General features: G+C 41.9%; 8 protein-coding genes across 8 annotated transcripts; all 8 read left to right on the forward strand.

Annotated features, from left to right (window-relative positions):
- The first annotated feature begins 24,226 nt into the window (after positions 1 to 24,226).
- LOC130294926 (olfactory receptor 49-like) lies at positions 24,227 to 25,159 on the forward strand. Its single transcript, XM_056545078.1, has one exon. The coding sequence runs from the start codon at positions 24,227 to 24,229 to the stop codon at positions 25,157 to 25,159; it is 933 nt and encodes a 310-aa protein (XP_056401053.1).
- A 12,729-nt stretch (positions 25,160 to 37,888) lies between these two features.
- Positions 37,889 to 38,827, forward strand: LOC130294927 (olfactory receptor 5V1-like). The gene has a single exon (XM_056545079.1). The coding sequence runs from the start codon at positions 37,889 to 37,891 to the stop codon at positions 38,825 to 38,827; it is 939 nt and encodes a 312-aa protein (XP_056401054.1).
- Positions 38,828 to 41,563: 2,736 nt separating this feature from the next.
- Positions 41,564 to 63,909, forward strand: LOC130294928 (olfactory receptor 10A4-like). The gene is made up of 4 exons (XM_056545081.1): positions 41,564 to 41,644; positions 56,308 to 56,425; positions 57,300 to 57,350; positions 62,972 to 63,909. The coding sequence occupies exons 1-4, from the start codon at positions 41,564 to 41,566 to the stop codon at positions 63,907 to 63,909; spliced, it is 1,188 nt and encodes a 395-aa protein (XP_056401056.1).
- A 10,080-nt stretch (positions 63,910 to 73,989) lies between these two features.
- LOC130294929 (olfactory receptor 1G1-like) lies at positions 73,990 to 74,952 on the forward strand. The gene has a single exon (XM_056545082.1). The coding sequence runs from the start codon at positions 73,990 to 73,992 to the stop codon at positions 74,950 to 74,952; it is 963 nt and encodes a 320-aa protein (XP_056401057.1).
- Positions 74,953 to 89,745: 14,793 nt separating this feature from the next.
- LOC130294930 (olfactory receptor 6N1-like) lies at positions 89,746 to 90,660 on the forward strand. The gene has a single exon (XM_056545083.1). It carries the CDS (start codon positions 89,746 to 89,748, stop codon positions 90,658 to 90,660), a length of 915 nt encoding a protein of 304 aa, XP_056401058.1.
- A 5,077-nt stretch (positions 90,661 to 95,737) lies between these two features.
- LOC130294931 (olfactory receptor 6N1-like) lies at positions 95,738 to 96,679 on the forward strand. The gene has a single exon (XM_056545084.1). It carries the CDS (start codon positions 95,738 to 95,740, stop codon positions 96,677 to 96,679), a length of 942 nt encoding a protein of 313 aa, XP_056401059.1.
- Positions 96,680 to 106,752: 10,073 nt separating this feature from the next.
- LOC130294932 (olfactory receptor 6N1-like) lies at positions 106,753 to 107,688 on the forward strand. Its single transcript, XM_056545085.1, has one exon. The coding sequence runs from the start codon at positions 106,753 to 106,755 to the stop codon at positions 107,686 to 107,688; it is 936 nt and encodes a 311-aa protein (XP_056401060.1).
- Positions 107,689 to 122,920: 15,232 nt separating this feature from the next.
- On the forward strand, positions 122,921 to 123,856 carry LOC130294933 (olfactory receptor 6N1-like). Its single transcript, XM_056545086.1, has one exon. The coding sequence runs from the start codon at positions 122,921 to 122,923 to the stop codon at positions 123,854 to 123,856; it is 936 nt and encodes a 311-aa protein (XP_056401061.1).
- The last annotated feature ends 20,323 nt before the right edge of the window (positions 123,857 to 144,179 follow it).

A 144,179-nucleotide genomic window follows, 5' to 3' on the forward strand; every position in this document is an offset into this window, starting at 1 on the left:
AATAACGTTTGTAAATGTCGTTCAGAATACTTTGAAGGTATGTTTTTTTTTACATGGGGGGATTTATTGGATTTTGAACTTACCTTGAAAATTTGAAAGAATGCTCACAATATAATGAGCCTTCTAATGCCCTAAAAAGTTAAAATAATGTTTAACAAATGCTGTCAACACAAAGTAGAAAAATTGTAAATGTGTATGTAAATAACTTTATTTATTTGTCATGAAAAAAATAAAGAAATGCTAATTGTTTCAAATACTCAATACTTATATCTTTTTCACAAAAAACGCTGCATGTATTAACAAAAATTTACCTCTCATATAAGGTACAAAAGTGAAAGCTAATGAAAGCAATCAAAGTTATTACCACATAAAGAGACACATGTTAGATAAAAAAAAAAAGGGCTGGGTCATAAAGACCATAACAGAGTCATAAAGAGGTTAAAGGGGTACTCCAGTGGAAAACTATTTGTTTTTATTAAATTAACTGCTAAGCAGATTTGTAAATTACTTCTATTTAAAAAATGTCAATCCTTCCAGTACTTATCAGCTGTTGTATGCTCCACAGATAGTTGATATGTTCTTTTATGTCTGCCCAGAGTTGTCAGGATTCGGCAGGCTGGAGGTGGATCCTCTGTGCCAGAGAGGGATTGGCGTGGACCGCGTCGGTGGACCGGTTCTAAGTTGCTACTGGTTTTCACCAGAGCCCGCCGCAAAGCGGGATGGTCTTGCAGCGGCGGTAGCAACCAGGTCGTATCCACCGGCAACGGCTCAACCTCTCTGACTGCTGAGATAGGCGTGGTACAAGGGATTAGACAAGAGCAGAGTCGTACGTAGCAGAAGGTCAGGGCAGGCAGCAAGGATCGTAGTCAGGGGCAACGGCAAGAGGTCTGGAACACTGGCTAGGGATACACAAGGAACGCTTTCACTGGCACAATGGCAACAAGATCCGGCAAGGAAGTGCAGGGGAAGTGAGGTAATATAGGGAAGTGCACAGGTGAACATACTAATTAAAACCCATGCGCCAATCAGTGGCGCACCGGCCCTTTAAATCGCAAAGAACCAGCGCGCGCACGCCCTAAGGAGCGGGGCCGCGCGCACCGGGACAGCACAGAGGGGGAGCGGGTCTGGTAAGCGTGTCGAGATGCGCATCGCGAGCGGGCACGTCCCGCATTGCGAATCGCATCCCGGCTAGGGACATTATCGCAGCGCACCCGGTCAGCATGTCTGACCGGGGCGCTGCGAGTAGGGGAACGCTGTGAGCGCTCAGGGGAGGAGCGGGGACCCGGAGCGCTCGGCGTAACAGTACCCCCCCCCCTGGGTCTCCCCCTCTTTTTAGAACCCGAAAATTTGTAGATAAGGTCCTTGTCAAGGATGTTGTCCTCAGGTTCCCATGACCTCTCCTCCGGACCGCAATTCTCCCAATCTACAAGAAAAAATCTTTTACCTCTGATCGTCTTGGATGCCAGAATTTCTTTAACCGAGAAGATGTCAGAGGACCCGGAGACAGGAGTAGGAGTAACAACCTTAGGAGAGAAGCGGTTAAGGATAAGTGGTTTAAGGAGAGAGACATGAAAAGCATTGGGAATGCAGAGAGAAGGAGGAAGAAGGAGTTTGTAGGAGACAGGGTTGATTTGGCATTTGATTTTAAAAGGTCCAAGATAACGTGGTCCCAGTTTATAACTGGGGACACGGAAGCGGATATACTTGGCGGAGAGCCACACTTTGTCTCCAGGAGAAAAGACAGGAGGGGTTCTTCTTTTTTTATCGGCATGTTTTTTTATCCGGGATGAGGCCTGTATGAGAGATTTTTGAGTCTCTTTCCAGATGTTGGAGAAGTCCCGAGTCACCTCATCAACAGCAGGCAAACCAGAAGGCGTGGGAGTGGGGAGGGGGGGAAGAGGGTGACGGCCGTACACCACAAAGAATGGGGATTTAGCGGAGGACTCAGAGACTTTGAAATTGTACGAGAATTCGGCCCATTGTAGGAGATCGGCCCAGTCATCCTGGCGGGAGGAAACAAAATGTCGCAAATAGTCACCAAGAACCTGATTAACTCTCTCCACTTGCCCATTGGAGTGGGGATGATAGGAAGACGAGAAGTTTAATTTGATTTTAAGCTGATTAAAGAGGGCCCTCCAGAATTTCCACACAAATTGAACGCCTCTATCCGAGACGATATGCATAGGAAGCCTGTGAAGGCGAAAAATGTGCACAAAAAATTTGTTTCGTCAACTGTGGCGCAGAAGGAAGACCTGGAAGAGGGATAAAATGTGCCATCTTTGAGAAACGATCAACGACCACCCAAATAACTGTGTTGCCATGGGATAAAGGTAAGTCAGTAATAAAGTCCATAGCAATTTGAGTCCATGGTAGAGGATGAAGAAGACCGGCAGGCTTCTGTCGAGGAGTCTTATCCCGGGCACAGACTGTACAAGCCCGAACAAAATCAGCAACATCTGCTTCCAGGGTAGGCCACCAATAAAAACGAGAGATGAGCTGGACGGATTTTTTGATGCCAGCATGGCCGGCGAGATGTGAGGAGTGTCCCCACCTGAGAATCCTGAGGCGCTGGCGTGGAGGGACGAAGGTCTTTCCGGGAGGAGTTTGTCTGATGGAAGCTGGGGAAGCAGAGATCAGACATTCAGGAGGAATAATGTGTTGCAGGGAGGTTTCCATTTCAGAGGCATCCGAGGAGCGAGATAGGGCATCAGCCCTAATGTTCTTGTCAGCGGGGCGAAAATGAAACTCAAAGTTAAAACGGGCAAAGAACAACGACCACCTAGCCTGGCGAGGTTTCAGCCGTTGTGCAGACTGAAGATAAGAGAGATCCTTGTGATCAGTGTATATAATAACTGGGTATTTGGACCCCTCCAGCAGGTGCCTCCATTCCTCGAGGGCCAGTTTTATGGCCAGTAGTTCTCGATCACCAATGGAGTAGTTTTTCTCCGCTGGAGAGAAGGTCCTAGAAAAGAAACCACAAGTAACACCATGTCCGGAAGAATTTTTCTGTAGGAGTACAGCTCCAGCTCCCACCGAGGAGGCGTCTACCTCCAGTAGAAGGGTTTAGATGGATCAGGTCTGGAGAGTACGGGAGCAGACGAAAAGGCAGTTTTGAGGCGGTTGAACGCCTCTTCCGCTTGAGGAGGCCAGGACTTAGGATTGGTGTTTTTCTTAGTTAGGGCCACATTTGGGGCCACAATGGTGGAAAAATGTGGAATAAATTGTCTGTAGTAATTCGCAAACCCCAAGAAACGTTGGATAGCTCGGAGTCCGGAGGGGCGTGGCCAATCCAACACGGCTGATAGTTTGTCCGGGTCCATTTGGAGTCCCTGGCCAGAGACTAAATATCCTAGGAAGGGAAGAGATTGGCATTCAAAGAGACATTTCTCCATCTTAGCATATAACTGATTGTCCCGGAATCTCTGAAGAACCATGCGGACATGCCGGCAGTGTTCTTCTAGGTTAGAAGAAAAAAATCAAAATATCGTCCAGGTAGACCACAACATGGGTATATAGTAAATCACGAAAAATTTAATTTACAAAGTCCTGGAAGACGGCAGGGGCGTTGCAAAGCCCAAAGGGCATAACCAGATATTCAAAGTGTCCATCTCTGGTGTTAAACGCGGTCTTCCACTCGTCCCCTTCCCTGATGCGGATGAGATTATATGCACCTCTTAAATCCAATTTGGTAAAGATGTTGGCACCACGTAGGCGATCAAAGAGTTCCGAGATAAGAGGCAGGGGATAGCGTTTTTTTTATAGTGATTTTATTAAGACCGCGGTAATCAATGCAAGGTCGTAAGGAACCATCTTTTTTGGAGACAAAGAAGAACCCTGCTCCGGCAGGGGAGGAAGACTTGCGGATAAATCCCCTTTTTAAATTCTCTTGGATGTACTCCGTCATGGCAAGTGTTTCCGGAGCAGACAGAGGATAGATTCTGCCCCGGGGTGGAGTGCTACCAAGGAGGAGATCAATAGGACAGTCATAAGGCCTGTGAGGAGGCAAAGTCTCAGCTTGGTTTTTTCAAAAAACATCAGCATAGTCCAGATAGTTCTTGGGGAGACCTGGTATCGGAGAAGCCATAGGGTTTTGACTGGCAGGACTGGGAGCAGACATAAGGCATATTTTGCGGCAAGAAGTACCCCAGTTCTTGATTTCCCCGGTGGTCCAGTCAAGGGTAGGGGAATGGCTTTGCAGCCACGGTAGTCCAAGAACGATTTCAGAGGTGCAGTTAGAAAGTACCAGAAATTCAATTTTTTCGTGATGGGATCCAATGCACATTAAGAGGGGTTCAGTGCGGTACCGCACGGTACAGTCCAATCTTTCACCATTAACAGAGGCGATGTAGAGGGGTCTGGCGAGACTGGTCACTGGGATGTTGAACCTGTTGACGAAAGAGGCCAAAATAAAATTTCCTGCAGATCCGGAATCCAAGAAGGCCACAGCTGAGAAGGAGAAGTTAGAAGAAGAAATCCGCACAGGCACAGTAAGACGTGGAGAAGAAGAGTTCACACCTAGAGCTGTCTCACCTTTGTGCGGAATCGGAGTGCGTCTTTCCTGACGTGGAGGTCAGATAGGGCAATCTTTCAAGAAGTGTTCGGTATTGGCACAGTACAGGCATAGGTTCTCATTGCGGCGGCGTGTCCTCTCTTGAGGTGTCAGGCGAGACCGGTCTACTTGCATGGCCTCCACGGCGGAGGGCCCAGGAACAGATTGCAGCGGACCAGAGAAGAGAGGAGCCGGGGAGAGAAACCGCCTCGTGCGAACAAAGTCCATATCCTGGCGGAGCTCCTGACGTCTTTCGGAAAAACGCATGTCAATACGGGTGGCAAGATGAATAAGTTCATGCAGGTTAGCAGGGATTTCTCGTGCGGCCAGCACATCTTTGATGTTACTGGATAGGCCTTTTTTGAAGGTCACTCAGAAGGCCTCGTTTTTCCAGGACAATTCGGAGGCGAGAGTACGGAATTGGATGGCGTACTCGCCTACTGAAGAATTACCCTGGACCAGGTTCAGCAGGGCAGTCTCGGCAGAAGAGGCTCGGGCTGGTTCCTCGAAGACACTTTGAATCTCCGTGAAGAAAGAGTGTACAGAGGCAGTGACAGGATCATTGCGGTCCTAGAGCGGTGTGGCCCATGACAGGGCTTTCCCAGACAGAAGACTGACCACGAAAGCCACCTTTGACCTTTCAGTTGGAAATTGGGCCGACATCATCTCCAAATGCAGGGAACATTGCGAGAGAAAACCACGACAAAGTTTAGAGTCCCCATCAAACTTGTCCGGCAATGATAAACGGAGGCTGGATGCGGCCACTCGCTGCGGAGGAGGTGCAGGAGCTGGAGGAGGAGATGGTTGCTGAAGCTGTGGTAGAAGCTGCTGTAGCATCACAGTCAGTTGAGACAGCTGGTGGCCTTGTTGCGCTATCTGTTGCGACTGCTGGGCGACCACTGTGGTAAGGTCAGCGACAACTGGCAGCGGGACCTCAGCTGGATCCATGGCCGGATCTACTGTCAGGATTCGGTAGGCTGGAGGTGGATCCTCTGTGCCAGAGAGGGATTGGCGTGGACCGTGTCGGTGGACCGGTTCTAAGTTGCTACTGGTTTTCACCAGAGCCCGCCGCAAAGCGGGATGGTCTTGCAGCGGCGGTAGCAACCAGGTCGTATCCACCGGCAACGGCTCAACCTCTCTGACTGCTGAGATAGGCGCGGTACAAGGGATTAGACAAGAGCAGAGTCGGACGTAGCAGAAGGTCAGGGCAGGCAGCAAGGATCGTAGTCAGGGGCAACGGCAAGAGGTCTGGAACACTGGCTAGGGATACACAAGGAACGCTTTCACTGGCACAATGGCAACAAGATCCGGCAAGGAAGTGCAGGGGAAGTGAGGTAATATAGAGAAGTGCACAGGTGAACATACTAATTAAAACCCATGCGCCAATCAGTCGGGCACCGGCCCCTTAAATCGCAAAGAACCGGCGCGCGCGCGCCCTAGGGAGCTGGGCCGCATGCGCCGGGACAGCACAGACGGGGAGCGGGTCTGGTAAGCGTGTCGGGATGCGCATAGCGAGCGGGCGCGTCCCGCATTGCGAATCGCATCCCGGCTAAGGACATTATCGCAGCACACCCGGTCAGCGGGTCTGACCGGGGCGCTGCGAGTAGGAGAACGCTGTGAGCGCTCCGGGGAGGAGCGGGGACCCGGAGCGCTCGGCGTAACAAGAGTGCTTTCTGCTGACACTTCTGTCCATGTCAGGAACTGTCCAGAGCAGAATAGGTTTGCTATGGGGATGTGCTCCTGCTCTGTATAGTTCCTGACATGGACAGAGGTGGCAGCAGAAAGCTCTGTGGTCAGACTGGAAAGAACTACTAAACTTCCTCTGTAGTATACAGCAGCTGATAAGTACTGGAAGGATTAAGATTTTTAAATAGAAGTAATTTAAAAATCTGTTTATCTTTCTGGCACCAGAGGATTTAAAAAAAAATGTTTTCCACCAGAGTACCCCATTACGTTTATTGTAACGGTCTTACCGTTAATGGCTGAGAAGTGGATCCGCTCTCCTGTGTGGAGAATGGCTGAACCGTACCAAGTAACAGAGTCTAAGGTGCTGCTGGTTTTCACCAGAGCCCACCGCAGAGTGGGATGGACTTGCTGTGGCAGGCGGCACCCAGGTCGCTACCCCTGGCACGATCCGTCCACACAGGTTGTCTAGATGTAACTTGGCACAGAGAATGAAGCATATTCAGACGTAGCATGGGTCAGATGGATGGCAGCAAAGAAGCGTAGTCGGTTACATAGTTACATAGTTAGTACGGTCGAAAAAAGACATATGTCCATCAAGTTCAACCAGGGAATTAAGGGGTAGGGGTGTGGCGCGATATTGGGGAAGGTATGGGATTTTATATTTCTTCATAAGCATTAATGTTATTTTGTTCCAGGAATGTATCTAATCCTGTTTTAAAGCTGTTAATTGTTCCTGCTGTGACCAGTTCCTGAGGTAGACCGTTCCATAAATTCACAGTCCTCACGGTAAAGAAGGCGTGTCGCCCCTTGAGACTAAACTTTTTCTTCTCCAGATGGAGGGAGTGCCCCCTCGTCCTTTGGGGGGGGGGGGGGGGGTTTAACCTGGAACAGTTTTTCTCCATATTTTTTGTATGGGCCATTAATATACTTATATACGTTTATCATATCCCCCCTTAAACGTCTCTTCTCAAGACTAAACAATTGTAACTCCTTTAATCGCTCCTCATAGCTAAGATGATCCATGCCCCATATTAGTTTAGTCGCATTTCTCTGCACCCTTTCCAACTCTGCAGTGTCCCTTTTATGGACAGGTGCCCAAAACTGAACAGCATATTCCAGGTGAGGCCATACCAATGCTTTATAAAGGGGGAGTATTATGTCCCTGTCCCTTGAGTCCATGCCTCTTTTGATACATGACAATATCCTGCCGGCTTTGGAAGCAGCAGCCTGACATTGCATGCTATTCTGTAGTCTGTGATCTACAAGTACACCCAGATCCTTCTCTACCAGTGACTCTGACAGTTTAAACCCCCTAAGACATACGATGCATGCAGGTTATTAGTACCCAGATGCATAACTTTACATTTATCCACATTGAACCTCATTTGCCAAGTGGATGCCCAGACACTTAGTCTATCCAAGTCATCTTGTAACTTATGCACATCCTCTATAGACTGCACCGTGCTACAAAGCTTGGTGTCATCTGCAAAGATAGAAACAGAGCTGTTAATACCATCCTGTTAATACCATCAGGCACAAGGTCAGGAGGCAGGCAGCAAAGGAGCAAAGTCAGGTAACAAGCTGGAGGTCAGGAACACTAATATGGCACACACTCAGTAACGCTTTCTCTAGAGCACTGAGCACAAATATCCGGCACCATGATAGGGAGGTGCTGGACTAATATAGGTTCCACCTAGCAGGTAACCTATTAAGGGCATACTGAACCTTTAAATCTAGTAACACCGGCACATGAGCGCCCGCCCTAAGGAAAGATGTGCGCGCCGGCGAAGCAGAGGAGAATACAGACCAGGGACCTGACAGAGGTGAGGGGATGCCTGGAGCTGGCATGCAGGTCTGTCCCACATAGCGAGTCCCGGAGCCACCAAGACAGGCAGAAGGGGTGCGCTCACGGCCGGACAGAACAGCTGAAGCATTACCCATAGCAACGCCCAGGACACGCATGCAGAAGCCAGAGAAGATGGGAGGGAGGGAGCGCAGCCCATAACAGTACCCCCCCTTGGGTCTCCCCCTCTTTTTGGGTCTAAGGAATTCTCGAACTAGACTGTAATCAACAATATTCTTCTCCGGTTCCCAAGACCTTTCCTCAGGGCCAAAGCCCTTCCAGTCAACAAGAAAATAACACTTTCCTCTCAGTTTTCATGGCAAGGATCTCCTTAACCTCAAAAATGTCTGAAGAACCAGAGGCAGGAGTGGGAGCAACGACTTTTTGAGAAAAGCGATTAATGACCAGGGGCTTGAGCAAAGAGACATTAGAATTTAGAATGCGGAGAAAGGAGTGGAGACATAATTTGTAAGAAACAGGATTGATTTTTTGAAGAAATGGACCCAAGTAACAAGGACCCAACATCTAACTGGGAATTTTAAAGCATATATACTTAGAGGAGAGCCAGACCTTGTCACCAGGAGAAAAAGATGGAGGAGGTCTTCTTCTCTTGTCCGCTTGAGACTTCATTTAGGAGGAAGCGGAAAGAAATGAGCGTTGAGTCTCCTGCAGTGGCGTCTCCAGCATTCATATTAAGGGGGGCACATGGGGGGCCAGTGACAAAAGTGGGGGGGCAATTTTAAAACGTGTGTGCGTGTATATATATATATATGTATATATATATATATATATATATATATATATATATATATACATACATACATACACATATATATATACACACAATGATTTTTTTTTCCATTTTTGCCATAGATTTTTGGGTAAATGACTGATGTCATTATAAAGTAGAATTGGTGGCGCAAAAAATAAGCCATCATATGGATTTTTAGGTGCAAAATTGAAAGGGTTATGATTTTTAAAAGGTGAGGAGGAAAAAACAAAAGTGCAAAAATGGAAAAACGCTCGGTCCTTAAGGCGTTAAAACTTTTGGACACTACCATCAACTTTGATAGCGGCATCTAAAGTGTTAATGTAAAACATCAGCCTGATAGGTGATATCTGGCATTAGCTGAGGGTTCTAGCTAATGATTTATACAACACAGTGGGAGCAGACACTGTGCGTACATATACGCCTTGTGTCCTTGTGTCTCATTTACACGGATGGATCCCCAGCATATTTTACGCTGCCGATCCCCCGACAATGGACCCTACAGTGCTGCCTCCATCTGTGCCTGCTCATAACGGCAATCCTCCGCTACGGGCAGACACGCTTTCATGTGTATACTCGCACACATCGTGGCTGCTCTCGGCGTAGCTCAGAGAGCAGGAGGAGCGGCCATGATGTGTGCGAGTATACACATCAAAAGCGTGTCTGCTTGTAGCGGAGGATTGCCGTTATGAGCAGGCACAGATGGAGGCAGCACTGTAGGGTCCATTGTCGGTGGATCTGCAGAGTAAAATACACTGTGGATCCACCCCTGGATGAGCCCTTAGGGTATTGTCACACATACAGGATCTGCTGTATATTTTCTGCAGCTGATTTTGCTACCTATTGAAGCTAATGGGTTGCAAAATCAGCTGCACAAAATATGCAGCAAAAATATGCAGCAGATCCTGTACATGTGAATGTACCCTTGAGGGGTTAATGAGGGGTTAATGTGTTCACATGTTGTCCTTCCAGAGGGGTCACTTTCCCCCCCAGTGTCCACAGGTCTCCAACAGGTCACATTACCAGAACAATTTATGGAAAAATCGCGGCAAAAATTGCGCTGTTTCACCGCGATTTACGAAAAAATCGCAGCAAAAATTGCGCAATTTTTGCCGCGCTTTATTCCTAGAAATTGTTGTGATAATGTGGCCTGTTGGTGACCTGTGGACACTGAAGGAGGGAAAAGTGACGCCTCTGGACTGCTACTATACACATCAACCAGCCCCAGGATATACTGCTGATCAGGGGGGAGAGAGGGAGGACACAGGACATCACTCACCTCACATGAAGCAGACGCTCTGCTGTGTGACCTGTCAGCTCTCGGCCCCGTCCTCTCCTGTGCTGGGGGCGGAGCCATCAATGTATCGGGACATCCCTATATATTTTAAATTGGGGGGGCCCAAGGGGGGGCACGGCCTGATCTAGGGGGGGCCATGGCCCCCTCTGCCCCCCCCCCCCCCCCCCTAGCGACGCCACTGGTCTCCTGCCAGAAGGACACAAAATTTTGGATTAGGCCAGCACTCCAGAGGAATCTGATAGAGGAAGAGGTGGATGAAGATGAAGACCATAGACGACAAAAAAGGGAGAAGTCTTTGTGGACTCAGAGTCTCCATTATAGCAAGAAAATTCTGCCCAAAGCAGAAGATCAACCCAATTGTCCTGCTGGGCTGAAACAAAATGTCGCAGGTAGCCTTCCAGGACCTGATTAACTCTCTCCACTTGCCCATTGGATTGAGGGTGGTAGGCAGAAGAAAAGTGCAGAACAAAGGGAGACAAATTTGGAGACAAATTGCAGCCCATGATCCGAGACAATGTAGGAAGGAAGACCATGTAGATGAAAAATTTGTTGGAGAAAATGTTTGGCCAACTGAGGAGCTGGAGGAAGTCTGGGCAAAGGAATAAAATGTGCCATCTTGGAAAAACCGATCAACGACCACCCAGATGACAGTATTGTTGCAGGGAGGGGAAAGATCGGTGAAGAAATCCATTGCCATATGAGTCCAAGGGGCATCCGGAATTTGCAAGGCCTGTAGGAGTCCAGCAGGTTTCAACCGGGGAGTCTTGTCACGGGCACAGGTGGTACAAGAACTGACAAAATCTGTGACATCTTATTTGAGATGCGGCCACCAATTGTGTCAAGAGATTAACTGAAATGGCTTCTTGATCCCAGAGTAACCTGCCAACAGCGAGGAGTGTCCCCAACTGAGGACACGACGTCTGAGACGAGGAGGTACAAGCGTCTTCCCAGATGGGATTTGAAAAAGAGAAGCTGGAGCCGCAGTAATAAGGCACTCAGGAAGAATGATATGTCAAGAAGTGATATACTGACCAACAACATCAGAGGACCAAGAGAGAGAGCATCGGCTCTAACCTTTTTCTCTGCAGGACGAAAATGAATGATGAAGTTGAATCGGGAGAAGAAGAGCGACCATCTTGCTTGACAGGGATTCAGGCACTGTGCAGATTGTAGATATAAATGGTTTTTGTGATCAGTAAAAATGCTGACAGGATGTGTAGAACCCTCTAAAAGATTACGCCATTCTTCCAAGACAAGTTTAATGGCAAGGAGTTCCTGGTCACCAATAGAATAGTTTCTCTCCGCAGGAGAAAAGGTCTTGGAAAAAAACACAAGTCATGTTTTTTTCTTTAGAGGACTTTTGGGTAAGAATTGCCCAAGCTCCTACAGAAGATGCGTCTATCTCCAGAACGTTTCATCACGATCAGGTCTTGAGAGAAGAAGTGCAGAAGCGAAGGCAAACTTTATCTGAGAGAAAGCCTCTTCAGCCTTGGGAGACCAATTTTTGCTGTTATAATTTTTTTTGGTAAGGGTTACAATTGGGGCAACTAGTGAAGAAAAATTAGGAATTAATTGACGGTAGTAGTTGGCAAACCCCAAAAAACGTTGATTAGCCCGAAAACCAGAAGGACGTGACCAGTCCAAAACAGCAGAAAGCTTTACAAGATCCATCTTGAAGTCCTTGATGGGAGACTATGTAACCCAAAAAAGGAAGGCTCGTTCTCTCACAGAGACATTTCTCCAGCTTGGCAAAAACACAATTCTCCCATAGACGCTGCAGTACTTGGCGGACATGAACACGATGAATTTTTGGATTGGAAATCTTCTTGCAAGACTGCTGGGGCATTACAGAGACAGAATGGCATCAAGTACTCAAAATGGCCGTTTCGGGTGTTAAAAGACGTTTTCCATTCAACCCCTTAACGAATGCGAATTAAATTGTGCGCTCCTCAGAGAGCTAATTTAGTGAAGATTCTGGCTCCACGTAGATGATCAAAGAGTTCTGAGATCAAGGGCAAAGGGTAGCGATTTTTGATTGTAATTTTATGAAGTCACCGATAATCTATGCAAGGACGAAGAGAACCATCCTTTTTTTCCAATAAAGAAGAATCCTGCTCCGGCAGGAGAGGTGGATTTCCGGATAAAAAAAAGGTTTTCTTGGATATATTTTTCCATTGCTTGTGTCTCAGGAACAGATAATGGATGAATTCTTCCCCGAGGAGGTGTAGTACCAAGTTGAAGATCAATGGGACAATCATAAGGGCGATGTGGTGGAAGAGTCTAGGCTTGTTTTTCACAGAATACATCAGCAAAGTCACGATAAGGGGAAGGTATGCTCGACTTAATGAGTAGAGATGAAATTGTCTTAGGCTTTGAGTCCGTGCAGTTCATCTGGCTGAACATTGGCATCCTGTAGTTATAAGAAAGTGATTTGATTTATAATCACTGTTAAGGTGTTTAAGGAAGAGCTGCATCATGGGAAATGTAGAAAGCATTAGGAAATCATTTCAGTGTGTAAAGAGAAATCAAGTTGACCGAAATCCCATGCATGTTGCATCAGCTAAAACAAGGCATATACAGTAGCCGTTACATTATTCTCTAATAATAGCCTAAATTACTGCACTATGCAAGCAAAAAAAAATCCTGAAGCCCTTCTTTAAATGGTCAGAGTATTTTTTTAAATTATTTCATTTATAAAATCGAAGATCGAAGCCTGTCAGCCTCCTACAGAGGGTCCACATTTTGTCTGAAAGTTAAATCAGGACATCCCTCTTGCCTTTTTCCAAACAAGTTTTGGGCTACTGTCCCTTGTGTAAATATTTGCTATGTTCCTGCTATGTACAGAAAGCTGCATCTTGAATTTAATTCCCTCTCTCCCTCCCTTTTTTTTAGTTTGTTATTATGATCAGTTCACTGCTTAGACCAGGGCTGCTTTTATAATGTAACCCCTCCCTTGCTTTAATCCTGTTTCTGTTTTCCTTTCTACTTACATATTACCTTGTATGGCCATTATATTAATAATCACATTCTCCCCAAACATGCATCTATAGTACTAAAAATCACTATCCAGCATGTCAGGGCATATCAGATTGGAATAAGTACTATTTATATAGTACACAGATTATGTGTGCTTAAGTTGGCCCCTCTCCCTGTTGGAGCTCTCAATCTAAATTCACCTATTAGTATACTTTGGAGTGTGTGGGGAAACCAGAGCACCCACACACAAACACACGGAGAGCACATATACTCATTGCATATGTTGTCCTTGGTGGGATTTAACCCTTGAATCACAGTGCTGCAAGGCAACAGTGCTAACCACTGAGCCACCATGCTGTCCTGTTATTGGTGGGAGAAAAGAAATACAGATATGAGCACTATTGTACAACAGCCCAGATCTGATTCTACCCCCCTGAAATATATATATTTTTTAAATTGCTAGGGATCATAGAAAGGTCTATCAGGGGCTCAATATCAACAGTAGGAGATCAAAAAACAGCTAACCTCCACTCTGAATGGTAAAGTATTAAAACAGTGCATTTACTTTTAAACTATTTTGAAAGTACATTTACATTGTTAATAAAATGTTTTTTTCCCCCCAAAAAAAATTATTATGATTAGAATGTGTAAATAATGAATCTTGTAAAGAAAACTTTGGAATAAGATAAAATATTTATACAATGGGATATATTAAAGCATGGAAATGGTATGCTTCTTCATATAGGATATAATAAACAATATAAATTGTCAAGGGACATGATATTCCCTCTTGTCTTAATTTTGGATTTAAATAAAGATTATAAAAAGAAGAATGTGTGGTAAAAAACATAGAAGACTGACGACACAATAGACCACATGGTAAATGGAATCTTCTATATTATTTTGTTTATAGTTTTATCTTTGGATAGACCTATGTTTATACAAGGCATTTACTAGAAGTTTCTTTCAAGTATCTAGTACTACTCCTACTTCAGTCAAATTATATTTTCTCACGTAGCTTCTCAACTAATCTTAGGTTGTATATAACCAAGAGAGGTATAGGGTCACTAGGCACTGCTAGCCATGATAAATGTCCTGGAGCAATGAGTATTACGCTGGTCTAATGTGGGGTGCCATTCTGTGAATGCAGTGTCACAAACTTGAAAGTCGTTGGAGAAGTAGAAGAATGCACTCACCACACATAACTTGCTTCTCATCTACGTGGACCTTTATTGAATGCTGGGTCTCGATGTGTACAGCGTGACAGGCGAAACAGCGGGGGAACGGGTGCTGGTGCAGGGGAGGGAAACAGACAACAGACTGTTTCACGTCACAAGGATGCCTTTTTCCGGTCTGGCTTCAACACAGGTGAGTAGTGCATTTATGCAAATAGAAGGGGGAGGGCGTATACATAGTTAAAACACAATATTGCACTAAGAACCTATCTTACATGATCTGTACTACAGGAAAGAGGAAAGGTCATTACTAGAGATGAGCGAACTTACAGTAAATTCGATTCATCACGAACTTCTCGGCTCGGCAGTTCATGGCTTTTCCTGCATAAATTAGTTCAGCCTTCAGGTGCTCCGGTGGGCTGGAAAAGGTGGATACAGTCCTAGGAGACTCTTTCCAAGGAATGTATCCACCTTTTCCAGCCCACCGGAGCACCTGAACTCATTTACGCAGGATAAGTCATCAACTGCCGAGCCGAGAAGTTCGTGACGAATCGAATTTACTGTAAGTTTGCTCATCTCTAGTCATTAGGATCGTTGGCCCAAGGCATTAAGGCGGCTTCTCTTCTTAGAAGTAAACAATCACGAACTATTCCTCTTTCTGTAGCTTCCAATCTTTCCATGCCTGCAAATTTTACAAAAGCCGGATTTCCTGCATTTATTTCATGCATATGATTAATGAACTTTGTAGCCCGGAATTTGTTTTTAGGGGTATAGGTGTTCCTTTATTAATTTATACAGGTTTCTAATGGTTTCCCCTACATAAAACAGGCTGCAGGGACACATAAGACAATGGACAACATGTGTACTTTCAAAGGTGATAAATTATTGTACTCTTATTTCTTTACTGCCTAATGTTAATACCTTCCTAGCTAGATTGTGCTGACATAGGGAACAATTTTTGCAGGGATAGTTCCCTTGTGGAGCTGTACGATCTAACCATGTTCTTTTGTTCCTACTTTTGTTTCTGATTTTGCTTTTGATGAAACTTCCTTTAGTTGTAGTTTTTCTATGTGTTATGATGGCTTTTAATGTTGCATTTCCATGTAGATCTTTGTCACTTTCTATCATAAACCAGTTTTTATGCATGGCGGATTTGATGGCATTGATGGTGTATTCTGAAAAACAAATACAAATTGTTGTTCTGTAATTTTTTTTAGAATGTTGTTTCTGTATTTGTTCTGCTCAATTTTTTTGATTGGCTATGTCTGCAGCTTTTTTAATTATTGTCATGGGGTAACCACATTATAATAGCTGATCAATTAATTCTTGTGCTTGCTGCGCATATAGTGTAGGATCATTATTGATAAGCTTTATTCTCAAAAATTGACTGTAAGAAATAGCATCACGGACAGGCTTTGGGTGTGAACTTTCATAGTGTAAAAAGTTGTTTTTCATCATCTTTTTTCTATACTCTATGGTGTAAATTTTGCTATCTTTTATGAATATGTGCACGTCTAGGAAATCCAAAGTGTTGCCACCGAATTGGTGTGTAAAAAGCATATTGACTTGATTTTGATTATTAAAATATTGGACAAACTGTGAAAACTGGTTTTCAGTACCGTCCGATATCACGAATATGTCGTCGACATATCTAAGATAATTTGATATGTCGTGTGAAGGGATTATCAGTGGTAAAAATCATCTCACTTTTCAAAATGGCCAAAAATATATTTGCATTTGTGCAAGACACTGGGGTACCTGCCGCTGTACCCAGGGCTTGCACGTACCACTGGCCATCATATTTAAATGTATTATTAGTGAAGATAAACTGGACTTTGTCAGTAACAAAATCAATGGGGGGACTTATCGGTTGGGGGACTTATCGGTAGTAAACAAAACGTCCATCGTGGGGGATGCGGGTGTACAGGCTCTCGACGTCTATAGACGCTAAACAAAATGAGTCCTGCCAGACAAAACCTTGAAGGGCTGAAATAAATTCACCTGTGTTTTTCAAAAAAGATGGAATTCCAGGTAGTAGAGGTGAGACCAACCATTCTATACAGTATATGCTGATAAGGGTTCAGTCGCAGACCCAATCCTCGCCACAATATGGTGGCCAGGGGGTTGGGCCTGCGACTTATGGACTTTGGGGACCAAGTACCATTTTGCTGGCTTAGGAATTTTAGGAACTAGGCGTTCTACCGTTTTTATATTAATTTGACCCATTCTGACTGTTTTAACGTCCCTCCCTGGATATGATCCAAGAAGAGGAAGTCGGTATTCTGGAAAAAATAGACCCGCACAATAATGTCATAAATTTAACAGACTTACAACTCACTTCACCACGTCTAACAGCACTGTCAAAAGGTTTAAATTACGGACTCACTGAGGACTTTAAGTACGAACAATTTGAAGTAGATCTTTATAAATCACTGAGGAAGATAAATCTAAAAAAAAAAAAATTCACTAGTGTGAACACCACAACTTCCCAAATAAAGGAGGGAGTAATGCCTTGTGATTTAAGCCAACTTAAATTCAAAATAGTATCAGAATTTACCCAATCGGAAGAGACCAGTACCCACTTATTATTAGAGTTACTGGAGGAACTTTTTTTTACAGGGGGCAATCGCTCTAGTTTTAATCCTCCCATCACCCCTGGTAGTACACTAGATTTATTTTTATAAATCTGTCTTAAATGAGGCAAAAGCTTTAATTTACCCGAAAAAAATTGCTAATATCACCAATGCTGAACAAGACACACTGGCGTGGCTCACAACTCAGAGCGGTGTCATTGTGACTAAATCCGACAAAGAAGGATCTATAGTATTGTGGAAAAAACATGATCATGATACTGAAGCTATGCGTCATTTAACAGACACTACAGTGTACAAAACAAACTTGCAGATAATCCTACCAGTAAAACAATAGAAAAATTACAATTATTTCTTAATAAAACAGTCAGAATGGGTCAAATTTAGAGGTGCACCGAAATGGAAATTTCAGAACCGAAACGAAACCGAAATAAAAAAAAATGTCCGGCCGAAACCGATACCGAAAATGACTTCTCCCCGTCTTCTGGTAAAATGCAGCGCTCCGCTCATTAGATTAGATTAGATTCCCCCACATTAGATTGCCAGCTCCCCCACATTAGGTCGGGAGTTCCCCCACAATAGTAGGCAGCTCCCCCACAATAGTAGGCAGCTCCCCCACAATAGTAGGCAGCTCCCCCACAATAGTAGGCAGCTCCCCCACAACAGTAGGCAGGTCCCCAAATTAGGTCAGCATTTCCCCCACAATAGTAGGCAGGTTCCCCACAATAGTAGGCAGCTCCCCCCAACAATAGTAGGCAGTTCCCACACAATATTAGGCAGCTCCCCCCAACAATATTAGGCAGCTCCCCCCACATTAGGTCAGCAGTTCCCCCACAATAGTAGGCAGGTTCCTCACATTAGGTCAGCATTTCCCCCACAATAGTAGGCAGCTCCCCCCAACAATAGTAGGCAGTTCCCACACAATATTAGGCAGCTCCCCCCAACAATATTAGGCAGCTCCCCCCACATTTGTAGGCAGCCCCCCCCCCCCAATATCAGGCAGCTCCCCCCAACAATATTAGGCAGCTCCCCCCACAATATCAGGCAGCTCCCCCCACATTTGTAGGCAGCTCCCCCCCACAATATCAGGCAGCTCCCCCCAACAATATTAGGCAGCTCCCCCCACAATATTAGGCAGCTCCCCCCAACAATATTAGGCAGCCCCCCCCCCCACAATATCAGGCAGCTTTCCCCCCCCCCACAATATCAGGCAGCTTCCACCCCCCCCCCACAATATTAGGCAGCTCCCCCCCCCACAATATTAGGCAGCTCCCCCCCCACAATATTAGGCAGCTCCTCCCCCACAATATTAGGCAGCTCCCCCCCCACAATATTAGGCAGCTCCCCCCCCCACAATATTAGGCAGCTCCCCCCCCCCCCACAATATTAGGCAGCTCCCCCCCCCCCCACACACACACACATTTGTAGGCAGCTCCCCCCACATTAAGTCAGCAGTTCCCCCACCCCACAGAAATACAGCTTCCAGCCATATACAGTGTATGGCTGGAGGCTGTATGTCTGTACTGCTGCCCCCACAGTGATCCGGTCACCGCTTCTCCGGCCCGGGGTCACCATCTACTGCTATGGCCTATGGACCATAGCAGTAGGTGCCGGGACCGGAGGAGCGGTGCCCGGAACACTGAACAAGATGACGCGGTCACTTACCAGGCCCCGGCCGGCGTGCGTTCTCCTGCGACGATCCTGCGGTCCTCCTGCGTCTCTATGGTTGTACGCACGGGACGTCAGTGACGTCCCGTGCGTACGACCATAGAGGCGGAGAAGCGAAGGACCGAAGGAGGATCGCGGGAGGATCGCGGGAGGATCGCAGGAGGACGCCGGAGAATGGTGAGTGACCGCCGGACATCCTTATGTCCCGAAAAGATTTTTCGGGACACAGAGATGTCCGGGATAGGATTAGGAATACTTCTTTTTATGTGCCCGGGCCGGCTCCTGTGTGTGGCTGCAGGCGGGGGCCGACCAGAGCATATAAAAACTAATACTTTATGCTAAAAACCAGGGGGCCTCCAGCTGTTGTGAAACTACAACTCCCAGCATGCCCGGACAGACTTTGCCGGTCCGAGCATGCTGGGAGTTGTAGTTTCACAGCAGCTGGAGGCCCCCTGGTTTTTAGTATACAGTATTAGGTTTTATATGCGCAGGCCGGCCCCCGCCTGCAGCCACACACAGGAGCCGGCCCGGGCACATAAAAAGAAGTATTCCTAATCCTATCCCGGAGAGCGCAACCCCCCCCCCAGATGTTGCGGCCGGCCCCCCTGCAGGGGAGGTGGGTCATTATCGGCAGATTTTTAGTTGTTTCGGCATTTTGCCGAAATAGCTATTTTCGGCCGATATGTATCGGCCGCCGATATATCGGTGCATCCCTAGTCAAATTAATGTAAAAACAGCAGAACGCCCAGTTCCTAAAATTCCCAAGCCAGCAAAATGGTACATGGTCCTCAAACTCCATAAGTCGCGAGACCCAACCCCCTGGATGCTCTATTGTGGCTGGGATTGGGTCTTCGACTGAACCCTTATCAGCATGTATAAAATGGTTGGTCTCACTGCTACTATCTGGAATTCCATATTTTTTTTAAAAACACAGGTGAATTAATTTCAGCCCTTCAAGGTTTTTCTGGCAGGACTCATTTTGTTTAGTGTCTATAGAAGTCGAGGGCCTGTACACCTGCATCCCACAGGCTCTCTGGACATTTTTGTCCACTACCAATAAGTCCCCCATCTTCATTGATTTTGTTACTGACGCAGTCCAGTTTATCCTCACTAATAAATGCATTTATATACGATGGCCAGTGGTACCTGTACCCCGGTGTCTTGCACGTGTACAAATATATTTGCATACATTTTAGAAAGTTAGATGATTTTTACCTTCACACAACATATCAAATTATATCTTAGATATGTCAACAACATATTTGTGATATGAGACGGTACTGAAAACCAGTTTTCACAGTTTGTCCAATATTTAAACAACCAAAATCAAGTCAATATGCTTTTTACACACCAATTCGGTCTAGACGTGTGCATATTCATAAAAGATGACAAAATTAACACCACAGGGTATAAAAAAATATTATGAAAAACTCAATCTTACACTATGAAAGTTTACACCCAAAGCATGTCTGTGATGCGATTTCTTACAGTAAATTTTTGAGAATAAAGCTTATCAATAATAATCCTACACTATGGGGGCGATTTATCAAAACCTGTGCAGAGGAAAAATTGTCCAGTTGCCCATAACAACCAATCAGATCGCTTCTTACATTTTTAACAAGGCCTCTGCAAAATGAAAGAATCAATCTGATTGGTTGCTATGGGCAACTGGGCAACTTTTCCTCTGGACAGGTTTTGATAAAGCTCCTCCTATATGCGCAGCAAGCACAAGAATTAACAGATTGGCTATTACAATGTGGTTACCCCATAACAATAATTAAAAAAAAGCTGCAGACATAGCCAAACAAAAAAATAGAGCAGAACTAATACAGAAACAACATTCTAAAAAAAGTACAGAACAACAATGTGTTTGTTTTTCAGAACACACCATCAATGCCATCAAATCCGCCATACATAAGAACTGGTTCATGATAGAAAGTGACAAAGATCTACATGAAACTGAAAAATTAAAACCCATCATTACACATAGAAAAACTATAACTTTAGGAAGTTTCATCAAAAACTAAATCAGAAACAAAAGTAGGAACAAAAGAACATGGTTAGATCGTACAGCTCCACAAGGGAACTATCCCTGCAAAAATTGATCCCTATTTCAGCACAATCTAGCTAGGAAGGTATTAACATTAGGCGGTAATGAAATAAGAGTACAACAATTTATCACCTGTAAAAGTACACATGTTGTCCATTGTCTTATGTGCCCCTGCAAACTGTTTTTTAGGGGAAACAATTAGACACCTATATAAATGAATAAGGGAATGCCTATACTCCCTGAAAACGAAATCCGGGCTACAAGGTTCATTAATCATATGCATGAAATAAATGCAGGAAATCTGGCTTTTGTAAAATTTGCAGGCATAGAAAGATTGGAAGCTACAGAAAGAAGAATAGATCGTGATTGTTTATTACTAAGAAGAGAAGCCGCCTTAATGCCTTGAGCCCCCTTGGGCTCAACGATCGTAAAAACCTTTCCTCTTTCCTGTAGTACAGATCATGAAAGATAGGTTCTTAGTGCAATATTGTGTTTGTAACTATGTACACGCCCTCCCCCTCGTATTTGCATAAATGCACTACTCACCTGTGTTGAAGCCAGACCAGAAGAAGCGTCCGTGTAACGCGAAACAGTCTGTTGTCTGTTTCCCTCCCCTGCACGAGCACCCGTTCCCCTGCTGTTTGTATGTTTCGCTTGTCAAGCTGTACACATCGAGACCCAGGATACAATAAAGATCCACGCAGATGAGCAGCAAGTTACGTGTGGTGAGTGCATTCTTCTACTTCTCCAACAATTTTCAAGTTAATCTTATGTTTAGTTTCTTAATAAAAACACCTTATTTAATACCCCTTTCCATCCTTTTCTTCAGGCTGTACAAATTCAGTTCTTCAAACCATTTCCTGGTAAGTTTCATGTTTAAGTGATCCACTATTTTTGTTGCCCGCTGTTATGAGAAGGATAAAAAGTGCATCTCTAAGCTGAACCCAACCCACTGTCCCTACCTATTTATATAATTCCGCCTGACTGGCTGCTCTCAACTAGGCAACAGTCCCTACACTGCACATGGCTAAACAAATAGGCATAGTCACACGGCCTGGGTCAGAACCAAGCAAACACTTAATGTCAGAATCAAAGTCCAGAGAAAAAAGAAACAAGCCATAGGTTAGAACCAGAGGACTGCGTCAGAAGTCAGAATCCAGTACAGTGCCAGAGAGCAAGCCAGGTCAAAGCAGGCGGTTTAGTCAAGTAAAATCAAAATCCAAACACAGGGGTCAGGGAAACAGGCAAAATGCAGAAACCAGACAAACACCAGTACAGGTTCAGAAATGCTAGCAATGGCACAGAAACTCCAATTACAGTCGATTTTGCCCAGCAGCCACCCACTTAAATCTGGCACATTTGGACTATGTGGAATGCTGATGCTGAGCCTGATAATAGGCTAGCCAGCCCCACTGTCAGAGGGCTGGCACCCATTGCACATGGGTGACAACTGCAACATTATATAGAAGGTAGGATCGGGCATGCCCCTGGAGGTAAGTTCCGAACAGTTGTCTTTAGACTTTTTTTTTATAGATGAAGTCTACAAAAAATTGGACACAATGGGCCTCATTTACTAAGAATGTTGGGTTTTAACTAGTGGGAAATGTTGTTTCAGACTTGCAGGGTTCCACTCTATTTACTATGGGGATCACAGATTTACAAGTCGTGAAAATAGTTTAATTTGTAATGACAAACTGTATGGTGACATTCATTATTCAATATGATCTAATGAAAACAATGATCACAAATTTTATGTTTATTTTGTAGTAATGAAAATGTTTTTCCTTGTTAGTATTTTTTATCTATATTTTTGAATAATATTTTTTCAAAAAACTTAAACATGATATTGGTATTGTATTTAAGTCTTCCTATTGAAACATTCTGTAAAGAGTTTTGATATGAAGCTCTTATTTTTCCTTTATATAGGCATGACATTTCAATTATAATTTAATAATTATTTTGCTTTAAAATGTGAAATCTGAAAATTTTTCCTGATGGTTAACTATACATAAAATATCCCAATTTTTTTTTTTACTTGAAACTTCAAATTTCCTGGTTTAAAGAGCAGCACAACCCCCTGACATTGCACAGCCCCTAGCGCATTCAGCGTTCGGACAGCAGAAATAGACTCTTTGCTGATTGGATGCTCTTTGTAACGGTGAGTAGCCATCTGGCGCAGATCTTTTATTTAATAAAAAACTTTGCACTACAAGACCTGATAGTTAATTTATGTGTTTAATTCTATATGACCATTTTGTTGACTTGTCTGCTTACATGGACTACAACCTGGCTACCCGTGTACAGCGGTTCCACTATGTTTGACTGTGTGGGACACTATCTAGCCAAGGTTATGATGTACACCCTTTGAGTTGTGGCTATTACATACTTCTGGGCCATAGTCTGTTATATTCATTTTGTGGTATACTATCTGTGTATTAATACACTGTCACTATGGCCCCTGATGATGTCATGATCAATCATGATAGAAACATGTAGGGTTAGCAGTGTGAGGTTGTTTTTTTCTAATCAACCAGTGCAGGAAAGTTAAACAGATTTGTAAATTATTTCTAATTGAAAATCTTTATCCTTCCAGTACTTATCACCTGCTGTATATTACAGATGACGTTCTTTTCTTTTTTAAATACATTTTCTGTCTGACCACAGTGCTCTTTGCTGACACCTCTGTCCATGTCAGGAACTGACCAGAGATGAATAGGTTTACTATGGGGATTTGCTCCTGCTCTGGACAGTTCCTGACACAGACAGAGGTGTCAGCAGAGAGCACTGTGGTCAGACAGAAAAGAACTCCAGAAAGAAATACAACTTCCTCTGTAGTATACAGCAGCTGATAAGTACTGGAAGGATGACAATGTTTAAATAGAAGTAATTTACAAATCTGTTTCTGGCACCAGTTGATTTAAAGGGGTACTACCGTGGAAAACTTTTTTTTTTTTTTTAATCAACTGGTGCCAGAAAGTTAAACAGATTTGTAAATCACTTCTATTAAAAAAAAATCTTAATCCTTCCAGTACTTTTTAGGGGCTGTATACTAAAGAGAAATCCAAAAAGAAATGTATTTCCTGTGATGTCCTGACCACAGTGCTCTCTGCTGACCTCTGCTGTCCATTTTAGGAACTGTCCAGAGAAGCATATGTTTGCCATGGGGATTTTCTCCAGTTCCTAAAATGGACAGCAGAGGTCAGCAGAGAGCACTGTGGTCAGGACATCACAGGAAATGCATTTCTTTTTGAATTTCTCTTTAGCATACAGCCCCTAAAAAGTACTGGAAGGATTAAGATTTTTTAATAGAAGTGATTTACAAATCTGTTTAACTTTCTGGCACCAGTTGATTTAAAAAAAAAAAGTTTTCCACGGTAGTACCCCTTGGGTATCCCTTTAATCTAAAGGATGTATACATGTGTTAATAATTCTTATTTATTTATGTATACTTACATACATACATCAAATAATTAACTAAATAAATATTGTATTTATTTATTATTTTATTAGCCTTTCTTCCCAAAATATGACAAAATATTACATTTTTGGTTTAACCCTGTAACACTTCATCTCATTTTTTAAATAACATTACTCTTTATTACAGATTTTCTGTTAATCGAAAATGCAGGATGCCAACAGATCCACAGTGAATGAATTTTTTCTTTTGGGCTTTTCCAACTTGCACTCATTTCAGCGTTTACTCTTTTGTGTTGTTCTTGTGGCCTATACCATTTGTGTTTTGGGAAATTTTACTATTATTCTCTTAGTTAGAACTGAGTCTTCTCTTCATACTCCAATGTACTTCTTTATCAGTATATTTACGGTTTTAGAGATATTGTTTGCCTCAGTCACAATTCCAAAACTTCTAGCTATTCTCATTCAAACTAAGAAGACCATTTCTTTTTTTGGTTGCTTTGTCCAAATGTATACCTTCAATGCCCTTGGAGAAACAGAGTGCTTCCTGCTAGTTCTGATGGTCTTTGACCGATATCTGGCTATAAATAACCCATTACGGTACTCAGCCATAATGAATAGTCAGTTCTGTCATAGAATAGCAACCCTTCCATGGTTTCTTGGTTTCATTACATCATTCATTCCTAGTATTTTTACTTTCCTATTGGACTTTTGTGGACCAAATGAAGTTGACCACTTCTTTTGTGACCTTGCACCATTACAAAATTTGGCATGTTCAGACCCATTTATCAGTAATATGACAACTAGTTTGGCGGCTGTTCTGGCAACTGTTTTGCCCTTTTTTACTATAATGAGTTTCTACATTCACATCATATACACCGTGTTGAAAATTAAAAGTGCTGAGGGTAAAATGAAAGCTTTTTCAACTTGCTCGTCCCATCTCATAGTAGCATCTTTGTTTTATGGTTCTGCTATTGTTGTGTATGTCAGGCCCAAAGGCAGTCACTATGACAAGTTTCTTGCTCTCATGTACACTGTTATTATACCAGTTCTGAACCCTTTTATCTACACATTCAGAAATAGAGAGGTAAAGGATGCCTTAAGAAAAACAATTAAACAATTTATCAAGGTTTTACGTTGAGATGGCATGCACATTATGTTGTAAAGTCTACGGTATGTGCAAGATTTAATATATTTGGATGTGAATGGCACTACTGGTATAATAGCACTAAAGCTAAATTCACAGTAATTCATCCTATTGAATATTCCTCTCCTGTTGCTATTGATTTCTATTGTAAAAAAAAAAAAAAAAAAAAACAGGATCTGTAAGCCTTCTATTTCTAAAAGGTAAAAAATTATTGAAGGCTATTTTTTTTACATCATAAAAAAGATGGACATTTCTATAAGGTAACAAAAATGTAATGTGAACTGGGCTAGACTTAATTTACAGTATCTCCCATAAGTGAGTCCACTCCTCACATTATATACAGTATCTCCCATAAGTGACTCCACCCCTCACATTATATATACAGTATCTCCCATAAGTGAGTCCACCCCTCACATTATATACAGTATCTCCCATAATTGACTCTACCCCTCACATTATATATACAGTTTATCCCATAAGTGAGTCCACCCCTCACATTATATACAGTATCTCCCATAAGTGAGTCCACCCCTCACATTATATATACAGTATATCCCATAAGTGAGTCCACCCCTCACATTATATACAGTATCTCCCATAAGTGAGTCCACCCCTCACATTATATACAGTATCTCCCATAAGTGAGTCCACCCCTCACATTATATATACAGTATCTCCCATAAGTGAGTCCACCCCTCACATTATATACAGTATCTCCCATAAGTGAGTCCACCCCTCACATTATGTATACAGTATCTCCCATAAGTGAGTCCACCCCTCACATTATATACAGTATCACCCATAAGTGAGTCCACCCCACACATTATATACAGTATCTCCATAAGTGAGTCCACCCCTCACATTATATACAGTATCTCCATAAGTGAGTCCACCCCTCACATTATATATATATATATATATATATATAGTATCTCCCATAAGTGAATCCACCCCTCACATTATATACAGTATCTCCCATAGGTGACTCCACCCCTCACAATATATACATTCTCACATAAGTGAGTCCACTCCTCACATTATAAATATAGTATCTCCCATAAGTGAGTCCACCCCTCACATTATATACAGTAGCTCACATAAGCGAGTCCACCCCTCACATTATATATATAGTATATCCCATAAGTGAGTCCACCCCTCACATTATATACAGTATATCCCATAAGTGAGTCCACCCCTCACATTATATATACAGTATATCCCATAAGTGAGTCCACCCCTCACATTATATACAGTATCTCCAATAAATGAGTCCACCCCTCACATTATATATACAGTATATCACATAAGTGAGTCCACCCCTCACATTATATATAGTTTATCCCATAAGTGAGTCCATCCCTCACATTATATACAGTGTCACCTATAAATGAGTCCACCCCTTATATATATATATGTGTATATATATATATATATATATATATATATATATATATATAGTATCTCCCATAAGTTAGTCCACCCTTCACATTTTTGTAAATAATTTACATAAGTTTTACAAATCTCAGGTTTGTTAAAATAGAGTGTAGCTGCTATCCCTCATACTTGCTCTCACACTCTCTAATACTGGTCACTGAAAGTTCAACATGGCACCTCATGGCAAAAAACTCTGAGGATCTGAAAAAAATATTGTTGCTATACATAAAGCTGGACTAGGCTATCTCTGAAACTGAGCTGCTACATAGTGGGCCATACTGCATTTTTTAAAGGATAGGTTCCACTTAGAACAAGCCTCACCATGGTCAAGCAAATAAGTTGAGAGCATGTACTCTACATCATATCCAGAATTTGTTTTTGGGACATAGGCATAAGAGTGGAGTTGGTATTGCTGAAGAGGTTAAAAGGGTGAGGGGTTAATCTGTAAGTGCTCAAAAAATTGGCTGCACACTACATTTAATTTAATGAAGTGAAGACAAAGGATCAGACCGGCAGACTCACCACGTTTCTCTTCTTCTTTATTTGTGTCAGCAAAGCATAGACAAATACTCACAAACAAGGGGGGTCAGGACGTGCAGTGGGGGGACAAACTGGCAACAGACTCCGTTTCGCACGGGCCACCGTGCTTCCTCCGGCCAGAGGAAGCACGGTGGCCCGTGCGAAACGGAGTCTGTTGCCAGTTTGTCCCCCCACTGCACGTCCTGACCCCCCTTGTTTGTGAGTATTTGTCTATGCTTTGCTGACGCAAATAAAGAAGAAGAGAAACGTGGTGAGTCTGCCGGTCTGATCCTTTGTCTTCACTCCATTATTTCAACTGTGCCTCAGTTTTGACCAGCGCACCACCACCCTCATTCACATCCATCCACCTATACCACATCGAGTCCACTAGTTACAGCAGTGCCGTGCCACTCGCCCTATCCTCTATACTACATTTAATTTGTCTACATTGCTATTGTCCAAGTGGGAAGTTTCTTCTAAAGAGGAAGCAGAAGAAAGCCTATAGTTTACTGAAGCCAACCAGACTGAGAAAATAAATTACTGGGACCATGTCCTGTTGTCCAATGAGACCAAGATAAACATATTTGGTTCAGATGGTGTCAAGCATGTGTGGTGGCAACCAGGTGAGGAGTAAGAAGACAAGAATGTATTTCTAATAGTAAAGCATTGTTGTCTGAGTGTCATAGTCTGGGGCTGCATGATGGCTGCTGGCACTGAGGAGCTAGAGTTCATTGAGGGAACCATGAATGCCAATATGTACTGTGGCATACTGAAGTAGAACATGACCCCCTCCCTTTAAAAACTGGATGGCAGGGCAGTATTCCAACATGATTACTACCCCAAACACACCTCCAAGTTGACCACTTCATTGCTAAAGAAGCTAAGAGTAAAGGTGATGGACTGGCTAAGCATATCTCCAGACCCAAATGCTATTGAGCATCACTGGGGCATCCTCAAATGAAAGGTGGGGAGCGCAAGGTCTCAACATTCACCAGTCCTGAAATGGTGTCATGGAGGAGTTGGAGAGGACTCTAGTGGCGAATATGAAGTTCTGGAGTGAACTCCGTGATAAAGAGCATTAAAGGGGTACTCTTGTTTAAAAGGCAAGCAAGAAGAAACGAATTTTCAAAAAAAAAAAAAAAAGGGGTACTCCAGTGGAAAATAATTTTTTTTAATCAACTAGTGCCAGAACGTTATACACATTTGTAAATTACTTCTATTTAAAAATCTTAATCCTTCCAGTACTTATCAGCTGCTGTATACTCCAGAGGAAGTTCTTTTATTTTTGAATTTATTTTCTGTCTTACCACAGTGCTCTCTGCTGACACCTCTGTCCATATCAGGAACTGTCCATAGCAGGAGAAAATCCCCATAGGAAACCTATCCTGCTCTGGACAGTTCCACACATGGACAGAGCTGTCATTAGAGAGCACTGTGGTCAGACAGAAAAGAAATTAAAAAAGAAAATAACTTCCTGCGGAGCATACAACAGCTGATAAGTCCTGGAAGGATTAAGATTGTTAATGGCACCAGTTGATTTACAAAATTTTTTTTCCACCGGAGTACCCCTTTAAGGCATCAACCGTTGTGTGTTGAGTTATTTTGAGGGGATACAACAATAAACACTGTTATACAAGCCATGCAGTAACTACTTTACTTTATAGGAGAGGGTCATCTCTTCAGTGTGGTCACATGAAAAGATAGAAGAAAATATTTACATAAATGTGAGGGGTGTACTTACTTATGTGAAATACTGTATATTGTGAATGCCTCAGCAGTAGGAAAGAAAGAATAAATAAATTAATAAATATTTACTTATTTTATTCATGTTAATAGTGCTAACATACTCCACAGCTCTTAGAGGCTATAACCCTGGTCCCTCCCCCCATTATGGCGTACAGTGTAATCTCACTATGTTAAAAAAAAACTTTATTTAAAAAATAATAAAATACAAGCACATGACATAAAGAAGATGGTCACAAAATAAACCGACAAGTACAAGGTACTCTTAGTCATAGTCTATATGGTCTTCATGAAACACTGAAGGTTTTTAAAAGCATTAGAGTTTGTGCAAATTTCTTAGCATTGCCTGAATTTTTACTGAGCTATGATCCCAGCTAGGATAAACTGCATACTCAAGGATCAGGCAAAGATCAAAAGCCGATATAAAAAAAACAAACAAAGACAAAGAAATGTAGCATAAATATGCGACCTAGGATCTCATTGCTTTAAGGCAACAGTGCTAACTACTAAGCTACCATGGAAAAAAAGAAACAAACATGTACGAATTAAAGCATAGTGTTGATTTAAAGTTTTTTTTTTTATCAACATGTTAAGTAATGGTTTATCACAAGGATTTACCATCACTTTATGACGGGTGGGGGGGATCAACATCTCCCACTAATCCTAAGGCTAATGGGGCTGCAATGCTGATCTATTTCTGTATCTACTTCTACGTTTTCCTTGCACACAGTAAGGTGGCTGGGAGCACCCCCATATATTGGATTGAACAAACAGAAAAAGACACAGAACGCTCCTATGTGCATCAGACGTTACTTCGATAACAGAGTTGTTCAGATACTGTTTATGCTAACCTTCTCGAGTTGCGCAGAACAAGGCACAACACTCCTGAGGGCAAGATCACACAGTAGAAGATCTGGCTGCTGCAGCCTTACAACACCATGCCGGCGTGCAATGCATACAACAAAGGACACAAAGTATTTTCTGGAAGTGGATGGCCGCGCTGCCAATGGATCGATGAATGGAAACTTGACCAACGGTAAAGTAAGGAAACATACAACGCGTTTCGAGGCCGGGATGACCTTTTCGTCTGGCGTGCAAACAAAAACAAAAGGCAGGTATATAAAGGTATTTTATCCACTGGCAGCACGGACATCCACCTCCAGAAAATATTGTGTGTCCTTTGCTGTATATATTGGATTGAAGCCAGCTTTATTTACTAATTCTGGGATTCACAGGATAAGTGAAGTCTAGAGATCATGATGGCATATCCTATCATAAGACTTGAATTTAATGCAAAGGTGTCATCAGAAAATAATCTGTTTAAATCAAGTTGGTATGTTAAACATATTTTTAAGAATTTTGGTAATGTTTTTTCTAATGTTCCATTATACTATCTATATTAGAAAATAATCCTAAAATCTTGCAGTTTTCAATCTAGCCACTAGGTTTACACTAGACCTAGACTTTCTGTTTGGTCTGCGATGATAAGGAGGAGGTGTCAGGGACCAACCAGGGGACAGGGATAGTGAACCCTAAACTGACCCTAAAACTGCTCTCGCCCATCCTGGCTACTTGCCCATCCACCCTAACCGGTGGATCGACAACTGGGTGCAAGTCCCTCCCTGAGCTAAAGTGCAGGGGCCTAAAAACACATACTAATAAACAGTCGGTCACAAACCAGAAGCATAACAGGAACATAGAACTCTATAACAGATTAAGTTCAGAGGACACCATAGACCAATGGTAAAGCACAGAGGAAAACACTAGCTAAATGAACATGTACTCTATGATCAGTGCATGTACAAAAACTCCAAAGATCTGAATAATGAACTAATAAACAAATAGAGTTAAAAACACCAAACAAGGAAACAGATGAGTCTAAACAGACTCCAGGAACAGACATTAATATAACATTTATCCCCCAGAACCTCCAGTAGACATAAAGTCCCCATGGACCGGTAACAGGGATCTATCGCTAAACAGGAATAATCGCAAACCCTCAGAACACCTCCAGGAGACATGGAGCCCCCATGGACAGGTAACAGGGATGCCAAGTTAAAACTCAAAAAAAAAGATACAACAGGATAAAATTATAGAATACTGTTCACACTGAACACAAGACAGGAATAGCAATCTCTCATAAAACCTCCAGTAGACACGGAGTCCCCATGGAGCAATAACACAGAAATTGGATACAAGAGAAAACACAGTGTGAACAGACACATAGGAGAAAGGATATACAATTCCTAAAACCAAATAAACAAACCATATAACCATGGCTAAAACCAGAACATACAAGTTGCATGCTAAGATAGAGATAGCAGATTAAAAGCTCAAATAAAGAGTGTTTCACCAAGAGCTCCATGTCAGGATCTCAGAAAGTCCAAATGTAATGATCTCAATCACCAGCCCAGAAGCTAGGCTGAGCTGATCCTTATCTAGACACACCTTAAAAGCTATTGGCTAGAATGCCAAAGGCTTTAATTATTCCCTGGCCAGGGAACATAAAACTGTTCATGCACAAGCAAATCCAATAGCTGTGTGTGAACACAGACATGACAGGAGGCTTCTGGAAAGGGATCAGCACATAATTGCAGCTAAAGGTGACACCAGTACATAGATAAGATAAGCCAATAGTAGCTCAGCCTTCCCCTCCCTGTAAAATTACTTCTGACTAGGTCATTTAGCATGTTTACAAACTCAATACATATAAAGAATAGCGTTTGGGAGATGTTCATTGTATCAACGTCTATTGAGCTTACTGTAAAGCATATCCTGAATTTGTAAAAAAGACAAAAAAAAAACAACAAAATAGCTGGGCTTTATAAAAACCTTAATAAAACCTGTAGAATGTAAAACTCTCTTTCATTTTTATGTACATAAATATGTTTGGTATAAATCTAGTTTTGTATTCTGTTATTGAAGCAATGAATTGCATCTGAAATGTCAGTTATCCAAGAGATGATATTTGTGAATGTTATTTTGTGTATACATTTATATGCAAGAAGGTGGATAGATTAAAAGAAACAAAGACTGTGTCATTCTTGAATACAGTATCTTAAACAGTCCATGGACAGGAGTGACACTGTTATGTACAGTGGTGCAACTAAAGCTATACGGGCCCCAGAGTGAGTTTAGAGCCTTAATAGTATCCCTACTTACCCCTGTGGACCATACAGTGAGCAGTCATGTAAGCACATTACTGTTTCCTGTAGACAAGCTAGGACATCTTTCAAAATGACAGGTGTCCTTGCTCTCTACATAGTCTCTGTGGCTAGGGAGCCATAGAAACCATCAACTGAGTGAAGAGAAATATGCTGTACATCTTGCTGCTAAGCTAAACTGGGGAATTAAATAAGTAAAGTAGCATTGGCAGGAAGAACTCTGCACCTGGCCTGACTAGTATTTAAGAAACAGGAGCAATGCAGCCTATGTCTTCTGCTCAGAATGTAGTTTACATTGTGTCCTAGTGTTGAGTGCCACAGAGCTATCTAGAGTAGCATGGACTAGAATGCAATATAGGTACCTGCTCCCACCGATCAGCTCTGCCCTAGCTTCATGAGTTTCTGTGACTTGGGTCATTGGAAAAATCCCCCCCAAAAATATTTTCTTTTTGTAAAATTAATGGCAAATTTAATATGTTTCAAAACTATTCACTCATCTCTAGTGATTACCAAATTTGATTTTTAAGGACTTGAGAACAGAAGCTGCTCTCCCCTGCCTCCTTCTGCGTTCACATGTGTTGGATTTGCCATAGGCAAACCATTTGTGAATTATTTGTAGGGTACCAAAAATTCCTGTTTTTTCTGCTACATGTGAATGGGGTACAAACTGTATATACATATCATGGTATACATATCATGGTTGCAGCAATCGCAATCATGATGGGGTCCCCTGGGATCAGCCTCCATGATAAATACACCACTGACTGCTGCCACAATACCTGGCTTACCTGCCGTCACTGTACATTTTAACCCCTTAAGGACCAGACAATTCTCTTTGTTCCCCTTTCGTTTTTTCCTTCTCGCTCTTTAATAGCCATAACTCTTTTATTTTTTCTACACACCAGTATAAGGGCTTGCTTTCTCCAAAACAGAAAAAAAAAATATTTGTGAAGTGAAATGGAAATTTACGCCATTCACTATGCAGTCAAACTAACATGTTATCTTGATACTTTAGGTCAGCATGATTAAAACAATATCCAATTTGTATAATTGCATCAGGTTTTTCTAATTTAAAAAAAAAAATCTAAACTTTTAAGAAAAAAAAAATTATTGCCATTTTCTGACTCCTATAACTTTTAGATTTTTTCGTATACCGGGTTGTTTTAGGGCTCATTTTTATGCCACGTAATTATTTTGTTTGTATCAGTACCAATTTGGTATTGAGTGGACCTTTTGATCGTTTTATTACCTCATTTTTTGGGCGGTATGATTTGATAAAAAGACACAATTCTTGGGTTTGGTATTTTTTTTTATATCTGTGACATTCACCGTACGGGATAAATATTGTTGTTTTAATAGCTTGGACAATTACACATGCGACCATACCAAATATGTTTATTTTTATTGTTTTTTATTTGACAAATGGGAAAAGGGGTTAACCCCTTGAGGACCAGGCCATTTTTCATTTTTGCACTTTCGCTTTTTCCTCCACCACTTCTAAAAATCATAACGCTTAGAATTTTCCACCTACAGACCCATATGAGGGCTTGTTTTTTGCGCCACCAATTTTACATTGTAATGACATCAATCCCTTCACACAAAATCTACGTCAAAACAAAACAAAAACAAATATTTGTGGGCAAAATTTTAAAATATAAGCCATTTTGTAACTTTTGGGGGCTTTCAATTCTACGATGAGCACTTTTCGGTAAAAAGGGTATGTCTGTAAATGTAGATGGCTATTTGCCCGTACAGGAGATGGCCGCACACTCAGTGTATGTGTCAAGCGCATACTAATTCAGTTCCTGAGCACTTGCGCCCGCGGAGACATGCGCTGACTCAACGATATTGTAAGAAATGCCACGTACAGACCAGCATGAGATAACAACACTGCCGGCGAATCATCTGTGGAAGGAGTGACGCGAGGTCATGTGATCGGATGATGGTACGATCTGCATAACTAATATCAATATTAATTCAACACATAGATTAAATTGTTTGTAAGTTGTTTCTATACAGGGTGGGCCATTTATTTGGATACACCTTAATAAAACGGGAATGGTTGGGGATATTAACTTCCTGTTTGTGGCACATTAGTATATGAACACCCTGTAGCATGTGACATGTTACTATGTTGAATATGATTATTATTGGCGGGTATTTGTGTGGAAGATCGGATGTGATGTCACAAGACTCAACAGGAAGTGAAGATATCCACCAGAAGGTCACGAAATGCACGTACAATGGGTGATTGTTTGGCTATAAGGTCCTCAGCTGAAAGTGTTACCACGGTGGTCCCAATCAGCATAGCTGAGCAGCTGGGACGTGACCTTTTTTATATTTTAGATGCCACAATCAACTTTAAACACTTTGTCAAAGGGGTTAATGCTGAGCATCACCGTGATTGGTGGTGTCCGAGATTAGCCAAGGGTCCCGGCGTCAGATAGCTGCTGGACCACCCAGTTATGACTCGTTCTCAGCTCCTGAGCGCACGGCATAGAAGGAAAGCAGGACAAGGGTGTACAGGTATGGCCTTTGTTCTCAAGAGGTTAATGGCATTAAAAAAAAAGTCAATGGAAACCAGATAAATGGATGCCATACAGTACCATACATCTGCTAACATAAATATTTTCCTAAACAATGCATGTGGTAAAAGGAAACAAAAATGTAGTGTGAATGTTCCCATGTTCCCTAACTAAAAAATGTACTTTTTATTTTATAACCAATCAGACTATTTACAATAATAATTTGTGGACATTTATTTTAATTTTACCCACTCCAGTTTTCCAATTACTGGTGCACGTCTCCTGAGATTCTTTCAGTCAATGTTCTGTAAATATAAATCCTCTGTGGTTATGTCATATGAGAGGTGAGTCCGGTTTACAGTATATATATAGACTTCTTCTCCACTCATTGTAATAGAAACATGTTCTATTGTATTCAGCGTCATAATTGCAATTATGGAGAACCCTCGACCGATGGTGTTTTTGAGTTACTTATAGCTTTATAGTATTGAAGCTGCAATGAAACTAAGCAAGTAAGTACTCTTTTATTAAATGTGCTCTAGTACCCTGCATAGCTGGAGAAGGGACTGCAACAGCACTTCAAGGACATGAGTAAAATGTTACTTTGGATTGTGTTTAATACAGATGTTTTTCCAGAAGAGCGTGTACACATTTGTTCCATTGATCTGAATGGAATTTGTCAAAATTCAAGCACTTGGTTCAGTAACAATCCCATTCAGAGGAATGGAATGGCATTTGGGTCCTAAAGGTTGATGAGGCAATGATGCACTTATTATTAATAATAATAATAACAATAATAATAATAATAATATATAACTTGCATATATAATACAGTGACCAATCGATCTACGATGGCCCCGACATACGATCATTTCAATATACAATGGCCTCTCAGAGGCCATCGCATGTTGAAGGCAGCATCAACATAGGATGCTTTTGTATGTCGGGGCCATCGCATACACTGCTATCCGGCAGCGCTGACTGCTTCAGCTGCCACCGGATAGCCATTTACGGTGCCCCGTGTGGTCCGCTGACGATCACTTACCTGTCCTCGGGGCTCCGGCGTGTCCTCTTCGGGATCCCTGCATTGTCGGTGCTCTCCATCGTCGTCATCACGTCGCTGCGCACGCTGTCCTGTCATCCAATAGGAGCGGCGTGTGTAGCAACGTGATGGTGGTGACGCAGAGCGAGGATGCCGGGGAAGCAGAGGCCTTGCCGGAGCATCGGGGACATCTCGGGGACGCGGCGACAGCGATGGACATCGACATCCCGGGCAGCGTTGACGAGCGGTGATGGTCCGGAGCGGTGGTGACAGGTGAGTACAACTTCCTCTAACAGTGGTCTTCAACCTGCGGACCTCCAGATGTTGCAAAACTTCAACTCCCAGCATGCCCGGACAGCCGTTGGCTGTCCGGGCATGCTGGGTGTTGTGGTTTTGCAACATCTGGAGGTCCGCAGGTTGTAGACCACTGTCCTATACTTTACATTGCACGGATCCCTCAACATGCAATGGTTTCAACAAACGATGGTCCGTTTGGAACGGATTACCATCGTATGTTGAGGGACCACTGTACTAATAATATTAATAAAAATCATCATCATCTTCATCATTATAATCATAGTAATAATAATATTAATAATAGTTGTTGCTGTTTTTATTATTATATTTTTATAATTATTATTTATTTTTCTTTTGTTGTAATTCACTGTATATTACATATAGCAGGTCATTCAGGATCCCTAGCAAGCCGGATACTTTTACTGCACTGTCACGTTGTTCACAGCGGTTCCCAAAGTTGACCAGGTTTTTAATAAATTATCCTCAAACACTACGGGGGAGATTTATCAAAATCTGCCTGGGGAAAAGTTGCCCAGTTGCCCATAACAACCAATCAGATTGCTTCTTTAATTTTTAACAAGGCCTCTGCAAAATGAAAGAAGCAATCTGATTGGTTGCTATGGGCAACTGGCCAACTTTTCCTCTGCACTGGTTTTGATAAATCTCCCCCTATATGTGTCTCCTAGCTCGCCAGGGACCCTGAATGTCCAGTTTATCGCAGTGAGAACTACCAGAGGACGAACGGCAGCAGGAGCAGCATGAATTTGTATGCAAGGCTGTACTAGTAGTCGAGACTCTCGCAACCAGCCCTCCTCCAGCTTTTTGTCTCCTTAGTTTTGTATGACAAATGACAGGTTAACTTTATTCTGTAGGTTAATATGATTACAGCAAAACTAAATGTTTACAGCAGTTTTTACTATGCTTTACTTTTTCTTTTATTTAACATAAATAGCTTTGCATCACCATATATTGACCCCTACAGCATAACTTTTCTTTGTATATTTCTGTCCTAGCAACATACACATTTTTATTCAAACACCAAAATACCCAGTTAAATATTATTGACAATTAAATGGGCGTTGTCAGAAATAAAAACTTTTTATATGTTGTACATCGTTGGCAAAACAAACGTTTTTCAAATATATTTCTTTTAAAATTTCACATTTTATTAAAGAAAATTGCCTTTGCAAATCCCACCACTAGGGGTCCTCATAACACCTGAGACACTAATGAGTCCATCAGCAGCATGAGCGTATCCAAGGGTCATGGACACGAGATGGCTGATTGACAAGGCTGCGGGAGCTGTTGTAAAGGCTGCCTCCAGCTGTTGTAAAATTACAACTCCAAGCATGCCTGGATAGTCAAAGGATGTCTGGCCATACTGGGAGTTGTAGTTGCTGCAAAAAAGAGTTAGCAAAAAACTGTACCTCCAACTATTCCAACACTATTTCCCCCCCAAAAAATGTCCCAGCATTACAGGACTGACAAAAGATGATACACATGAATGACAAAGGGAAAATATTTAAAAAGTAGGCATAAAAAAAACCATTGTGCAATTAGCGTTAAACTTTGCATTGATTTAGGAAGATGTAAGTTATACACTCACCATATTGTCTTTGGTGGTAGAGTACAGGCAATCTCCAATAATCATTGTGTGTGTGTACAGCATAAAACCAAAGAGGAAAGGGTTACAGAGCACGGTTGCCAGGCTCCTCCAAGAGCAGTGAATCAGCAGAGTGAGGGAGGAGGAGGAGTCATCACAGTGCAGGCAAGAGATGGACACGCCCCCTCCCTTTGGATAGATGAAAGAGCCATTGAGCAGCTCTCAGATGCTATTTTTAAGTGAAATATCGGTGATAGAGACATAAAAATTGATGATGTACATGATCAGGATGAGGTACTGAGTAACATTTTTTGTGGGATCTGAAAGGCACGCTTTAAATGCAAATTATAACCATGTTGCTTTTTTTTTTAATTTTAATCCTTGAATGAAGACAAAATGCAAAACATTAATAAAACGTCCGAATTTATTCTGCTGGGATTTTCTGGTTTCGATACATTTGAGAATGTCCTTTTCTATGTCGCTCTCCTAGCGTACATTGTATGTATACTTGGTAACATTGCTATTATTATAATAGTTATATTTGACCCTTCGCTTCATACTCCTATGTACCTTTTTATCACAACTTTTGCTATTCTGGAAATGATGTTCGTCTCTGTAACTATTCCAAAACTCTTAGCCCTTCTTATGCAGGCTACAAAGACAATATCTATGCTTGGCTGCTTTGCCCAGATGTATGCCCTAAATGCTTTGGGTGAGACTGAGTGCTTCCTACTTGCCCTTATGGTCTTAGATCGATACTTGGCTATTAACAACCCTTTACGTTATTCGGCTATAATGACCCATACATTTTGTTGTGGATTAGCCATGCTCCCCTGGATCGCTGAATTCATCGTTTCTTTCCTACCTACAATTTGCACCATTTTTCTGGAATACTGTGGCCCCAACAAAATTAACCAGTTCTTTTGTGACTTGGCTCCATTGCAGAATTTGGCCTGTTCCAACCCAACTTTAAGCAACGTGGCCACTCAGTTAGCTGCCGTTCTTTCTGTGGTGTTTCCATTCCTCACCATTGTGGCTTTGTACACTCACATTATATGTACTGTGTTAAAAATTGAGAGTACAGAAGGCAAACAGAAAGCGTTTTCGACCTGCTCCTCCCATCTTATTGTTGCTTTTTTGTTTTATTGCACAGTTATTGTTGTTTACATTAGACCAAAAGGCAGTCAATATGATAAATTCCTTGCACTCATGTATACGGTTGTTACTCCTACATTGAACCCATTCATTTATACTTTGAGAAACAAAGAGGTGAAAATTTCTGCAAGAAAATTATTAAGGAGATTTTTTAAAGAACTTTCTCTCTTTGTTTTCTAAACAAATCGCATACGGGCAATATTTAGTTTTATTTTTTTTTAAATGTGTTGATCCAGAACTGGATGTAGTTATATCATTTGTCACATTAAATTTTTATTTTATAAATAAAGTTAAGATTTTTTGAGGGGGAATGTGATAAATAAAATGTACTGTCATATGATGGAAGGCAAAGTTAAAATATTCTAATGATGACATCAGCATTTTATTACTGTTAATCAGATCAGCACTCTATTGCTATTGATCAGATCAGCACTCTATGGCTATTGATCAGATCGCCACTGGGGGGGGGGGGGGATGAGCAGGATTAAATGTTTAAATGCCAATCACTATTAAACATGATGGGTTAGGAAGGGGTTAATGAAAACCTGATCCAAAGTTCTCTGGACCTCAGACTAGGTGAAGGTTCCCCTTCCAACAAGACAATGGGGGAGATTTATCAAAACCTTTGTAGAGGAAGAGTGGTGCAGTTGTCCACAGCAACCAATCAGGTTGCCATAGGCTACTTTACCCCTCTTCCTCTACGCAGGTTTTGATAAATCTTGCTCAATGACCCTAAGCACACAGATATGACAATAGGAGAGCAGCTTAGGGACATCTCTGTGAAGATCCTTGAGTGGCCCGGCCAGAGCCCTGACTTGAACCTGATAGAACATCTCTAGAGGGACCTGAAAATGGCTTCTGAGACAGAGCTAGATAGGATCTACAGGGAAGAATGGCAGAAAATCCTCAAATTCTGGTATGTGAACCTTAAGGCATCACCCCCAAGAAGACTGGAGACTGGACGGAGTAAAGGGTCTGAATACTTATGTCAATGTGACATTTTTGCATTTACTAAATTAAAATTAAAACTGTTGTATTGAGTTCAGAATGATAAAAGACATTTTTATTTTTTTATTTTAGCACAAGGAAAACTTTTTGAATGTGTTGTAGCTGTACAGTAATCACTTATATGACCTGCAGAGTTAATCTCGAATAGTATAAGGTCACTACATAGGGGATTATGTCTGTATTGTCTGTATATAATGGGTTTTATTCAGCAGGGCCACAATCAGGGGGGTACAGCTAGTACCCCAGTAAGGGGCCCGGGCCCCAGCTGCATCCCCCTGTGGCAGCTTCAGCACCAAAGCAGAAGACCGCTGTTTAAACAGCGGTCTCCTACTTCTGTACATACATTACACAAATTGCATCCCCAAAGGACGAGGGGGCACTCCCTCCGTCTGGAGAAGAAAAAGTTTAATCTCAAGGGGCGACACGCCTTCTTTACCCTGAGAACTGTGAATTTATGGAACAGTCTACCTCAGGAACTGGTCACAGCAGGAAAAATTAACAGCTTTAAAACAGGATTAGATACATTCCTGGAACAAAATAACATTAATGCTTATGAAGAAATATAAAATACCATCTCTTCCCCAATATCGCGCCACACCCTCTACCCCTTAATTCCCTGGTTGAACTTGATGGACATATGTCTTTTTTCGACCGTACTAACTATGTAACTATGTAATGTACGTACAGGATGAAACACTCTTCTGCTCCTGTTCGACGTACATTATGCAAATAGCGTACGCAATGTACGTACAGGCTGCTTAGACTACGCTGCAGGCCGCGTGATGACGTCATTTCATCACGCGGTCTGCCAGTGCATCCTGTTCCGCTCCGGAGGATCCAGGGTCCCCAGCAGCCATGCAGGATCGTCGGAAAGGTGAGTGGGATTTTTTTTTTTAAGAGAACCTATCTGAGGGCATTTTGCAGTGGGGGCACCTGGGGGGCACTACCTGCTGGGGCATCTCCTACTTGGCTGGGGGGCACTACATGCTGGGGGCATCTCCTACCTTGCTGGGGGGCACTACCTGCTGGGGGCATCTCCTACCTGGCTGGGGGGCACTACCTGCTGGGGGCATCTCCTACCTGGCTGGGGGGCACTACCTGCTAGGGGCATCTCCTACCTGGGGACGCTACCTGCTGGGGGCATCTCCTATCTGGGAGCACTGTTATTGGAAGCACTATCTACTGGGGGCAATTCCTGCTGAGGGGCATCTCCTACCTGTGAGCACTATTACTGGGGGCACTATCTACCTACAAACTACCTGGGGGCATTATTACTAGCAGCACTATCAATTAGGGACACTATCTAGTAGGGGCACAACCTACCCGGGGGTATGACCTTCATGGGGACACTATCTTCTGCGGGCATGAACTACATGGTGGCACTATCTTCTAGGGTTATTATCTACCTGGGGTGAACTACTTACTGAGGGCACTACCTACTGGGGTAATTACTTACCTGGGGGGGCACTACCCACTTGGGGCATTACCTACTACCTACCTGATGGAGGTATAACCTATGACCTACCTGGGAGCATTTCCTACAAATTACATAGGGGCATTGCCTACTACCTACTGGGGGCATCACCTACTAGCTACCTCCTGGGGGCATTACCTACCTAAGATATTACTGGAGGCATCAACTATCTACCTACCCACTGGGGTATTACTGACCTACTGGGGGCTTTTACCATATAGAGGGCATACCCTATGTACCAACGGGGGGCATTACCTAATAGGGGAGAGGAAATTACCTACCCACCCCCACACAATCCCCCTACCCTTTCCCCCCAACACACCCCAAGAGGGGCATTATTTAGGGCACTGAGAGTGGGGAACAGGTGAGGCATGTGCTGAAAAAGTGTGAAGGCTAATATGTTTGTTGTCTGTCAGATTCTGTGAAGATGAATCATGGTTGAAAGAAGACTTCATGATGGTCTGAGCAAGGCAGAGAAGAAAAGGAAAGCGAAAGACTCAAAGAAGATGTCTCCTGTGAGTCAATAACTGCACTGTAATCACTTATACGGTCTGCATCGCCTTTGCATAGCTGGGGGTCACTGCTTTATGGGCTTTGTATGGGGGAATATAGGAGTAAAGACATAAAAAAACAGAAATACAAAGAAAAAACGGAGGAACAATAATAACAACTGTGTGCTCACAGATCTCAGTCAATAGAGTTCTTCAAAGTCCACTTAGTATAGGTTTGTCTCTCCTACGACGAAGATTCCCTGGGCAGAAGAAACATCGCTGCATTCTAGAAATAGGTGCAGGTAAAGTAGATCGTAATGCATTCAAAGGAACCCTTCATAACCCATCATGCGTTAATAGTAAAATATAACATTGGTTATACATTTCCCAGAAACTGTATGGTTAACTCTTCAGATGGGCAGACGTAAGGCCCCAAGATTATCCCCCAAGACTCCCATACAATACCATTCCGGTGCACTGAAGGGTTCCACAATTTTGGCTATTTCTGACGGGGTATATTGTGAAACAATAAATACCTTCCACTTTTCAAAAAAATGTTCAATTTTCGTGTTTTTGTGTCTCTCGGTGTCCAGTCTATCTATCCTACAGTACAGTTTCATGTGCCTCATGACCATGTCAAGTGTCGGTGTAGAGGATGAAAACCTGGATGCAAAAATACAACGGAGGGCTATGTGTAAGGTTATATGTACCAGAGGGGGAACACGAGGTCCTGAGTTTCTCGTGCCATCCGGGGGTCGAAACTGATGAAACAACAATGCCCTGGGTGAGTAGGGAAGAATGAGATCCCATGTGTTTTTAATGTAGGAAAGAATCATGTGCCAATAAGCTATTGGTAACAGTATGGTGATTATTATTCAGTTCAATCATTATACAGTAGATTTGCTTTTTCCACCTTACTTGGGACTCTGTACCCAATTCCTGTCTGACTGATTGCACCAACTCTATTTCATGGCTTTCACTTGAATATGCTGCTGTTGTCTTTTTGTATTTTTATAATATTTTTGTATGTATGTCTGTTTTTTTTTTTATTTTACTCAATGTTCATTAATCTTAGACTTAAATTCTAATACCTATAAATGCAGCATTGCATTTCTGTGTACATTATTCAACCCAAGGCTACATAAGCATGGTCTATCAATCTTAAAGGGGAACTTCGGTTGAAACAAGTGGAAATTTTTCTTTTTTCAAATCAACTGGTGCCAGAAAGTTAAACAGATTTGTAAAATACTTCTAATAAAAAATCTTAACCCTTCCAGTACTTATCAGCTGCTGTATTCTACAGAGAAAATTGCACAGTTCTTTCCAGTCTGACAACAGTACTCTGTGCTGAAACCTTTGTCCATGTCAGGAACTGTCCAGATTAGAAGCAAATAACCATAGAAAACCTCTCCTGCTCTGGACAGTTCCTGACAGACAGAGGTGTCAGCAGAGAGCACTGTGGTCAGACTGGAAAGAACTTCACAAATTTCTCTGTAGTATATCTGTAGTTTACAGCAGCTAATAAGTACCGGAAGGGTTAAGATTTTTAAATAGATGTAATTTACAAATCTGTTTAACTTTCTGGAGCCAGTTGATTTGAACAAATTTTTTTCCACCAGAGTTCCCCTTTAAATCATTATTATATAGCCAGCACAATAAATTTTATTTGCGAATCATAGATTTGGGTCACAGAATTGTGCTTATGCGCTTATAGCAGGTAAAAACTTTTACTCATAGTATATTTAACTGCTGGTAAAATGTGGGACCAGATGGGGGGAGGGGATGCACCCACAAATTCTCCTTGGGCCTATGGGATTTTAGTTGGGCCCCTGCCTGACACATTACATAGTATGAATCACTTTTCAAGGTTTTTGTGACCTTCCCCTAAATTACATTCCTGGGTGTGCCTCCGAACGAGTATGGCAAAGTAAGAACAAACATTCCTCTTGTTGAAAAGTAATATCTTACCTTTTTGAGAGATAATAATTTTTATTGGTAAAGAAAAAATAATCATCTGTGTAGTTATGTTTATTGAATAAAAAATAATGGTAGCTCCTGTAAAATGCAGTACTATGGGCATACAAAGTAGAGACGTGGAAGGGGTTATCTTTGTACTTTTCTCTATTCATCTTCCCGTAACCCTGGCCAATCTCGTTGACCAAGCTGCCGAAAAATACCCCCATAGCATGATGCTGCCTCTACCATGCTTTACTGTAGAGATGATATCCTGTAGGGGATGAGAAGTGCCTCGATTCCCACATGCATGACGCTTAGCATGGAGGCCAAAAAATTCCATCTTGGTTTCATCACACCACACTATTTCTCACAGTCTGAGAGTTTTAGTTTGTTTGGTTTATTTGTTGCAAACTATGGGGGAGATTTATCAAAACTTGTGCAGAGGAAAACTTGCCCAGTTGCCCATAGTGACCAATCAGATCGCTTCTTTCATTTTGCATAGGCCCTTTAAAAAACTGAAAGAAGCAATCTGATTGGTTGCTATGGGCACCTGGGAAACTTTTCCTCTGCACAGGTTTTGATAAATCTCCCCCTATGTGTATTTTACTGAAAAGAGGCTTCTTTCTGGACACTTTCCCATAAAGTCCTAATAGGTGAAGTGCTGCAGTGATGGTTGACCTTCTGGAATTTTCTTGCATTGGCACACAAGATCTTTAGAGCTCAGCTAGAGTGGTCATTGCATTTGTGGTCACTTTTCTTACCAAGGCCATTCTCCCCTGATTGCTTAGCTTGGTGGGGCAGCCAGCTTTAGGAAGAGACCTTGTTGTTCCAAACTTTCTCCATTTAAAATCTATGTGCTGAGCCACTGAGCTCTTGGCAACTTTCAGTCAGGAAGAGTTTTCTTTCCCTTCTCCAGATCTGTGCCTCCACACAATCCTATCTCTGAGCTCTACAGGCTGTCACTTCCCTCTTGGCTTGTTTTTTTCTCTGATGTGCATTGCCAGCTTTGTAAACTTATAAAGACAGGGCTCCCAAATTATGTCCAACAGGTGTAAAAACAACTCAAAGATGATCTTTAAAATTGGAGCACCAACTCCCCCCCCCTTTCCCCCAGAGCTAAATTTGTAATTTCATAGTAAGGATAAGTTTCCATGTGAATTTTTTTACGGCATTTTTCTGCCTGCAAAAAACCCCAGAAAAGCTGCCACAGAACTTTCATGTATTCTCACGTTTTTTTGTGCATTTTTTTCTGGTGTTTTTACCTTTGCGCAGAAATTGCATTTTTGACCCTTTGGCAGTTTTCCCTTGTCTCTTTTCATAGGTGTATTTTGAGAATTTCGTTGGGTACCACGAAAAAAAAAAGAAGAAAGAAAAAGAATGTAAAACTGGTACCTATGTCATGTTGTGATAATTAGGGAATTCATTTCCTATGTAGAAAAACAAAATTTTATTAAATGTGGAAGATAAGAAGGGTTTTTGCGAGCAGTCAGGGACATCAAAGTGCTGTAGCTGGGAGCAATAACAAAAGAAAGGTGAGAACACATATGAATTTTTGATATAAAAAATGAATAAATGATTAATGACTTATGTGTTTAATTTATATTATTAATGTTTATTGATTCTGCGATGTTTGTTCTGAGAATGCAAACCTAGCGTATAGCTTTGCAGGTTGCGGGTGATAGTTTTTTATTTTTTTATTATTGTTCTATTTCTTGTAAAATATTTTGTTGACAACTGTTTTTATACCAGCAAGGAAGGAGGTTAATTGATTCATTGAATAATGAGACCACAGACCAAGTAAGGTCAATGAGAAAATACAACTACAAATAAACTAGGTCACTGTGTGAATTGGTTCTCGTTGACCGGATTGGTCTGTGGTCTCATTTATGTTTGTGTGTATATCTATTTATATGTATATTATTTTTCCTTCCAACATAGACTAAACAAAGTGAAAGTAAAGCTTAAGTTAAAAACTCACAATATAACAATATAAAAAGTAATAATACAGTGACCCCCCGACCTACGATGGCCCCGACATACGATCATTTCAACATACGATGGCCTCTCAGAGGCCCTCGCATGTTGAAGGCAGGATCAACATACGATGCTTTTGTATGTCGGGGCCATCACATAAACGGCTATCCAGCAACGCAGACTGCTTCAGCTGCCGCCGGATAGCCGTTTACGGTGCCCTGTGTGGTCCGCTACTGACCACTTACCTGTCCTCGGGGCTTCGGCGCGTCCTATTCGGTATCCCCTGCATCGTCGGCGCTCTCCATCATCGTCATCACATCGCTGCGCATGCCGTCCCGTCATCCAATAGGAGCGGCGTGCGTAGCGATGTGATGGCGGCAACGGATAGCGAGGATGCCGGGGAAGCAGAGGCCTTGCCAGAGCGCCGGGGACACCTCGGGGACGTGGCAACAGTGATGGAAGGTGACATCCAGGGCAGCGGTGACGAGCAGTGATGGTCCAGAGCGGCGGGGACACGTGAGTATAACCTCCAATACCAGTGGTCTTCATCCTGCGGACCTCCAGATGTTGCGCTAGCTTTGCAACATCTGGAGGTCCGCAGGTTGTAGACCACTGTCCTATACTTTACATTGCATGGATCCCTCAACATACAATGGTTTCAACAAACGATGGTCCGTTTGGAACGGATTACCATCATATGTTGAGGGACCACGGTAAAAGCAAAAATGTTTATTATTAGTATATTACTATTATACTATTAGTCCTACCATCTAACTAGAGATCATCTTTTTCCTTCTTATTGCCCGTTTCCTGTCGCAACCTGATAAACTGCATCTTGATTCCCTAAGAAATGATACACCTACAGTACACGCTAGGTTTGCATTCCCAGAACCAACATCGCAGAATCAATTGAACGTTAACATAAACACACATAATTCATTTATACATTTTTTACTATCAAATATACATTCATATATGATCTCACCCTTCTTTTATTACTGCTCTCTCATAACCCTGACTGCTCACAAAAACCCTTCTCACCTTCCTCATAAAAGAAAATTTTGTTTTTCTACATAGGGAATTCATTTTCTAATTATCAATATATTCTTTAGGTACCGGTACTGCATCTTTTTTTTCATGGTGCCCAATAAAATTCTAAAAAGATGCCTATGTACATCTCTTTTTTCGAACCTTTAACCCCTTAACCCCTTAAGGACCAAGCCCATTTTGGCCTTAAGGACCAGAGCGTTTTTTGCAAATCTGACCACTGTCACTTTAAACATTAATAACTCTGGAATGCTTTTACTGATCATTCTGATTCCGAGATTGTTTTTTCGTGACATATTCTACTTTAACATAGTGGTAAAATTTTATGGTAACTTGCATCCTTTCTTGGTGAAAAATCCCAAAATTTGACAAAATAATTAAAAATTTAGCATTTTTCTAACTTTGAAGCGCTCTGCTTGTAAGGAAAATGGATATTCAAAATATTTTTTTTTTATTCACATATACAATATGTCTACTTTATGATTGCATCATAAAATTGACGAGTTTTTACTTTTGGAAGACACCAGAGGGCTTCAAAGTTCAGCAGCAATTTTCCAAATTTTCACAAAATTTTCAAACTCAATATTTTTCAGGGACCAGTTCAGGTTTGAAGTGGATTTGAAGGGTCTTCATATTAGAAATACCCCATAAATGACCCCATTATAAAAACTACACCCCCAAAATATTCAAAATGACATTCAGTAAGTGTGTTAACCCTTTAGGTGTTTCACAGGAATAGCAGCAAAGTGAAGGAGAAAATTCAAAATCTTCATTTTTTACACTCGCATGTTCTTGTAGACCCAATTTTTTTATGTTTGCAAGGGGTAAAAGGAGAAAATTTTTACTTGTGTTTGTAGCCCAATTTCTCTCGAGTAAGCACATACCTCATATGTCTATGTTAATTGTTCGGCGGGCGCAGTAGAGGGCTCAGAAGTGAAGGAGCGACAAGGGGATTTTGGAGAGTACGTTTTTCTGAAATGGTTTTTGGGGGGCATGTTGCATTTAGGAAGCCCCTATAGTGCCAGAACAGCTAAAACCGCCCACATGCCATACCATTTTGGAAACTAGACCCCTTGAGGAATGTAACAAGGAATTAAGTGAGCCTTAATACCCCACAGGGGTTTCACAACTTTTGCAAATGTAAAAAAAAAAAAATTATCCCAAAAATTTGACATTTTTACAAAGGGTTAAAGCAGAAAATACCCCCCAAAATTTGAAGCACAATTTCTTCCGATTCAGAAAACACCCCATATGGGGGTGAAAAGTGCTCTGCTGGCGCACTACAGGTCCCAGAAGAGAAGGAGTCACATTTGGCTTTTTTGAAGCAAATTTTGCTCTGGGGGCATGCCTCATTTAGGAAGCCCCTATGGTGCCGGACAGCAAAAAAAAAACACATGGCATACCATTTTTGAAACTAGACCCCTTGGGGAATGTAACAAGGGGTAAAGTGAACCTTAATACCCCACAGGGGTTTCACGACTTTGGCATATGCAAAAAAAAAAGAATACATTTTACCAAAAATGCTTGGTTTCCCAAAAATTTTACATTTTTACAAAGGGTTAAAGCAGAAAATACCCCCCAAAATTTGAAGCCCAATTTCTCCCGTTTCAGAAAACACCCCATATGGGGGTGAAAAGTGCTCTGCTGGCGCACTACAGGTCCCAGAAGAGAAGGAGTCACATTTGGCTTTTTTGAAGCAAATTTTGCTCTGGGGGCATGCCACATTTAGGAAGCCCCTATGGTGCCAGGACAGCAAAGAAACCCCACATGGCATACCATTTTGGAAACTAGACCCCATGGGGAATGTAACAAGGGGTAAAGTGAACCTTAATACCCCACAGGGGTTTCACGACTTTGGCATATGCAAAAAAAAAAGAATACATTTTACCTAAAATGCTTGGTTTCCCAAAAATTTTACATTTTTACAAAGGGTTAAAGCAGAAAATACCCCCCAAAATTTGAAGCCCAATTTCTCCCGATTCAGAAAACACCCCAAATGGGGGTGAAAAGTGCTCTGCTGGCGCACTACAGGTCCCAGAAGAGAAGGAGTCACATTTGGCTTTTTTGAAGCAAATTTTGCTCTGGGGGCATGCCGCATTTAGGAAGCCCCTATGGTGCCAGGACAGCAAAAAAAATCACATGGCATACCATTTTGGAAACTAGACCCCTTGGGGAACGTAACAAGAGGTAAAGTGAACCTTAATACCCCACAGGGGTTTCACGACATTGGCATATGCAAAAAAAAAAAGAATACATTTTACCTAAAATGCTTGTTTTCCCAAAAAAAGAATACATTTTTACAAAGGGTTAAATCAGAAAATACCCCCCAAAATTTGAAGCCCAATTTCTCCCGATTCAGAAAACACCCCATATGGGGGTGAAAAGTGCTCTGCTGGCGCACTACAGGTCTCAGAAGAGAAGGAGTTACAAATTTTGCTCTAGGGGCATGCCGCATTTAGGAAGCCCCTATGGTGCCAGGACAGTAAAAAAAAAAAAAAAAAAACACATGGCATACATTTTGGAAACTAGACCCCTTGGGGAATGTAACAGTGTTACAGTGAGTACTTACACCTCACAGGTTTTTTGAACAGTGGGCCGTAAAAGTGAAAAATTAGATTTTTTTGCACTATATTGATAGTGTTACCCCAAATGTTTCATTTTCACATTGGGTAATAGGGCAAAAGGCCCCCAAAATTTGTAGAACAATTTTGTCTGAGAAAAAAAATACCCCATATGTGGATGTAAATTGCTCTGTGGACGCACTGCAATGCTCAGAATAGAAGGAGTGAAAATTTTGTTGTAATTGAAGTCGGGGGTCATGTGCATTTATAAAGCCCCCATTGTGCAATAACAGCCAGAAAAAAAAAAAACACATGTGACACCATTTTAGAAACTACATCCCTCAATGAACGTAACAAGGGGTACAGTGGGAAACAACACCTCACAGGTTTTTTGAAAAGTGGGCCATAAATTGAAAAATTAGATTTTTTTACAGTAAAATGCTGGGGTTACCCAATTATTAACATTTTCACAAGGAGTAATATGAGAAATTGGGTTACAAATTTTTGAGGGCTTTTCCCCCTGACTATAAAAATACATCCACATATGGGGTAACATGCTGGACGGGCGCACAACAAGGCTCAGAAGTCATAGAGGTCACTTTGTATTTGTGACCTTTGGCATATCAGTAGCTGACGGATACATACATTCCGAGGAAAATACAAAAATGAAACACCCACATGTGGCTCCATTACAGAAAGTACCCACCCTGAGGATTGGGTATAGGGGTAAAGAGGACATTTTTAATGCACAGGTGTTTCCTAAATTTATTTTCCAGGAATGGATGAAGGGTAGCTTTTGAAAATTGCAATTTTCAACCTATACCTATACCATTTTTCTGGGAACAACTAACATGTGACTCCGGATTGTCGCCTGGAAATACGACAGAGCTCAGTGAGAACTCTTCGCATTTGAGGCGGATGTTTGTTACGGACCTAACAGTTACATACATTCAGAGGAAAATACAAGAAAGGAACACCCACATGTGAAATTATTACAAACAGTACACCCCCTAGGCAAGGTGTATAGGGTGAAGTGGAGATTTGGAACAGACGGGTGTTCCCTTCATTTATTTTCCAGGAATGGATGAAGAGTACTATGGGGGGAAGAAAATTGCCATTTTAGAACTGATATGCCAATTATTTTCCCAAAATGATGACCCAGAGTACAGCCAAAAGTAAAAATGATGCCCGCTCCAAACCCTATACTCTGAATCATCATTCTGGGAAGGGGATGTGTGGGGCCGTCCCTATTCTGTTACCTCAAATGCGCAACCCGCTTAGGTGGGGAGAGAGAGAATTGCGCATTTGAGGCAACTGCAAACCTCCAATGCTGTTGACTCTGTGTCGCATGACCCATTTTTGGGGGACAAAGATATTATGAGGGGCATTGGGAAAGAGGTTTTGGGTTTGATTTTTTGGGGGTAGGGTATTTTGGTATAAAATTTGGAAGATAATGTACCCTGGACTGGTACATTGGAGCCGAATTCTGGGGAATGAAATTTAGGGCAAAGGATGGAAAATGTAGTACTCCATGGAAGTGTGATACTCCCTGAAGCAGCCTATGCAGAGGCCCGGATGATCGGGGAAAGTGTCACACTGAGTGGTGGTGTCCCTCCGTCTCCCCTTCCTGTGACACACTCTGCATCTTTTCTGGGTTCGTCCCGACCTTCCAGTGTTGGGGATCACACCTGGAAAGTGTTGGCCAGGACGATCCGGGGACCTAAAGTTCCAGAGGTGCTCTGACCCGCTCTTTGGCGGTCACCAAAGATGAGGGCCTTTAGAACTACCTCTTGGAACTCCAGGTATGTCCATGTGTTGCCAGCGTTCTGGTACAGTATAAAAGAGTTGTACATGGCAACCTGTACCATGTAGACCGCAACCTTTTTATACCATACACGTGTTTTCCGCATGGCATTATATGGTTTGAGGACTTGATCAGAAAGATCAACTCCCCCCATATACCGATTGTAGTCCAGAATACAATCGGGCTTGAGGACCGGTCCCGCGGTACCTCGCACAGGGACAGGGGTGCTGCCATTATCATGAATTGTGGTGAGCATAAGGACATCCCTCTTGTCCTTATACCGGACCAACAACAGGTTCTCATGGGAAAAGGCACGGGACTGACCGCGGGGGATAGGAGCATGTACGGAATGATGGGGCGGAAGGCCTCTTTGATTCTTCCGCACTGTCCCACAAGCGACCGTGGATCTGGCGGCGAGGGATGAAAAGAGAGGGATACTAGTATAAAAGTTATCCACGTAAAGGTGGTAACCTTTATCTAGCAATGGGTGCAAAAGGCCCCAAACGATTTTTCCGCTAACATCCAGAGTGGGGGGACATTCTGGGGGTTCAAAACGGGAATCTCGTCCCTCATACACTATAAACTTGCAAGTGTACCCGGTGGTACTCTCGCAAAGTTTATACATCTTCACGCCATACCGCGCTTGCTTGGTCGGGATGTATTGCCGGAAGCTGAGTCTCCCCTTGAAGCTGATGAATAGAGACCTCCCACCCCGGGACATAGGCCTCCCAAAATCTGGCCCCGAAGTGATTGATGACCGGCCTGATTTTATACAGGCGGTCATACGCAGGATCAGTTCGGGGGGGGACATGCCGCATTATCAGCATAATGCAAACAGCTCTGAATGGCCTAGAACCGGGAACGTGTCATGGCCATACTGTAGAGGGATGTCTGGTAAAAGACGTCCCCACTCCAATATTGCCTGACACTGGGTTTTTTAACTATACCCATATGCAGCGCGAGGCTCCAAAAGGTCCTCATTTCGGCTGCATCGACTGGAGTCTAGCCGCCGGGTCTAGCTAAAAGTGAGCCCGGGTTAGCGGCGACGAACTGTTGGGCGTACAGATTCGTCTGTGTAACCATCAAATTAACAAAGTCGTCACTGAAAAAATGACCGAAAAAGTCCTTTTCAGTGAACCCGGCGATGTTAATGATTCCTGAGTCGCCAACAAACTCAGGAATCACGGGCTTGTGGTCCTCTGGCTCAGCCCAGTCAAGTTCTCCGGTACGAGGTACCAGTGACCTTGGCAGGGGGGCTTCACTAGTATGAGCGCCAGGGGGACTCATACTAGCATGGGGCACAGGCTCAAGGACAGAGGAGATTTGCGGCACCGCATGGCGGCGAGTTCGCCGCCTTGGTGGCTCATCATCTGAACTAGATGATGAGGAGGACGATGAAATAAGGAAGGTCGGGTCTTCATCGTCCTCTGAGATGCTTTCAGAGTCAGAGGCAATTAGGTTATATGCCTCCTCCGCCGAAAACACTCTGCGGGCCATTTCCCTACTCTAATGGGGATACGGTTATGTGTGTGTGTGGGGGGGAAAACTTTATTGGTGTGTGTGCTGCGTGTGGTGTGGTGTGATACTACCTCCCTAACCCCCCCTAACCCGCCCTACCCTAACCTAACCTAACTAAACTAACCCGCCCTAACAGAAAAAAATATAGAATATAAAGGGGACTTTAAAAAAAAGGGGGGACTTCTAGCGCAAAAAAAAACCCTGCGCCAAAAAAATAAGCGTTTATCTAATCAGTGGTGTGCGCACTGATTAGCGCTTGTGGCGGCAGGGGGCGCAGAAGTCAGTGGGGGGTCCGGCCACTCAGCCCAGGACAGTGGCTGGTGGCTTGTTCACAGACCCCCACACAAAAAACTCGAAAAATTAACCAAAAAAACGCTTTACCCCGAAAAAAATGCACCCGCCTGAACCAAAAAATAAACACTGATCAGTGATAAATCACCGACAGCGGTGGGACAGGCTGCACACACAGGTACGGTCCGTCCACACAGTACACGCCTGCTACTGGTGGCACGGACCGCCTATGGGTGCAAAAAAAAAATATGCGTTAACCGAAAAGGTGCCTTTACCACAAAAAAAAAAAGCTGATCAGTGATAAATCACTGACAGCGGTGAGGCACGCCGCACACACAGGTACGGTCCGGCCACACAGTACACGCCTGCTACTGGTGGCACGGACCGCCTATGGGTGCAAAAACACGCTAGAAAACCCGAAAAAAAGCGCCGGCACCACAAAAAAAAACGCTGATCAGTACTACGGGACTGATCAGCGGAGGGTGGGCTTTAACAAACGGTGGCGGACCGCTCTTTTATAACTAAGCACACACACTTAGTGAAAAAAAAAAAAAAAAGATCTGCGCCCAAAAAAAAGGCTGGCGGCAGACCGCAGCGACCCAGCAGGGCCGGGGTCACACAGCTAAAGGTGCTACGGACCCACGGACACCCACTGAGGTACGCCGAAATTTTTTTTTTTTAAACTATCCCCTCAGTTAAAAAAAAGTGCCCCTTGCCACAGAAAGGGGGCAAGGGGCACTTTTTTTTAACTGAGGGGATGGTGGGCAGCACGGGGCTCCGTCCTGCACACCAGATCTCTGTGAAATGGCGGGCAGAACGGAGCAACATGCTCCTAGCCCACCAGATCACCTCCCATTACATTGTCATTGGTGTGGCCACTTTGGCCACCCAATCACAACTGTACTGAGGGGGGTGGCCACAATGCCAGCCCCCAGTACAGCATGGATGGTGATTGGTGGTGTATACTACACCACCAGTCACCATCTATATCCAGGTCACAGGGTCACACATGACCCTGATGACCCGGAACCGCTGCAGAACGCCGGTTAGTAGTTACCGGCGTCCTGCAGCGATCGCCGGTATAGGAGGTCCTCTGGACCTCCTCCGGCACACTGCCGGGATGTCTGCTGATAGAAATCAGCAGACATCCGGCTCCGATCCCCGCCCGGCGACCGGCGGGGAACGGAATCGCAGCGCATCGCTCGTCTGAATTGACGAGCGATGCGCCGCGATCGCCGACATGGGAGGTCATCATGACCCCTCTGGGCGATATGCCCCGATGCCTGCTGATCGATTTCAGCAGGCATCGGGCGCCGGCTCCGCTCCAGATGGTTGCGGGGGGCCGGTAAAGCACATGACGTTCTCATACGTCATGTGTCCTTAAGGACTCGGACATGGAGACGTATGAGAACGTAATGTGTCCTTAAGGGGTTAAGGACCGGGCCAATTTTATTTTTATTTTGCATTTAATTTTTCCCCCTCGCCTTCTAAAAATCATAAACGTTTTTTTTTTTTTTAAATAAACAACATTTTTATTATTATCCATAAAGAGAAGTTGTACAAGAGTATAACAAGACAATGTAGGCAAACATAGAAAATGAGCAGTACCTGGAACAAGGAACCTCAAGAACAGGATCGGCAGAAGAAGCAAGTAGTATAGACAGCAGTCCACAATCTGGCAAGCTGTAATCTTCTTTACGGCGTGGGTACTTCTGTAGAAAGTCACTAAAGTACCCAATCATAGATATAAAGACGAGTTGACTAGCCACTTTCTGGAACTCGGTACAATAATACAAAACAGTGAGGGCACCGTACAGTTAGATAAAACATGTGTGCCAATACAGGAACTGATACCCTGTTGAAGGTCCCCAATAACCTAGTGGTACAAAACTTACATTGAAATTTCCAACTAAACTATAACCCACAAATACAACCAGCCATACTGATGTCACAATTACGATAAAAACAAGCAATCTCCAGGTAGCAGAGCGGGATCAATGGAAGCGCTGAGACCAGATAAGAAGTTAAAAGGATTTATTTCCCATAATGCAACGCATTTCACGGTCACCCGCTTCCTCAGGCATGTTGCCTGAGGAAGCGGGTGACCGTGAAACGCGTTGCATTATCGTGATTCTATTTCAGCGGGACGAAGCTGCAGAGACCCTTTGATGATACGCCCTGTTCCATTGTTGTACTTGGTTGGAGTACAACTTCATGTGGTAAGCGCAATTCAAACTTAGCGTTACCAACTCACCTTTGGTGTTACACTACGGAGCGCATCCGTTTGTGCTTTTTTATTTCTGATATCACAATTGACCTACAGACCAACAAACATATAAGTAGCTGCCGCCCAGGATCTCCTACATGCAGGTCTTCTCGAAGCTAAAATCATAACTGTTTTATATTTTCATCCACAGACCCATATGAGGGCTTGTTTTTTATGTGACCAATTGTACTTTGTAATGACATCATTCATTTTATGAAAAAATGTATGTGCAACCAAAAAAATTTTATTTATGTTTGGAAATGCATCAAATTTTGAAAGATTTCATTTTCATGCTGTTCACTTTATGGTAAAAATGACATATTTTCTTTATTCAGTGGGTCAATACTATTAAAATGATACCCAAAGTTGTATGTTTTTTTATTTTATTATTGTACCACTTTAAAAAAAAATAACTCAAACTTTTTTAACAAAATTAGTATGTTTAAAATCACTCTGACCTTCTATAACTTTCTCATTTTTCCGAATACGGGCTAATTTTTTTGCACTGTGATCTGTAGTTTTTCTTGGTACCACTTTTGCTTATATATTACTTTTCAATCACTTTTTGTATAATTTTTTTTTGAATAAAATGTGACAAAAAAGCAAAATCCCAAAGTAATTTTGGATTTTTTTTTACATTTACACCGTTCACCGTATGTGATCATTTACATTATATTTTTATTAATTTTATTTTTATACTTTCTGGGATAAAATAGGAAAAAGGGGCCATTACATGTTTTTTTTTTTGTTTACACCTTTTATGTCCCCATAGGGGACTATTTATAGCAATCATTAGATTGCATATACTAAACAGTGATATGCATAGGGCATAGCACTGATCAGAATTATTGGTGATCTTCTTCTCTGGTCTGCTCAATGTCAGACTAGAGAAGAAGACTCCGGAATGATGGCTGGAGCCGGTGAGGGGACCTCTGGCTGCCATGTTGGATGCTCTGATCATCCATTCAAATGCCTGCATTGCCGCAGATGCCATGATCTGTATTGATCGCGCCATCTGAGGGGTTAATGGCAGACATCAGCATGATTGCAGATGTCCGCCATTACAGGCAGGTCCCTGGCTCCTGATAGCAGCTGGGACCTGCCATACATGATGTGAGCACCGGTCTGGTGCTCACGTCATGTACATGACCTAAATGTACGTCCTGGTGCATTAAGTACCAATGCAGCAGGATGGGATTAAGTACAAAAAAAAAAACGCCAGTGTTAAAACCCACACTACATTTTTGTTGGTGTTTTTTTTCTCCCATAGACATTTATAGGAGAAAATTGCCAAGATATCAGTGAAAATAGCACAATAGTCCTAACAAGCTGCAATTTTGACCATCACCCACTGAGCCCAAAAATGCAGAGAAATGCCAAAGTGAAGTGTAAAACGTGAAAAAGACCAAAAAAAACGCCAAGTGGATATGACATTTTGCGATTCCCTATTGACTTGTAGCTAACATCTGGCTGCAGCGATTTTTCAAGGAAAAAAGGTTTGGCATTCTGCTATTTTTTTGTGGCATTTTGAGAAAAAAATTCTAGTGAAAACTTAGCCTAAATAAGCAGCCAAACACTTCTATCCAATGCAAAATTTTAGTTTTTCCCTTTTGATAAATTTGTAAAAAATTTCTAAAATTCCTTTCACATTCTCATTATAGGGTATTGAGTTGTAGATGGGAGAACTATTTATTTATTTGCTCTATTTTAGCACAAGGCCTTAACATAACAAAATGAGAAATCATAAAAGGGTCAGAAGACTTTCTAAATGCATTGTACATAACAAGGAATACATTTGCATGTTCTGACTCACAGTACCCATAAGGCTGGGTTCACACCGCAGAATTTCTGGGTAGAATTTCTGCCGGAGATCGAGCCGGCGGCGCTCGGACCGAGCAGACTGCATTGCTGCCCCCATAGACTGCAATGCATTTCTGGGTGGATCTTTTGGGAGATCTGCTCAGAAATACATTGCCATCTATGGGGACGGCAATGTAGTCTGCGCGGTCCTAGCGCAGCCGCCTCGATCTCCAGCAGAAATTCTGCCCAGAAATTCTACAGTGTGAACCTAGCCTAAGGATTTGAACACACCAAACTACTGCCAGACAACAAACATTTCACTTAGTTGCAGCAGAATAAGCACCAAGATACTGCACTATCTCTGCGCAGATACTCTGCAGACTATGTAAGTGATTACAGAAAACAGTTTTATCCAGTGACTTGTTTTTTGAGTTCTACATTTTTTCCATCTTCTTTATCCAGTCCATAACAACATGACAAGTTCTTCCATCCATAATTTGACTCTAATTCCTGGTAACGCACTTCCTTGCCAACACAGCCTTATACTTTCCTCACCAGGGCTGGGACAATATACTGATTGCCAATGGTCAAAAACATTCTTGCCAGAGGATCCCTGTTCCTACTCCTTTACAGATTTGCCCAAAATGATAAAAAATAAATTAAAAATTCAAACAGATCAGATTTCATTGTAAATTTCATACTGGGATTGATTTATTCTGATTTGATTCATCTAGTTTCTGGATTTACACAGAATATTTCAAGGGAATCTGTCAGCTCTATATGATGTTCAAAGCTCTAGACATTAGCAGATAGCTGTCATAAATACTTCCTGTCTCTTAGTGGATGAATATTGGCAAAATTATAAAATGAAGTTTTTCTTCCAAGCTTAAAGGAGTACTATGGTGCTCAATTCTTTTAGCCCAAAATGTTCCCCGCGGCTGTACCTTTCTATCAATGTCCTCCTTTCAGAAGTCGGTCTGGCCGTTTTCCCGTGGCAGCACCGCGAATTTCCCGGTTCTTCCGGGTTATGGTGGTGTGGAGGATGACGTAAAAATCGTCATCCCCCATGCTGCCTTGCTCCAGCTTCCAGTCCCTCTGTGCTTCAGTCCTTCTCACCCCCTCCTCTACATCATCCTTTCCCCTCCCTAGTAATTATATTAAACCCGCCCCTTTGAAACGTTACACATTGAAATCATGTGTAACTTGTTTGAAGAATATCCCTGTTAGTTACGGCAGCGTAACTAACCGGGATATAATTGGCCAGGAGTGGTCACATGTTCGGTCCCAGGGAAATGCTGAGTGCGTCGGCGCGCTCAGCTTCATGTGATAGGCGGGAGGCATTCAGAGTTGTTTGCACAGTCCAGCCAATGACGGCTGCGCAAACGAGGAATATATGAATATGTAAAATATGGGAGCGGGGAAGGACCTTTACAGTGATGACGATTCGTTACGAAGATGGCCGCGGCAGGCCGAATACTGGGGAACGAAATTCATAATTGTGAGATACTGGCTGCACTTCCGGTTTTCCGAAAAGTCGTATATGCATGCAGTTAGCGCAACGGAGGTAATTTAGGATATTATATAACTTTGGGCGAGCTTTACAATGTGCAATAAATGTTTTGCTCCAGAGTACTCCTTTAAGCATCAAGGAGGCTGTGGTGATTTGCAACATGCACGGCTTTCCCCTCCCCACCCCTCCATGCTCGCATGAATGATTTACATGACACAGTTCTGGAAGCCAAACCCTGTACATCAATAATGCAAGGCAAGTATAGTGGGGGAAGGAGGAGATGTGCATGCTCTGCTAATCTTGGAATTTTTTAAATGTCAGCCTGAGCCCATGAAAAATAATTTTGTGGAACCATTGTCACGTCAGGCAAGGAATAGAGCGGCCCTTAGCTCATCCAGAACAACTTTTCCTGACTACTTTCATATTCTCCCTCGACAGAGGATCCACAACTGGACGGCGATCTCTGTAGTGGACTAAAGGGAAGTGGGATGCTTGAGCCAAGAGTCTGGGTGGGACATAAAGGCAACCCTGATAAGCATTAATTCTATCTATGGCTTGTGTCTAATGTAGTACGTTTTGGGTGGTGTCCATGGAACTAAAGCTAAGAGAATGAGCAGAATGTTACTTCCAGGGGTGAAGAGAAATAAACATTTTTTCCCCAGAGTAGTGTCTCACAGTTTGTATTCTTGTAAAAGAAATACCTACATAAAGTAACAGAATGAAATAAAGTTCCGTGTTGTTAAGCAGTGACTTTGAGCTGTCAGTATACCAAGAAGGCTAAAAAGTATTGTGATCTAAGATGGCTGAATGAGGAAAAAATTTTAAATTTTTTTCTATTATTGTTTTTTTTTTCAAAGACATCAACTCTTGTCCATGGGCCCTGTCTGATAATGTAACACATCCCCATTGTCTCACTTTTTCAAGCGCTTCTAAAAATTCACATAAATTAATCCCATGTTGCATCTTTTACAATGTATTGTCAATGGACAGGCTTTCCCTTGTGTCAGAGAAAATATATATATATATATATATATATATATATATATATATATATATATATTATGAATTTAGAAAAAATATTACATCGATGCAGCAATCTGGAACAAAACTGTCTGTATACCAGAAAAAAAAAATAACTTGATTCAGATATAGCCTCGATTGACTGTATAGTTCTATAGCACTACATTTCTGAAATATTGAAAAAAAAAATCTTATTTTTTTTCTCTCTGATTTTTTTTTTGGTCATATTCTTTGCACAAAAGGGGAAAAGGGGGGATTCAAACTTTTATTAGGAAGAGGTTAATTCACTTCTATTAACTTTGTTTAAACACTTTATTATTATTATTTTTTTAGCCCCCATAGTTATAACTATAACATGCAATCTTTTGATTGCATACACTGATCATAGCATTGATCAGTGTGATTGGTGCTCACAGCCTCACAGGCTGGCTGGGAGCAGCAGAAGACTGATCGGAAGGCGAGGAGGCAGGTAAGTGCCCTTCTGGTTTCACTGCGATGATCCCAATCAGCTCCGCTGAGCTGACGGGATTTATTGCGGTGTCTAAATGGTTAATACCGGACATCGGCCCAATCAACGGTACCCAGCATTAGCCCTGGGTCCTGGCTGCTGATAGCAGTCGGGACCCACCAGGTTTTAAGCTTGCTCAGCTCGTATGCACGCTAAATACCTCGGTATCGATACCAGGGCGTACACGTATGCCCTTGTTTCTCAAGTATCGGGACGCAGGGGCGTTATTATTATTATATTATTTTTATAATTATTATTTATTTTCCAGGGTGCTGTTTTACAATGAATGTTAAACAGTAAATTGCACACTGTTATATAAGAAGACAGGGCCCTGCCCGGGAGGGCTTATACTCTACAATCATATTATCATGTAAGAATTGCCACATTCTGGTGGTATCTCCTACTAGAAGCCTTGAGAGTGGAGTAGAATATGTACACAATACAGCGCTTCAAAGAGGTAATGAACCATGGGGGAGATTCATCAAAACTTGTGCAAAGGAAAAGTTGACCAGTTGCCCATAGCAAAGAATCAGATTGCTTCTTTCATTTTTGAAAAGGCCTGTGAAAAATGAAAGAAGCGATCTGATTGGTTTCTATGGGCAACTAGTCAATATTTCCTCAGCACAAGTTCTGATTAATCTCCCCTTATGTACTACAATACAGGCTCGATATGCATAAAGTTATAGGCTATAATATAGTTCAGAGCTGTAATCACAATGTTTTAACTTCCCATTACAGCCATTTTTGTCAATAGCCTTTTTATATTTTCTTACTTACCTTTTAATATCCATTTCTTTCATTTGACACAGAAAGATTAGGGGTCTTATTGCATCTTTAATTGTCCCCTTTGTTTTACCCCTTATTATTGAAGGATGAAATGAAAAAAAATCACTATTTTTCTTTTGTTGGAATTCACTGTATAATACATATGGCAGATCATTCAGGATCCCTGGCAAGCCGGATACTTTTACTGCACGTCACTTTGTTCACAGGGGTTCCCATAGTTGACCAGGTTTTTCATAAATTATCCACAAGCACTATCTTTGTCTCCTAGCTCGCCAGGAATACTGAATGTCCAGTATATGGCAGGACAAAAAGCGCTTCTGTTACGCCGAGCGCTCCGGGTCCCTGCTCCTCCCCGGAGCGCTCGCGGTGTTCCTCTCTCTGCAGCGCCCCGGTCAGACCCGCTGACCGGGAGCGCTGCACTGACATTGCCGGCGGGGATGCGATTCGCATAGCGGGACGCGCCCGCTCGCGAATCGCATCCCAAGTCACTTACCTGTCCCGGCCCCCGGCTGTCATGTCCTGGCGTGCGCGGGCCAGCTCTCGAAGATTTAAAGGGCCAGTGCACCAATGATTGGTGCCTGGCCCAATTAGCCTAATTAGCTTCCACCTGCTCCCTGGCTATAATACCTCACTTCCCCTGCACTCCCTTGTCGGATCTTGTTGCCATTGTGCCAGTGAAACCGTTTCCTTGTGTGTTCCTAGCCTGTGTTCCAGACCTCCTGCCGTTGCCCCTGACTACGATCCTTGCTGCCTGCCCTGACCTTCTGCTACGTCCGACCTTGCTCTTGTCTACTCCCTAGTACCGAGCTTATCTCAGCAGTCAGAGAGGTTGAGCCGTTGCCGGTGGATACGACTTGGTTGCTACCACCGCTGCAAGACCATCCCGCTTTGCGGCGGGCTCTGGTGAATACCAGTAGCAACTTAGAACCGGTCCACCGACACGGTCCACGCCAATCCCTCTCTGGCACAGAGGATCCACCTCCAGCCAGCCGAATCATGACAGCTTCCTTCTGCGTGATCACCACCAGACAGTCAAATAAGTAGATGAAGATAACTTACTCACCTGGAGAGGTTGTGCAGAATACAGGCACAACACTTACCAGGGCGTATCAAGGAGATTTCAGCTGCTGCGGCTTCCCACACCGAGGGCATCGGCGTTGATCATAGGTAGAAGAAGAAGAAGCTGAAACAGGGAAGCTGTGTCCGCACTGCTGTCAGGTTAGTCAGGATCAGTAAAGATCGGGAATAGAATAGTGATGGATGTACTTTATTATTTTCACACAATGGCCCTCATTTACTATTCTAAACCCGACCTCTTTTGTCGGGTTTTTTTGTCGCATCTTTGTCTGCGCCATGTCGCAGACATCGTGCGCCAGTCTGCGACACTATGCAACATTTTTTCCCGACGGACCCGATGTGGATTCTCCCAAACCCGAAAAAGGGGCGTAACCCGACATTTCTGAGCTTTCCCACGTATTTATTAAGGTTTCCAACCCGAATTTGTTGAATTGTTGTGGATTTTTTCCCGACAGCTCAGAGGAGTTGGAAACCAAAACCTACAAAACCCACGTGCGACAAACAGGATGCGACATAATAATAAATACCAGGGGAAAAAAGCAGTCGGGTAAGAAAGCAACATAGACTTACAACCCGATTTTCTTAGTAAATGAGGGCCAATGCGTTTCTGGGAGTAAACCCTTTCATCAGCCACGATGATCACACCTGATGAAAGGATTTACTCCCAGAAATGCGTTGTGTGAAAATAAGAAAGTACGTCCAACACTATTCTTGGTTCCCGATCTTTGCTGATCCTGACTAACCTACCAACAGCGCAGACACAACTTCCCTGTTTCACCTTCTTCTTCTACCTAGTATATGGCAGTGAGAACTACCACAGGATGAACGGCAGCAGGAGCAGCATTAATTTATATGCAAGGGTGTACTAGTAGTTGGGACTCTCGCAACCAGCCCTCCTCCAGCTTTTTGTCTCCTTAGTTTTGCATGACAAATGACAGGTTAACTTTATTCTGTAGGTTAATATGATTACAGCAAAACTAAATGTTTACAGCAATTTTACTATGTTCTTTTTTTTTTAAGAAAGAATAAACAGCTTTGCATCACCTTATATTGACCCCTGAAGCATTACTTTTCTTTGTATCTTACTGTCCTAGCAACATATGATTTTTTATTTAAACACCAAAATACCCTGTTAAATATTAATTAACAATTAAATGGCAATAATAACATAGTAACCAATTTATTTTTAATTTTTTTGGTTTTGTTTTCTTTTGTTCTTTTCCTTTAATGTAGACAAAATGCAAAACACTAATAAAACCACAGTATCCAAATTTATTCTGTTGGGATTTTCCGGTTTCGGTACATTTGAGAATGTCCTTTTTTATGTTGCTCTCCTAGCGTACATTGTATGTATACTTGGTAACATTGCTATTATTATAATAGTTATATTTGACCCTTCGCTTCATACTCCTATGTACTTTTTTATCACGAATTTTGCTATTTTGGAAATAATGTTCGTCTCTGTAACTATTCCAAAATTCTTAGCCCTTCTTATGCAGGCTACAAAGACAATATCTATGCTTGGCTGCTTTGCCCAGATGTATGCCCTAAATGATTTGGGTGCAACTGAGTGCTTCCTACTTGCCCTTATGGTCTTAGATCGATACTTGGCTATTAACAACCCTTTACGTTATTCGGCTATAATGACCCATACATTTTGTTGGGGATTAGCCATGCTCCCCTGGATCGCTGGATTCATCGTTTCTTTCATACCTACAATTTGCACCATTTTTCTGGAATACTGTGGCCCCAATGAAATTAACCAGTTCTTTTGTGACTTGGCTCCATTGCAGAATTTGGCCTGTTCCAACCCAACTTTAAGCAACGTGGCCACTCAGTTAGCTGCCGTTCTTTCTGTGGTGTTTCCATTCCTCACCATTGTGGCTTTGTACACTCACATTATATGTACTGTGTTAAAAATTGAGAGTACAGAAGGCAAACAGAAAGCGTTTTCGACCTGCTCCTCCCATCTTATTGTTGCTTTTCTGTTTTATTGCACAGTTATTGTCGTTTACATTAGACCAAAAGGCAGTCAATACGATAAATTCCTTGCACTCATGTATACGGTTGTTACTCCTACATTGAACCCATTCATTTATACTTTAAGAAATAGAGAGGTGAACATTTCTGCAAGAAAATTACTAAGGCGATTTTCTCTCTTTTTTCTCTAAACAAATTGCATACGGGCAATATTTAGTTTTATTTTTTTAAATGTGAAGATTATATAATACACAAGCACTAGTACATAATGGGATATCGGGTACCCTCTCTGCAGCTATACTATAAGCACACGTCCCTGTATATTGTGCTACTACTATAGACTGTATGACAATAAAGAAAATAGTCAGCGCTGATCAGGATTTGCGTGGAATACTATAATTGTAAATTATTTGTGCGTACCTGAGCTTGAAGTGCTTATGAAAGTGTCTATGAAGAGCCTTGTCAGTAAATGGTGTTGAGGTAATTGGATGGTGGACTGAACACTCTGTGTGGTAAAACAAAGTAAGACAGTATGTTAGATCATTTGTATTGTTAGGGCACTGGTTCTAGAAGTACTTTCTGTAGATGCTCTAATTGTACTTAACACAGAGCATAGCCAGATGTGTATCAATATTGTGCCGAATAAAGAGATGCTGGGCTTTGTAGTCGCTATATGGAAACGCCCGTGCTCATTCTAAAAACAACAAACAACAATCCAATGATTACACTCTAGAAATAGGAGCAGATGTATTTAGCACTTGGAATAATGGAAATCACAGCCACTAGCTTTGGTAACCAGCAGTGCATGGGTTAACTCACAAGATGTATAGTCAATACATTACCGGCCGCTGCTGCCAGGATGTGTATTAAGTTTCTGTGGTCTTGTGTGATGCAGAACTTGCAGAGGCCTTTCTAAATCCCATGTATGCTGTCTGGATGGTTGGTTAAGTCTTTCGCTTTGGTGCAGCCTAAGAGCGCCCCCGCCGGTGGCGTCTCAACCAAGCTGCTTGGTAAAGTGGTACACAGGAGCTGCCATAGTGATTGTCACTACACACCATTCAACTCGAAAGTCGCAAGCAGCTTGGTTGAGACGCCACCAAGCGGAGGACTTAATCAACCATCCAGGCCACATACACAGGATTTAGAAAGACCTCTGCAAGATCAGCATCACACAAGACCGCAGCAACTTTATACACATCACGGCAGCAGCGGCCTGTAATGTATTGACTATACATCTTGTGAGTTAACCCATGCACTGCTGGTTACCAAAGCTATTGGCCGCAATTTCCATTATTCCAAGCACTAAATACATCTGCTCCTATTTCCAGAGTTATTCCCAACGCTACGCCATTTTATGCAAGGGACGTTAGGGACCCACTCTAATCAGGTGGCCTTGATGTGGCGAGTGGGCTTGTACTTTTTGATCAAAATGTATACTAACAACCTGTTAGTTTTTGTATTTATGCTGTGAAGCACTTAGATCAAAATGCAATATGTGGATGTGCGACCATGTCTTTTTTCTACTTGGATTCACATTGTGTTTTCAATCACCTCTTTTTTTTTTTTTTTTACTTGTGTCTGCACTCTGCCCCACCCCCTCAGCCCAACATAAGTAGTAGTTAGCTACACAAGGGCCTTTTCTTTCTTAGCAGCCTCCCAGCCTGACTGGAAGCACATGCTAAGCGTGCTTTTACACCCTGTTCACACTGGTGTGGTGCTGTGCGGCGTCCGTAGCTGCCGTGGCGCTGTGTCTGTAGGGAGGTGCGACCCAGGGACTGATTTGAGTGGCATTCGGGCCGCTCTGCCCGAATGCCACTTTTTTTTTTTACTTGTGTCTGCACTCTGCCCCACCCCCTCAGCCCAACCCTATATAAGTAGTAGTTAGAAACACAAGGGCCTTTTCTTTCCTAGCAGCCTCCCAGTCTGACTGGGAGCACATGGTAAGCGTGCTTTTTACACCCTGTTCACACTGGTGTGGTGCTGTGCGGCATCCGTTGCTGCCGTGGCGCTGTGTCTGTAGGGAGGTGCGACCCAGGGACTGGTTTGAGTGGCATTGGGGCCGCTCTGCCAGTGGGTCGTTCCCCCTGTGGGCACTGGTGTTGCGGCGGTGGTGGTCTCCGCCCAGCGCTATGCCATTTTATGCTAGGGACGTTAGGGACCCACTCTAGTCAGGTGGCCTTGATGTGGCGAGTGGGCTTGTACTTTTTGATCAAAATGTATACTAACAACCTGTTAGTTTCTGAATATGGGCTGAGAAGCAATTAGATCAAAATGCAATATGTGGATGTGCGACCATGTCTTTTTTCTACTTGGATTCACGTAATCATTGGATTGTTGTTTGTTGTTGTTTTTAGAATGAGCACGGGCGTTTCTATGTAGCGACTATAAAGCCCAGCATCGCTTTTTTTAATTAATTTTTTTATTTTTATTTTTCTTTATTTCAAATTCCAAAATTCAAGGACCATACTCTCATATAAAAAAAGAGAAAACACAGCATTTTCTACACACATAGCCATATACAGGGGCTCGGAGTCAGAAGGACAGAAAACAGCCATACTTTTTCAGCCCATTTATCTTCACCTTCATAGATTAACCTTTAAATATCACCCTCAATGTTTCATCCCAGCTTAATCTACTACCAATCTGTCCCCCTAGCTCCGAGCCCCCTCTCTCTATTTCTCCTCCCCCTCCCCTTTACAATATAAGCTTCTATCCTCTTCATACTATTATACCATAAAACAAAACTAGGGCTTCTAGAGGAAATCCAATTTTTAACGATCAATAGACGGGCATAAAACAACATTCTCAAACATATTTTTTTTTCCGTTTTACTAGTTTTTATACCTGAATCCTCACCCAGGAGTGCTGTCAGGGGGGATAATTCCACACATACACCGGTTATCTCTTCAACTTTACTGTATATTTCTTTCCAGTAATTAACAATCTCCGGACAGCTCCATAATAAATGTATATGGCCTGCTTTCTCTGTATTACATTTATTACACTTACTTCCTTCCCTGATACTTATCCTTTCCAGGAAACAAGGTGTATAATAAAGTCTATATACAATATTAAATTGTATTAACCTATGATTCAGATTTGGAGATACTAAGTTGATATTCTTCCTGACCGTGTCTCATTTTATCTCTCTAGTTAAGCCAATCTCCTCTTCCCATTTCTGAAAGCTCTTATAAAAAAAAAAAATAATTAAATCTGTCAAAACTTTATACACATATGACATATGTCTTTTAATTATTTTACCATCCATTATTTTGATTACAATATCAGGATTACTTGTATTTATACATCCTTGGCACAGTATTCATACACATCTGGCAATGCTCTATGTCAGGTATAATTAGAGCATCTACAGAAAGGACTTCTAGAACAAGTGCCCTAACAATACAAGTGATCTAAAATACTGGCCCTCATTTACTATTGCAAACCCAACATGTTTTGTCGGGTTGTGCGCCAGATTCTGTTGCATTGCGCCAGAAATTCTGTCTGCGCCAGAATTTGTGCAAGAATTTGCGCCAGAATTGAAAAAACCCCGACTAACTCTCCATTTTGCTAAGAAAACCCAGAAAAGGGAGCGTGGCCACATGGGAAAGGGGCGTGTTCTCTGAAAAGGGGCGTGTTCCTGACATTTTTACAAAAACCCAATATATTTACTAAGGTTTCCACATAAAATGTGGTGGATTTGAGCTGAGGAAAACCAGACAGATCAGAGCATGTGTAAAAAAAAGCAAAGTGTAGGGAAAGTGGAAAATGTAGGGAAACCTTAGTAAATAACGTGGAAAATAAATTGTAGGGAATTAAAACCCTAGTAAATAAGGGCCACTGTCTTTCTTTTTTTTACCACACAGAGTGTTCAGTCCACCATCTAATTACCATTTGTTGTTCTTGCCTTACTGACAAGCTCCTTTATAGACACATTCATCAGCACTTCAAGCTCAGGTACGCACAAATAATATGCATTTATAGTATTACACGCAAATCCCAATCAGCGCTGACTATTTTCTTCATTTTTTTAAATGTGTTGATCCAGAATTGGATGTAGTTATATCATTTGTCATGTTAGATTTTTATTTTATGAATAAAATATTAAGAATATTATTTTTGCGGGGATTAAGATTTTTTTTTGAGAGGGAATGTGATAAAAAGATTTTACTGTATATGATGAAGGCAAAGTTAAAATACTTTTTCTGTTTCAATCTTTTTATTAGGTTTCCCATAGGAGCTTATTATGAGCAATCGGTCAACAATGCTAATGCTATTGATGATATCAGCACTTTATTACTGGTGATAAGATCAGCACTCTATTGCTATGGATCAGATCAGCACTCTTTTGCTTTTGATCAGATCACCACTCCGATACTAAATTACTGGAGAGGATGAGCGAGATTAAATGTTTAACCTCTTAAGGACCCAGCCATTTTACACCTTAGGACCCGGCCATTTTTTGAACATCTGACCACTGTCACTTTAAACATTAATAACTCTGGAATGCTTTTAGTTATCATTCTGATTCCGAGATTGTTTTTTTCGTGACATATTCTACTTTAACATAGTGGTAAAAAAAAAATTGTAACTTGCATCCTTTCTTGGTGAAAAATTTGAAAATTTTAGGAAAAATTTTGCATTTTTCTAACTTTGAAGCTCTCTGTTTGTAAGGAAAATGGATATTCAAAATATTTTAATTTTTTTTTCACATATAAAATATGTCTACTTTATGTTTCCATCATAAAATTGACAAGTTTTTACTTTTGGAAGACACCACAGGGCTTCAAAGTTCAGCAGCAATTTTCCAATTTTTCACAAAATTTCCAAACTCACTATTTTTCAGGGACCAGTTCAGGTTTGAAGTGGATTTGAAGGGTCTTCATCTTAGAAATACCCCATTATAAAAACTGCACCCCCCAAAGTATACAAAATGATATTCGGTCAGCCTTTTAACCCTTTAGGGGTTTCACAGGAATAGCAGGAAAGTGAAGGAGAAAATTCACAATCTTCATTTTTTACACTCGCATGTTCTTGTAGACCCAATTTTTGAATTTTTACGAGGGGTAAAAGGAGAAAATGTATACTTATATTTGTAGCCCAATTTCTCTCGAGTAAGCACATACCTCATATGTCTATGTAAAGTGTTCGGTGGGTGCAGTAGAGGGCTCAGAACCGAAGGAGTGACAAGGGGATTTTGGAGAGTACGTTATTCTGAAATGGTTTTTGGGGGGCATGTTGCATTTAGGAAGCCCCTATGGTGCCAGAACAGCAAAAAAAAAACACATGCCATACCATTTTGGAAACAAGACCCCTTGAGGAACGTAACAAGGATTTAAGTGAGCCTTAATACCCCACATGTGTTTCATGACTTTTGCATATGTAAAAAAATAAAATAAAATTTCACTAAAATGTGTGTTTCCCCCCAAATTTCACATTTTTGCAAGGGTTAATAGCAGAAAATACCCCCCAAAATTTTTAACCCCATCTCTTCTGAGTATGGAGGTACCCCATAAGTTGACCTGAAGTGCACTACAGGCAAACTACAATGCTCAGAAGAGAAGGAGTCATATTTGGCTTTTTGAGAGCAAATTTTGCTCGGGGGCATGTCCCATATAGGAAGCCCCTATGGTGCCTGGACAGCAAAAAATACCCACATGGCATACCATTTTGGAAACTAGACCCCTTGAGGAACGTAACAAGGAATTAAGTGAGCCTTAATACCCCACACGGGTTTCACGACTTTTGCATACGTAAAAAAAAATATAAAAAAAATTCATTAAGATGGGTGTTTCCCCCCCCAAATTTCACATTTTTGCAAGGGTTAATAGCAAAAAATACCCCCCAAAATCTGAAACCCCATCTCTTCTGAGTATGGAGGTACCCCATAAGTTGACCTGAAGTGCACTACGAGCGAACTACAATGCTCAGAAGAGAAGGAGTCATATTTGGCTTTTTGAGAGCAAATTTTGCTCGGGGGGGATGTCGCATTTAGGAAGCCCCTATGGTGCCAGGACAGCAAAATAACCCCCACATGGTGTACCATTTTGGAAACTAGACCCCTTGATGAATGTAACAAGGGGTACAGTGAGCATTTACCCCCACTGGTGTCTGTCAGATCTTTGGAACAGTGGTCTGTACAACATTTTTAAATTGCACAGCCCACTGTTCCAAAGATCTGTCAGACACTAGTGGGGTGTAAATTCTCACTGCACCCCTCATTACATTCCGTGAGGGGTGTAGTTTCCAAAATGGGGTCACATGTGGGGTTTTGTTTTATTTGCGTTTGTCAAAACCGCTGTAACAATCAGCCACCCCTGTGAAAATCACCTCAAATGTACATGGTGATGTCTCCCTTCTGGGTCTTGTTGTGCGCCCCCAGAGCACTTTACGCCTACATATGGGGTATCTCCGTACTCGGGAGAAATTGCATTTCCAGGATATACTGCACTAGCTCTACGCTGTTTTATCTGGTGACTCATAGAGGATTAATTCCCTGATTTGAGTTCTTCCCTTTTACCATCTTTATCCAGTTCAGAACAACATGACAAATTCTTCCAGCCATACCTTGACTCTACAAATTTGTTGCCACAGGTTAATTGTGCCCTAATTCCTGGTAGCGCACTTCCTTTCCAACACAGCTACATACTTCCCTCACGAGGGCTGGAAAGATATTGCGATGGCCAATGGTCAAAAACATTCTTGCCAGAGGATCCCTGTTTCTACTCCTTTACAGATTTGCCTAAAGTGAATCTAAAAAAAAAATCGAACAAATCAGATTTCATTGTAAATTTCAAATTGAAATTAATTTGTTCAGACTTGATTCATCTAGTTTCTGGTTTTATACAGAATAGTTCAAGGGAATCTGTCAGTTCTCTATGATGTTCAAAGCTCCATATATTAGCAGATAGCTAACAGAAATGCTACCTCTCTCTTAGTGGATGAATATTCACAAAATTATAAAAGTACGTTTTTCTTCCAAGCTTAAGCATCAAGGAGGCCGTGGTAAGCTTCAGCATGTAGGTCTTTTCCCTCCCCACCCCTCCATGCTGTCATTAATGATTTACAAGGAGCAGTTTTGGAAGCCAAACCCTGTACAGCAATCATGCAGGGCAAGGACAGTGACATTAACATTCTGCTCTTTCTCTTAGCTTTTGTACCATGACCCCATCCTACTGTTAAGAGTGACCTAACCCAAAACTTACCCCAGTAGACACAAGCCATAATAGAATTAATGTTTTTCAGGGTTTCCTATGGTCCCACCCAGGAAGGGGATATTGAAAACCTGATCCAAAGTACTCTGAACCTCAGACTAGGTGAAGGTTCACCTTCCAACAAGACAATGGGGAAGATTTATCAAAACCTGTGTAGAGGAAGAGTGGTGCAGTTGTTGTTATTATTATTATTATTTTTATTTATTTATTTATTTTTACTCTATTTTAGCACAAGGCCTTAACATAACAAAATGAGAAATCATAAAAGGGATCAGAATACTTTCTAAATTGTACATAACAAGGAATACATTTGTATGCTGTAACTCACAGTTCCCATAAGGATTTGAAAATGCCAAACTACTGCCGGGCAATTTCACTCAGTTGCAGCAGAATGGGGATCAGGATACTGCACTAGCTCTACGCAGTTTTATCCGGTGACTCATAGAGGATTAATTCCCTGATTTGAGTTCTTCCCTTTTACAATCTTTATTCAGTTCAGAACAACATGACAAATTCTTCCAGCCATACCTTGACTCTACAAATTTGTTGCCACAGGTTAATTGTGCCCGAATTCCTGGTAGCGCACTTCCTTTCCAACACAGCCACATACTTTCCTCACGAGGGCTGGAACGATATTGTGATGGCCAATGGTCAAAAACATTCTTGCCAGAGGATCCCTGTTTCTACTCCTTTACAGATTTGCCTAAAGTGAATCTAAAAAAAATAAATAAATAAAAAATCGAACAAATCAGATTTCATTGTAAATACATTGTAAATTCATACTGAAATGAATTTGATCTGACTTGATTCATCTAGTTTCTGTTTTTATACAGAATAGTTCAAGGGAATCTGTCAGTTCTATATGATGTTCAAAGCTCCAGATATTAGCAGATAGCTAACAGAAATGCTACCTCTCTCTTAGTGGATGAATATTCACAAAATTATAAAATTATGTTTTTCTTCCAAGCTTAAGCATCAAGGAGGCTGTGGTAAGCTTCAGCATGCAGGCCTTTTCCTTCCCCACCCCTCCATGCTGTCATGAATGATTTACAAGGAGCAGTTTTGGAAGCCAAACCCTGTACAGCAATCATGCAGGGCAAGGACAGTGACATTAACATTCTGCTCTTTCTCTTAGCTTTGGTACCATGACCCCATCCTACTGTTAAGAGTGACCTCACCCAAAACTTACCCCAGTAGACACAAGCCATAAGAGAATGAATGTTTTTCAGGGTTTCCTATGGTCCCACCCAGACTCTTGGCCCGAGCAGCCCTCCTCCCTTTAGTTCAGAAAAGGGATTGCCGTCCAGTTGTGGATCCGCTGTCAAGGAAGGATATGAAAGTAGGCAGGAAAAGTAGTTCTGGGAGATGCTCTGCTAATCTGGGAATTTTTTTCATGTCAGCCTGAGTCCATGGAAAATATTTTTGTGGAGACAGTGTCACATCAGGCAAGGAATAGAGCGGCCCTTAGCTCACCCAGAACACCTTTTCCTGCCTACTTTCATATCCTTCCTTGACAGTGGATACACAACTGGACGGCAATACCTTTACTGAACTAAAGGGAGGAGGGCTGTTCGGGTAAAAAGTCTGGGTGGGACCATAGGAAACCCTGACAAGCATTAATTCTATTTATGGCTTTTGTCTAATGTGGTAAGTTTTGGGTGAGGTCACTCTTAACAGTAGGATGGGGTCATGGAACCAAAGCTAAGAGAAAGAGCAGAATGTTACTGCCAGGGGTGAAAAGAAAAAAAAAAAGATTTTACCGAGTAATGTCTCTGTTTGTATTCTTGAAAAAAAAATAACAACATAAAGTAACTGAATTAAATAAAGTTAATTGTTGTTTAGCAGTGACTTTGAGCTGTCAGTATACAGAGAAGGCTAAAAATTATCGAGTTCTAAGGTGGTTGTATGAGGAAAAACATTTTTTTTTTAATTTCAAAAACATCGACAACTCTTGTCCATGGGCCCTGTCTGATAATGTAACACATCCTCATTGTCTCACTTTTTAAAGCTCTTCTAAAAATTCACACAAATTAATCCTATGTGGCATCATTTACAATGTATTGTCAATGGACAGGCTTTCCCTTGTGTCTTGTACAGAGAATATATATATATATATATATATATATTACAAGATACTGCAACTACCGATGATTTTGCTTTTGGCATCACAGGACTAATACGGCTACTCCTAACTAATCTATACATATAGATATATATATATATATATATATATATATATATATATATATATATATATATACATTTATACCATATATTACACTGAAGCAGAAATCTGGAACGAAACTGCCTGTATACCAAGGAAAAAGAATCTGATTCTCTAATTTTTTTCGGTCATATTCTTAGCACAAGTTTTGTGAGAACGCCTTTATTTGTGTTGCCGCTTTACACTTTCTGAATGTCCATAAACATTTTTTCCTATGCTTCAAACAGAACTAGAAGATCCATTAATAGCCCCTATCTAATTTAGTATGGCTTTTTTTTATTATGAAAACTGAGTTGGACTATCAACGAGGGGACCAGACATAGGTTACAGTGGGACATAGAGAATAGGTTTTTTGCATGCCTCCTTTTTAGATGCCCCAGTGCCCCTTTGATAGTTAACATAGACACAACTTGTCCTTTTCCCAAAACCATCGTGATTCAAACATGAACATTCTGCTCCTCCATTCTGTGCTGCCCTCTGCTAGGGTTCATGCTATCCACCTGTCTATGTGAGCCAAATCAGCTACTAGTGCTGACCGAACATTTTTTCTGAATTAAGCAGGAGAACAACATTGAGAACTGAGTCATGATGACCTAATGGTGGAATTCTGGTAAATCTGAGGTTCTGGCCCTAACGGAACAAAAACATCTACACCATGTTTTGCACCATTCAGCTTGTCCACTCGGGAAACACTTCATCTTATTAAGACTGTGTAGAATCTTTTTTTAAGACATCAGCAAGAATTAACGTATCGTATGTTCCTTGAGAAAGTTATACGTCTATAGGTGTTAAAGTGTAGCTGGGCATCATTTTGTTAAATACATATAATTACAATGGAGTACAACAACAAATCCTCTTTGACAGAATTCATCCTTTTGGGTTTTTCCGAGTTTTATCATTATCAGTTTTTACTATTTACGTTTATCTTATTTACATATATTGTTTGTATTGCTGGAAATATGACTATTATTTTCCTGGTCATAGTGAAACATTCTCTCCATAAGCCTATGTATTTTTTTATAACTGTATTTGCTGCTGAGGAAATTTTGTTTGTGTCTGTTCCAATCCCAAAGCTATTAGCCATCTCAATAGCAAATGATAACAAAATATCTTTTCAGGGATGTTTTCTACAGGTATATTCATTTATTGTCTTAGGTCAAGTGGAAAGTATTTGCCTAATAGTAATGGCCTACGATAGGCACCTGGCCATTAACAAGCCACTCCATTATACCACCATTATGAATCCGATCCTCTGTTTACGATTGGCCGTTTTCCCATGGTTTATTGGCTTTTTTAACTCTTTACTTGTAACACTGTGTACATTATATTTAGATTTCTGTGGTCCTAATGAGATCAACCATTTCTTCTGTGATTTGGCTCCGCTGCAGAGCTTGGCATGTTCTGATACATACATAAGCAGAACAGTGACAATTGTAGGCGCCTCAATAGGAACTGTTGTTCCATTCATGACAATTGTTGGGCTTTATACCAAAATCATCCTAACTGTATCAAGGATAAAAAGTTCTTCTGGCAAGCATAAAGCATTTTCCACCTGTTCATCTCATATTATCGTTGCAATGTTATTTTTCTTCACAGCATTTATGATTTACCTTAGACCTAATGACAACCTTTATGACAAATACTTTTCTCTTATGTACACTGTTGTCACTCCAGTATTTAACCCTTTTATATATGCCTTAAGAAATAGGGAGGTGAAAAAAGCTCTACGAAATAACTTGAATTTTAAAGCAAACTTGAAAACGACCTGTAGCATTAGCGTAATTGGCTATGGCTAAGCCCACCAAATAATCTGATTGCTCGTATATTATACATACCTGGCCATCTTTGATTCCTGCTTAGCGTGGCTGGCAATATGCTTATTCACCCTGATAATGTCACTGTATTAGGGCTCCTTCCATTTTTTCTGCTGCAGATTTGCTTAAGCAGATTTTGCAGCCCATTGAATTCAATGGGTAGCAAAATCTGCAGCAGCAAATCTGCTGCAGATCTGCAGAAAAAATATGCACGTATGAACGCTGTGGTCACATATATCAGTTGTATGAAGTTCAGTTGTCTTTCAGAAACTGATCCCAACTCAAGGCATGACTGCTGTGCATCAGTCAGCCTCAATCAGTTACCATCAGTTGCCATCCTGTTTGGAAATACGGATCCGTAACATGTGACCCTATGTGCTCTGACTCCATGCTGGACTTGCAGAATTGAAGGTAAAACAAATAAACAGACTCACTGCCCAAGGGGGAGCTGATTTCACAAGGTATCTGCTGACATGACTCCAACCCTGGGTGAATAAAAACTGTCACAGTCAAAGCAATGGGTTAACTTGCTTCATTTTCCTTCCGTTACGTGAAAACAAGCAGCGGAGGTAAAATGTGCCGGATGCCGTACAAATGTGACCCCAGCCTTACATAGCTGGCTCAACCATCAGGAGGTAGAAGAACAAGGCCAATCAGCTCTGGTACCAGCATTCATGCCCCCAAGCAGGGGGAATATTTAAATAGGCAGCTCACTAGCTGAATTGCCCATAGTTGTGGTTTTGCCTCCACTAGTTTTTCTGTACCCTGAGCTTTCTGTGACCTGATATCTGCGTATTTTCTGACTTTGCCTTTGCCTGCTGATTTTGTACTGTGCTGCCCTCTTGAATCTTGACTTTCTGGCTTGTCCCTGGTTGACCTCTTGTCTGCTGATTTTGTATTGTAGTGCCCATTTGTTGCTGTCTTGGTCTGTCTGATTTTTCTTAAAGGGGTACTCCGCCCCTAGACATCTTATCCCCGCTGCGGCACTGCGCTATCATTACAGCACAGATCGAGTTCGCTCTGCACGTAATGATGCGCAATACAGGGGCCGGAGCATCGTTACGTCACGGTTCCACCCCTCGTGACGTCACGGCCCGCCCCTTTCAATACAAGTCTATGGGAGGGGGCGCGGCGGTCGTCATGCCCCCTGCCATAGACTTGCATTAAGGGGACGGGCCGTGATGTCACGAGGGGCGGAGCCATGATCTCACGCGGCTCCGTCCCCTGTATCGCCCGTCATTACGCACAAAGCGAAGTCGCTCTGTGCTGTAATGATAGCGCAGTGCCGCAGGGGGATCCCGGGGCTCCCCAGCAGCGGCACCACGGCGATCTGACATCTTATCCCCTATCCTTTGGATAGGGGATAAGATGTCTAGGGGCGGAGTACCCCTTTAATGCCCTGTGTAGAGCCTAGTGTAGGGTCTATCACCCAGTTAGGGGCTGCCATTAAGGGTGGATCATCCATGTAGATAGGAATAGTGGTTTGGACAAGCTCAGATCTGCACTGTTCCCTACCTGATGTACTTATTCAGCAATGAATGATCCAAAGGGAAAACCTCTCATTTAATTTCAATATTTAATTGTCCAGAATGATAAAAAAAAAAAAAAATAATCAGTACTCCCCTGCTGATTGCCAAGTGCCTGCTGATCATGACTTCTTGGGACACATAAAAACAAAAGTGCATAGGCATTAGACCAATAAGAATTTTATTATTACAAAAATGGTAAGAAAAAGTACAAAAATGATGTTAAAAATCCATACAAATAAGGTCACAAAATAACCCCAGGTACCCCACCCCCCAAGACACACAATATAGAAAAATGTGGTGGGTGACTCAACTGTTAACATTTGGTATGTTGTTGTCTGCAACTTACTCTAAACTTCTTACTATATGATGTACTACACAGTAACCACCATCTTGCCTCGGCTTTGTTTATAATTTTTTTTTCTCCTGGGTGCCTGCTACATGAGACCTTTTCTGTATGTTTTTCACCACATTTGTATTTGTTTTCTGTTGAGTGAAGTGGGGGGCTGGGATTTTGTTGTGTCTTATTTTTATGATTCTTTTTACCTAAACTGTGCCTTGTTTTCACCATTTTTGTAATAGTACACAATATTATTTGTTAATGTACTCTCTTGTTTTTATAATATTGTTTTTGCGCAGGACCTTATTACTTAAAAATAAGGAGGGGGGAGGGGTTTGTGTATGATTCTTGGGCCCCGTTTTAATTCACAGAAAATGTCCGCACAGCAAACTAGTGGCCGCAGCAGTGATCTGCCTAATTCATTGATAAGAATGCCCATTTTATGTTTTTTTTTTATCCCTGCATTTCGATAAACTATAACTGTACAACTTTTCAGGTCAATGTAACCCTATGGGGGATTTTTATGTACAAAAGAAGACATATTTAAATTGTATTATTGTGGGGGAACATATAATGTATTGAATAACTTTTTTTGAATGTGAATGTAAAACCACAGTAATTTTTCAGGTGTTTTTGTGATTTATTAATTCATATGGCTTTTACATTAGCTTAAAATGAATATGTTTATTTTGTGGATTCTTGAGATTACAGTGATACCAAATTTACATGATTTGAGTGGGTTATATATCCCAGTTCCCTGCTTATGCCTGTGTGATTCCTTTTATGCTCCATATTGTATACCATGCGACCTCCGTTTCTTATAACAAAAATTCATTTATTATGGGTTATGTTGCCCTGAAGAAAGATGGAAGCTGCAAATTCATCTGTTTTGCACATGCGCTCATTGATTGTGGACAGAAACTACGTGTCTTCAGTGCTGAGATTTGTTCACATTTTACGCCCGCATCTATGGTACGCTCTGATACTCTACCCTGAATGGCATAGATTAGGTCACTTCCTGACTTGCGCAGTCACAATATTTAATAACCGCCCGGTGTGATGTGCATCTGGCAGGAGTGAAAAATGGCTCTCATCCTGTTGGGGGTACTTCTTTTTTACATGTGAATAGTATGGACTGTCATTGTTTGGATCTACCAGTTATATATGAAGAAAGAGAAATCAGATTTTATGTATATGTTTTTCACATCACTTTACACAAATTGATGGACACTATATGAATAATACACAGAGAATCATGTGAATAATTCAATTTTTCTTTTAATGATGTACACAAATGATGTCACTATGTATCCACCTTCTGTTTTTTGTATTCACCTTCTATTTATGATATCATTGATTGACATCCATATATATATATATATATATATATATATATATATATATATATATATATATATATGTTTATTTAATGGTCACTGTGCTTGAGAAAGACATTTATCCCTATTGAGCAAATACTACCAAATGAAGATGGTACCCAGGGGCTTGAGACCCCATCTTAGTCCGAATTTGTATCCTAAGAATGATGTGTTTTGCCAAACCTTTGAAGGACTTACCAATAAATATGCGTTTGACCTAATTCTTTTGAATATTGAGTAGTTACAAAAAGAGTTACAAGTTGTGCAATAGAGAATTGAGGACTGTGATGGCACTTTATCTGAGATCATGGAAGCCAGTGAACTTCAAAGTTTCAAGGAACATATGTCGGAGATGCCTGAAAATATCGCAAGGATCAAGAAGAAAATAAAAGACAAAAGTGGCATTGTGACTTACAGATCTGGACAGGTCTACACCTGGCAAAACTTTGATCAAACTATTGGAAAATCTAGAAATGGAAAACACCAATATACCAAACAAAGAGGGAATAAGAAGGTGCCTTTTTTAGACCAGGGGGAGAAGACACCGACAGGGGGCGGAACAAGAGCCGAAGGGGCGGCAGGAAGCAAACCCATCATAGTTCATTCTCGCAAGAAAACCAACAAGACATCCAAGGACTGACATTAGGGATGAGCGAATTGAATCTGATGAATCCGAATTTGTTTACGAATTTCAGGAAAAATCTGCTTCGCAACTAATGCGAATATCGTCGCTATTCGATCATACCAATCATTTAATTAAACTCCATTTAGTGCAGTCCAGGCTCCAAGGCATCTAAGACGGCAGCTCTACATGTCAGGACATGGGGCAAGGAATGCTGGGAAGGCGGGAACAAGGGTAGGCGGGATGACCCTGAATTACATGCAGCATGCAGCCTTTCAGCAGCCAGCCACCCCTGTGATGTCAAAGCCCTACATAATCGTCAGCTATCTTGCGGCCACTCACATCAGCATTCTATTGCAGAGAGAGAGGGACAGAGAGCAGTGTGTGTTGCACAGAAAAGCATTTTTACAGCAGCAATTCACCTCAAGCCCAAATCCAGCCTAGAAGCACTGATAAGGAAGGGAAAGAGATTGAGAGAGAAAGTGCAAATTTGGGTGTAGTACACAGCGACTGTGTGCTGCAGCACTGGTGTGTACAACAACTGAAAAGCTAATAGTAGCCAGCCAGTTAGTGTGAGCAGAGCCCTAAAAGCCACAATCACTTGTGCCTAATATGAGTGCCTAATAATGGTTGAGTAGCAGAGCGTATTGTCATCTATTAAGTGTAACCTGTGCGTACATAGGTGGTGTACCATTTTGTTCCTGTTAAAGTCTTAAGGGCCTAGTTACTGTGAAATGCCAGCCAAAAATACACACCTGCTGCTGTTCTAGACAAATACTTTTCTAAGCGTAGTGGAGCGCATTGTACTCCCCTCATAAGTGCATACCACGTGCGTACATCTAAGTGGTGCACCATTTTGTTCCTGTTAAAGTCTTAGTTACTGTGAAAGGCTAGCCAAAAGGTTCCAGCTCCAGGCTGTCTCATACTGCCACTATATGGTCTCCTCATGCTTCTGCCACCTCTAGGCTGTGTTATTCAGCCACTATATGGTCTCCTCATGCTGCCGCCAACTCCAGGCTGTGTCATTTAGCAACTATATGGTCTCCTCTTGCTGCCACCAACTCCAGGCTGTATCATTCAGCCACTATAGTGTCTCCTCATGCTTCCGCCAACTCCAAGATGTGTCACTGTACTGCCATGTGGTCTCCTCATGTTGCTGGCACACTAAAATTACTTCTTAGGTTCATGTATTTGAAATCTTCAATTTAAATGTTAAAAAATATCTTTAATATTTTTAATTGTGAGGCCCTATGGTCTCGTGAGGCTGTTGCCACCTTCAGGCTGAGTCATTCAGCCACTATATGGTCTCCTCATGCTGCCGCCACCTCCACGCTGTGTCATTCAGGCACTATATGGTCTAGTCATGCTGCAGCCACCTCCACGCTGTGTCATTCAGCCACTATATGGTCTCCTCATACTGATGCCACCTCCTGGCTCTGTCATTGTGCCGCTCTGCGACACTGACTCTAATAGCGACGCCTCTGATCTGCATTTCATACTGAATAATAGTATTATTTCACTAAACCAGTACACTCTCTATACGTGTTACAGCAAGGCAACATGTTCTACACCCCTATTAAGGCTCTATGTAGGCCAGAAATAGACGTTTTTTAATACAGATCCTTCACAAATAAATTCGGATCGAACTGAATTTTTCGGAAAATTCGACGAATTGGCCGAATCAATTTTTTCAAAAAATGTGCTCATCTCTTGCACACATCTTTAGTGGTAAATTTCTCTGCATACAATTTGAGTGAACAAGAGACTAATGTTTTGAATCGTGGTTTATTATATTGTATGGCTAATGATATTGACTGACTTGAACTTGTAGACCTGGGCAAATTTTTTAGAAGTGTTAAATAAAAAATATGGTTTGACAAAAATGCACCTAAGAATGTGCCCAAACAGACTGATGTACGCTCGAGCAAACTTGCTCTTAAAAATTTTGATCTGTCCAATAAAAGTGACTTTGTGCCCTTGGTGAATTCTGCAGCCTTGGACACATTTGTCCCTTTGGTAGAGAGAGACATACAATAATTTAAACAGCAGTATGCATCTTTGAAGTATAACCAGAGAAGTAATTTTTTTAACAGTGACCACAGGGTTCTACAGTCTCTTGTCCAAAACGACTAAATAATAATCAAACCCGCCGACAAAGGCAGTTCCATTGTCGTTATGGACAGACAGAAATACTTGGATGAAATTTATCATCAGGTGGCTGATACTGAAGTGTATGAGTGTATTGCCAGTGACCCCACATCCAGGATCAAAACACGCTTAGAAAACCCTGGTGGATCACGATCACGTCCCGGCAAGAGACATCATAGATGTTGAGTTACCTAAAATTATTTTACCTGAATATCCTCGTGCTCCAGTTATCTATATTTCACCAAAGATCCACAAATGTTTGGAAACACTGCCCGGAAATCCAAATTGTCTCCGGTTGTGATTCCCTCCTTAGTCCATCTTCTATTTTTGTTAATAGAGTATTATGTAGACATGCTTGTGAGGCTAAATCATATTTGCTGGATTCCTCTGATTTTTTACATAAAATCTAAAACATCCAGATATCCTAGCCTTGTTTGATGTGTCAAGTCTCTATATTTGTATAAATCACGAGCGTAGTTTGTACAGCATAGCTAGAGCACTGCAGAATACTGACTATACAGAGGATTCTAGGTATTTTATCTTGGGTCTGGTGGAGATAATTCTCTCCTGCAACAATTTTATCTTTGAAGGTAAATACTATATTCAGAGAAAGGGAACTGCCATGGGTTCCAACATGGCGCCAACATACGCCAATATATTGATAGAAGATACGGCACTCTCTGTCAAGGCGTGGGTGCACAGTTAGGGTCCCAACCCATGTAGTAATCAAAGAAATGATAACATAGCACTCCACTTTCGGTGAAAATAAGGGTACATTTTATTCTTGCAATCCAAATGTGACGTTTCGGTCAACAATGACCTTCCTCAAACCTATATAAGACAGCGTAACATCAGTATACAGCATGATATATACAAATAAATTGTCCATAACAATAGTTGATCTGCAGCAAAATACACAAAACTCAGAACAAGAGGTAGATCTGGTCATATGAAACAAAAACTGGTTCAAATCAATATAAGAGATGAGGCATAATAATAAAGTAAATCATATCAATCGTATCACAGCGAATGCATGGTGATAAATAGGGAGCAAAATGCTCACCAACAGGACTCTAGCATTAATAAGAAAAAGTGAATGATTCTATGGACACTGCGCCAAACAGAGATGCGCTATGGTGATGCTGTACATGACAATCAATATACAATGTAAAAGAAAAAGCATAATAATAAATCCGGACGAACCGTTGTATGAAAATGGCTGGGTGACTCACCGGATTGCTGCGGGGAAAGAAGTAATTAAGGAAGAAACGGCATCCAAAACCGGGTAACAGTTAGGTAGGTGGGGCGACAGTAGTCGCATGTGGCTGAAGAGGAGTGAAGAATGTGGAGTTATGAAGTGATGTTGGCGTACACTTCCGGTCCTATATGCCGGAAGTGATGTCACTAGTGTGTGGCATCCCGGAATATGGCCAGTGTAATCTAACTGTGGACAAAGTATGCAGGAATAGGGTGTGGAGAAAAGGTATGACATAGGGAGCGGCTGAGAGGAGTATACAGGGGTTTTGACTGACCTGGAAAGGAGAAGTGTTGCTCTGGCCGGCGCTTGCGGTCACATGACCGGAAGTTCGGCATTTGGAACGCATCTATGCATTCCACTGAGCAGAAATGGCTGTGTGTGCAGCGTTTGTAAAGAAGGGAAGCCTGTGAATTGTGACAGAGAGTGAGAAATTAATAGAGAGTAAATATATGAAACATAGATAGGTAGGAAATGTATGGATAATGGAGGGAATGAGAAAAAAGAAAAAAATTGTGAATGTTAGATATCTCAGTGTGGAGAGGAATAAAGAAGGGGAAAAATAGATATGGGATAGAGGGTATGAAGTATATAGGGTAGGGAGGGGAGAGATGTATGTTGAAAAATTGTTATGGTGTATGTGAATTAAAATAAAATGTGGAAAGTATGAAGGTGAAAGAATGGAGAATTTGTATAGAGAACCAAGGAAAAGATAGAAAGGAAATGGTGAGCTAGGATTTAGGAAAATATAGAATGAATGTTGAGACAAAAAGGTGTCTGTGTCATAAAGGTGAAAATGGGTAGGTGAAACTGAAGGTAATAGTGTGGGTTAAAAAAGTGAGAAATGGGAAAGTAAAAGGGGAAAACAGGAAGAAACATAATGAAGAAGAAAGATGGAGAACTAAGAAATAAATATGGTGACAGAAAAAATGAATAAAAGTGACTAAACCCATACTGGAAAAGGATACAGTGCATTGTGTATAATATACACCGCAGCATTGATCCGGATCAATCATCATTAACGAGCCTATGGGAATAGAGAAACACAATTAATATTTGAAGAGGTTATCATGATAAACATTCATAATTGGGTAATATCATATTCTCTGTTAAGTCCTCTGGGTTCCAGGGACTGTAGTTTGTGGATCCAGTATGCTTCACGAGTCTTGAGTTGTCTGATACGATCACCTCCACGTCTACTGCGTGGGACATGTTCCAGGATTTGAAAACGTAGTTGTGACGGGCAATGATTGTGCGTATGAAAATGGTATGGGACTGGAAGTAGTAGATTTTGGTGTCTGATGGTACTCTTGTGTTGAGCTATTCTGTCTTTGATGCGCTGAGTAGTTTCCCCTACATATACAAGTCCACAAGGACATTTAAGTAGGTAGACAACGTAGTTAGTGTCACAAGTGAAGTAACCCTTGATAGGGAGTGATTGGCCTGATAAGGGGTGATGTATGAATTCACCCCTAATGACACTGTTACAATGGATACAATGTAAGCTTGGAAATGTCCCTTTCCTCTGGGTTCTAAGGACAGTTTGTCTATAATTGGTACGATTGGTGCTAATGTCAGCCCTAACAAGTCTATCTCTGAGATTTGTCAGTCGTCGGAAACAAGGGAGAAACGGAGTCTGGAATTCACTGACTGTGGGATAGGCTTGGTGGAGTAGTGGCCAATGTTTCCTAATGATGCCATGTATCCTATAGGAGAACGGGTGAAAAGTATGAACAAAGTATGTCTTGATTAGACTAAACCGAGAGGGGGCTTGAGTGTTCCAGATAGCTACCTGCACTATATGGCTTCAGTTCTCACTAGGGTGCTGGATGGGTTTCACCATGCCATCTCTAAAGTGTGGATCAATCTAGAAACACATATTGCTCAACTTCCCTTGACCTCATTACCCTGGAACTCACTCTCGACATTACGTAAGGTTCCACATGACTTACCGCCTGTCTTAGCTTCCTTGAGAGAGGTGTGTAAACGGTACCACCCTCATCACCCTATCCTCACTCCTGATGGACCTCTCTCACCAATCACGGTTAATAGCTCTTTTATCCCTGGCTTGTCCTCTCCTTCCTTTCTGGGCAGATGCAGGTTCACTCCACGCGTCCCTCCTCCTGTTACAAGATATCCTACCGCAGACGCCTTGTACCCTTCTCCGTGTATTAGAATACGCTCAGCTGAAACATTATTTTAAGAGGCACCGTCATTATGAAAAACTTTTTATATTTTGTAGTACTACTGTTAAGATTTTTAAAATATACATTTAATACAAAAAATGTAAATTTTACTAAAAAATCTAAAATGAAAATAGCCACCACTAGGGTCATCTGTCTTTATGCAGAAAGACTACCCTGTATTTTGCAGCATACTGGATACCGGCCAGAAAGTGTGTTGGTATCCAGTATAGGAGATCACAATTGCACCACTACAGCCTCTAGCTGCTCCTAAATGACATCTCCCATGATGGGAGTTACAGTTTTGCAACAACTGGGGGGGACAATCTTTGTAAAACTCTGTTTTAGAGCTGTGTATTCTCCAGCTGTGTGCCTCCAACTCTTGCAAAATTACGGACAAAGGATGTGTGGGCATGCTGGGAGTTGTAGTTTTGCAACAGCTAAAGGCAGCACTGATCTAGTTGTAGTTTTTCAACAGCTAAAGGCAGCACTGATCTAACACTGTGTTTTATAAACACTTCAGCTCCAGCTGTTGCAATGCAAATTACAACTCCCAGCATGCTTGAACAGCCAAAGCTTTCTCTGACTCCTGAATGACAAAGAAGCTGATCAGACATTCAGGAGTCTGTGAAAGCTGAATGACACACATAGTGACAGCTATGTTGATTAGCATCCAGCTTTATTAGGAAAACATAGAAAATGTATGCATAAAAACTACCGTGCAGTGATTTGCAGACTGCCCAGAGAAGAAAGGGTTGCAGAGTCCAGTGATTTGCAGTCTGCCAGGCTGCTCCCAGACTCAGAACAGATGAGTTACCACAGTGAGGGAGAGAGATGGACATGCCCCCTCCAGAAGGCAAGAACACAAAGCAAGTGAGCAACATATAAGTGCTATTTGTTAGGGATATATAGGTCCTAGACACATAAAGAGTATATGTACATTATCAGGATTAGGTACTGAGTAACATATCACTTTTTTGCACTATGACAGGTACGCTTTAAGCTGCCAACAAAGGAGTTCTTCATCTTACTAGGGATCTGACACTGTTTGAATCATTGTGTTCAGTTACACAACCCCCCATTAAAACAGTGTATCAGATATACAATATCTTATTAAGAGAGCAATCCATGAATTCCCCACTTTTAATAACAAATTGGGAGAGGGAACTGGGGCAAAATTTTACTACTGGAGATTGGACAAAATCCATGACTCTCTCAATTTCTGATAAAATCCAGGAGACGAATTACAAATTTATGTGTCAATGGTATAGTGTCCCAATGGTCCTTCATAGAATTTACCCCATGGTTCCTAACTGGTTGGCGGTGTGGAAAGGAACCCAGTCTCATGCTGCAAATTTGGTGGAGTTGCTCCTCAATTCAGTCTTTTTGGTCTAAGGTGGTCAATGTCATTTAAAGGGTCACTGCTACTCATATTGATAATGCCCCTGCCCGATTTTGTTGTTCATTCTTCCAGGGTCAATGCGTACCATACTTAAATCTTTATACCGTTTTCTCCTACTGGCAATGATGCGGGTGATACCACAATTGTGGAAAAGCACTACTCCTCTCACAATCACAGACTGATTCTCCGAAATTACTCATATTTATCGTATGGACGAACTCCTGGCGGGCTCGCATAAGCGCTCAATTCAACATAAGCTCTAATGGCGCCCGTGGATGAAGTTCACTCATACTGACCAGTATAGAACTTTTTAAGTCTCTTGAGATATGGATCAACCCTGTCTCCACCCCCTTCCTCTCTCCGGGTTTCTTGTCTTGCCTGGTTATTTCTTTTCTATTTTCCCTCTCAATGTCTTTTCTTTTCCCATTGTCATGACATGCCTGGCACACATTTGACACCAGATCTTTCTCTGTTTTCTATTTTCTTGCAGTTATCTGCCCTTTCATTCTGCTGTACTTAATAGAATGCCCTTTCTCTTCTCAGTTCGGGCCGTACTTTCATCCTACATTTTTATTTAGGAGACCTAATGAGATCCACCATACAGGTCTTTGCTTAGTTTTTTGTCCGTTCTGACAAATGTCTTACATGTGTTTTGGTTTTAACACTGAGTGAAATGTATTTATGTGTTTTCATTTCTGAACCATTGTTGTTCTTGTTGTTGTATAACCCTTTCCTTATACGCTCCCTTTCTTTATTTCTGTATCCCACCCCCTTATTATTATTGCAAAAGCTTTAATAAAACTTTGAACAAGAAAAAAAAAATATGTCATTAAAAGTTCACAAGCTAGCTAAAAACTCCAAGCTCAAAAAAATAGCATTAGTGATCCCAAATTATCAGAAAGTCGTATTACCCCAATAATTACACAGATAAAAACTACAGGGCAAGGTAAAAGTCCTCACATAGCTCCATAGATAATATGGGGGGGGGGGGCTGAATATGATGATGATGACTTTTTGAGTAGAATGATTTTTTAAGTAGCAAAACATAAGAAATGTATAAACATTAGGCTGTAATTGTACTTAACCATGACAAGATACCATGTCAGTTTTGCTGCACAGTAAGTAGTGAAAAAGTTGCATTATTAGTTTGTTTGTTTTTCTTTTAACTTCATCCCATAAATATTTTTTCCTTTCTTTTTTCAGTACACTTTTATGGCAAAACATGGGATGTCAAGACAAAGTACAATTACAAAATGCTTAATTCTCTTCTTACCACAGCCAGCTTTGGCCCCTTTAAAAATCTGACATATGTCACTTTATGTGGAAGTTATTTGTTAATAGACTTAATTATTCAGATGATTTTGAAAGAGTTCTTTCTTGTCACATTGGTGCATATTTACTACTACTGTCTTGCAGTTAGTATCAATATAGGTAAAAAGTGTGGCACTCACCAGGTTGTTGTGCAGATAAAAACTTACTTTATTTAAAAAATCCGAAAGGTACATTAGGAGGATAAACAGAAAACCAAAGAGGTCAGCCCAATCCCATGAATGGCTATGGACTGTTTTGCAGACTCTGGACGCTTGATTGTGAATGTACACCGCCATTGCTGGGGAATTGTCTCAGCTCCCAGGTTCTCTGCTTCTCCTCTTGCTGCATCTTGTGGATTGTGGAAATAAAGCATGTTTTTATTTGCACAAGAACCAGTGAGTACTGCTCTTTTTACCTCTAGGAACCTGAGGAACCTTACCCACTCCTCATAGGCTATGCCTCCAGATCACTTGTATTCTTTAGTTTGCAGTACCCACCTTCTTTAAATCCAGCCCTAGATTGCAACTATACCTTTATGGTCAATATATGGCTCCATTTGTCCTTTATTGTAGTACCATATCATATTAGGACACCTATTTTTATTTTATTTTATTTTTTACCGTTAAACAAGTTCTGTGTTATTGTTAATTCTCACTAGAATAAAATATAAAGTCACTAAGGACCTTGTTAAATTTTCAGTGATGTAACATTAAAAAAACATATTTCAAAGTAAGTACTCTCCCCAGTGTAAATCATTACAACAATAAGATATATAAGACTGAACAACTGTATTTCATTTTAAACCACTCAATAAAAAGAATGAAGAATAAATAGAAGCATGCATTGTGTATGGCATCCTGTGATGTATATGGATCTGCTATAATATGGAAACCACTAACAGGTGAAGTGTATACGTCGATTTTCTTGTAACAATAGCTACTGCCAAGGGGTAGACTATATTAGGCAGCCAGCGAACAGCCAGTTTATAATGTGGTGGAAGCATAAAAAAGAGGCAAATGTAAGAATGGTTAAGAACTCCTTCTAAATGGCAGGTATATGGGGTATTCCAGATACCTCCGAAAAGTGGTTCAAGGAGGGTCAAGCAGTTAACAACCATCTAGGTCATGGGGAACATCTAAGGCTTATTGAAACATACACGGAGCAAAGGATATCTGTATAATCTGACCCCACAAAAGATCTTCTACATTCTGGCAATAATAGAAAGGTGTCAGAAAACACAGTTTATTGCATCTTTCTTTGTATGGGGCTGTGTCACTGCAGACCCTCCAAGAGGTCCATGCAAATCACTGTCAACTGCTGAAAGTGGCTACAATGTTCCATGTGAGCATCAAAACTGGACCATGGAGCAATGGGAAAATGTAACCTGGTCTAAAAAAATTACATTTCCTTTGTAGATGGTCAAGTGCGTGTGCCACTTAGCTTAAGAAGAGATGACACTAGGATGCACTTTGAGAAAACGGAAATGTGGTGTTCTCTGTCATTTTCTGCTTGGAAACCTTGGTTCCTGACATTAATGTTAATTTTACTTTGACCCCCTACCAAATCAATGTTGAAGACCAAGGACAACCATTCATGGCATTGGCTTTCCCTATTTCCCTAATGGCAATGGCCTCCGATCAAACATCTGTGGCTTGTGGGGTCTTGATCCATGGAACCATCACCTTACTTTGTCTGATCTTTACTTTTTTGGCTGTTAATTACTCACTTCCAGTATGCTGTATTCTCAATGAACTACAAAAAAAACTGGAAGGCCTCCTAATTTGTGATATGAAATATTTTAGAACTGTCAGGGTTGCTGTAGGGGAGTAGACAGCATTCTGAAATGCAGAGAGAAGAAATGCATTCTGGGAATTGTAGTACTGAGCAACTGCTCAACCAGGCCTTAAAACTATGAAGTACAAGAATGAGCTCCCCCCCCCCCCAAATAAACAAATATATTAATAAAATGAAAATAAATAATTCATATTTTTTCACCTTCTGATGGAATACTGCTTTAAGCACATTTATTTTATAAAATACATTTTAAAAACTATATAAATTGAGTATTGTTGTACTGTTATTATCCCATAGAATAAAAATAATATGCCTGTTTTACAGTAAAGTGCACTGTGTAAAAACAAAAGCCCCTAAAATTTGCAAAATTGCATTTTATTTTATTTCAGCCCCACAAATAATACATATTTTTTCTTTTCCTCCATTTATTTTATATTAAAATTGAAAGGAATCACTAGAAAGTACAATTGGTCCTGCAAAAAAAAATAATAAGTCATCATATGGCTCTGTAGAAAAAGTTCTGGCTCTTGGAAGGCGAGGAAGTTCTTTTCTTTTTGAATTTATTTTCTGTCTGACCACAATGCTCTCTGCTGACACCTCTGTCAATGTCAGGAACTGCCCAGAGCAGGAAAGTTGTGCTATTGGGATTTGCTACTGCTCTGGACAATTCCTGACATGGACAGAGGTGTCAGGATAGAACACTGTTGTCACACAGAAAAAAAAGGAACTGCCCCTTTAAAGGGTTAACTCCTTAAAATATTTTATTTGTTGACTAACAGGGCTTCTTTTTCAGAAATATGACACAGAGAAATACAACTATGGTTGATGAATTTATTTTATTAGCCTTTACTGATTTGCACCAGATCCAGAACTATTTTTTCATGACTTTTCTGCTGACCTATATCACTTGTGTCATTCAAAATGTGGTCATTATCACGGTGGTCAAAATAGGACATTCACTACATAACCCAATGTATTTCTTCATCAGTGTGTTCTCTACCTCAGAAATCATATTTGTCTCGGTCACCGTCCCGAAGCTTTTGGCCATTCTAATTGCAGCCAACAACAAAATATCCTTCAATGGATGCATAACCCAGATGTATTTCCTAAACTCTTTGGGTGTCACTGAATGCTATCTTCTGGTGGTGATGGTGTTTGATCGACATATAGCCATTAACAACCCTTTACGTTACCCAACTATCATGACTTATAGAGTTTGTGTTGGACTAGCTATGTTTCCATGGATTTTTGGATTTTCAATTATTTTGGTACCGTCCACGATAACAGCTTGGTTGGAATTCTGTGGTCCCAATATGATTGACCACTTTTTTTGTGACTGGGGCCCATTACAAAGTTTGGCTTGTTCTGACATTTCGGTTAGTAATTTTTCGACAACCATGGCTGCTGTCACTTGTGTTATTCTGCCTTTTCTGCTGATCATTGGGTTCTATATCTGTATTCTAAGGACAATTATAAAAATCAAGAGTGATCATGGGAAACAGAAAGCCTTCTCCACCTGTACGTCTCATCTCATCGTAGCCTGTCTCTTCTATGGTGCGGCCATGATCGTGTATGCTAAACCTAAAGCCAGCCATTATGATAAGTACCTCACCTTTATGTATACAGCATTCACCCCGACGATTAATCCTTTCATTTATACCTTTAGAAACAGGGACGTGAAGAAGGTTTTCTGGAATTCAGTAAACCGTGTAATAAGACCAACTATTCAGTAAAATTATGACAAATATTTGTAGAAAATCTAATTTAGCACTTATATTTACTTTGGCTATCTTCATCTAATTAATATGTACAGTATTCTAAATATTTTTTCTGATTAAAAATAAACAAATTTTGTGAAACATATTCATATTTTATTCCACCATATGGGATGCAATGTTTTGAAATGATGCATCTTTACTAAATTTGCATTATCTCTATAAATAAGCAAGGCACATGGGAAGGGCCAGTTATGGCAGACACACCTTACTAGGCTCAATGCCGCCCCATGCTTCTCCATGCTACTCGACTTCCATCAATGATGAGTTGTTCCTGTTTCTTCCTCCTGGGTGTCACCAACTCAACTGACATCACTTAAAGTGGTACTCCACTGCTAGACATCTTATTGCCTATCCAAAGGATAGGGGATAAGATGTTTGATCACAGGATGCCCTCCGCTGGGACCCCCGCGATCTCCGCGCAGCACCCAGGGGTTCCCATAGACATGAATGAAGGGGGTGTGGCATGACATCACCAGGAGATATAACTTCAAGTTTATTGAAAATAATTCAATAATAGCCTTAACCCGATAACGACCAAGGACGAGTATAGACGTCCAGTTTGGCGGCCGTTCCGGCACCTGGACGTCTATACTCGTCAATTATTCTCGTGGGTGCTGCCCAATGCACCCACGAGATCGCAGCAGGGACTCGGCTGTATCACACAGCCGGGACCCTGCTGCACTGCCGGGACCGAAGTAAACTTCAGTCCCGGCAGTTTTAACCCTTACAGCCGCAGTCGGAAGTGACCGCGGGCTGTAAGTGTTATGACAGAGGGAGGGGGCTCCCTCTGTCTCCTCTCTGCTGTGTGTAATACGCGGCTTGCCGAAGCCTGCCGCACTGCCGGGAGTGAAGTTCACTTCACTCCCGACAGTTTAACCCTTACAGCTGCGGTCAGAAGTGACCGAACGCTGTAAGGAGTTCTGACAGAGGTAGGGGGCTCCCTCTGTCTCTCCTGCAGCACCCCGGAGCATCGTGTGGTGCTGCTGCATACCTGGGCAGCCGGGGGTCCTACAAAAACCCCCAGGTCTGCCCTGAGTATAGCCTGTAGGACGTGCCAGAGGCACGTCCTCATATGCTGCCTGCTATTGAAAACTGGCAGGCAGCATATAACTGCAATGCTTTGGAATACTAAGTATTCCAAAGCATTAAAAAGTGTAAAAATAAATAAAATAAAAGGGTAAAAATAAATAAAAATGTAATAAAAGGGTAAAAAAAAAAAAGAATAACAATTTATTAAATGAATCTAATAAAAAAAATGCATAATGTGTATGATCGCATTGGCGGACATCCGCAGCATGTAATATGCTGCGGATGTCCACCATGTGATCCTACACATTATGCAGCAGTCAAAGTAATGAGCTCCCTGTTGCGGCTGGGCAGCTTTGTGTGTCCACTCATAGCGGCGGATTTCCTGCCAGCAGTCATGAGCGGACACACTGAGCTACCCAGCTGCAGCAGTGATGGATATATTCGCCATGAGCGGGTGCTTATTCCCACAACATGGCGGATATATCCATCAGGAGCCTTAACTGTCACAGACAGACGCGTTAAACTGCTAGACCAATCAGAGAGGTCCAGCCAATAACTTATAGGGGTGCGGTATATAAATGGGGTCACTTGTGGGGGTGGGGGTACTGTTCTGCCCTGAAAGCCAAATGGCGCTCCTCTCCTTCTGAGTCCTACTACACGGCCAAGGAACCATATATGGCCTAAGCGGGGGTATTTCCGAACATGGGACAAGAAGCTAAATAAAATAAAGGGTGCATTTCTTTCAATATCAGAAGCGATGTACAAATGGATAAATGGAAAAATGCACACAAAAAAAATTATTGACACCTTCCTGGCTACATAAGCCCTAAGTTATGATCAGATCATGATCTTTTTTTATTTTTCTGTACATGAAGCTGTATGAGTGCTCTTTTTCGCAATGTTTTTTTGTTTTTACTGGTAATATTTTGGTTTAAATGGGTGTTTTTGATTTTTTTTCTTTATTTTGGTAAATGATGTAACCAATAATCAGCAATTTAAGCATGTTTTTTGCCCTTATGATGTTTTCCTTATGACATAAAGGAGCCAGGACATTATATTTTGTATAGCATTAACAATTGTACAAATGACAATATTATATATATATATTTTTTTTTTTTTTTCATTTTGGTTTTTTGAAACATTAGATAACAGTGATTTTAAAAGCACAACTAGAACATGAAGTCCTCAAATAAAACTGTGCACACTGAGCAAAATCTGTTTGTTCCTTGATCTGTACTTTTTTTCTGTATCATTTCCATTTTGATGGGCCTTTTTATAATTTTTTTTCTTGTATATGACATTATAATGCTGTTGACAAACTTTATCTTTTAATACTTTGGACGTTTCCGCACATGGCAATGGTAAATATGTCCACTTTTTATTTTTAGTTTTTATTTGACAATGGGAAAAGGGGGTGATTTAAGCTTTTCGTATGGAAGGGGTTGGTTTATATTGTAAAAATTTTTTATTTTTTTATTTATACATACTTTGTAACTCCCCATAGCAGTCATTCGATAGCTAACACTGAATAATGCTATTCCATAGAGATGAACCCCTTGATCAAGTCATTTTCATAATTTAGATGCTGTGATCATCTCTTATCATGGCATCTAAAGGGTTAATGCCAGACATCCTCATGATCGCTGACTTCTGGCATATTAGCGGTGAGTCCCAGCTGTTCATAGCAACCACCACTCAACAGGAATGAAGTTCACTCGACTTACACTCTTTGCACCCAGAAGATGAAAACATATGTCCTTAGTTGTGAAGGGTTTAAGACAAAAGTGGTGTGAGAGAGCTACTTTGCAAATCTTTTCTTTACAAAAACGCCTGTCACATTAACGTTGCAATGAAACGTTGCAATGATTTTGCACTAAAAGAGCAGACGCAGAATAATCTCTGCAAGCATTCTTTAACTTTAATTATTGTGCTTGTGTGCATTACTTTTGAAAACAGTAGTGGAGAGATAAAACAAAAATAGAGAGACAGAAGCAGTCGCACATCCACAAATTGTATTTTGATCTACTTATTTCTCAACATAATTTAAAAAACTAACAGGTTGTTAGTATACATTTTGATAAAAAATTAAAAGCCCACTCGCCACGTCAAGGCCACCTATTCAGAGTGGGTCCCTAACTTAATACTGGAGACCACCGCCTCCACGACACCAAGCCCATGGGGGAAAAGACCCGGAGGCCAGGCAGCCCCACTGCTGCCAGATCAAGCCCCCGGCTCTGGGCCAAACCACCCCATAGACAAAGCACCACAGCAACAATGGCTGCCACAGAGCACCACACCAGTGTGAACACCTACCATGTGCTCCCTGCCAGAGGGCTGGGAGAATGCTAGGAGGAAACCCATATGCAGTCTCCTGCTAATTAAAAAAGCCTGGGCCGAATGGGTAGAGTGGAGTGCTGGCTATGAAAGAGGGGAAATACTACAAATGTTCAACAAAAAATGAGAAACAGAAACACAGCTGCACATCCACAAATTGTAGTTTGTTCTACTTGCTTCTCAGCATAATTTCAAAAACTAACAGATTGTTAGTGTACAAGCCCACTCACCACGTCAAGGCCACCTAGTCAGAGTGGGTCCCTTACCTAACACTGGTGCAGCACCAAGCGGCGACCACTGCCTCCGCGACACAAAGCCCACAGGGGGAATGACCCGGAGGCCAGGCCCGACCAAGCTTCCTGCTCCGGGCCACACTACCCCGTAGACAAAGCATCACAGCAACAATGGCTGCCACAGAGTACTACACCAGTGGGAACACCTACCATGTGCTTGTCCTACTTCTATCTGTGTTGTTTACTGCTCATTTCACCCGACACCTATGATCTCTAAAATGGCAGCTGAAGCTATGTGCATAGGTTGTTTTTCCAGCAGGTTTGACTAAAATGAACTGCCCAAGGTTCAAGTTCACTTTAAACCAAACTGTTATCAAATTTCAGACCAAACATAGGTCCTACAGGTTTGGTTCGTTCATCTCTAGTCGCCAGGCCTACCATTCCAATCCTTAGCCTTGAGGAAGCCACTGCTACCCCCTTATCACCACACACACAATATATGGATGCTAAAAAATTGGTGGAGCACTCCACCACACCCAAGGGGAGCAGGCCTTTCACTTTGTCTCCTGGAAAGTTATCCATATCAACATCTGACCTAATACAACACTCAGTAATGATCAGTAATTTGTGCAAGACATCCTAGAGCTTCCTTTCAATTGAACAGTTTTTCACAATAAATGTATCATTTGAGTCTAATATTGTAATAAGTTACATATGTCATTAATACATCATTACGTTAGAACATATAATTATATTTATATCTGACTTTATGATTTGAGCAAAATATGGTACACCACAATGGGGAGTTGAAGGATGTTTTCTTACTGACCTACATTTTTTTTTATTATTCTCTTTACAGATTTATGTAGCAATAGTACAGAATGTGCATTTGTCCGTTATTATTGCTCTCTGTTGATACATATATTAAAGTATGTTTCTTTTGGTGGCTATTGCCAGATGTTTGCAAAAAAAAAAAAAAAACTACAATATCTAATGATTGTGGCAAAATTCCCATTAAAACAAAAAAATTAAGAGTCACTAAGGGACTTGTTAGGATTGTTTGTAAATAATCAAAAGATAACAACTTTAATGAGACTGGATGACAAGAAAATGACATGAAGTAACTGTCCCTTGTGTACATCTTACAAAGGGATATATAGCGTTGAGTAACTGTACCTCCCTTCAACATTCGTAAAGGCAAAGACAATAGAAGAAGGCATTGTTTTTATCCAAGGCTATATGGATTGTTTTTGAGATGCATAAAGAGATGTAAAGACTTGATGGTAATACTGTATGTCATTTTATTATGTTATATAATGGGAAAATACAGAAGACTTGAAGAGGTCTGGACTTTTGATTAAATAATTTTTTTTTTTTAAATACAGATAGTAAAAAGAATTACAATTTGTTAAATAACTTGACCCCCTTTGCCAGAAATGGTAGATTTAAACAAGACCACGGTGGAAGAGTTCATTTTATTGGCCTTTGTTGATTTGCAGCATATTCAGATATTCACTTTCCTGTTTTTTCTTCTGACCTATATCACTTGTACTATGGGAAATCTCGCAATAATCATTGTTGTTAAAATAGAACATTCACTCCATAACCCAATGTATTTTTTCATCGCTGTGTTCTCTATTTTGGAAATCATGTTTGTCTCGGTCACACTTCCGAAACTTTTGGCCATTTTAGTTACACATAACAACACAATATCCTTCATTGGATGTTTTACTCAAATGTATGTCTTCAACTCTTTGGGTGTCACCGAATGTTATCTACTTATGGTGATGGTGTTTGATCGACATTTGGCTATTAATAAGCCTTTACATTACTCCACCATCATGACTCCTACAGCTTGTGTTGGACTAGCTATTTTTCCATGGGTTTTTGGATTTTCCAGTATTTTAGTACAGACCATCATCACGGCACAGATGGATTTCTGCGGTCCTAATATAATCGATCACTTTTGTTGTGACTTTCCTCCATTACAAAGCTTGGCTTGTTCTTACTCTTTCATTATTATTATGTTATCATCCTTAGGAGCCATTGTTAATGTTGTCCCACCTTTCTCCACAATCATAGGATTCTATGTCTACATCATAATAACTGTCAGCAAGATTAAGAGTAAAGATGGGAAACAAAAAGCCTTCTCCACCTGCACATCCCATCTCACTGTAGCCTGTCTGTACTATGGTGCGGCCATGATTGTGTATGTCAAACCAAATGCCAGCTATTATGATAAGTACCTCTCTTTAATGTACACCGCATTTATTCCAACAATTAATCCTTTTATTTACACTTTTAGGAACAGGGACGTAAAGGAGTTTTTTTGGAATTTAGTTAACCGAGCCATTAGACCAACCATTTTGTTATATTGAGACTAACTTTTGTGGAATTTATTAACAGTTCTCATATAAAAAAAATAATTGTTTTTTGTTTTTTATACTTTTTAATTATTATTATGTGCAGCTACTTAATATGTACAGTATTGAAACTGATTGTTTTGATAGAAATTAAATGTAGAACATTGTCATATAGGACAGCATTTAATTCCACCTTTATATGAAATGGAATGTTTTGGGTTTATGCAGTTTTAATACATTTCTTTGTTTCTAGCTTACAATATTAATAAACATGGGGGAAGCAAGCAAAACACCAGTGATGGAGGTTTTATCTCACTAGGCTTCACACTGCTTGGCACTAAGTACTTGCCAGTACAGGCATCCAATGCTGGCAATGGAGATGCTCTAAATAATTCTTCTAAAAGTCACCCTACTGAAACCTCTTGCCCCTATCAAAGGTATATTCTTAATTCAACATAAAGAAGTGACCAGATTCTCAATATGGTCTATCCTCCCAGGAGTGTACAATGCCATTTTAACATTTAACTATTTACTTATAGAGCACCTGTAACATTGGCAAAATAAAGAACTTTACACACTCTGGATGAGGGTTGTTGACTTTGGAGGAAACCAGATGACTTATTAAACTTAGCCACAAGCATTGGCAACAACCACTGGCTCAACAGTCTACTATACCATTTACCATTCCATACATTCCTCCACAACCTTAGAATTGACAGAACAGAAATCCTGCTTGGATATTAAAAGGGTACTCCGCCCCTAGACATCTTATCCCCTATCCAAAGGATAGGGGATAAGACGTCTGATCGCGGGGGTCCCGCCGCTGGGGACCCCCGCATTCTACCATGCGGCACCTACCTGTAACGGCTTCCGGAACCGCTGGAGGCCCTCAGGCTAATGCCACCCCGACCACGGGGACTGAAGATCGTGATGTCACAACTCCGCCCCCATGTGACGCCACAGCCCGCCCCCTCAATGCAAGTATGTGGGATTGGGCGTGACAGCTGCCACGCCCCCTCCCATAGACTTGCATTGAGGGGGCGGGCTGTGACATCACACGGGGCGGAGTCATGATGTCACAATCTTCAGTCCCTGTGGTCGGGATGGTATTAGCCTGAGGGCCTCCAGAAGCCGTTACAGGTAGGTGCTGCATGGTAGAATGCGGGGGTCCCCAGCGGCGACTATGGATAGGGGATAAGATGTCTAGGGGCGGAGTACCCCTTTAACTTGTTGTGACTTTCTGGCTATCTGTATTTTCATTTAACTTTATCTCCCTCCAAAGAACTTGCTTTCTTATATGTTTGACTAAAAGATTTTACTTGCGAAACACAAACAACAGAGCTTATGCAAAAAGCTGCACATCTCTCTATATAAGAATACCCTGTTTTCATATTTCAAAATGGGGGTTAGATTGTCTTAGGTGATTCCCTATGACAGTGATTCCCAACCGCGGTGCCGCGTCACACGTGTGTGCCGTTCGCCACTGGCCGTGGTGCCGCGGGATTTTGCTGTGATTTATTTTTTTTTTAAATATCCCGCCCCGGCCTGCGCGCTTATGACTGGCGGCGCAGGGGGGAAGGGAAGCCTGCGCGCGCACTGCGCACACAGCTTCCCCCTCTCCCTCCCCACTGCGTCCCCTGCGTCCCCCTTCCCCCTGCGTCCCCCTCCCCCTTTCCACTGCGTCCCCTGCGTCCCCCTCCCCCTTCTACCTTGCGGCGCAGTGAGCTGAAAATGGGTCCCTGGGGCGGAACGATCTTCAACTGCGCCGGACTCCCGTGCCTGCCGTGGACCTGCAAGCTGCGCGGACCGGTTTGCTTAAGGTACTGTACCCTTTCCACCCCTCTGTTACCCCTTCTCAACCCTGTCCAACCCCCCCTGTCACCCATGTCCACCCCCCCCTCCTGTCACCCATGTCCACCCCCCCTGTCACCCATGTCCACCCCCCCCTGTCACCCAGTCCGTGCCCCCCCCTGTCACCCAGTCCGCCCCCCCCCTGTCACCCAGTCCGCGCCCCCCCCCCTGTCACCCAGTCCGCGCCCCCCCCCCTGTCACCCAGTCCGCCCCCCCTGTCACCCAGTCCGCCCCCCCCCTGTCACCCAGTCCGCACCCCCCCCTTTCACCCAGTCCGCCCCCCCCCTGTCACCCAGTCCGCCCCCCCCCTGTCACCCAGTTCGCGCCCCCCCCTGTCACCCAGTCTGCGCCCCCCTGTCACCCAGTCCACACCCCCCCCCCTGTCACCCAGTCCGCGCCCCCCCTGTCACCCAGTCCGCCCCCCCCTGTCCTCTACACCCCTTTCTCCACTCCTCTACACCCCTGTCGCCCATGTATGCTCCTCTACACCCCTCTGTACACCCCTCTGTCACCCATTAAAAACAAGTTTGGCGCCTAATAGATTTGTTTTGCAGGTTTAACGGTGAAGAATTGTGTGTGGAAGAAATCGTGATGATGGCCCGGACCAAATGGAGAAGAGAAGGCAACGAAGCAAATTAGAGAAGACGTCATTGGTGAGTTGCTGTATAAAGCAGCACTTTAAACTACATACCCACTGATAAATAGATATAGTGCATTGCGTTTTTTACCATTTTCCCCCTTTTTTTTTTTTTGCTCGTCCACCTCTGTAGCGGTGCCCCGCGGAATTTTTTTTTTCGAGGTATGCCCCGATCCGAAAAAGGTTGGGAAACACTACCCTATGATGTGAGAATAGAAAATCAATCAAATTTCTTAATTTACCTTATTAAACAATTGGGTTATTTAGCTCTATAAATACAAAAGAAAATGGGGCAGTGCTGGCAACACATTTGGTAATGTACTGAACTGACTTAACCCCCAGACAACATAGGGTATACCTGTATGTCCTTGCCACCTCTTCTTTAACCTCTTAAGGACGCAGGGCGTATGGATACGCCCTGCATTCCGAGTCCTTAAGGACGCAGGGCGTATCCATACGCCCGTGGGAAATCCGGTCCCCACCGCTAGCCGGTTTGGGACCGGAGCCGGATGCCTGCTGAAATCATTCAGCAGGCACCCTGGCACATCGCCCAGGGGGGTCCTGAGACCCCCCCATGTCGGCGATCGGAGAAAATCGCATGTCAATTCAGACATGCGATTTTCTCCAATTCCGGGCTGATCGGGTCTCTGGTGACCCGATCACCCGGAAAATAGGGCTGATCGGAGTTGTCAGCAACAACCCCGATCAACCCAAAGGAGTGAGATCGCAAAGCTGCGATCTACTCCTATCCCCTGCCATTACTCAGAACGGAGTTCTGACCAATGGCAGCGCAGGACAGGGGGTTGCCATGGCAACCCCCCGTTCTGCCCGCCCCTGGATGTCAAGGGGCTCTGGAAAGAAGATGGAGGCCGTACCTGCAGGAGAAGATGCCTGGGGACCTGGGATCTGCGCTGGAGCCTGCAGGATCCTGATCAGGTAGGGAATCCACAGTGGGGGGGGGGGGGGGATTGAAAGTGAAAGTAAATCGATCTTTACTGTGGCAACCACTAGGGGGGCCAAACTGCAACTCCCAGCATGCCCAGAGAGCCAAAGGCTGTCTGGGCATGCTGGGAGTTGTAGTTTTGCAACATCTGGAGGGTCACAGTTTGGAGACCACTGTTACAGGGGTGCCCAAACAGTAGCCCTCCAGATGTTGCCAAACTACAACTCTCAGCATGCCTAGACTGCCCAGGCATGCTGCGAGTTGTAGTTCTGTAACATCTGTCCCTTCAGATTTAGCAATTTTCATGACATTTTTGAAAATTGCTGCTCTACTTTGAAGCTCTCTAATTTTTTCAAAAAGCAAAAATATGTCCATTTTATGATGCCAACATAAAGGAGACATATTGTATTTGTGAATAAAAATAACATTTATTTGGAATATCCATTTTCCTTACAATTAGAGAGCTTCAAAGTTAGAAAAATGCAACATTTTCAAAATTTTCATGAAATTTGGGGATTTTTCACCAAAAAAGGATGCAAGTAACGCCGAAAATTTACCACCAAAATAAAGTAGAATATGTCACGAAAAAACAATCTCAGAATCAGAATATTCGGTAAAAGCGTTTTCGCGTTATTAATTTGTAAAGTGACGGTGGTCAGAATTGCGAAAAAGGGCTCAGTCCTTAAGGTGAAAAAGGGCTGCGTCCTTAAGGGGTTAATCAGGGGATACAAGAATGTCCTGGCGCATATAGTGTAAATTAAGAGGATGCAGAAGCATGGCTCACTTTACATGTGGTAAGTGACAGCTGGGCATTCGCTACTAATGTTTCCATTGGTACCATTTTGGGATATGTGTAAAAACTGATCTCTTTTCATAAATATTTTTTATGAGTTGAAAAAAAAAATTAAAAAGAGAATACATTAACCCCTTAAGGACACAGCCCATTTTGGCCTTAAGGACACAGACAATTTTATTTTAGTGTTTTCATTTTTTCCTCCTCACCTTCTAAAAATCATAGCTCTTTTATATTTCCATCCACAGACCCATATGAGGGCTTGTTTTTTGCGTGACTAATTGTACTTTGTAATGACATCAATCATTTTGCCATAAAATGTACGGCAAACTCAAAATATTATTGTGTGTGTGAGGAAATTGAAAAGAAAACTGAAATTTTGCTAATTTTGGAGGGTTTCATTTTCACACTGTATACTTTACTGTAAAAAATGACATGTTTTCTTTATTCTGTGGATCAATACAATTAAAATGATACCCATGATTACATACTTTTTTATTATTGTACCACTTTAAAAAACAACAACTTTTTTTTCACTAAATAAGCATGTTTAAAATTGCTCTATTTTTACCCCCTATAACTTCCTTAATTTTAAATATACGGGGCTGTAGATTTTCCTTGGTACCACTTTTGGGTATATGTGACAATTTGCATGTGACCTGGATTTCATGTGACCAAAACACAGTAATTTTGGACTTTTTTATTAATTTTTTTACGTTTCTGCCGTTTACTATACGGATTTATATTATATTTTGATAGTTCAGACATTTATGCACGCGATACCAAATATGTTTGTTAATTATTTTTAATTTTATTGTCCCCATAGGGAACTATTTATAGCAATTATCAGATTGCCAATACTGTTCAGTGCTATACATAGGCATAGCACTTATCAGTATTATCGGCGATCTACTTCTATGGTCTGCTCGATGTCAGACCAGATAAGAAGACCCCAGGAGACGGATAGAGGCAGGTGAGGGGATCTACATTCACCATCTTGGATGATTTGATCCCCGCGGCAGTGCCATGGGCGGTTCGACCATCCATTCAAAGCACCGCATTCAGCATCTGAGGGGTGCATGATGCAAGCACTGTTTCAGTGCTCACGTCATGTAAAGGACGTAAATGTACCAGCGGACCAGGACATACATTTACATCCTATGTCTTTAAGGGGTTAAACAGGTTTATCTCCACTGTATTCACAGAGGAAAGTGGAATAACAGGTAATATACAGTAAACTCCTTAGGACACTTCTCATTCTAACCCAAGAAGTAGTGCAGTGGTGCCTAAAAAAAATATCAAAATAGACAAATCACCAGGTGTTATAGAAATTCCCCAATTTCTAATAAGTGACAGGGTCTGTTTCCCAGAATATAGTGCCACGATTCAAAAAGGGGCCAACATTTTACCCCCCGTGAATCGCTGGATGTTGTAAATCTTGATTTCTCCACAGCATTTGATACTGTGCCACATAAAAGGTTGTTACATAAAATAAAAAATTCTTGGGCTGGGGGAAAATGTGTGTAAGTGGGTAAGTAACTGGCTAAGTGATAGGAAACAGACAATAGTTATTAATGGTACATACTCTGAGTGGGTGACTGTTACTAGTGGGGTACCATAGGGGTAAGTTTTGGGTCCTATTCATTTTAATATATTTATTAATGATCTTGTGGAGGGAATATATAGTATAGCGTTAATCTTTGCAGATGATGTCACGGTATCCCAGCATATTTTGTAGCTAGCAACAAGATAACTTGACCCCAGGTTAGACAATGCATGGCATTGAAGCTGCCATCTTGGAGTGGAAGCTGAACAGAGAGCAGTGCACGGAGAAACTCACTGTGGAACTACTGATCCCAGGAAGTATTCACAAATACAATACAAAGCAAGCTAAGCAAAGCACTGTGCCGTGAGCTGATGATCACCTGCATTTCTGTGTCCAGTTGCTGCTCTACAATTCCCAGCAGTGTGACTTCAGAACCAGACTATAAAAACTATCACATTACAATACAAAGCAAGTTAAGCAAAGCATTGTGCAGTGGGCTGATCTCAGACAAAGACCTGCCACCTGCATTACTGTGTCCATTTGCTTCACTATAAATCCCAGCAGCAAGACTGTAGAACAAATCCATCAATAGCTGTCACAATGCAATACATAGCAATTAGAGCAAAGCAGTGGGCGAACTTGTATTTGAACATGAATACGCATTTATAGCATCCACGTTCACCCTCAATGCTATAAAAGCATATTCATGAAATAGGCACCTTATGATGAGAAACCTGTATTTTTGGTGTTTAACCTCTTAAGGACGGAGGGCATACAGGTACGCCCTGACATCCTGGTACTTAAGGACACAGTGATCAAAAACTCCCATCAAAACAAAAATGGCACCGACAAAAATGAAAAATGAGCCCTCATATAGCCCTGTATGCAGAAAAATTTAAATTTTAGTGCATGTAGTTATACATTTTTTAAAGTAATAAAATAAATAAAACCTATAAAAATTGGGTATCCCTGTAATCATATGGACCTAAAGAATAAAGATGAATTGTCATTTTTACCGAAAAATGCACTGTGTAGAAACGGAAGCCATAAAAAGTAGCAAAATGGCATTTTTTTTTCATTTCACCGCACAAATAATTTTTTTTCATTTTGCCACAGATTATGTTGTAAAATAAGTAATGTCATTACAAAGTACAATTGGTGATGCCCTTATATGTGTCTGTAGGTGCAAAATTTAACGCATTATGATTTTTAGAAGGTAAAGAGGAAAAAACAAAAGTGCAAAAACATAAATTGTTTTGAATCCTTAATGGGGTACTCTGCCCCTAGACATCTTATCCCCTATCCAAAGGATAAGGGATAAGATGTCTGATCGTGGGGGTCCCGCAGCTGGAGACCCCGGGATCTCAGCTGCGGCACCCTGCTGTCATCACTGCACAGAGCAAACTCGCTCTGTGCGTAATGACAGGTGATACAGGGGCCGGAGCATCGTGACAACATGGCTTCGCCCCCTTAATGCAAGTCTATGGGAGGTGGCATGATGGCCGCCATACCTCCTCCCATTGACTTGTATTGGGGAGGCGGCCCGTGACATTATGAGAGGGGGGAGCTGTGATGTCCCGATGCTCCGGCCCCTGTTTCCCCCGCCATTACGCACAGAGCGAGTTTTCTCTGTAAGGTCAAAATGGGCTGAGTCCTTAAGGGGTTAATCAAGAATATAGCTTTTCTACCTGGGTTTAACATAAATACGCATTAAAAGCAGTGAGACTGAATGTGGAATAAGCATATTACGTCAAGTTATCTGTATTTTCTGGCATAAATTTTAAACCTGGGTGGGCTAGAACCTTAGCAGCCCTGAACTCACCTACAGCCACTTTCCCTGCCTACATGAGTATTCGCCCTAAACGACGGATGCTCAACTGGGAGGTGGTCCCTGTTCTCAGTAAATGCAGGGGCATAAAAAGGTCCCAAAATAATAAACAACACAGTAGAGACGTCAGGGAGACAGGTCAGGGTACACTCGGTAAACCAGCAAAATACGGGAAACAAAACTCGGAATAAACACACCAACAGTTAGAGAGTGGTCCAACAAGCAGGATTCAAACCGAGATAGCAGCAAAGGTAACAAATCAATAAGAAGAGAATAGTAATTTCACACAAAGAGGTCAGCATACACAGGATTAAACATGCAATAGTGTAGAGGAACTGAACTCAAGCAACTTTTGATACAAACTGGGTATTTTTGTGCACCTGACACGGGCTTGGATGCTGAGACCAGATGTAAGTGGCTCTATGAGCAAGTCCACTTATAGGCCTGGGTGTTGTCACACCAATGCATGATCGTTCATACAAATACATAATTAACCCTTAAGTCATTCAAGATTCCACTCATTCTGCTGTTATATGTCTTATCCCTCAATCACCGCAAGAGCTGTACTCACTATTCTTCTTTTACATTATGTCTTACTTTGCAATGACTCAGCTCTGGAGGTGACATCTAGTAGCCTGTTCTTTACAAATCTTGAGACACCAACAAAATGGAGCATACAGTGGAATTGAAAAGAACTACAGATCCCCCTCCCCCTCTCCTTTTGCACACAGGGAAAAGAGGAAGGTAGATGGGCGAGGCCAGATTTGCACTGTCAATTTACATGTTGCTTGCCTTCACCAGATGCCTCATGTTAGCTCCCTCTGTTAGTCAACAGTGGGAAATATGAAAAGTTATTATTTAGTTTTGAATATTTTGTGACAAGTAAATTTTTTAAAATATTTCCAAAAATATAAAAAAATGTAAACACATTATTTAATGTGTAAAAAAAAAATCATTTGGTGAGACATTCCCTTCAAAATACATGCCTCCTAAAACTATAGCGCCAAAATAGTCTTCTGTAACACATCTTTTATGACTTTAAGCTGAGGCATTGGCAGCTAATCAGGGACAACTTATGCTTAGGCTTTTAAAAGTGGCAACAAGATGCTTTCTTGCTTGCACAGTGAAAGGCATATTGCGCACTTAAAGGAAAGGATTGGATAGCCATACTCTTAGACCCTTGTTATAAAGTCAGAATGAGGAAAAAATGTTCCCCTTCTAAGATGCAGAATAAATTAGATTTTTTACCCTGAGGAGCTATGCAGCCAGCTTTTCAGTACCAAACACCTACCAAACAGGGGTCCACTTTTCGCTCCTCGCTGTGTCAACACTTCGCTACCTCTGTCAGCAATACCCCTGCAGGAGGCAGGAGCAGCACCAGCAGCATCTTCACATTGGAGTGCATGATGATAAAGGTTTTATATCTGGTATTTAACTCTGACAGGACCAAAATGGATTCATCCCCCCCCCCCCCCCCACCTGAACAACCAGGTTGATACATGCTTAAGCTGTGCCCTTTCTTTAGCAGACATAATGATCCCGGACCCCATGGACTGATAATGATCCCAGACCCCATCAGTCACCTGATTTTACCATTGGGCAGGACTTGACCATTTTGGCACTGGTGTTTTGTCTTGTCCACTTGCTACACCCCAGTGTAGTGTTCAAGTTTTCAGAATGGCAGTCATCGTCATCACCCCTAAGCAAACAAGATTGTCAGCCAGCAACGTTGAAAAACTCATGCTTAAAATTAATCAGGCACGGATCAGTTAGAAATGCAAACCTTCTTAGCCAAATGCCATGTTTTAGATTGTACTAATGCCACTCCTGTTTTCCTGTCTGCTGACTACTACAACTCCCACCAGTCCACCACTGCCTCGTGTCTGCTGGCTACTACAACACCCACCAGTCCACCACTGCCTGCTGTCCTCTGGCTACAACAAGACCCACCAGTTCAACACTGCCTGCTGTCTGACGGATTCTACAACTTAGACTGTACTACATCAAAATGGTCAGGGACCTTTTCATATTCTACATTTTCTACTTTACAGATTCATATACTAATAATAAGGACTGAATTTAAAAAGTCCATTATTTTTCACTGGGGATATATTTTATCAAGTTTTTTGTGCTTATTCCCAGTTGTTTGTAAAACTGTAGAAAATTCAAAGATTGTGGCAATTAATTTCTCATTAGAAGGAGAAAATAAATAGTCACAAAGGGACTTGTTAGGAGAGTTTGTAAATAATCTACTAAAACATAACAGCTTTAATAAGACAGAATGTCTTAAACATGAAATGAAGGCCTCCCCTGGGTACATCTTACAAAGGGATATATGCCTGTACATTGTGTAACTGCATGTCTTTTTACAGTTCTTAAGGAAAAGACAATAGAAAAATGCATTGCTTTTATCCAAAGGTGTATAGATTGTTTTATAGATACATAAGAAGTACAAAGATTAGATAGACTAGTTTAACCACTTTTCAGAGAATGGCACAAAGAAATGAGACCACAGTTGAAGAGTTCGTTTTATTGGCCTTTGTTGATTTGCACCAGATTCAGATATTAATTTTTCCATTTTTTCTGCTGACCTATATCACTTGTATTATGGGAAATCTCGCAATAATCATTGTTGTTAAACTTGAACATTCACTTCATAAACCAATGTATTTTTTCATCGCTGTGTTCTCTATTTTGGAAATCGTGTTTGTCTCGGTCACAGTTCCAAAACTTTTGGCCATTTTACTTGCACACAAAAACACAATATCCTTCATTGGATGTTTTACTCAAATGTTTGTTTTCGGCTCCTTGGGTGTCACCGAATGTTATCTACTTATGGTGATGGTGTTTGATCGATATCTTGCTATAAAAAACCCTTTACATTACCCAACTATCATGACTTATACAGTTTGTGTTGAACTAGCTATTTTTCCATGGATTTTTGGATTTACCAGTGTTTTAGTACAGGTCATCATTATGGCCCAAATGGAATTCTGTGGTCCTAATATAATTGATCACTTTTTTTGTGACTTTGCCCCAATACAAAGCTTGGCATGTTCTGATCCTTTCATTAGCATTATGTCAACAAACTTAGCGGCCATCGTGGACATTATTCTACCATTCCTCGTAATCATAGGATTCTATGTCTATATTATAATGACTGTCAGCAAGATCAAGAGTAAAGATGGGAAACAGAAAGCCTTCTCCACCTGCACATCTCATCTCATCGTAGCCAGTCTCTTCTATGGAACGGCCATGATTGTATATGCTAAACCTAAAGCTAACCATTATGATAAGTACCTCACCTTTATGTATACAGCATTCACCCCTACGATTAATCCTTTCATTTATACCTTTAGAAACAGGGACGTGAAGGAAGTTTTCTGGAAGTCAGTAAAGCGAGCCTTAAGACCAGCTGTATTGTAACAATATGGAAACCTACAAATAAATTCTTTTGCTTACAGTTTCTCAAGAGGTATATAGTGTTTTTTTGTTTTTTATTTAGTTTGGTTCAAGTTTACCTAGATCATATGTACAGTATTTTAAATGAATATTTTAACCCCTTAAGGACCGAGCGTTTTTCCGTTTTTGCACTCTAGTTTTTTCCTCCTTACCTTTTAAAAATTATAACCCTTTCAATTTTGCACCTAATAATCCATATGATGGCTTATTTTTTGTGCCAACAATTTTAATTTGTAATAACATCAGTCATTTTACCAAAAATCTACGGCAAAACAGAAAAAAAAACATTGTGCGACAAAATTGAAGAAAAAACGCCATTTTGTAAATTTTGGGGGCTTCCAAATAACCCCTATAACTTTTTATTTTTCCACGTATGGGGCGGTATGAGGGCTCATTTTTTGCGCCATGATCTGAAGTGTTTAGCAGTACCATTTTTTTATTGATAAGACTTTTACCATAAATTTACGGTAAAACAGAAAAAAAAAACTTTGTGCGACAAAATTGAAGAAAAAACGCCATTTTGTAAATTTTGGGGGCTACTACATGAAGGAAAATGTATAGGTTTAAATTGTCCTCTTCTGACCCCTATAACTTTTATTTTTCCACGTATGGGGCGGTATGAGGGCTCATTTTTTGCGCCATGATCTGAAGTTTTTAGCAGTATCATTTTTTTATTGATCAGATTTTTTGATCGCTTTTTATTCATTTTTTCATGATAATAAAAGTGATAAAAAATATGCTATTTTGGATTTTTTTTTGCGCGTACGCCATGTACCGTGTAGTTTAATTGACTATATATTTTTATAGTTTGGACATTTATGCACTTGGCGATACCACATATGTATATATTTTTATATACACAGTTTTTTGTTTTTTTAATGGTAAAAGGGGGGGGGGGTCATTCAAACTTTTCTATAAGGGTTAAATGATCTTTATTAACTTTTTTTTTTTTTACTTTTTTTTTGCAGTGTTATAGCCTCCATAGGGACCTTCTTTTAGCACTGGGGACATCCTCTGGAACCTAGACCTCATCCTTGTGGTGAATTCCTCTATATCAGGTCCCTCCCAATGATATCTGTCCAAAACTGCTACACAATCCAATACAAACTCTGGTTATAGCATTTTTTAAGGTGCCTCATTCTGCATGTGGTTCAATATCGGTGTGATGTCGGTGTGATGTCGGCATGTTTATTGATATTCATTATAACTAAAGTTACCTTGAATGTGTTTCACTAACTTCATCACCTGTGTGACCTGTGTATTACTTGTGAGCTGATCAAAGCTTACGACTTCATCAGTATATAGTTTATAGTGGTAGCCCAATGTGATACAGTCCCAAATTTGGTCCTTTTATCCCCCATCAAAGCACTTAAAGGGATAATCCTTCATAAAGTAATATTAGTACTTATCTGCCAGACAGTAATGGACATGCTTAGGAAGGATTCCTGCTTGTCTTGGGGCTAAATGGCTATGTTGTGAGATTACCATAACGCTGTGGCTAGCTTTTTGTGAACTGACTATTTCCTGTTGGAGTTCTCCCCCTAAAAAAGTCCCAGGATTCCTTGTTTGTAAGCGTGAGCTCGCTTTTCTCCATCCCACACATCAGCCACCCCAGCCACTGATACACACCCGTTCTCCCTTCAATTAAATAGACCTGTGTTTTCTAACTAGAGTGCCTTCAGCTGTTGCAAAACTACAATTCCTTGCAGAATGATCTCCCTCCCACCCAGTGGTCACTCCACCCTTGAAGCAAGGACAGGCTCCCGCTGAACACCTGACTAGTGATGGTATGTCTCGGGCCACACTGCAACCTGGGAAAACCTGATATGACAGTCATTTTGTTTGCCATTAAAAATAAACTTTGGGACAAAAATCACAGAACAATTGCAAGGCCACAATCAAACACAGGTACAGACATTACATTATGAACTACACTAACTTTAGAGCCCCTGTTGCTTAGTCAAATAAAATAAAAAAATACCCCTTTAACTTATTCTTAATAAAACTAATTTTTTCAGTTAAAAAGAAAAAGGTATACAGCTCACCTGTACCTGTGCACAAGACTAAAAACCCTCCAGATGCCAAAAATAGAAAGTTACCTTACCAGTATGAATTGTACAACTTCTTACAATCACTTGCATGCGTGCACTCTCACTCTAGATAAACATGTTAATTATAATGTAAAGTCGCAACACACACAAATGCATGAAGAGTAACTATTATGCTACGCATGCACAACAGACAGCCTTTCATCACCACTCAGTTGCCTATTCTCCTCCTACTCTGCTCCCATTCCCTGTCTTTAACCGTGTATTTCTGTTGTAATATCCAGAACAGCAGGTAAGTATTACTTCCTTTTTAAGTTGCCCTAAGCCAACATCTGACAATGTTATGGGGCCAGGCAACTGCTTTAACCCCTTAAGGACTCAGCCCATTTTGGCCTTAAGGACTCAGACAATTTAATTTTTACGTTTTCATTTTTTCCTCCTCGCCTTCTAAAAATCATAACTCTTTTATATTTTCATCCACAGACTAGTATGAGGGCTTGTTTTTTGCGAGACCAGTTGTCCTTTGTAATGACATTACTCATTATATCATAAAATGTATGGCGCAACCCAAAAACACTATTTTTGTGGGGAAATAAAAACGAAAAACGCAATTTTGCTAATTTTGGAAGGTTTCGTTTTCACGCCGTACAATTTATGGTAAAAATGACGTGTGTTCTTTATTCTGAGGGTCAATACGATTAAAATGATGCCCATTATTACATACTTTTATATTATTGTTGCGCTTAAAAAAAATCACAAACTTTTTAACCAAATTAGTACGTTTATAATCCCTTTATTTTGATGACCTCTAACTTTTTTATTTTTCCGTATAAGCGGCGGTATGGGGGCTCATTTTTTGCACCATGATCTGTACTTTTTTTTGATACCACATTTGCATATAAATATAATTTTTTTTAAATAAAATGTATTAAAAAAGTAGGAATTTGGGCCTTTTTTTTTTTTCGTTCACGCCATTCACCGTACGGGATCATTAACATTTTATTTTAATAGTTCGGACATTTACGCACGCGGCGATACCAAATATGTCTATAAAAAAAAAATTTTTACGCTTTTTGGGGGTAAAATAGGAAAAAACGGATGTTTTACTTTTTTATTGGGGGAGGGGATTTTTCACTTTTTTTAACTTTTACTTTTACATTTTTTTACATTTTTTTTTTTACACTTGAATAGTCCCCATAGGGGACTATTCATAGCAATACCATGATTGCTAATACTAATCTGTTCTATGTATAGGACATAGAACAGATCAGTGTTTTCGGTGATCTTCTGCTCTGGTCTGCTCGATCACAGACCAGAGCAGGAGACGCCGGGAGCCGGACGGAGGAAGGAGAGGGGACCTCCGTGCGGCGTTAGGAATGATCGGATCCCCGCAGCAGCGCTGCGGGCGATCCGATCATTCATTCAAATCGCGCACTGCCGCAGATGCCGGGATCTGTATTGATCCCGGCACCTGAGGGGTTAATGGCCATTGCCGGCGGCTCCCTGGCTGCGATCAGCAGACGGGATCAGCCGCGCATGACACGGGCATCGCTCCGATGCCCGCGGTTATGCACAGGACGTAAATGTACGTCCTGGTGCGTTAAGTACCACCTCACCAGGACGTACATTTACGTCCTGCGTCCTTAAGGGGTTAAGGGTGCTACTTTAAGGCTGCCGGATTCGGCTGGGAAATTTCAAAACCGGTATTTTATCCCAACTGGACCAGCGGCAAATCTCATTCATTTAAATGAGCCGACTGGAGTCAGATAGTGACTTCGGTCGGCTCATTTTTGCCCTGTATTGGTTTTGTGGCCGGACGGAAAACAATAGCATACCACAGTCAAAAAACTGGATACATGGCAAAAATGAGCCGGCCAGAGTCACTATCTGACTCCAGTCGGCTCATTTAAATGAATAAGAATCGCTGCCGGTCCGGCTGGGATATGGGAGTGCCTGGTTTTGACATTTCCCGGCCAGATCAGGCTGGTGTGAATGCACCCTCATTTAAAAGACAAAGTATTGGCTCCTACTCTTGCCACTTAAAATCCCCCTCCCTAGCCTTATACACAAGATCAAGGTAGGATTCATTGCTTTCCAACAAGTCCTAGATATTAGCTTCAAGTTATCCAACAAGCCAATAACTCATGCTAGGATTTTTGTGACTTATATAGATGAGCTAAGTTTGATTCACAAGGCTCACTGACCTTTCAGCAAATGTTAAGCTTTGTTCACTAGTGCACCATAAACTGGCAATTAAATAAGCCCCAAAATATAAGTAAAATACTGCCTAAGAGATCTAAAGACCTGTACAATACTGCTAGGGATATATTCAAGGAGTTGTAGAGTGGTGTTAAGGCTAAATTATTTAGCGACATGCGGTAACTCATTATAGCTAACAGCTTGTTTAACCCCTTAAAGGGGTACTCTGCCCCTAGCATCTTATCCCCTATCCAAGGGATAGGGGATATGATGTCAGATCACCGGGTTCACGCTGCTGGGGACCCCCAGGATCTCCGCTGCGGCACTGTGCTATCATTACTGCACAGAGCAAACTCGCTCTGTGCGTAATGACGGGCAATAAAGGGGCCGGAGCATCGTTATGTCACGGCTTCGCCCCCTCGTGACGTCATGGCCCGCCCCCTCAATACAAGTATATGGGAGGGGACGTGGTGGCCATCACGCCCCCTCCCATAGACTTGCGTTAAGGGGGTGGGCTGTGATGTCACAAGGGGCAGAGCCCCTGTATTGCCGGTCATTAAGCACAGAACGTGTATGCTCTGTGCAGTATTGATAGCGGGGTGCCGCAGCGGAGATCCCGGGGGTCCCCAGCAGCGGGACCCCGGCGATCTCACATCTCATCCCCTATCCTTTGGATAGGAGATAAGATGTCTAGGGGTGGAGTACCCCTTTAAGGACGGAGCGTTTTTCTGTTTTTGCACTTTCGTCTTTTCTTCCTTACTTTTTAAAAATCCTAACCCTTTCAATTTTGCACCTAAAAATCCTAATGATGGCTTATTTTTGCGCCACCAATTCTACTTTGTAATGACATCAGTCATTTTGCCTTAAAATCTACAGCGAAACGGAAAAAAAATCATTGTGCGACAAAATGGAAGAAAAAACACCATTTTGTAATTTTTTGGGGATTCCGTTTCTGCGATAAAAAAGGACACTTTTTCTTTATTCTGTAGATCCATAAGGTTAAAATGATACCCTACTTATATAGATTTGATTTTGTATTACTTCTGAAAAAAAAATCATAACTACTTGCAGGAATATCTATACGATTAAAATTGTCCTCTTCTGACCCCTATAACTTTTTTAGTTTTCCACGTACGGGGTGGTATGAGGGCTCATTTTTTGCGCCATGATCTGAAGTTTTTAGAAGTACCATTTTTGCTTTGATTGGACTTTTTGATCGCTTTTTATAAAAAATTTTATGGTATAAAAAGTGTCCAAAAATATGCTATTTTGGACTTTGGAATTTTTTTGCGCGTACGCCATTGACCGTGCGGTTTAATTAACAATATTTTTTTTATAGTTCGGACATTTATGGATGCAGAAATACCACATATGTTTATTTTTATTTGCACAGTTTTTTTTTATGGGAAATGGGGGGTGATTCAAACTTTTATTAGGGGAAGGGTTAAATGATCTTTATTCACTTTTTTTTAAACTTATTTTTGCAGTGTTATAGCTCCCATAGGGGGCAATAACACTGCACACACTGATCTTTTACACAGATCACTGCAAAGCCATAGCTTTGCATTGATCAGTGTTATCAGCGGCCGATTGCTCAAGCCTAGATTTCAGGCTTGGAGCAATCAATCGATGATCGGACACGCAGGAGGCAGTTAAGACACCCTCCTGCAGCGTTCTAGCTGATCGGGACATCACGATTTTATCGCGGTGGTCCCGATCAGCCCGACTGAGCAGCCGGGATGCTTTTACTTTCACTTTTAGACTCGGCGATCAACTTTGATCGCCACATCTAAAGAGTTAATGCCGGACATCAGCCCAATCGGTGATGTCCGGCATTAGCGTGGGTCCTGGTTGCTTATAGCAACCGGGACCCACCGGGTATGATGTGCGCTCACCTCGTGAGTGCGCATTATATCTAAGGACACGCATATGGACGTTCATAAACGTCCATATGCGCTAAGGGGTTAATGCCCTAGCAGATTTTGTATGTGTTTTCACTCTACAATAAAGCTGCATAAAATATCCCTGGTTGTCTGATTGTTGGCAGCTGGTATTAAAATGCACATGGAGGTATCAGAAGACACAATAGATTTTTCCACACATTTAAAAAATTATCCCTTTTTGGGAATAGCAACAGGTTTTAATTCCTGTAAGTGAACATTCAATAGATTTTTCTAAGTGTTCCAAAAATCATCCCTTTTTTTGGAGCTTCAACAGGATTGGTGTCCCAAAATAGTGAAGAAGAAATAGCTTTTGTATGGCGGACTGGTGAAAGGTGTAGTATCCAGCATACAACAATAGATGTCAGACTTGTAGTATCCAGTGTACAGCAGGAGATGGGGGGTTGGTATGAGGTGTAGTAATAGCATACAGCAGGAGGTGGAGAACTTGTAGTATAAGGCCTAAGGCAAGAGATGGCAGACTTGTAGTAGCCAGTGTACAGCTACTGGTGGACTGGTGGGAGTTGTAGTATCCAGCATACAGCAGGGGTTGTGGTAATACTGTATAATCAGGGGCATCTGGTACAGGAGGTTTAAATTCATCCAGACCTAATTCGTTTAAACAAACATGAGTTTTTCTACGTTGTTGGCTGTTAATCTTGTTTTCTTAGGGGTGTTGCCGCCTGTTGTGGTGAACACTCTCTCTCTGATGCTACACTGGAGGGTGGACAAGACAGAAGACCTATGGTAAACTGGGAAAGTTCTGGCCAATGATCGAATCTAAAGACCCAGAAGTCCATGGGGTCTGGGCTTATGGTGTCCCATTTGGCAGGTGTTTGTGCGGAAAGCAGTGTCAAGCCGGATGCGTAGCTTATCCTTATAAAAGTCCAATTTAGTCTCCTCAGAAGGTAAAAGAGATTCAGAGGGTCTAAAAGTGTGGTTATCCCGTACTCATCTTTTTACTTTAAACATGTAAAATGTCTGTCACTGCACAAGCAAGAAAGCCTACAGCTCTCCATCCTTGACAGGACTTTTGAGGTCCAAGCTTGTTCAGACTCTGTCCCATACTGCCAAGGTTGGTCGTGATCCTCGTCATCATATTCATCATCACTGTCAGATTCCATCTTTAATGTCCTCCCCTGGTTTCACTTCCTCATCCTCTCCATCTAATTTCTCCTTAAGAATAATATCCATACTGCTGCCAGCCAGATTGGAACCTTCCTCCATCCCTCCTTCCTCAATTATTACTGTGAGTGTTTGCTCCAGAAACAGCATAACATCACTAATTCCACTTTTGTCCTTGCTGAAAAATCTTGTTGCCTCTTCGAAAGGCCTGAGGACATGACAGGTGTCTCTGATTAGCTGCCAATGTCTCAGATGAAAGTCATACTGGCTCCAAAAATTATCTGTCCGCTGAATTTGGAAGACTGTCTCATTTTTCCCTCCTGGTAAAGGCGGTCCAACATGTGTATTGTTGAATACCCACATGTTGGAATTTTGCAAAAGAGGCGTTCTTGGGGAAGATCATTTTGGCTCTGTAGGTCAATAAGGGCATGTTTAAGAGCATAGGAATGCTAACTTTCCTGAACAACTTTTGTGTTAAACTGTAATGCTTTAAACTGCATCATTATTTTAAAACCAGATAGGAACACTGGGGAATATTCAAAAACGACTCTAATTTCTGTTACTGCTTTAAAAAAATGAAAATATGTGAGAGCTCATTTTCATGGCACTTTTGTTTTTTCATGGCAAAATTGCTGATTTTGGCACCAAAATGTTCTTTTTTTTCTTTTTCTTTGCCATCATCTTAAAAAAAATAAAATAAAAAAATGCTCCAAGAATGCAGTTTGGCACCAAAATCGGCAACTTTGGTTCCAAGAGTGCTGATTTTGGCACCAAATTTTGAATCACGTAAAATTCTGGAAAAAGTATCTCACGTAAAATACCATGATTACTAGTGCTCATACAAGCGATAACTGTATGAACAAAACATGTCCAGGGGTTAAATGTAAGCGCAGGTGCCGTGACCCTGAAAAAAAAAAAAATTTTCTTTTCAATAACTGATTTAACCCCTTAACGACGCAGGACGTATATTGACATCCAGCGCCGACTCCCGCGATATGAAGCGGGATCGCGCCGCGATCCCGCATCATATCGCGTGGGTCCCGGCGCTAATCAACGGCCGGGACCCGCGGCTAATACCACACATCGCCGATCGTGGCGATGTGCGGTATTAACCCTTTAGAAGCGGCGGTCAAAGCTGACCGCCGCTTCTAAAGTGAAACTGAAAGTATCCCGGCTGCTCAGTCGGGCTGTTCGGGACCGCCGCGGTGAAATCGCGGCGTCCCGAACAGCTGATCGGACACCGGGAGGGCTCTTACCTGCCTCCTCGGTGTCCGATCGACGAATGACTGCTCCGTGCCTGAGATCCAGGCAGGAGCAGTCAAGCGCCGATAATGCTGATCACAGGCGTGTTAATACACGCCTGTGATCAGGATGAGAGATCAGTGTGTGCAGTGATATAGGTCCCTATGGGACCTATAACACTGCAAAAAAAATGTAAAAAAAAAAGTGTTAATAAAGGTCATTTAACCCCTTCCCTAATAAAAGTTTGAATCACCCCCCTTTTCCCATAAAAAAATAAAACAGTGTAAAAATAAATAAAAATAAACATATGTGGTATCGCCGCGTGCATAAATGTCCGAACTATAAAAATATATCATTAATTAATCCGTACGGTCAATGGCGTACGCGCAAAAAAATTCCAAAGTCCAAAAAAGCATATTTTGGTAACTTTTTATAACATTAAAAAATGAATAAAAAGTGATAAAAAAGTCAGATCAAAACAAAAATCATACCAATAAAAACTTCAGATCACGGCGCAAAAAATGAGTCCTCATAACGCCCCGTACATGGAAAAATAAAAAAGTTATAGGGGTCAGAAGATGACATTTTTAAACGTATAAATTTTCCTGCATGTAGTTATGATTTTTTCCAGAAGTATGACAAAATCAAACCTATATAAGTAGGGTATCATTTTAACCGTATGGACCTACAGAATAATGATAAGGTGTAATTTTTACCGAAATATGCACTGCGTAGAAACGGAAGCCCCCAAAAATTACAAAATGGCGTTTTTTTTTTCGATTTTGTCGCACAATGATTTTTTTTTCCGTTTCGCCGTGCATTTTTGGGTAAAATGACTAATGTCACTGCAAAGTAGAATTGGTGACGCAAAAAATAAGCCATAATATGGATTTTTAGGTGGAAAATTGAAAGGGTTATGATTTTTAAAAGGTAAGGAGGAAAAAACGAAAGTGCAAAAACGGAAAAACCCTGAGTCCTTAAGGGGTTAATAACCACCACATCCCCCCCCCCCCCCCCGAAAAAAAATTGGGTGGGACTAGTGTAAACCTTAGATTATTCTCATGTAAAACACTTTGAATATCTGATGGAAACAAAATTTGGATTTGAAGAGTTTTGAATATGACCCCCATTGGGTGCAGTTAAACAAAAACAAAAAATCCACATAGATGGCTAATGTGTGCCTAATTTAAACACTTTTAATTGTGTTGTTATGTTACAACCAGGTAGAAATATTACACGTAAAAAAAAAAAAGAAAAAAATGAAAATGCACTTAAGATGACTAGTGCCTGTTCAAATAAAATGCTTTAAACTGCATTGTTTTATTTCCCCCAGATAAATAAACTTTTGATTTAACCCTGAAAATACACATACATGTGTTTTAGTTGGCTATGCTGTGATCCTGGCGCTCTTAATACATATTGTTTAAATACAAGTCAGCCTGCTGCTTTGCTCAGTTTTATAGATATTTGTATGCAATAGTTCTTATGGGCTGGATCATGAACAAACTTCTGCAGGAAGGAACAGGACAGGAGGTCTCTGAGATCAGCCCACAGATTATTGCTGTGTTCAGTTTGCTCTAAAATCATATAGATCGGGATTTGGGCTCAGCTTGATGTGGATTTGATGAATTGAATAGGTTACAATTTGAAAAGTCTTTCTGGCTTCTGCAGTGCTTGTTCCACCTCTCATTGTATCTCTCCAGAATGGGGGCTGAGGCTTTATCTGTGTCTAATACCCACCCCCTGTGCTATGTCTTAGAGGCCTGGTATCTGATTGTCACATAAATCATTCTATAACCTTGTGTCGTGTACCCCGGGTGTCTTCTGACGTCATCTCACTGCCCCAATACTATGCCCTTTTCCCCCTTCCTCTCCATAACGCCTTGTGTTATTATTGGGCACATTGCCAAGTTCGCACGAGATGAGCCTGGCAATGTTAAAAGGTTCTGCAAACCATGAGTAAATGAGATCCATAACACTTTACAACAATTTATGCACTGTCACGTTAATATGTTTACATGCACTGTTGTAATATTTATTATTTAGGCACTTGCACTTTGACAAATGCAGTTCCCCTAGAAGTAATATGATATCTTACTTTAGCCAGTGTTCACTGGTGCACTTCTTGTCAAGGTGCGCGCGCTCGCGGGATACAGCGGGAGTGCGATGTACTCAGTGGTCTGGAAGTGCTGCGCACATAACCGGTTATGAGAGAGCTGGGGCATGCACAGTAGCCCAGAGACGTCAAGACGCATTGCATGATTCTCTGACGGGCTGTGGAGAGTGCGCCAAGTCAAGTGACTCGAAAGCGGACGGAAGTGAATGTAGCATCCCGGAAGGGATGTTTGGAGCTGCACGATATAAAATGGGCAGTAAATGACAGACACCTTGTAGCCCCCTGAAGAAGGAGACGAAACAGCAGCTGTTGGGGTAGTGGAGTGGTGAGGTACCAGTACAATGGGTGAGCAATTCTTGGCACTTTATGTACTTATATGATATAACAAAACATATTATCATAACCAATATGGTGGGGAACTGCGTGTATAAAATATAACCTTTAATGATATTAATAAAATCACCAAAAGTAATTGTGCTAGTGAAGATAAAAGAGAATTAAATTGATATAGTCCTCCTATGCTCAACGTATAAATTACGCAGCATAGGATGTGGATTGCTCCCAACGCGTTTCAACCTAAGTTAAAGGCATCATCAGGGGAGGCTTACGCAATCTTGGCTACGAATATTATAATTTAGGTTTGGCTCAGGTCAAATCAATATTTATTATGCCATAGATGACCCCGCCATGAATTATAATCATTAAGCACTTTACTGGTGCTAGTTAGCACCACAGGGTAACACTGTATGTCCGGTCTCCTGTAAAAAAAGGGGAAAAGGAAAATACAGTCTCAGACATATATCCATATTGCATGATTCATGTGTACACATGCAATGCATGATAGCTATTCACGGCCTAGAACCAGATCCCGTCACCTAGAGAGAACAGTATATAATATAAATGTCACTCTATTGCCCTTTGGCATATCAGACCTGAAAAGCAAACATGGGGCCGCAAGCGGCTACTTACGATTATCCCTGTAGTTCGCGGCTTATCCGGTGCAGCGCGACACCCGCAGTGGCATAGTACAGGTACCTCACGCTGACACCGGCAAAGCCGGCGTCTGGCGTCATATCCTGTCGGCTGGTGCATACGTCAGTCGGCCGCACCCCCTGTGACGTAGCAGGGGGAGTGGTACTGATACGCTGACAGCACTGAATGCCGAACTGATATATTAACTATTTCGTGACTTGTGCTGAATAACTTCACTGGGTAAGAACTTTATAAAGCATGGAGCAACATTATCCAAAGATTGAGCCAAGGCTCTTGTGGTGACCGCTCGGGCCATAATAGGTCTGCCTTCAATTTAATCTCCTTGTAGGATCTGTACCTCCTTAACATACAATTATAGCACGTACTTATATGATATGTAGGATTGTTTTAGGTCAATGGGCTTGCCTGCACCTGTATAGGAGTCGAAGGCATAAGCAGGTGACATATTAAATTGATACTATAGTGCTATATAAGATATCATATATTCCTAGTGATGGATGTGTTATATTTATGAAAATGTGCCCACATTTTATGATCACTGGACCCCAAGCTCCAATTTGTATATATTGGTAAACCTTGTCTGTGAAGTTCCATGTAGTATTTTATATGTTATGTCATAATAAAAAAGTATTTTTATTTACCAATCTAAGTGTAAGCTCTGCAATTGTGTTGGTATGCAACACATTATTTAATGTCTAAAAAAAAAAATTTGGTGACACATTTCCTTTAAAATACATGCCTCCTAAAACTATAGCACCAAAATAGTCTTCTGTAACACGTCTTTTGCATTGTTCCAACACGGAACTCAACATTACACATGTTTAATCGCCTGTACCAGCAGCGCAAAGTGATGAAAGGCAGACAGATCGTTTTTGGAACCAGAGTGACTTTCAGCTGAGGCATTGGCAGCTAATCAGGGACAACTGTCATATGCTTAGGCCTTTTAAAGAGGCAACAAGATGATTTGTTGCTTGCACAGTGAAAGGCATATTAGGCGCTTAAAGGATTGAATGGCCATACTCTTAGAATCTTGTTATAAAGCCAGAATTAGTTTTTTTTTCCCCCTTCTAAGATGGAGAATTAATTGGATTTTTATCGGGAGAAGCTACACAGCGAGCTTTTCAGTACAAAGCACCTACCAGCAGTGGTCAACTTTTTGCTCCTTGCTGAGTCAACACTTCACTCCCTCTGTCAGCAATACCCCTGCAAGAGGCAGAAGCAGCACCAGCAGCATCTTCACATTGAAGTGCATGATGATAACGTTTTTATATCTGGTATTTTACTCTGACAGGACCAAAAGGGATTCACACCACCACCTGAACAACCAGGTACATACATGCCTAAGCTGTGCCTTTCTTTAGCAGACATAATGATCCCAAACCCCATGGACTTCAGAGTCACCTGATTTGACCATTGGGCAGAACTTGACCAGTTATCCATGGGTGTTCTGTCTTGTCCACCCTCTATACCCCAGTGTAGTGTTCTAGTGTTCAGCATGGCAGTCATCGTCATTACCCCTAAGCAAACAAGATTGTCAGCCCACAACGTGGAAAAATTCATGCTTGTTAAAATTAATCAGGCATGGATCAGTTAGAAATTCAAACCTTCTTAGCCAAATACCATGTAGATTGTACTAATGCCACTCCTGTTTTCCTGTCTGCTGACTACTACAACTCCCACCAGTCTCCATCACTGCCTGCTGTCCACTGGCTACTACAACTCCCACCAGTCCACCACTGCCTGCTGTCCGCTGGCTACAACAAGACCCACCAATTCAACACCGCCTGCTGTCTGCCGGATTCTACATCTAGACTATACTACATCATAATGGTCAGGGACATTTTTATATACTACATTTTTTTGCTTTACAGATTTATCAATATATATATAAAACTCATTGTGTGTGTGTATGTATGTATGTATGTATGTATGTATGTACATATGTCTTTTTTCGACCGTACTAACTATGTAACTATGTAACTATGTAACTATGTATGTGTGTATGTTCCAGCATCACGTCTAAACCGTTAAAGATATTAATGAAACTTGGCACACATGTTACTTATATGTCAACAACAAACATAGGATAGGTGATTTAACCCTTACTCACCAGGGCGGGGTTTATGTTTAAAGTCCCATATAAGTCAATGGGAAATATATGTTACTGCATAACTTCCAAACGGCAGGAGATATTTCGATAATACTTGGTTACATGTTACTTATATATCCACTTAAAATATAGGATAGTTAATTTAACACTTAACTACCCCCATTTGTGAGGGTCAGGGATTTTGTTTAAAGTCCTATGCAAATCAATGGGAAATGTATGTTCCCACATAACTTCCATACGGCTGGAGATATTTCAATACCTGGTACACATATTACGGGTCAGTATAGGAGGACTGGATAGGAGGTTGAGATAGGAGGACAGGATAGGAGGTTTGGATAGAGGGTCAGCATAGAAGGTGGGGATAGGAGGTCGAAATAGGAGGACGGGATAGGAGGTCGGGATAGGAGGTCGAGAAAGGAGGACGGGATAGGAGGTCGAGATAGGATGTCGGGATAAATGGACTGGATAGGAGGACGGGATAGGATGTCGGGATATGAGGTCGGGATAGGAGGACGGGATAGGAGTTCGTGATAGGAGGTTGAGATAGGAGGTCGAGATAGTAGGTCGAGATAGGAGGACGGGATATGAGGACGGGATAGGAGGTCGGGATAGGAGGACGGGATAGGAGGACGGGATTGGAGGTTGGGATATGAGGCCGGGATATGAGGACGGGATAGGAGGATGGGATAGGAGTACGGGATATGAGGTCGGGATATGAGGACGGGATAGGAGGTCAGGATAGAAGGTCGAGATATGATGACGGGATAGGAGGTTGGGATAGGAGGACGGGATAGGAGGTCGAGATAGGGGGACAGGATAGGAGGTCAGGATAGGAGGACGGGATAGGAAGTCTGGATAGGAGGTCTGGATATGAGGACTGGATATGGGGTTGGGATATGACAACAAGATATGAGGGCGGGATATGAAGTCAAAAGCTTCCTCCTTTGTTTATTTTCCTCCCCAACAAGGATTAGGAAGGAAAAACCGGGCAATGCCGGGTACTCAGCTGGTATACTAATAAAAAAGACTGAATTTAAAAAGTCCATTATTATTTACTGGTGATATATTTTATAACATTTTTGGTGCTTATTCCCAGTTGTTTATAAAACTGTAGAATATTTAAATATTGGGGCAATTATGGCAATTGTGGCAAGGGACTTGTTAGGAAAGTTTGTAAAAAATCTACTAAAACATAACAGCTTTAATAAGACAGAATGTCTTAAACATGAAATGAAGGCTTCCCCTGGGTACATCTTACAAAGGGATATATGCCTGTACATTGTGTAACTGCATGTCTTTTTACCGTTCTTAAGGAAAAGACAATAGAAAAATGCATTGCTTTTATCCAAAGCTGTATAGATTGTTTTATAGATACATAAGAAGTACAAAGATTAGATAGACTAGTTTAACCGCTTTTCAGAGAATGGCACAAAGAAATGAGACCACAGTTGAAGAGTTTGTTTTATTGGCCTTTGGTGATTTGCACCAGATTCAGATATTATTTTTTCTGTTGTTTCTGCTGACCTATATGACTTGTATTATGGGAAATCTCACAATAATCATTGTTGTTAAACTAGAACATTCACTTCATAAACCAATGTATTTTTTCCTCGCTGTGTTCTCTATTTTGGAAATCACGTTTGTCTCGGTCACAGTTCCAAAACTTTTAGCCATTTTACTTGCACACAACAACACAATATCCTTCATTGGATGTTTTACTCAAATGTTTGTTTTCTGCTCTTTGGGTGTCAGCGAATGTTATCTACTTATGGTGATGGTGTTTGATCGATATCTTGCTATAAAAAATCCTTTACATTACCCAACTATCATGACTTATACAGTTTGTGTTGGACTAGCTATTTTTCCATGGATTTTTGGATTTACCAGTGTTTTAGTACAGGTCATCATTATGGCCCAAATGGAATTCTGTGGTCCTAATATAATTGATCACTTTTTTTGTGACTTTGCCCCAATACAAAGCTTGGCATGTTCTGATCCTTTCATTAGCATTATGTCAACAAACTTAGCGGTTATCGTGGAGAATATTCTACCATTCCTCGTAATCATAGGATTTTATGTCTATATCATAATGACTGTCACCAAGATCAAGAGTAAAGATGGGAAACAGAAAGCCTTCTCCACCTGCACATCTCATCTCATCGTAGCCAGTCTCTTCTATGGAACGGCCATGACTGTATATGCTAAACCTAAAGCTAACCATTATGATAAGTACCTCACCTTTATGTACACAGCATTCACCCCTACGATTAATCCTTTCATTTATACTTTTAGAAACAGGGACGTGAAGGAATTTTTCTGGAAGTCAGTAAAGCGAGCCTTAAGACCAGCTGTATTGTAACAATATGGAAACCTACAAATAAATTGTTTTGTTTACAGTTTCTCAAGAGGTATATAGTGTTTTTTTTTTTTTTTTTTTTAGTTTGGTTTAAGTTTACCTAGATGATATGTAGAGATAAGTGAATTGAAGTTGACAAATCCAAATTTGTTACAAATTTCATGAAAAATTTTATTCACAACAAATGCAAATATCGCCATGATTCTATTGCGCAAATTGCTTCATTAAACTCCATTTAGTGTGGTCCAGGCTCCAGGGCATCACAAATGGTAGATCCACATGTTAGGACATGGGGGAAGGAATTCTGGGAAGGCGGGAACAACGGTAGGCGAGATGACCCTGAATCACTTGCAGGATGCAGCCTATCAGCAGCCAGTAACCCCTGTGATGAAACAAGTCACTTCATAAATTACAGTGCATAGAGATAGGACGGACAGCCTGTATGTTACACAGAAATGTTTTTTCCCAGCAGCATTTCACCTCCTAGTCACATCAGCATTCTGGTGGACAGAGAGCAGTGATTTTTTTCCACTGAAAAAGGATTTTTACTGCAGCTAGTAACCTCCCAGTAACTTTCTACAGCATTGTATTACAGAGAGAGGCAGAGAGCTGTGTGTGGCCTCATACATTTCAACAACCTGCCTTAACTTCATAAACCTTAACAGAGGAGGCAGGAATAATTTTTCAGCACAATTCCGTGTCTTTGTTTCTCAACAAATCATCTGCTGGTCATACTAGTCTGTAGACGGTATAATACCCAGCAGTCCATTCCTAATTGTCTCTGACAGAGTGCAATTTTGGGTTTAGTACACAGCTTTTGTGTGCTCCAGCACTGTTGTGTACAGCTAGTGTTGTGCAAAAATAAGTCTTTTAAGCATACTGTAGCACATTTTTCTGTCCTCATAAGTGCATACCACATACCTACATCTAAGAAGTGTACTATTTTGTAGCTGTTAATCTGTCAAGGGCCTAGATCCTGTGAAAGGACAGCAAAAAGTAATCACCGGCTGGTGTTTTACTCCAATATGTTTTTTTAAGCACACTGTCGCATTTTACTGCCCTCTTTGTTCTACAACACATGGTCTGCTGGTTATACTAGTCTGTAGATGGTATAATACATACCCAGCAGTCCATTCCTAATAGTCTGTGAGAGAGTGCAATTTTGGGTTTAATGCATAGCGACTGTGTGTTGCAACACTGTTGTGTACTGCTGGTGTTGTGCAAAAATACATATTTTTAAGCGTACTGTAGCAAATTTTTCTACCCTCATAAGTGCATACCACATACCTACATCTAAAAAGTGTACTATTTTGTACCTGTTAAACTCTTAAGGGCCTATATACTGTTAAAGTCCAGGCAAAAGTATTCACCGGCTGGTGTTTTACTCCAATATGTTTTTAAAGCATACTGTAGCACATTTTTCTACCCTCATAAGTGCATACCACATACCTACATCTAGTTAGTGTACTATTTTGTACCTGTTAATCTGTCAAGGGCCTAGATGCTGTGAAAGGACAGCCAAAAGTAAGAGGGCTATGAGGAAGGGGAGACAGAGGACCCAGACACACAGTGGCAGTATGCAGTGAAGATGGAGGCATGGAGTCTCTCTGAGTCACTTGCACAAATGGCACAAAGCATGTTCACTTGCTTGCTTAGTGACAGCCGAATTTTCACCAATCAGCAGCAGGATGACTTCTGGCTCTCCACCTTATTGGACCCTCGCTACCGGCACAAAATGGGGGCCTTTTCCACACCCACTTCGAGGGAGGACAAACTGACCTACTAAAGAGACATCCTACATAGTCAGTTGGCCGATGCCTATTGGCGCTATCGTCCATCCTCTCACAGGTCTGACTCAGGGGGTCCTCTGCGCTCACCTTCCACTGCCATGGCTGCTGGGGAGGGTGGGGTGGCAGGAGCAGTACCAGCTCCGTCAGAAGCAGCCTGAGTCTACAGTCGCTGATGAGTAGCTTTCTTCACCCGCATAGTGAAGCAACTCATCAGCAGCAGGTAGACCTGGAGCAAGACCTGAACCAGCAGGTGGTGGCATTCCTTGACGTGCCCATGCCAACAGACCTTGAAGATCCGCTTGACTTCTGGGCAGCAAAACTCGATTTGTGGCCGCAACTAGCAGAGTTTGCCCTGGAAAAGCTGTCCTGCCCGGCCAGTAGTGTGTCACCAGAGCAGGTGTTTAGTGTGGCAGGGGCCATAGTCACCCCAAGGAGAACTCGTCTGTCCACAAAAAATATGGAGAGACTGACCTTTGTGAAGATGAACCAGGCATGGATCAGCCAGGATTTCCACCCACCAATGCCTGATGCATCAGAGTAGATTGGCCATGGTGCTACACCAACACTTCACAAATATGGATAGTGCAAAACATATTTAAGGCACTGCTCCCCAGTTACAAACATTACTCCACATCAGACTTTTTTACCCACCTTCGTCACCAGATACTGGTATTGCCACCCACGGCACCACGCTGTCACCGGGTCACTTTCAGGACTCCTGACGCTGCTGACAATATATTGTCTCTTCATGCTTCAGCCAACTACAGGCTGTGCCATTCAGCCACTATATGGTATCCTCATGCTTTAGCCAACTCCAGGCTGTGCCATTCAATTAAATAAAAATGACATAAAAAATCTCTTTATTCTCTTCAATTTTGACACCAAATGGTCTCCCTGCTGCCATATCGACCCTCTGCAGCAGTGATTCTAATAGCAATGCATGTAATCTGCATGTCATACTGAATAACAGTATTATTTCACTAACACAGCACACCCACTATCCGTGTTAGGACAAGGCAAAGTTCTCCACACCCCTATTGAGGCTCTCTGTAGGCCAGAAACAGCCATTTTTAATAGCAATTTGCCGCAAATAAATTCGGTCCGAACCAAATTTTTTCAGAAAATTCGGCAAATCGGCCAAATCAAAATTTTCAAACGTTCGCCCATCTCTAGAGACAACCCACAACATGAGGAAAATGCTGCTGCTGCTACTGATGATTCCCCAAATCCCTCCCAACTATCTAACAGCCAGGCCTCTTCCACAGGCATCTCATTTTCAGGATTTGCCTGATCTGTGTTGTGCCCTCCTCCTCCCTAATCCCATAAGTTATCCATTGGGGAATCCATGTCCTCCAGACAATAGTATTCTTCCAGTCACCCTATTGTAGTATGCTTCAATTCGAACCTGGTCAAGTTGTTGGTGGTGCAGACCCTCCAATACTATCTTGTTGACTCTATAGCCTTCATCCAACTAATGGGGTGTACCAGCCCAGGTGGCATGTACTTAGTAGCTATTATTTTGCAAAGAAAGCCATCCTCGCTTTCCAAAATTATGAAGCCAAGAGGGTGGGCCACTCCATGAATTTGTCTGTGTGCAGAACAGTGCATGCCATGGTTGATACCTTGTTCAGTAGCTATGGCCAGGGGCAATATATGGCCAAACAATAGTTTTGCTCTCTTGTGATTACCCAGCCAGGTCTGGGACACCTGGCTGGGGAATACATGGCCAAAAATAGTTTTGCTCTTGCTGTGGTCTCAGTGTGGTTTCCAAGCCAGGCCTGGGCTTCCTGGCAGGGGTATAGATTGGCCTAAAGGTTGCTTTGCTCTCTTTATTTGGTCTCAGACCACACAGGCGGCTGAGGAGATGCGAGGCACAGGAGAGATGAGACAACTCGTAGTCAGGATAGCTGCAAGTCAGGGAAGGCGGCAAAGTAGCGAAGTCGGGACGTAGCAGAAGTTCAGTGGGCAGGCGGCAGAGAAGCAAGGTCAATTAACAAGGGCAGGAGATCTGGTACACGGCAAGGCAATACTAAGGAACGCTTTCACTTGGCACAAGGGCAACAAAGATCCGGCAGAGAACTGAGGAGGGTGGAGGAATTTATAAACAAGACACAGGTGGAGACACTAATTAGCATACTGGCTTTTTAAATCTTAAAGCTCCGGCATGCGCACGCCCTAAGGGATGGGGACACGCGCGCCAGAGCAGAGAGGCGAAGAGACACCCAGAGAGTTACGGACTGGGGCTCGCATGCGGTTGCATCCCGCAATGCGAGTCCCAGCCCCGTCGGCAGCAGGAGGTAAGGGGACCATGCGCTCACGGCCAGCATGTGAGGCCGGAACGCATAGCCTAACAGTACCCCCCCCTTTGGTCTCCCCCTCCTTTTACCAGAGAGGAAACTTCTGAGAAGATCACGGTCCAGGATATTCTCCTCAGGTTCCCAAGATCTCTCCTCAGGACCGTAACCCTCCCAGTCGACCAAAAAAAAATTGTTTACCTCTCACAATTTTTGCAGAAAGAATCTGTTTAACCTTGTAGACATCAGCAGAGCCGGAAACAGGTGTTGGGACAGGATTCTTCTGAGAAAACCGGTTTATGACAAGAGGCTTGAGCAGAGAGACATGGAAGGAATTGGGAATATGTAATGTAACAGGTAGACAGAGCTTGTAGGGGACGGGATTGATCTTTTGTAGAATCTGGAAGGGACCAAGGTAGTGGGGACTGAGCTTGTAACAGGGAATCTTGAAGCAGATGTATTTGGATGAAAGCCACACCATGTCACCAGGAGAGAAGGACGGAGGAGGTCTTCTACTTTTATCTGTTTGTGCCTTCATGCGAGAAGTAGCCTGGGACAACAACTGTCGGGTTTGTTGCCAGATGGTGGAGAAGTCACGGACCAGCTCATCAACAGCAGGCACACCGGAGGAGACTGGGAGAGGAAGAGGAGGACGGAGAGTCCGTAGACGACAAAAAAGGAAGACGACCTCATAGACTTGGAATCCTTTAGATTATATGAGAATTCAGCCCAGGGGAGAAGGTCGAACCAATCATCTTGGCGAGTTGAAACAAAATACCGAAGATAAGTCTCAAGGATTTGGTTGACCCTTTCCACCTGAGGGTGGTAGACTGAGGAGAAGTCCAGATTGATGTCCAGACAGTTACACAGGGCTCGCCAGAATTTCGAGACAAACTGCACACCTCGATCCAAAACGATATGCTGTGGAAGACCATGTAAAGGAAAGACATTCAACAAGAAGTACTTTGCCAGCTGTGGAGCAGAAGGAAGACCTGGTAGAGGAATGAAATTAGCCATCTTGGAAAACCGATCTACAATGACCCAGATGACGGTGTTATTATGAGAAGGTTGCAAATCTGTGATGAAATCCATGGCGATATGGGACCAGGGATTCTCTGGAATGGGTAAAGGCTGTAAGAGTCCTGCAGGTCTTTGCCAAGGAGTTTTGTCACGGGCACAAATTACACAGGACCGAACAAAATCAGAAACATCACGTTCAAGATGGGGCCACCAGTAGTGCCGGGAAATACGAAGTAGGGTCTTGCGTATTCCTGGATGTCCTGCTGTCAATGAAGAATTACCCCATTTCAGGACCATGCGTCTCAATCTGGTGGGCACAAAGGATTTTCCCAGAGGAACTTGCTGACTTTCGGCAGGAGCGGCAGGAATCAAACGATCAGGAGGAATAATATGCCTAGGCGTGGAGTCCAAACCAATGACGTCCGAGGACCTGGAGAGAGCATCAGCCCTGGTGTTCTTGCCTGGTGCGGGTTCAATCGCTGAGCAGACTGAAGGTATAGAAGATTCTTATGATCGGAGTAGATGCTGATTGGATGAGAGGAACCTTCTAATAAATGTTGCCATTCCTCCAAAGCTGACTTAATAGCGAGAAGTTCACGATCTCCAATGGAGTAATTCCTCTCAGCAGGAGAGAAAGTCTTGGAGAAGAACCCACAAGTTACACTCTTGCCCTTGGCGTTTTTCTGAGTGAGAACGGCACCCGCTCCAATAGATGAGGCATCAACCTCCAACGCAAAGGGCCTCTCTGGATCAGGTCTTGTCAGCACGGGGGCAGAGGCAATCACAGACTTTAAACGGGAGAAGGCCTCTTCAGCCTCTTGAGGCCAAGACTTAGGATTAGATGCCTTTTTAGTGAGAGCCACAATAGGAGCAACCAAGTAAGAGAAATGTGGGATAAACTGACGATAATAGTTAGCGAATCCCAGAAAGCGTTGAATAGCACGTAGGCCCGAGGAACGAGGCCAATCCAACACCGCAGACAACTTATCTGGATCCATCTGCCGGCCCTGATGGGAGACAATGTAGCCAAGAAACGGAAGACTAGATTTTTCGAACAGGCATTTCTCCAATTTGGCGTAGAGATGATTCTTCTGTAGTCGCTGAAGAACCAGACGAACATGAGCACTCTCTAAGTTGGAAGAGAAGATCCGGATGTCATCTAGGTATACAACAACACAGGTGTAGAGAAGATCACGGAAGATATCATTGACAAACTCCTGGAAAATGGCTGGAGCATTGCAGAGATCAAAAGGCATTACAAGATACTCAAAATGTCCATCACGAGTATTGAAGGCCGTTTTCCATTCATCTCCCTTGTGGATACGAATAAGGTTATACGCACCGCGTAAGTCCAGCTTGGAGAAGACCTTGGCACCACGTAAACGGTCAAAAAGTTCTGGTAGAAGAGGTAGAAGGTAACGGTTCTTGACCGTGATTTTGTTAAGTCCCCTGTAGTCAATGGATGGACAGAGTGAGCCATCCTTCTTTCCTACAAAGAAGAAACCAGCTCCAGCAGGAGAAGAGGACTTACGGATAAATCCCTTTTGGAGATTCTCCTGAATATACTCAGCCATGGCTTTGGTCTCAGGAACTGAAAGAGGGTACATCCTCCCACGAGGAGGAGGGGTACCAGGCAGAAGATCAATTGGGCAGTCGTAAGGACAATGTGGAGGCAGAGATTCCGCCTGTTTCTTGCAGAAGATGTCCGAGAAATCTTGATAAGGCGGCAGCAGGCAAAGGTGGAAGACGAGACACAACTTTACGTAGAACAGGTTGGAGGCAAAAAATTTTACACGATTGTCCCCAGCAAATTATTTCTCCAGTTCTCCAATCCAGTCGCAGGGAATGGCGTTGCAGCCAAGGAAGGCCAAGAAGAATCTCAGAAGTAAAGTGTGGCAGATCATAGAATTCAATCTTTTCTTTATGCGATACTCCCACTTGTATGGCGAGAGATTCAGTACGGAAGTGAACCTTGCAGTCCAGATTTTGTCCATTAATAGAGGAGATGAACAAGGGCTTGGCAAGCCGAGTGACAGGAAGATGATACTTGTGTACTAAAGCTGAATCAATAAAGTCACCTGCTGATCCGGAGTCCAGAAATGCTGTAGCGCTGAAGGAAGACTTGGCTGAAGCGAAGACTTGTACAGGAAAAGTTAAGCCTGGAGAGGTAGTATTCACACCCAGGGACGCCTCTCCTACATACCCAAGGTGCGGGTGAATGGTACAGTCCTTGAGAAAGTGCTCCGGGCTAGCACTGTACAGACACAAATTCTCATTGCGCCATCATGTCCTCTCCTGCTGCGTAAGACGAGAATGATCTCCTTGTATAGCCTCCTTGGCAAGAGGTGCAAGAGACAGAAGAGGTGGACGTTAGGACAAAGGTGTCAGGCGGGCAGATTCCCTCTCAAAGCGCAATTCCTCCTGTCTTTCGGCAAAACGCACATCAACGCTTGAAGCCAAGTGGACAAGTTCTGACAAAGAAGACGGAAGATCTTGTGCTGCAAGGACATCTTTAATCCTGCTTGACAGTCCATTTTTAAATGTGGCACACAAGGCCTCTTCATTCTAGGCAAGTTCTGAGGCTAGAATGCGGAACTGAACCGCGTAGTCTGCAACGGTAGAATTCCCTTGACAAAGGTTCAGCAACATCGTCTCAGCTGAAGAGGCATGTGCGGGTTCCTCAAAGACACTGCAAAATTCTGCCAAGAATGACAACAAATTGGAGGATACAGGATCACCACGGTCCCAAAGGGGTGTAGCCCAAGCCAGGGCTTTTCCGGAAAGTAGACCAATGACGAAGGCCACCTTGCTACGTTCAGTCGGAAACAGTTCAGACATGAGCTCCAAGTGCATGAAGCACTGTGTAACAAAGCCTCTGCATGCCTTGGAATCCCCATCATACTTGGAAGGCAAAGGCAGGTGCAGCTGGGAGCCAGGAGACACTGCAGGAGCTGGAGGTGGGAGTGGGCCAGATTGTCGTACCTGCTGTTGTTGCAAGGCCAAAAGCTGTTGCATCATGGCTGCCAGTTGAGAAAATTGCTGCGCCTGTCGGGACAACTGCTGTGACTGACGTATCACAACAGAGGAAAGATCCGCAACTTCAGGCAGGGGTTCCTCAGCAGAATCCTGGGCCGGATCTTACTGTAACACTCACGTTTCTGAAGACAGGAACTCCGGTGTATGTGGATCCGCTGGACCTGTGTGGCAGATGACTCGGACGGCACCAGCAAAGCAGGATGGACTTGCAGCTACAGGCGACACCCAGGAAGCTACCCCTGGCACGGCTGGACCACACAGGCGGCTGAGGAGATGCGAGGCACAGGAGGGATGAGACAACTAGTAGTCAGGATAGCTGGAGGTCAGGGCAGGCGGCAAAGTAGCGAAGTCGGGATGTGGCAGAAGTTCAGTAGGCAGGCGGCAGAGAAGCAAGGTCAATTAAATGGGCACTGTCACCAACTTTATTTTTTGATATGTTGTAGTACTTATGTACTACAACATATCTCTAATATACTTTTATTTTTATTTTTTTTCATTAAAAAGGTTTAATTTACATTTAAAAACCGGCCCCTGAAAAAGGACTGATTTTGGAGTGGCAATCAGTCCTTTTTCAGTTAGGCTGCACTCGCTCCCTGCCTGTCAATCAGACAGGCGGGAGCGAGCGCATTGGCTCCCCGGCCACTGGCTGAGAGGCCACTCTTCCCGCACATCGCCGCCGCCTCGTTGCCGCCGCTGTCCCTGCACGCCCGCTGCCGGACTCTGCAGTAACTACAAGTGTAAAGGGGGGATGGGGTATGCGGGGTGGGGGGGGGGAACAGGCTAGCAAAAAAAAAAAAAATAGGATGGTGGGAGCTACCCTTTAACAAGAGCAGGAGATCTGGTACACGGCAAGGCAGTACTAAGAAACGCTTTCACTTGGCACAAGGGCAACAAAGATCCAGCAGAGAAATGAGGAGGGTGGAGGAATTTATAAACAAGACACAGGTGGACACACTAATTAGCGTACTGGCCCTTTAAATCTTAAAGCTCCGGCGCGCGCACGCCCTAAGGGACGGGGACACGCCCGCCAGAGCAGAGAGGCAGAGGCAGGAGAGACACCCAGAGAGCGACGGACTGGGGCTTGCATGCGGGTGCGTTCAGCCCCGCCCCGTCGGCAGCAGGAGCTAAGGGGACTATGCGCTCACGGCCAGCGTGTGAGGCCGGAGCGCATAGCGTAACACCCAGCCAGTTCTGGGTCTCCTGGCTGGGGAAAAATTCAAATAGATTTTTTTTGGAAACCTGCTTCTTCCAGAAAGGCCTGAGCTACCTGGCTGACTGGGGCAAAATTAAAATTGATTGCAGTTGCTTTTGCAAACACTGTGAGGCCAGCCAGGGTTGCTGGCCCAATTCAAATAGATTTTCTTGGAAACCTGCTACTTCAATCCAGACCTGGGCTGTCTGCCTGGCTGGGGAAAAATGCTAATTGATTTTAAAGGTTTCTAAGCATGCTATAGTACATAATACTACACCTCCATCAAGTAAACCACTGTGTGACATGTTGAAGGTTGCTATTGCAACCTCCCTCCATATCTCCAGCCAGCCAGGCCTGGGTAACCTGGCTGGCCAAATTCAGATTAATTATAAAGATTTTTCTACCTTTTGCTGTATGCAGGCTACTACACCTTCCTCCAGTAAACCACTGTAGCATGCTGAAGGTTGCTATTGCAACATCCATGTATCCTGCCAGCCCTGGGTCTCCTTGATGGCCAAATTCAAATTGATTTTAAAGGTGTCTCAACCTTCTGCTTTACGCAGACTACTACAATTTCTCCAGTAAGCCACTATGTTCTGCAGGTAGTTTCAGCCAGGTCTTCAACTTCATTGAAACTTTTTCAAATTTAATTTAAAAACCATCACCTTCCTGCTACTATCAGCCTGCCATCCCCTGGTCCCCTGAACAATATTGATATAACTCCGCCATCTCATGTTGTACGCTAGACACATCTGTCAGCCACCACCTGCTGTACACTGGCTACATCAAGAAACACCAATCCAATCCTCCATCACCCCACTTTCAGCCAGGCCTACACGTACACAACACAACCCATCATCCACAAAAAAGAGATAATTCTTGGCACGCTTAGAAAAAAACTCTACGTCTTCCCATGCCTTTGTGTGCATACTAAAACCATCAGGCATCTACCGACAACCAGGGATATTTTATGCCGCTTCATTTTGGTGAGAATAAGCCTAAAAAATTGGCAAGCTGTAATAATTTGCCACAAATAACCCTTTAAAACTTCTTGGATGCATTCCTGACAGTGTTAGACAGGGGTCGAGAGCTGTTAGGCAGTGTTTCATTGCTGGTTTGAGACAAACCGAACCGAACTCGTGATTTCCGAAAAGTTCTATGTGTCCGACGAACCAAACTTTTCAAAAGTTTGCTCAACTCTAGTCATGGGACAATTGGCATGAGACTCATGGGGTTTTTGCCTTCCTCTGGATCAACACAGAAGGGTTCTAGGTTGAACATGATGTACTCGTCTTTTTTCAACTTTACAAACTATTGGGGTTATTTATCAATAATGGTCTTGGCTAGTTGATTTTTGTGGTTTGTCTAGAAGCGTTTTTTTTGGCAGTGCTGCTCCAAATTTATCCTATTGTTGCAGTGACCATGATAAATTTTGTGCAGATCTGCACCTAGATAATTTTCTACCCCACTTTCAGATCACGTCTATACTGCTTCTAAGGCTAGGTTTCCATTTTTTTTCCCCGGCGTATTTTTCACTGACAAAAACACCACTGCAATTTCTTGCATCTGACGTTTTTTTCTGTCGTTTGTGCATTGGAAATTGCATAAAAAAAATAAAAGGATGCAGTAGGGATGTGAAAAATGTACCGTATTTATCGGCGCATAATACGCATTGGCGTATAACACGCACCTTCATTTTCACAGGGAAATTTGAGAAAAAATAAATACCGTATTTATCGGGGTATACCACGCACCGGCCTATAACACGCACCCTCATTTTACCAAGGATATTTGGGTAAAAAAAGTTTTTTACCCAAATATCCATGATAAAATGAGGGTGCGTGTGTGCACGTGTATACCCCGATATACCCCCAGGAAAGGCAGGGGGAGAGAGGCCGTCGCTGCCCGCTTCTCTCCCCCTGCCTTTCCTGGGGTCTAGAGCGCTGCTGTCGGCCCTTTTCACCCTCTGGTTATCGGCGCCGCTGCCCGTTCTGTCCCCCTGACTATCGGTGCCGGCGCCGATAGCCAGGGGGAGAGAAGCGGCGCCGACAGCCAGGGGGAGAGAAGGGGCAGCGGCGCCGCTGCCCCGTTGCCTCCCCCCATCCCCGGTGGCATAATTACCTGAGCCGGGTCCGCGCTGCTCCAGGCCTCCGTCGTGCGTCCCCGGCGTCATTGCTATGCGCTGAACGGCGCGGCGCATGACGTCAGAGCGCCGCGCCGTTCAGCGCATAGCAATGACGCCGGGGACGCACGACGGAGGCCTGGAGCAGCGCGGACCCCACTCAGGTAATTATGCCACCGGGGATGGGGGGAGGCAACAGGGCAGCGGCGCCGGCAATGGGTGCCGCTGCCCCTTCTCTCCCCCTGGCTGTCGGCGCCGCTTCTCTCCCCCTGGCTATCGGCGCCGGCACCGATAGTCAGGGGGACAGAACGGGCAGCGGCGCCGATAACCAGGGGGTGAAAAGGTCCGACAGCAGCGCTCTAGACCCCAGGAAAGGCAGGGGGAGAGAAGCGTGCAGCGACGGCCTCTCTCCCCCTGCCTTTCCTGGGGGTGTATCGGCGTATAACACGCACACAGACTTTAGGCTAAAAATTTTAGCCTAAAAAGTGCGTGTTATACGCCGATAAATACGGTAAATGTAAAATCAATGACTTGGAAGCTCTGAACTATATGCCTCATCATTCCCACAACTTTGATTCCCCCTGGTCCTCAGTTTGTCCCCCCCCCCAGTGCCACATCATTTCTCCCCTTTTATGAGCCCCTGTGCCACATTTACCACCCCCCACCCCTGTGTGCCTTATTTTCCCTGTGATTACCCCTGCCTCATTATTTCCGCCTGCTTGTTATCCCCCTGCTCATTATCCCCCCTGCTCATCATTTCCCCCGGCTTGTTATCCTCCCTGCTCATCATTTCCCCCTGCTTGTTATCCCCCCTGCTCATCATTTCCCCCTGCTTGTTATCCCCCCTGCTTGTTATCCCCCTGCTCATCATTTCCCCCTGCTCATCATTTCCCCCCTCTGCTCGTTATCCCCTTCCTGCTCATTATCCCCCCTGCTTTTCATGTTTTTTATCCATTACTTGGCCACTCTCCGGCAGGCTCAGGTCAGCGGCGAGTCTTGCGAGGCTATACAGCAGGTATGTCGAGGACTAGTGATGTCCCTGCCAGCTCCTCTGCACGGTGTCAGGGAAATCACACCTCATTCCCTGCAGCCACCGCTGGCGGCTGTTCTAAAGTGGCTTCGGCTGGGCTGTTGAACTTTAACAAGCAGCCATCGGTGAGGCCACACTGACCAGCGGCGACTGCAGGGAATTAGGAGTGACGTGACACCGTGCAGAGGAGCTGGCAGGGACATCACTCGTCCTTGACATACCTGCCGTACAGCCTCGTAAGACCTGCAACTGACCTGCTGGAGCGTGGCAGGGTAATGAAATATAAAAAACAAAATGCAGAGTAGGGGAGACATGTTGGCCCGCAGGACCCGCCACTGGTCACTGGTTTAAAGTCGCCACGACTGGGCTGCTGATCTTTAACAAGCAGCGGGCACTGCGGCCACTTTGAATCAGTAACCAGAAGATTTATCGGCGTATACCATGCAGGTGGGGTTTTTGGCATAAATGTAATTTTTAAAAGTGCATGTTATACGCCGATAAATACTGTATTTAACAAAATGTTTAATTTTTTATAACTACATTTTAATAAATTTTTAGTAAAGTGTGTTTCTTTTTTTCTCTCTCAATTTTTAAAATTTTTTTGGTAGTAGTACTACTCCCAGCATGGAACAGACTGTTCCATGATGGGAGTAGTAGTACATGTACTAATAGACATATCGCTCCGGGTGTCAGTCTGACACCCGATGCGATCGTCCATAATATAGCAGAGATGCCAGCTGCTCTATACAGCGCTCCAATCTCTGCTCTGTACTCCGGGTCAGTGATGTGAATAGAACATCACTCATTCATATTTTCCACCCAGAGCTGTGATTGGCCAGATGGTTGCAGCCAATCACCGCTCTCAGAGGGAAATATGAATGAGTGAGTGACCGGCTGGAGTACAGAGCAGAGATATGAGCGCAGGAGAAAGCCACTCCGCATCTCTGCTATAGACAGGACGATCACAGCGGATGTCAGTAGTGATACCCACTGTGATCTGTTCTTACCTGCAGGTACTACTACTCCCAACATGGAGCACACTCTGCTCCATGCTGGGAGCTGTAGTACCTGCAGTAATAGACAGATCGCAGCAAGTCTAACTTCTGACACTTGTTGCGCTCTGTCTATTAATGCAGGTACTACAGCTCCAAGCATTGAGCAGAGTGTGCTCCATGTTGGGAGTAGTAGTACCTGCAGTTAAGGAAAGATCACAGTGGATGTCACTACTGACACCCGCTGTGATCCTCCTGTATAATTTATAGATGCGGCTGCTCTTCTATGGTCTCCTGTATGGTCGTATATATACACATATTCCTATTTCCAACAGAGAGCTGCGATTGGCTGGAACCATCTGGCCAATCACAGCCCTCTGCAGGAAATTTGAATAGGTGTATATATACGTCAATGCAGGGGGCCATAGAAGAGCGGCCGGCCGCATCTATACATTATGCAGGAGGATCGCCATGGGTGATCTGTCTATTAGTACAGGTACTACTACTCCCATCATGGAACAGTGTGTTCAATGCTGGGAGTAGTAGTACTACCTAACAAATGTAAAAAATAAAGAAAAAAAATTTAAAACACAAACACTACTTTTTTTTTTATTGTCGGCTACATTTTTAGTGCAGTGCCCGCACACAGAAATTGATCCCTGTTTAAAAAATTATAAAAATGTCTTTATTAAAAAGATACATTTCGTTAAAGACAATTTTTTCCATCACTACTGTATCTTATTTTATTATTTTGTTTTTAATGGTACCCTACGAAATTTTAGTAAAAAAAAGTCTCTATCTCCCTCTCTTTCACTTTGGCTGATGTTTTTCGATTCTTGGCAAACAGACAGGAGTAGTGATTTTTTTTGAGCTGGTCAGAGGGTGGTCTAGATTTGCGGATTTTTTAGCACCATTTGCGGGAATTTTGTGACAAAATTAAAAAGACGCAGATAATACATTTGTTACCACTGCATCCGTCACTTTAAAAACCAAAAGGTCAAAAGGACGGAATTTAGAAGATGAAAAAAATACCGCAAAAGTCATAGATTTAGACCAAAAACAAGAATAGAACAAAATGATAAATCTCCCCATATGTCTTCACAGACAGGTTTCCTTCTAGTTCTTTGACTGCCATCAGAACTTAGCTCTCTGCAGCCTAAGTTCTACTTTCTAGATTGTAGAAACCACAAACAACTCCCACCCTTGATGAATGGATTACCAAGGTAGATCACAAATACAGACTTGAAGAACTCGCTACCTGGGAAAACCGCTCAGATGTCAAGTTTTACAAGACCTGGTTGCCGTGGATCACATTCAGAAAATTCTAACTATGCTCCCCACTTTGCTCTATCTTCTATATCATATCAAACTAATAATATCACATTATTTCAAGAAAGTGACCCCTTTCTCCCCCCCCCCAAATCCCCAATCTTGCCTCCCCTTCCCTGTTCACATGCATGTTTATTACACTTACCTTCTCCGATTAAAAAAAAAAAAATTATACACTTTCCTACACCCTTACGATAGTTTTTAGGTCTCCAAGTTTCACTATGATACTTTTTTTGGGTTTTCATACAAAAGCTGTTTCTTCTTCACTATTTTGGGAAACCATTACCAATCCTGTTACAACTCCCAATTGGAGAATATTAGGAACACTTACAAAATCCATTGCGTCTTCCTGTACCTCTGTGTGCATTTTAACACCGGCAAACATTTGCCAACAACCAGAGAACAACTCTACTTAAAAATTGTTTATATCTATATATATATATATATATATATATATATATATATATATATATACATATATATATATATATATATATATTATTTTATTTTTTTTACCTAACGATTTCATTGTTGTAAGTATCTCCTTACTTGAAAGACCATTTTATTTTCTATCAATGTAACAGTTATCCGACTATCTCAATCTAAGGCCACACTTGGTGATGAAATGCATAAAAACCGCTGTGTTGCATCAAGGGACATCACTGGTTCATTGATGTTCTGAAAAGAGTAGCTTAGGCACCTTCAGATATATTATTGATTTCCTATTGTATTATTTGGGCAGTATACAGGGTGGGCCATTTATATGGATACACCTTAATAAAATGGGAATGGCTGGTGATATTAACTTCCTGTTTGTTGTACATTAGTATATGTAAGAGGAGAAACTATTCAAGATTGGGGGTGACCATGGCGGTCATTTTGAAGTCGGACATTTTGATTCCAACTTTTCAATAGGAAGAGGGTCATGTGACACATCAAACTTATTGGGAATTTCACAAGAAAAACAATGATGTGCTTGGTTTTAACGTAACTTTATTCTTACATGAAATATTTATAAGTTTATGAACACTTATAAATAGAGATGTCGCGAATTGTTCGCCGGCGAACAGTTCCCGGCAAACTTAGCATGTTCGCGTTCGCATCACCGGGCGAACATATGTGAAGTTCGATTCGCCCCCTATACTTTAACATTGCGGTAAACTTTGACCCTGTGAGTCAGAGTCAGCAGACACATTACAGCCAATCAGCAGCAGTCCCTCCCTTCCAGACCTTCCTACCTCCTGCACGAACGCCATTTTACCTTCATTCGGCATGCTGCAGGCTTAGAAAGTGGAGGGACAGAGAAGCTGCTCCTGCTGTATAGGGAAAGCGATAGCTAGGTTGCTGCTAGGTGGGGTATTCAGGGTTCACTTTACTCCTAAAGCACTAGTCTAACATCTGCTTTAAGGACAGCACCCAAAAAAGCCCTTTTTAGGGCTCAAATATCAGTCCATGTGTCTTGCAACAGCTGCACGCACCCTGGTTGGGAGGGAACCGCTGGTTAAAAGGGGTACTCCAGTTTAAAACTTAAGTTCCTTCAAGCAACTAACTACAGTATTAAAAGGGCTATAAGTTCAGTCCATGTGTCTTGCTACAGCTGGAGGCACCCTGGTTGGGAGGGGACCGCTGGTTAAAGGGGTACTTCAGTGTAAAACTTAAGTTCCTTCAAGCAACTAACTACAGTATTAAAAGGGCTATAAGTTCAGTCCATGTGTCTTGCAACTGCTGGAGGCACCCTGGTTGGGGACCTCTGCTTAAAAGGGGAACTCCGCTGGCAAACTTTTTTGCTCATTGTCACACTAGTGCAAATCACATTTGGTGTGATAGTTGATTACATAAAAAAAATATATATATCTTTTTTGGCTGTGAAATAAAACCAGTGCTGCCTAAAGGGGTGCTCTAACTATGTGCTGCCTAAAATGGGGGAATATATGTGCCGCCTAAAGGGGGGATCTAAATATGTGCTGCCTGAAGGGGGCTCTATGTGCTGCCTAAAAGGAGGCTCTAACTATGTGCTGCCGGCACCTACGAACAACACCACAGATAATGCTAAATTAATCATACCATTCAATACTCAACACCGAAAAATAGAAAATATCATTAAACGTTATTGGCCATTCATCCAACAAGATAAAACTATAGGTAACACCATTCCGGACAGACCCCCTATTGTATATACCAGAGCACCCAATTTGGGCATTAAAGTAGCACCAACTGTACGACAAAACAAACAAGAGAAAAATCCTGAGTCCACCTTATTAAATCACAAAGGTTTTTTTTAGGTGCGGCCAATGCCCTAATTGTAAGGCTACAAATTTTGAAAAGAGAACAACCCGAGTAGAGTCCACTGTTAATGATTTTAGCTTCAATATTAAGGATTTTTTAAATTATGCCAGCAGGGGAGTGATATATATGATACAATGTCCATTTCTCAAACAATATGTAGGTCGCACTTCCCGAGCATTGAAAATTCGGATTTTAGAACATAGATATAACATTAAAAAACAGAACGAAAAACATCCCTTGTCGGCACATTTTAAATTATTCCACTAGGGCAACCCTAATAACCTTAAATATGTAGCCCTTCAGAAGATACAACCAGATTGGTGAGGTGGAAATTTTATAAATAAAATGTCTAGGGCAGAGTCCCGGAAAATTTTTTAATTTGGATCCTTGGCCCCTAGAGGTTTGAATAGTGACATTGAATTGTTCGGTTTCTTGGAGTAAATTCAAGTATGGGTCCCTTTGGACGGTCCGTCATGTGTCTGGCTGTTTTATCAGAACCACGACAGACCCTTTATTGGGCCCCTTCCTAATTCTTCGTTTTTATATCATTTTTTCTATCAACTTTTATGAATTGGCATTGTATATTTCTATTTTTACATTTTTATATTATATACATTTTATTTCCATGGCAATATCGTATATATATTGTATACATTACATAATCACTATGCCAACCCATTATTTCATCATTTTAATTTATTTATACATTAAATTGCATGTTTTTTCCTTCTCCATATGCCCTCTGTACTCTCTAATCTCTACATTCCAACGATCCATACATACTGATTTTCACTTATACTCACATTCCCCATTCAATTAATTAATCAATATCCTACTGACATCTATATAAAGATTATATACCCATAACTCCCCTCACTATTATATACCAGCACAATGTATTACAATTATTTTATATATTTTTTTATTTTTATTTTTTTTTCATTTGTCAAACATATTTTCATACTATTAACAATTAATTTATATACTCTCAGTGTCCCATATGAGATTAATTTGTTACTATTTCATTCACTATTTAATATAAATGTTATTAATACTATATTTACTATATATCTGTTATGCTTTTAAATGAGCCATACAAATTTTATTTTTTATCAATTGTATCTTCCAGTGTAAATAATATTGACACTATATATCTATTCTACTAATATTACTTATGTATCAGATATATAAACGCTATTTATAAATAGTCACATAGCCATTCTCAAAGTTCAATTAGTCCCATTCATTTTTTTATTACTACAATGTTTTTATTTACACTGGAAGTGACGTTCTAAGGTAGAGGAGGAGTTGATTAAGTAATCAAGTATATATAAGTCCATTATGGAAACCGATACTTTACTTATATAAATGCTGCTGAGGAAGATACTGAGAAAGTATTGAAATGCATCCATCTACCTTTATTTGATCGCTGAAACCACCATCATCCATATTCTATTAAGCATAGACTTTGTTACTTACCGTACACATCGCTAGTCCAGTGCGCGCGTTCATCAGCCACGAGGACGCGACCGGCATCTTTAGTTGAAGCGCTGGAGCAACCTTGCCCAGAACCCACTGATACCTGGCGCCGCCAACCTAGGAGACGGCTGTGTCTTTGGCGATGCTCTCTCCTGCCGTGAGAGACACCTGTATCACAGACACATCACCGGAGCTCACAAGGGACCGCAGGAGAGATCGCAGTATCTCACAAAGATTACAGTTCCTGCATTATGCGACTGATGCCCGAGCGGTGAATGTGTATTATCCTGTACTACGGAGTGGTGAGCATACAAGTATCTCCTGATGCCTTCTTCTATTATAAACTGCTGCTTTCATCTAACTACTAATAATGATACAATTCTTATTTTATGCCGGCTACATCTTTCAATATTGTTGCAAAGTGACAGTCATTTTCATTTTGAGCTAACAAGCATAAAATATTTTCATCACTGCACTTTATCCTATAGACTGTTGCTAGCAAATTCATCCTATTGTTTCCAAAGGATACAACAGTCTGACTGTCATTCAGGGATATTAATCTACCTGTGGAGTCTATGCAATTATTTTACAGCTTTTGAACATTTTGGATGGCTCTATTAACCCAATAATTGTTTTTATGCATATGTGCAATACTACTAGAAATTCTATGGTGGTTTCAACAGACTTTCGTATAATTAATATATATATATTACTTATATTATTTGTATCTAGTGAATATTATTTTATCTCATCCAGTGATTACCGTGACTTTACAAGGGCCCTGTAGGTCATTGGGATCACTGTTAATACATATTATCAATAAATCAAATTTATACTACGTTATATGTGTCCATAAATCCTTGACCTTGAGCCCCAATATTCTTTCCTTTTAATTTCACAATCCTTTGATACACCGTGGGCATAGGTGTATATTTTGGTCGCGATTTGAACAAGAGCCACTCCACATTTTTCTCTACTACTGATTTACAAATATATTTAACTTTCTAGAGCCAATTGATATAAAATAAAAAGTTTGTTCCTGGAATACTCCTTTGATCAAGTTTTTGGTGCTTATTCCCAGATGTTTATAAAGTTGTACAATATCTAATGATTGTGGCAACTAATTTCGAATTAGAAGAAAAAAATACATTGTCACAAAGGGACTTGTTAGGAAAGTTTGTAAATAATCTATTAAAATATAAGAGTTTTAATAAGGTAGAATGTACTAAACATGAAGTGACGTCCTCCCCGGGGTACATCTCACACAGGTATATATTACTCTGCATTGTGCATCACCTTTTACCATTCTGAAGTCAATTGAAGACTGCAATGCTTTTATCCAAAGTGTATGGATTGTACAGAGATAAGAGGTATAAAGAATAGATAGATAGATAGATAAATAGATAGACAGATAGATATAAGATAGATAGATAGATATAAGATAGATAGATAGATAGATATGAGATAGATAGATATGAGCTAGATAGATAGATAGATAGATATGAGATAGATAGATATAAGATAGATAGATATGAGATAGATAGATAGATAGATATATAGATATGAGATAGATAGGTAGATAGATAGAAGATAGATAGATAGATAATAGATAGATAGATATGAGAGATAGATAAATAGATATGAGATAGATAGATATGAGATAGATAGATAGATATACAGATAGATAGATAGATAGATAGATATGAGATAGATAGATAGATAGATAGATGGATAGATAGATGTTATACTGTTGCTG

Source organism: Hyla sarda, chromosome 11 (assembly GCF_029499605.1).
Source record: "Hyla sarda isolate aHylSar1 chromosome 11, aHylSar1.hap1, whole genome shotgun sequence".
NCBI lineage: Eukaryota > Metazoa > Chordata > Amphibia > Anura > Hylidae > Hyla > Hyla sarda.

What these genes read in the sequence shown, in the direction of transcription:
- LOC130294929 (XM_056545082.1), top strand. Translation starts at nt 73,990, where the DNA reads ATGGAGTACAACAACAAATCCTCTTTGACAGAATTCATCCTTTTGGGT.
- LOC130294931 (XM_056545084.1), top strand. Translation starts at nt 95,738, where the DNA reads ATGGTAGATTTAAACAAGACCACGGTGGAAGAGTTCATTTTATTGGCC.
- LOC130294932 (XM_056545085.1), top strand. Translation starts at nt 106,753, where the DNA reads ATGGCACAAAGAAATGAGACCACAGTTGAAGAGTTCGTTTTATTGGCC.
- LOC130294926 (XM_056545078.1), top strand. Translation starts at nt 24,227, where the DNA reads ATGCAGGATGCCAACAGATCCACAGTGAATGAATTTTTTCTTTTGGGC.
- LOC130294927 (XM_056545079.1), top strand. Translation starts at nt 37,889, where the DNA reads ATGCAAAACATTAATAAAACGTCCGAATTTATTCTGCTGGGATTTTCT.
- LOC130294930 (XM_056545083.1), top strand. Translation starts at nt 89,746, where the DNA reads ATGGTTGATGAATTTATTTTATTAGCCTTTACTGATTTGCACCAGATC.
- LOC130294933 (XM_056545086.1), top strand. Translation starts at nt 122,921, where the DNA reads ATGGCACAAAGAAATGAGACCACAGTTGAAGAGTTTGTTTTATTGGCC.
- LOC130294928 (XM_056545081.1), top strand. Translation starts at nt 41,564, where the DNA reads ATGGTTGAAAGAAGACTTCATGATGGTCTGAGCAAGGCAGAGAAGAAA. An exon ending in ACTCAAAGAAGATGTCTCCT is followed by an intron (nt 41,645 to 56,307) that starts GTGAGTCAATAA and finishes TTTCTCCCATAG; the next exon opens with ACATTTATAGGAGAAAATTG. An exon ending in GAGAAATGCCAAAGTGAAGT is followed by an intron (nt 56,426 to 57,299) that starts GTAAAACGTGAA and finishes TTCTTTATCCAG; the next exon opens with TCCATAACAACATGACAAGT.